Genomic DNA, 144,179 nt, shown 5'->3' with positions numbered 1-144,179 from the left:
TATCTTCCATCCATAAAATTTCCAGAATTTTAGGTTTGGCCAATCAATACCAGATTTTTCTTAAAGTTTCCCCTGCTTCACTGTTTGACTAATCTGACCATTCTTCACTACGAATCAAATTTTTCATTGTACAGAATTCATAATGTGTTCTATTTGATTTCATTTGAAACTAGACTCATTAAGGAGTCTAAGCATATAAATCTTATCTTATAACCATTTTTGTACAAATTATAATGATTTTCCAAAAACAGAACAGGGGATTTCGGAGTCATTCTGACACTATCCCACACAACTTTAAATATTTCTTTATAGGAAATTTCTTTGCTTCCACGGTCTCCTTTATAAGAAACTAGTCTAATTAAGCTTTGATTACATATTTTATTCAGCCTATAATTCCACACCAACAATTTATAGTGATTTTCTAAAATTACGTTACTGCTGCTGTCCAAAGCAAATTATTACAATTTGCTCTTAAATTTCCAAGTCCAAACACTTATGAACTTACCATTTGAGTTTAAGACAAATCATGGCCACATCATATCTTATTAAATCAACTCATTATGTCCTATTATGATTGAATTTACTCAACGTTTAATCACTTAAAACTTACCTCGGAAGCGGTCGACGACTAGATATCCACGGCTATTCGTTTACTTTCTCTTTTCCCCTATCCGACTTTGATCCTCTTTGCTCTTGGGCTTAATATAAACAAATGAATTTGTTTAATCATTTCGAACATTAAAAGCTCTTTTAAAGCACTTAACCCTTATACTCAATAATGAACCAAACCATATAGCTAATTATTTTATCACATCACCTTAAGCACACATATTAACTATTCTACACCCATTTCACATGCCAAGTTAAAATAAAAAAAAATGCATACACACCAATAATTTAATTACTCATTTCAACCTTATAGGGTAACTTCAATGCATGATGTATATACCATTTTCCATACACGTACCACATTTTTAACAAGCCGAAATTACTCCTACATATTATCCATTATAATTATTTCATAGATATAAAACATAGCTGAAAAATCTTTAGCCTAAATGCGTATAATAACACCCAAATCATCAACTATTTTAACGAACATGACACAAAAGATTAACTAAAACTCCATTCAATTTTAAGGTATTAACCCTACTAAACTCATACCATGACCATATCTAATCAATTCAAGTAGAGGATTAATTACAACCATGTACACCAATATATAATTATAACATGTTTTAATATCTTATATATGCCATTCACCTAACCACACAACTTAGGTTTTATAATAAACCTTATCTTAACCGAATGTACATATATATATATACTCAAAATATCATTCGATTTCAAAGGCATATTAACACCATATAACCGAATGTTCCTAGACTAATATACATATACTCATAAATCCAACTTTAAAACTCATACTTATACATAGCATATAACCGAAAATACTTCATGAATCCACCTACATTTACATTATTATCATATATAGAATTTGCATTTAATATCAAATAACAACTTAACTTACTTTCAATTAGGTAATCAAATACCTCATACCCAATCATTTAACAACTAAAATAATAAACCACAACATTTAAATTCATCTTATTCTTCTCCCATTTGACCGAATGAACATTTATCAAATGAAAATTCAACTAAACAACAACATTTTTCTATCTAAAATGTATATACACTCATCTGCAACCTTCAATTTATACTTTTCAACCATGAATTCTACTCATTCAAACATCATTTAAGCTACTTAACAAATAATTAACATCTTTCAAAAAAAACTTATCAAAATGACACCAATTTAGCACTTGCCGAATGGACCTTTGTCTATTGATGCATGAAATTAAACCATGGGTTAAATAAGTTATGCACTTATCAATCTAATCTCATAGTCAATTAAAAAGAAAATCACAATGCATAGCTTAAACTAGGATAGCCATGGCCGAATACCTTGGTTTTTCCTCTTCAATATTCCTTTTCCCAAATTCGGTAACCAAGAAGAAAGATGAGCATGTAATTTTTTTCTTTTGTTATCTTTCTTCCATTCACGGCAATGGAGGGGGGCATGGGTGAGACAAATTTTTTTTCATCACTCCTCCCTTTTGCATTACTTTAATCCTAACCCCCTTTTTTTATTCTTTCTAACATAACACACTAACACAACATGTTTACAACATGTTTCCACCCATAGCATGGCCGGCCACTATGCTTTAATTTTGGGAAATTTGACATGCAAACCCATCATTTTCACAACATGCATTAATAGGCCACTTTATATTTGCCTAGCACATTTCTAAATTTTCTCACATAAGTCCTATTTGATAAAATTCACTTACAATTAACAAAATTCAAACACGAAATTTTCACACATGCATATGTACATATAATGAGCATCAACTATGACGGTTAATTATTTTTATGACTCGGTTTAGTGGTCTCGAAACCATTTTTCGACTAGGGTCAATTTAGGGGTGTCACAGCCCATATCAGTATTAATCTGGGTCGTAGCCCTATTACAAGTTGAGATATATTGGGCCTTGCCCATATTAACATAGTTGGACCCATTTCAATACAGTTGGTCCATAACAAAACAGTCTCATATGATTAATACATGATAACCCCATCCAACCCTGCACTTGCCTCCGTCCATCCTTACACTTCTTGTGGGGAATAAATCACCCACTACATCCCTACACTTATAGTGTTAGCACCAGTTTCGGCACTAACTATAATCTGCAGCTTTGCTACTTATATCAGAATATGTGGCACAGCCACCAGAACGGGTTCTTCCTCCATAACAAAATCTAACCCCATGCAGTATGACATGTATGCAGAATATATATAGTTAACAAGGCATGCTTCAGAAAGACAATCAGATTATAGCGTAAGAACAGTTATTTACCCTCGAGGGGCGTAATCGTAAACTTACCCCTTTAGGGGTATTACGATAATTCTACCTCACAGAGGTATTTCAGTAATTTTATCAGTCTTTTTAGGGTTTCATGCTCATTACAGTTATTAACATATTAACAGAAACACTTCCTGAACATTTCTACCGAATTGGGCCCGTTGGCCCATTTAACCCATTTTTGGCCCATTAAGCCTAAATATACCGAAGTGCACGAAATTGCGTACTCTGCAATCATACTGCTTGTGATTACCAAAATTAACAACCAAACCATCTCACGAGCGCTCGCACGCTCGCAAGTTCACAAAATACCGGCTTCTCGGCATTTCAGTTTTTCAGCTTTTGCCGATCTAGTCTATGAGTGGGTGTCGTTTACACACCTGATTTGCGACAACTACTACCGAAATCTCCCACGATATCCTACAATAGTCACTAGACATATTAGATCCAAAATACAATGGCAACCATTATAAACTTACTTACCATAATCGGCCATAAATACATATGGCCCTTGAAATCCTACATTTGCCAAAACTAGTGACTAGATCTCGATCTAGTCGTTCCACTTGCCCAAGCCTTCGATCAGCAACCTCTAGATCATACTAACACCAAAATAAATTAATTGTTACAACCCTTAAAGCCTTAATCTCCATTCGACAGCCTCCCTATGCCTTTAGGGATTTCGACTTTTCTAAAACCCGAAATAAAGAATAGATCTGAATACTTACCACAGGTTCTTTCAACCAAAATGATTCCACTTCTGTTTCTACTCAGATCTGATGCAGATCTAGCCCTTAAACACTAGCAGAAATCGAATCTTAGAGATCTAAAGATTCGGCTATATGTCCCTAAAAACTATGGTGTTTTCGGCTTTTGGAACTATAAAGAGGAAGATGATTTGGTATGGTGGTTTTTGAAGTGGTATTGCCGACAGGGGTTGAGGTTTAGAGGATGTGAAAATCGACCAAAAGAGATGAAGAAAATAGGAGGATTTTGACTAGAAGAAATCGGCATAAGAAACAACTTTCAGGATTTTGACTTTTATGGCAATCGGCTATAGAGGTTTAGAAAAGAATGGGAATGAAAAAGGAGATGAGTAAAATGGTAAAAATGTTTCGGCTAGAGAAGAAAAGAAGGAGAAAAAGGAAATAGAAGAAGAGAGGAGAAGAGAAGGAAGAATTCAGCACTCAGGAGATCTAACTTTGCGTTTTTCGGCTTTTTGAGATACTGAGAAGAGAATAGAATGAAAGGGAAGGCTCTAGGTGGCTAACCCTAATTCGGCAAAACAAAAAGAAAATAAAGCTTTCCCTAATGGCCATTCAGATCCACGGCCCAACCTTCCTAAAGCCCTAACCGAATTTCCACTTAAGCTCTATCACATGCCCGGCACATGCACAAAAAAAAATAAAAGTAACAATACGCTTACCTTGTGACTTGAATTCTGGCTCCCCCTAAACATCCACACGTCACTCCCCAAACACCTAAGTGGCGCTACATGCCACTTTACCACAGATCTTTTTGTGTCCTATCTTACCACCTCAACTTTAAAAGCCTATATCGCCAGAACCCTCTCTCCCAAAATTAAAATTCAGGAATTGCCTCGAATTAAATTTACTCTTGGGCCTTTTTTTCCACACCATAAACCCTTCGTAATTTATTTAATTACTAAACTAAACATACGAAATAATAATAATAACATCCAAATTATTCGGGCCGTTTTCCACCCGAACCCAGACTCAAGGCCCAATACTTCTAGGCCAAAAAATCGGGGCATTACATGATGCAAAATGATCTATTTGATGTGTTCATGAATGGCTAAGAGAAATGGTAAATTTAGCAAGTTTTGTATGAGACTTGGTCATGAGTCTAAATATTATGAGACCATATGTTTTGATATGATTTGGTCTTATATTTTGACACAATTGAGTTGATTTTATAAGCGTGTAAATGGTTGATAATATTATGTCATGAATGTTGTATGCTTTGGTATAGAAATTGGCTGAAATTGTTGTGTAATATGCTTGGTTTGGTACTTGTAGGTTTGACCTATTTGGGGTGGCAAGTTGGCTATTCAAATGGCTTAATTTTTGTCCACACGAGGAGGGACACGGGCGCGTGTCTCAGCTGTGTGTGACACATGGCTATGTTGCATGGCCGTGTGTCCACTAGGGTACCCTACAATTGTACGTCAAGCTTGAGCACGGCCAAGGCACACGAGCGTGTGGCTAACTGTGTGGCCCTAGCCAGATTTGACCACAGTCAAAGCACACGGGCATGTCTTGTGGCCGTGTGAAAAAGTTATCATGTATGCCCTGTTTTGACACAGTCAAGACACACAGGCATGTCTAAAGCCATGTGTAACACCCCGAATTTGGGCCTAGAAGTATTGGGCCTTGAGTGCGGGTTCGTAAGGAGGTTGTATATAGGTATTTAATTGTGCAATGAAATAACACAATTAAATATCCGCTTTGGTGGTTAATGGCCTTGAGAAATGTTAGAGAAATCTTGGGTTCAAACTTGGACTTTAGCAAAAATTTTGGTATTAAGAGGGAAAAAAAAACCTGGATGCTTGGATGAGGGCTTTTAAATTATTGTGTTAAATAAATGACACAAGGAAGCTTGTAGTCTAGTGGTTGTAGCGTCATTAAGATTGTATGGGAGCCTAGGTTCAAGCCTTGGCTCTTGCAATTTTTTTTGGTTTTTTTTAAGGGAACCTGGACTTTGGCCTTTAGACCTTATAATTAATTGGGGATAAAATATGACACAAAAAGCCTTGTGGCTTAGTGGCAAGTAGCGTGTGGAGCATCTGAGGGGAGGCATGGGTTCGAATCCCATGGCAAGCAAGGAGCATTTATTGTGCTAACAGGGAGCGGCAAGAGTTGGTGTTGAATTTAAACTCTGAAGTTGGAAGGATCCCACATCGGGAAGCTAACATAAGAGGGATCTGGTGGCTTTAAATAAAGAGAACCATGAGGAGAGTAGAGGTACCTTTCTTGGCTGATCCCTTTCGTTGTATGGCGTGCTCGTTTGGGTTGGGCGTCGGCTAAGAGTGCTCGGGCGTGGATTAACTCCGGTCTCCTATCGGTGTGTATTTCTTACTACTCTAGGCGTAGGATGGCTACTTGGTCGCGATGGGCGAAAGGGGTCATGTGGGCCTAATGGGCCTCTGAGCCCAATTGGATAAGTTGTTTGATTGTGTAGTAAATATTGGGCTAGGCTAGGTGAATCTAATATTTGTGGCTAGATTTGGGCTAAAAGGGCCACACGAGCGTGTGGGCCCATTTGGGCCGAGAATGGGCTTTAGGGCCATTAGTATTGTTATCCATGTTTAGAATACTTTAGTTTACCAAGTATTGAAATATCCTCGACTTGTAAAATTACCAAAGTACCCCCGATTTACATAATTACCGTTTTACCCTCGATTTACATAATTACCGTTTTACCCTCGATTTATAGAATTACCGTTTTACCCTCGATTTATAGAATTACTATTTTACCCTTGATTTATAGAATTACTATTTTATCCTCGATTTACAAAATTACTAAAATACCCTTGGTTTACAAAATTACCAAAATACCCTCGATCAGTAAAATTACCAAAATACCCTGGTCTGTAAAATTGCTAAAATACCCCTGGTTTGTAAAATTACCAAAATACCCCTAGTTTGTAAAATTACCAAAATACCACTTGTGAAATTACTGAAATACCCTCAATTTGTAAAATTACCAAAATACCCCTAATTTACAAAATTACAGAAATACCCTTGACTTTCTAAAGATTATAGAAATACCATTGGTTTACAAAATTATTGAAATACCCTTGGTTTGTAGATTTACCAAAACACCCTTGTAGGGTGAAATGACTAAAATACCCTATTAGGTAAAAAAGACCGTAAAGCCCTGTAGGGTAAAGTGACCGTAATACCCAGTATGGTAAAATGACGAATATGCCCTTATGTTCCGTATGGTGATGTGCTTAGGATTTACATATATCGATATTGGATTAGTTAAGTTTGAGTGATGGTGGTGGTTATCGTGGCGATTAATTTTGGAAGCGTTTCAACTTCAACCCGTAATGTGTGTACTAACCTCGTAATAGCTTAGATTAATATTTCTTTGAGAAGCGAAATGCTAAAATACCATATTTGGGAACTTGTAATGTTACGTGTGGGTATAGATGCGATAAATACGATAAGACCGGTGTTTGGATCGATGGAACGGGTAAGAACTCAATTTTGTACACGATGGTAAGTTGGGCCTCAATGGGCAGGAATTGGGCCAAATGGGCTTTTGGGCCCATTTGGGTAAAATTGATAGAAAATGGAATTTGGAAAAGTTGCATGTTAACACGGTTAGTATTGTTGTAAAATTTGGGTTAAGCAGGCTTAGTGGGCTAAATCAGCATTCGTAGGGCACATTAGGGGTTTTGGGCCCAAAAGCCCGAATTTGATAAGTGGGTTAAAGATCATTGTTTAAACACTGAAAATATTGAAAATTGTAATAAACATGGAAACCCTGATTTTTGGTAAAATTACGAAAATACCCTTATAATATGAAAAATGACTGTTTTGCCCTTGTTGGCAAGTGACTAACTTGGACTGTGTGGTTGACGGATTTGATTTTGAATATATGTTGGTGATATGAATGACTTGACTGTGATTGTTTGATTCAAATATGGGCATGACATTCTGCATACATGACATGTTGCATGGGTTGGGTTTTATAAATGGAGGAAGTGCTAAAAGGGCTATGCCCGGTTTCAAAAGGGCTTTGCCCGGTTTAAAAAAGGGCTTTGCCCGGTTTATCAAAAGGGCTTTGCCCGATTATTAAAAGAGGCTAGGCCTCTAGATATATGATAAAGCACTATCTTTGCCAGTGGTGTGTTGGTTGGGTGGGTTGAATCATTCCCCACATGGTGTCTTTGGTTGGTACGAGTGGAGAGTAGCGGATGGTGGGTCGAGTATTCTCCCCAAATGGGCTTGCATACATCCATTGACATTACATGTAATATTGAAATGGGCCTAAGGGCCATACCGTTTACAGTAAAGGCTTCGGCCCAGTGATATGATTAATGATAAGGCTTTGGCCCAGTGATATGATTTATGATAAGGCTTCAGCCCAGTGATATGATTTAGGAAAAGGATTCGACCCAGTAACCGTTAAACAAAAGGCTTCGGCCCAGTATATGCCAAGACTAAATAGGGCTTTGGCCCGATTGTCTTGACAACGTGTTTTCACTGTTTGTTTGTTATTGGGATTACACACCGAGTTTTAAGTAAACTCACCCGTTTCTAACTGCAAGGTAATCCCTAAGCTTAGATGGTTTGGAGTTGCGAGGACTCGGAGATGGCCACACCTCTCTTTACGGTTCTTTAAATTGCAATAAGTAGCCGATTTATTTCTTTATAAGTTTTATCTTATTAATATTATTATTTGGTTTTGGGTTGTAATAAGGCCATTTTAATTATTTTTCTGGGATTATTTTATTTTATACCCTATATTTTTCTAATAACAATATGAGTTAGACTTAGGGCGCGTTTCCAAAATGATAATTATTTTCAAAATAACCGAACGATACAATTAATCGGTTTATCAAAAATATCGACTTAAATGAATTGCAACTCGTTTTTTTCAAAACTAACCTAGCACCAAAGTGTGGCAATGGTTGTGGGCATGCCTAGGATTGGATCCAATCAAGAGCATTGGTACTTAAGCAGCCTTCATGGCTCACCTCCTCTGTTTCGGATACCTACCTGGTGCACAGCTTCCATTCACTTTATTAACTTAGCAAAGACTATCTTTTAAAACACTAAGAAGGACGTTGAAAGAGGCATTGGTTTTCTTAAAAATTTTAATGTGACACGTCGGATCTGGCCATAACGTCTGGGCCGAGTTTTGGGTGTTACACCATGTGAGGCATTCGGCCTGTTCACACGGGCATGTGACCTATACTTGTTTGAAAAATGTTTACATTTTAGAGAAATTTTGTATGTGTTCAGTTTAGTCCCGATCCCTTTCTAGTACATGTTTAAGGTCTCGACGACCTATATAAGGGGCTCTATATTGATGATTGATCTTTAATGCTTCGATGCTTATGAAATGAATGTTAATGTTTTGATTTTGTCTGGTATTGCCTTTAACCCTAGTTTGGTAACGGATACGGGTTAGGGGTGTTATAGTATGCTCACACGAGTTATAAAAATAGGCCAACTCATACAAGCTGTGGGTCAGAATGTAGTTACATAATGCTGCTCACACAAGTTGTGGAGTATTTGCAACATATGCTGGACCACAGCCATCGACAGGATGTTCAGGACCGACACCCGAATCATGTAAACCCTAATGACATGTCATTTGTATCCTACGAAGTCCTAAAGTTCAAATGGGACTCAGTAATTATTGTATTTCGTTGGATATGCGACTGTATATACATGTAGAAACTTTACAATTCATGCACATTTCAAAATAAAACATATAATCACAATTTAGTCACACAAACTTACTTCGACGAGTATACGCAGATACATAGGCAATTAATCTGAGACTTTCTCTTTGCCCCAATCTAAAGCCTACAAGGTCTGCCTTGATCTATACAGATAAATTTTGCTTAAATTAATATGTTTTTTTATTCAATTTAACCCAAATTCATATTTTGGAAAAATTACCATTTTACAACTTTACTTTTAATTTCTTTGCAATTTAATCCGTAGCTTATAAAAATGGAAATTTATGAAATTTTACCACAACCCATTATAGTCAAATCAATTAGATCCCTAGCAAGCCCTACATTTTAATTATTTCACAATTTCACCATGTAAAATTTCCATTTTTCAATTTCATCCGTATTTGACAATTTCATCAAAAATCACTTAACAAAAGTTGTTTGTCTATCAACAACTATCTCTTTTCCATCATCAGACCTCAAAACTCATGTATATTCATTAATGGTAAAACCCTAATAGTTTAACAGTTTCAAAAATTAGTCCCAGGGCTAGCTAGATTAAGCTACAACGATCCCGAGAACATAGAAATCAATAAAAATGGGTCAAAAATCACTTACCAATCAAGGAAACAAGAATGGTCGAACCCTTGCTCAACAATGGCTTCTTTTCTCTCTAATTTTCAGTTGAAGACAAAGTTTAAAGATGAAGACTTATTTTTATTTTATTTAACTTATCATTTAATTACCAAATTACATAATTAACCTTTAAAAACATTATAAATTTCACAAATGCCAAGCCATCACATTCCACTATCTTCATTACTGGTCTAACTACCATATAAGGACTCTTACTTTAAGGTTCTATAGATATTGTAAAACCCCAAACCCAGCCTAGGCATTATGGTCGAATCTGGCAATGTCACATAATAGCGTTTGAAACTAAGTTGTTACGATAAAGTAATTTTCATTTATCTACTCTTGTTGTTTCCAAAATCGTTACATATTTAGTCAACCGCTTTAACACATTTCATTGCGGAAGCTTTTAAATGTCGTTTTGTGTAAATCTTGTATTTAGAGATAACTTTGCCTTTTTGAAAATCGAGTTTTGAAATGTCTAGCAGTCTTAAATTCATAAAAATAAAAGAACCAATTTAAATAAAGCCCCAGAAATTCTGCAATTTACATCTAAAATTAACCTAGAAAATACCTAAGAATTAAATACCAAAATTGAAGTCAAATGGTTTATAATATGTGTGGCCACCATAGAGTCCTTCACTGCACTGAGCCATCAAGTCTGGGGATTACCTGCGCACATTTAAACAAAAGGGTAAGTTTACAAAAACTCAGTGTGTCATCCCTATATAGAACAAGCAGACAATATGCAGTCACAGCCTGGGCTTAAGCCCTTTTAGTACAGAAGCAGTCATGTATTAGGGCCTTGGCCCATTACGAAATCGATGTCGATCGAAGAATGATATATACGTCATAAGATCCTACCCAGCCAGCCTCTACACACCATCTCCGTCCAACCCTACACTCCATGTGGGGATATAATCAACCCATCCATTCTTACACTCTAAAAAGTACCGAATACGGCACTAAATAGTGATTTCCAACTGAGCTGCCAGTAAATTAGGCCGAGGCCTTTCAATACACTTCCTCCAAACAATACCAACCCCCATCCCAATGCAATGCAACATATAGTAATGACATGCTATATCATGGCAATAGTGCATGCAATATATATTCATTAAATATCATCATGCTCAATAACATGCAAATATATACATGATAGTCATACAGTCATTTCAGTCAAATAGGGGTCTAAGTAGTGCTTACCGACCCTACAATAGGTTCACAGTCGACTTGGGTGACCCGTGCAACCTTAGCAAAAATTTTAGTAAAATGGGCTCACATGCCCATGTGGCTAACCCGTGTGGGCCCACGCGGCTCGAATTGGCCTTGGCTGTGTAGATCACATGGCTTGGCCCAGATTCTCACACGCCAATGTGGTTTACCCGTGTGGGCCCACATACCTGTATGGCCCACACGGCTCCAAATTGGATGAGCCCATGTGTCACACACGGCTTATCTGGCCATCACACGGTCGTGTCTAGTGTGCACGACCTGGCTCATCGATCACACGCCCATGTTCTATCGCACGGCCTACCACACAGGCAACCACACGCCTGTGCGGCGTCAACATTGAGGTTTTTGGCTTTCGTAAAAACCTCGTTTTCTGTGCAAACAATTACACACCTAGTTTCATTTGAAGATATACCAACTCCGAGCGCTCTAAAACCTAAAAATCAATAATCCAATTTTGATTTTAGAGATATACAAAACTTGAATCGGGATTATAACACTACAAAAAACTCACCGAATCAGTTAGTGCTAACACGCACTTATCATCAATGAACCGAAATTCCCAATGCTCTAATCGCTATGGGGCACCAATAGGTTACTGACCTTTGCCTAACGAAAACAACAAAAAATCCTTCATCAACACTTAGTCCAAAAACATCAATGCTTAAGTAAAACCCAACACTTACCGAGCACACCAATGTCGTACAAAACTGAATGAGTTAATGGCAAGGGAAACGAAAAGAAAAGATGAGATAGGGGAGAAGATGAGATGGGGGAGAAAACAAAACAAAGATAAATAGAGGGAAAAAAAAGCAAAATTTTGGCAGGGGAGTAGCGAAATTGACGTTAGAAGAAAGAGGGAAAAATTTTGGGAATTTCGAAATACCAAATAAAAATAAAAATAAGATTTTTGGATGATCCCTAACATCCTTTAATTCACTCATAAGATCTCTCTACTTGACTCCCCACTACTCCCAACTACTCAGAATCCATACTAACTCAAACTCCTGCCAAAACTGATAGCAAGAATTATCCCCTTTGCACACGTAGGGATTCGAACACCAGACCTCAAGCATACTAACACTCCTCCAAACCATCAGACTATAAAGACCATTCTGTTAGCATTTTACAAACAATCAATTATAAGCCTATTGAACCTAGTTAAGTCTTTATTTAGGAAAATATCAAAATTTTCCCAAGCTAGAGCTTGAACTTGGGACTTCTCACACACACCCAGAACACTTAACCACTAAAGCATATACATACTTGTGTTACATTTTAACAAAATCAAAAATATAATTTTTTTTGAAGAGTTACAACTCTACCTCCTAAAAGAAAGTTTTTGCCTCGAAATTTACCTGATCCGAACAAACGAGGATACTGCTAACGCGTTGCATCCTCAGGCTCCCACGTAGCTTCCTTCGCACTATGATTACACCATACAACTTTAACCAGTGGAATAGGTTTCCTCCTCAGAAACTTAACGTCGCGATCCAGAATCTAAATCGGTTCCTCCTAAAAGGTCAGATCTGGCCTAACCTCAATCTTTTCAATAGGAACGATGTGCGTGGGATCATAACAGAAGTGCCTCAACATTGAGACATGGAACACATCGTGAATCCGATCCAACTCTGGAGGTAGCTCTAATTGGTAGGCAACCGGTCCCACCCGTTTCAGTATGCGATATGGTCCAATAAATCTAAGGCTCAACTTGCCCTTGCGACCAAATCTCAGTACCTTTTTCCATGGCGAAACTCTAAAAAAAACATAGTCTCCCACAGAGTACTCGATCTTGCGTCACTTCAAGTCCGCATAAGACTTCTGTCTATCGGATGCCACTTTCAATCTATCTCAAATCAACCTAATTTTATCCTCGATATCAGAAATCAATTCAGGACCCAGAACTAGTCACTTACCCAACTCAGTCCAGCATAAAAGAGTGCAACACTTACGACCATAAAGTACCTCGTAAGGTGCCATCTATATACTAGACTGGTAAGTATTATTGTAAACGAATTCTGCCAACAGCAAATGCTCCTCCCAACTGCCTCGGAAGTCAATCACACAGCTCCATAACATGTCCTCTAGTATTTGAATCACCCTCTCAGATTGACCATCCGTCTAGGAATGGAAAGCAGTACTGAAGTCTAACCTTGAACCTAGAAGCTCATGTATCTTTTTCTAGAACCGAGACGTGAAGCGAGGATACCTATCAGATATGATCAAAACTGGTACCCCATGCAGTCTCACTATCTCAGACACATACAGTTTAGCCAGCTTTTTTAGCGAATAGTCAATACAAACCGGTATGAAATGAGCGGACTTGGTTAATCAATCCATGATGACCCATACCGAATCCTTCTTAGTGGGTGTGATGGGTAACCCACTAACGAAGTCCATAGTCACTCGTTCCCACAATGGAATCTTAATTGGCTACAACAACCCTAAAGGTAACTGATGCTTAGCCTTAACTTGTTGGGAAGTCAGACATTTACCCAAAAAATCGATAACCTCTTGTTTAAGTCCTAGCCACCAGTATAACTCATGTAGGTCTCGGTACATTTTATTTCCACCAAGATGCATAGCATAGGGGCTACTATGCACCTCTCTCAGTATCAACTGCCTTAATTTAGTGTCTTTCGATACATAGATTCTCCTACGGAAACAAAGTACTCCTTTGCAATTCAATCCAAAATCTATAGTATTCCCACTCTCAACCTGACGGAAGCGAAGACTCAAAGACTCATCCTCATTCTCTTTACCCTAAATCTGCTCTACTCATATTGGTTTAACCTGAAGTTCGACCAGCAGACTACCATCATCAAATAAACTTAGGCGAGCAAACATCGCCCTCAAATCATTCATAACCTTACGCCTCAATGCGTCGACCATCACATTGGCCTTACCAGGGTGGTATTCAATCATACAGTCGTAGTCCTTAAGCAGCTCAATCCATTTACGCTGCTTAAGATTTAGGTCCCTCTGAATGAGCAGATACTTGAGGCTTTTGTGATATGTGTAGATGATACACTTCTCACCATATAGGTAATGCCTCCATATTTTCAATGCGAACACCACTGCGGCCAACTCTAGGTCATGCGACAAATAATTTACCTCATGAGTCTTAAGTTGATGAGACTCATACACTACCACATTACCCTCTTGCATCAACACACATCTTAAACCGACATGTGATGCATCACTGTAGACAGTAAACTCTTTTCTAGGCTCTGGCTGTACCAAAATAGGGGCCTCAGCCAGTAAAATTTTGAGCTTCTCAAAGCTCTTTTTCTACGCATTAGCCTAGTTAAATGGTACACCCTTGTGTAGTAGCTTAATCAAAGGTACCGCAATCAGTGAAAACCCTTCTACAAAACGTCGATAATACCCTACGAGTCCCAGAACACTATGGATCTCAGATATAGTCTTAGGCTACTTCCAATCCAAGACAGCCTTAATCTTTCGAGGATCGACTCTAATCCCCTCAATAGAAACTACATGTCCCAGAAACCCTACTTTACGTAACCAGAACTCACATTTACTGAACTTCGTGTACAGTTGTTTCTCTCGCAGAACTCGTAGAACCACTTGAAGGTGTTCATCATGCTCATCTTCAGTCCTCGAATACACCAGTATGTCGTTAATAAATACTACTACGAACTGATCCAGATAGTGCTAAAACACTCGGTTCATCAGATCCATGAAAGCTACTGGAGCATTTGTTAGTCCAAATGGCATTACTAAAAACTTGTAATGACCATATCAAGTCCTAAATGTTTTCTTGTGCACATCAGTCTCCTTAACCCTCAACTGATGATATCCTGATCGGAGATCAATCTTGATAAAAATCGCAGCCCCTCGAAACTGGTCAATTGTCGATAATTAATACACATATACATGGATCCATCCATCTTTTTCACGAACAGTACTGGTGCTCCCCACGAAGACACACTAGGGTGAATAAACCCACGATCTAGTAGCTCTTGAAATTGAGTCTTATGCTCCACAAGCTCTTTCGGTGTCATTCTGTAGGGAGCAATGGACACTGAAGCTATACCAAAAAGATGCTCAATCCTAAACTCTACTTCACGATTCAGAGATAACCCAAGTAGCTCTTTAAGAATAACTTTTGAAAAGTCCTTAACCATTCTAATATCCTTAACCGAAAAATCCCCAGAATCTGAGACACGGATGTAGGCCAGATACGCTTCACATCCCTTACGAACCAACTTTTCTGCCCTCAATGCAGAAATAACATTTGACAAGTAGTTCTGATGTTCCCCAGTTACGACTACCTCGCTATCCTCCTCAGTTCTCAGTACAACCTTTTTGTGGCACAATCTAAGCTCACTCAGTGTTCAACCAACTAGTCCATTCCCAGTATCAAATTAAACTCTCCAAAAGGCAGTTCCATCAAATCAGCCAGAAAAATAGCCCATTGAACCTCTAAAGGAACATCTCTAAACAACTTATTTACCCTTACTAATTGTCCCAGCAGACTCAGTACAGTCACCTCATTTACAGTTCTCTAAACCAAGATATCCAAGTTCTCAGACACAGTACAAGCTATATAGGAGTGAGTGGATCATATATCTATCAATGCAGTATAAGGTACATTATAAATAAAGAATGTACCCGTGATATCGTCCAGAGCATTTCCATCCTCTCGGTGACGTGCAGCATAAACTAGAGCTGACTGCCTCGCCTCAGTATGACCACACCTCTACCCAGTGCTCTCTGACCATGGCCTAACCCATTACCACCTCTGTCCTAACCACGACCTCTCAATGGCTGCTGAACTGCTCTCGGTGGTACAGTCCCAGTACCAAGAGCTTGCATCTGATTGGACCTTCGTAGATACTCCCTAATACAGTGTTCTAATGAACCGCATCTCAAACAAGCCCCAGTTCTTTTCCAACACTCGCATTGATGGCGTCTACCACAGTCAGTACACGGCGGTAGTCCAGTAGCAGCCATAAGAGCCCCAACTCTGATCTGCCCATCAACTCTAGCCTTTTTCTTAGGCCTCTGAACAGAACATAAGGGCTCTAAATCCCTCTTGCTCCCACTTTTCTCTCGGTTCTAGCGCTTAGCGCGCTTCACTTCCTCAGTGATCTTCACCTTATCAACCAGTGCAACAAAGTCTCGCTCCCTCTGCAGAGTTATCAGAACCCTCAGATTATCCCTGAGGCCATCCTCAAAGCGAACACATCACTCGTACTCCATCGTTACCATTCTTCGTGCATAAGGGCTCAATCTCATAAATCCAACCTCATACTATGCCGCCGATCTATCTCCCTGAGTCAAATTCAGGAACTCTCGACGTCAGGCATCCACATACTGGCGCCCCCTAGAAAGCAATCTCAAAGAACTCCCAGGTCAGTCGACCGAGCTAAGTACCCTCTTTAACATTGAGCCACCACTGATATGCCTCATCACGTAGCAGCGATACAGCACCCTTTAATTTTTGCTCGAAAGTGCAGTCCAGATCGTCCATAATCCTCTTTGTGGCCTCTATCCGGTACTCAACCACATTAGGGGCAACTCCAGTAATACTCCTGAAAAGCTCAGCTCTGTTAGACCGGAGTTGTTCCGTAACCGACCTGCGGCCTTCAACTCCAGTATTGGGCCCAGCAACCCTCTCTAAAATCCTCAACATGGCCTAGAACAGTGCGTCGTCCTCAGCCACTCGATCATGAGACCCAGTCTCAGTCACAGGTGAAGCCGATATCTCACTAGTGTCCAAATTAGGCAAATTGCCAGATAACGAAGACCCAGCTCAAGCACCTCTACGGCCTCTACCACCGCCTCTTGTACCCCGTCTGCAAGTACCTCTAATGCTCATGTCTAATTGCGTTTTATCTATATTAATAGTTTTATGCATCAGTTTACAGTTCAAGTGTTTATTAATAGATATTTTATGAAAACAGTATCAGAAGTGTAAAGTTTATTTCGTACATCCCAATGTCAATCAATGCTTGTCAATTTTACTACAATCTCAGTATACACTATTTTAAGTGGTTTCAGTACAGTCTATCTATAGTAGTCTCAGTACTACCTATAGCAGTTTCAGGATATACTATTGAAAATAGTTTCGAAAAACTTACTAGATCGGCATCGGAGACTCAATAGACCACATTTTCAGTAGAAACGTTTAAAAATCAATTCTTCGAAAGTCACATTTTAAAAACCCACATCCATAACCGAGTTTTGCAACTTGGCTCTAACACCACAAAATGTAACACCCCAAACTCGACCTAGACGTTATGGCCGAATCAGGCAATGTCAAGTTGTTACGATAAAGTAATTTTCATTTATCTACTCTTGTTGTTTCCAAAATTGTTACTTATTTAGTCAATTGCTTTAACACATTTGATTGCGTAAGCTTTTAAAAGCTGTTTTGTGTAAATCGTGTGTCTAGAGATAACATTGCCTTTTTGAAAACTGAGTTTTGAAACGTCTAGCAATTGTAAATCCATAAAAATAAAAGACCCAATCTAAATAAAACCCTAGAAATTCCGCAATTTACATCTAAAATTAACCCAAAAAATACTTAAGAATTAAAAACCAAAATTGAAGTCAAATGGTTTATAATATGTGTGGCCACCATAGAGTCCTCCACTGCACTGAGCCATCAAGTCTAAAGATTACCTGCGCACATTTAAACAAAAGGGTAAGTTTACAAAAACTCAATGTGTCGTCCCTATATAGAACAAGCAGACAATATGCAGTCACAGCCTGGGCTTAAGCTCTTTCAGTACAGAAGCGGTCATGCTTTAGGGCTTTGGCCTATTACAGAATCAGTAATCAGTACAGTAACAGATATACAGTCACAAGATCCTACCCAGCCAGCCTCTACACACCATCTTCGTCTAACCCTACACTCCATGTGGGGATATAATAAACCCATCCATTCCTACACTACAAAAAGTACTGAATACGGCACTAAACAGTGATTTCCAGCTGAGCTGCCAGTAAATTAGGTTGAGGCCTTTCAGTAAACTTCCTCCAAACAATACCAACCCCCATCCTAATGCAATGCAACATACAGTAATGACATGCTATATCATGGTAACAGTGCATGCAATATCAATTCATTAAATATCATTATACTCGATAACATGCAAATATATACATGATAGTTATACAGTCATTTTAGTCAAATAGGGGTCTAAGTAGTGCTTATCGACCCTACAATAGGTTCATAGTCGACTCGGGCGACCCGTACAACCTTAGCAAACATTTTAGTAAAATGGGCTCACACGCCTATGTGGCTGGCCTGTGTGGACCCACACGCCCATGTGGCCGTCACGGCCCAAATTGGCCTTGGCCGTATGGATCACACGGCCTGCCCCAGATTCCCACACCCCTGTGTGGCCCAAATTGGTTGAGCTTGTATGTCGCACACGGCCCATCTGGCCATCATACGATCATTTCTGGTGGGCACGGCCTGGCTTGTCGATCACACGCCTATGTTTTATCATACGGCCTACCACACGGGCGACCATATGCCCGTGTGGCATCGACAGTAAGGTTTTTAACTTCCATCGAAACCTTGTTTTCTGTGCAATCAGTTACACACCTGGTTTTGTTTAAAGCTATACCAACTCCAAGCACTCCAAAACCTAAAAATCGATAATCCAATTCTGATTTTAGAGATATACGAAACTTGAATTGGGATTATAACACTATGAAAAACTCACCAAATCAGTTAGTGCTAACACGCACTTATCGTTAATGAACTGAAATTCCCAACACTCTAATCGCTGTGGTGCACCAACAGGTTACTGACCTTCACCTAACGAAAACAAAAAAACAATCCTCCATCCAAAAACATCAATGCTTAAGCAAAACCCAACACTTACCAAGCACACCGACGTCGTACAAAACTAAATGAGTTAATGGCAGGGGAAATGAAAAGAAAAAGATGAGATGGGGAGGAAAATGAAACTAAGAAGAAAAGATGAAAAAAAGGAGTAGAATTTCGGCAGAGGAGTAGTGAAATTGACATTAGAAGAAAGAGGGAAACTTTTTGGGAATTTCGAAATATCAAATAAAAATAAAAATCAGATTTATGGATGATCCCCAACATCCCCTAATTCATTCCTAAGATCTCTCCACCTGACTCCCCATTACACCCAATTACTCAGAATCCATACTAACTCAAACTCCTACCAAAACTGATAGTAAGAATTATCCCCTTTGCACACGCAGAGATTCGAACACCAAACTTCAAGCATACCAACACTCCTCTAAACCACCATACCAGCGGGCCCATTCTGTTAGCATTTTACAAACAATCAATTATAAGCCTATTGAACCAAGTTAAGGCTTCATTCAGAAAGATACCAAAATTTGCCCAAGCTAGAGCTTGAACTTAGGACTTTTCACACACACCCAGAACACTTAACCACTGAAGCAGATACACACTTGTGTCACATTTTAACAGAATCAAAAATATAATTTTTGGGGGGCGTTACAGATATTTAATACCTTTAGCTACTAGAACTCAACTTTTGCACTTTACGTGAAATAGTCCATTTTATCAAATTGAGCAAGTAAATGGTAAAATTTCTTAACAAAATTTTTATACGGTACTACTATCATGTTGTAGGCAAAATAAAATAATAATAAAATAAAATTTTCAATTTCGTATTTGTGGTCCTGAAACCACTGTTCTGATTTATCTGAAAATGGGTTGTTACAATACAAACTTACCTAACCAAAACAACAAAAAACACAACACCAATTACTATTCTGTGGTTTTTCCTTTCTCGTGTTTATCGACCTGTTTATTCCGTTTCTTGACCTATATGATAATTTAATTCAATTATCAACTCTAAATACCTTCAAATTTCAAAACATATGCATATGACCCTTTAATAAAATTTTACAAATTTCCCTAAACTTTTACCTTTTATTCAATTTAGTCCCTAAAACCAAAACTTACATTTTTTTATATTTAAGCCCCATTTTTCAAATTGTTTTCAATTATATCCTCTTATAACCTTCAAGAATTGAAAATTTTAGGAACTCATGCTAAATTTATCATAATTATGATTTAGTCCCTAAACATAAAACTAACAAAAATTCACTTACAATTTAGTCCTACTTAGCATCTAAGCTTAACATGCAACCATTTATCACTAGAAACTTCAAAAATCATCAATGGTAACCTTCCAAAACTTTAATAATTTCATCAAATAGTCCCTAAGCTAGCTAAATCAAGCTCTCGAAATTTTAAAAACATAAAAATTACAAGAAACAGACTCGAAATTACCTTAGAATCAAAGAACTTAAAGTTGATGTGAAGAATCCTATTTCTTCCCCTTGTTTTCTGATGAAGATGAAGATGAAGATTGAAAGGAATATCTTATGTTTATTTTCTTTCTTTTGTTTTATTACCATAATTATTATATTATATAATTATAATATTAACTTATTAATATAATTTGTATTAACCAAACACCGTAAACCGTACACTATCTTTTTAAGAAGGTCAAATTACTACTTTGATCCTTATCTTAAATTAAATTAACCCTTATAACAAATAAAATTGATATCGATAAATGTTTACAATTTTTACGATTTAGTCTTATACTCTAATTGACCAATCAATCCAACAAATTACCGGACCAAAATTTAATATAATTTTTATAATAGACTCGTAAATATTAATAATTAATATTTACTAACTCGATCATCAAAATCGAGGTTCCAAAATCATCATTTCAAGACCAATGAAAATGAGTTATTACAAATATAATAAAATTCCAATATATATATATCAACCAAGAAATTAAAGAATTCAAGCTCTAATCTACATAAGATTTTTATATGGCTAAAGATTCATAAAAATATTTTTAAAATAAAAATATAAATCTCAGCAAATTCAAATAATCAAAAGTAATGTCAATTACTACTCAGTAAAATTGCATGGATGTTAAACTTTATACAAGTTTCTTTACCAATGAAAATCAATATTATAATTTAGTGTTTCGACTTAATATAAATAAATTCTTATAAAATTTTAATCAAAATTTCAAGTTTTAGGCATATTTAATAATCAAGAATTCTATAATCAAATATTTAATCATCAAAGTATCATGCAGAATATACTTAATCAAATCTTTCTTTATCATTTTCTAAATCAAAATAAGTTCATGTTAAATCCGGTGTCCTAAGTGTAGTATTTTTGTATTAGTACACTTGTAATTTTTCGAATAGATTGGTTAATTAAATTATTCATTAATTACAATAATACTTTGTATATTGTCCTAGCATGGTTTTTGCACACAAAGTAAAATAAAAGCAAATGTTGCTGCAACAGCCCGGTTTAGAACCTAGTCGAAACGGTGGTTTTCGAACCACAAATTCGAGTCTGTAAAATTATTTTAATTATTTTTTTTGTTTTACAGCATATTATTTGATATGTGTAAAACTTTCGTGAATTAATTTTATCGATTAGTTGTCTAATTTGAAAAAAGGACTTAATCGCGAAAAATGTAAAAAAAAAAGGGTTTCTATTTGTTAAAGTACTTATTTGCTATGGTTTCTTAATTTTAAAGTCCTTAAAATGGAAATTGGCCATTGAAAAATGGGATGGACGATTATGGGTTTAAAATGAATGATTTTATTTTGTATAAAGGACGGATAAAATTGTAAATTGCATATTAATAGGTAATAAATAAAATAAAACATGAAATGGCCATGAATGTTCATCTTTTAATGCCCGAATGTTAGAAAAAAAAAAAAAAGAAAGCCATGGATGTTGTTAAGGGTTCGGCACTTTGAAGTTCAAATTGAGGTATGTAATTAACTCGTTTTTGATAATTTTTACGTTTTTGATATCGTTGCTTCAAATACTAGCTAGCCTATGCTTGAATTTTTTGAATTGCTTGTGGATTTTGTGATTTGCCATTGTTGGTAGCATGAGATTTTTATGGTTTGATGATGAAAAATAAATATTTGATGTTAGATTATCATGTTTTATTAAGTGATGTTTTTTTTTATAAAAATGCTTATTAAGGACCGAGTAGTGAAATGTAATTTTAGAGGTCAAAATGTGAAATAAATGAAATTAATGGGTTGCTAGGGACCTAGGGAGAATTCAGCCTAACATGGACATAATGAAATTTTGAATATTTGGTGTTGTTTTAAATTAGGGACTAAATTGTAAAAATGTGAAACATTAGGGGCTAAAGTGCAAAATGCTCATTTATGTGATTTGGAAGAAAATTAAATAAGTACATGATTAAATAAGTTAAATTTGAATTTATTTAGATCAAGAAAAGAGGAAATCGGATTTGGATCGGGAGAAGTTGAAAGTTGCGAATAGTCGTTCCAGACCGTTCGTGTCCGTATGAGGTAAGTTCATAAGTAAATAAATGTTCTCGAATTCAAATGCGTATGGTTTAAATATTTCAGAATTGAATTGTATTTATATACATAATGCCGAATTAAACTGGGCATGAGATGACTTGTTTCGATCTGGAATTGATTGAATTACGATGTCCGAAAACCCGTATGAACCATAGGAATAGTATAGGATACATATGTCATGACATAGGATTCTGAAATGTATATCTGATTCAAGTACGTATGAAGTGTATATGATACTCAAGAATGAAAGGTGAGCATGTTTCAAATGACGCTATGTGAAATACATAACAATGAATTAATTGAATGTATACAAATGAACATTGTGATACATATGCTCGTTATATGAAATTGTAATGAAAAAAGCTTAATTATATTCAAGAGTTCAAATGCAATGAGATAGTGGTTCTATGTTTCAAACATGGGATTTATGAAACATGAAACATGGTTTTGAAGTATGCTAGTTTGTTTTGAAATATGATTAGATAAATATTATTGATAAGGTTAAATTATTAAATATGTTATGTATATGTGAAAGAGCTAAATAAGCATGTTTTGATTTGTTGGTTATGTGTTTCGTATCACCAAATGTGATATATATGAATGAGGAGTATATATGGTTCGAACAGTAGATTTATAAAGCATGTGTAAATTGACTTTGATGTATGGTAGTTAATTTAAATTTTTGAATTGATAAATGAGATTGAAATGGTTGAGTTTAAAAGCATGGTTTATATGATCATTTATAAATAAGGGAAGTGAAGTTGTTTAATGTGGCAATATGGATTATATGAGAAAAGTGGTTTTATATGTGTATGTAATTAACTAAATTTGGCCTATTCGAATTGAATTATATATGTTATTGTGATTAATTATTTGCTTATGACTTACTAAGCTTTCAAAGCTTACTTTGTGTATTTTTCCTTATTTTTTCTTATAGAGTTTCGGAGACTTGCTCGGGTTGGAAGTTATAGGAGATCACATCACACTATCCAGTTTTCGCTTTAGTAAATAAATGTTTTGAGTTTTGGTTATGTGGCATGTATAGGCTGGTTTTGTTATACTGGTTTTGAAATTTGTGTATTTATATATAGCCATACGAAAATGGTTTGTTAATGATGCTAATGTTGGTGATTTTTGGTCTTGTATTAGCTTATTTTGAATGTATGATTTAAGGTATATTTTGTGTGATAGAATGGTCTTATGATTCGGCTTGGATAACAATGTCGTCGATGGATGGGTTTTCGAGTGTGGTACATGTTTTATAAGCTATGTGATGACTTTGTTATATCTCATGAAATTGGCTATTTGGTGTGACACATTATTGACTTATAAGTTGATGTATAATTTATCTAGTAAATTTGCTTGGAATTGGCAAATGATATGCATACATAATGGACTAATGATAGATAAATTAAGTACATATGCATATGGCATATTTGTTTGTGGCTCAGTATATAAATGTCGAGTTGGATAGTTTAATGTTTGATTTCTCTTTTGGTTATGTGTATAAGTGTTAATGGAAAACTATAGTAGTAAAATGGCTAATTGGATTCAGTTACTTATTAGAAAATAATGATTGTAATAAATATGTTTTGTTGGGTATATGAATAATCATAAAGTGATATATTGTTGTTTGTATTCGGTCAAGAAATAGTATAAATAGTTGAATAATGAATGGGGAACTTGGAACGAATGTTGAGGCTATTTGATGATTGAATCGATGGCTCTTTGTCTTGACTTTTTATTTGAGTTCGAGAATAATTCATGAGGATATAGTAAAATGTGCATGAATTTTAAAAGTGCAAAAGCTATAATTGACTATTTGGTGATATGACTATTTTCTCACATAAGTATGTCTTTTAAGTAGAATAATTTGGCTAGTTATGGTTTAATATGAAACATGTGAAATTTGGTTTTGATGTATGAAAGCTTGATCCGAAACTTGTATAGATTATGAGTAATGATGTAATTAAATTACGAAGCATGATTTGTAATGGAAGTCTTGGTTAGTATGAAATAAGAGTATGGGTTATGCATGAGCTATTATTAGCGTGCATGTTTGAATTTAGTTGATATTGGGAATCAAATATGCGTATCTGGTTTAAATGAATAAATAGATTATGGTTGTATGAGTTTGGAAATGTTAAATTTAAAAAAGTATAAGTATAATTTGATGCCTGAAAAGTGATTTATAACTTTGTTGAACTGTGTTTAGTTCGGTAATGGCTCGTAACCCTAATCTGGTGACGGATACGGGTTAGTGGTGTTACAGTTGCTCATTGGTTATCTAACGTTTAAATTAATACTAAGCGATGTTACGTGGTTGGATCGTAATACAGAAAGACAACTTGTATTAGTAGACAAACCTAAACATGTTATTAGTCTAAAAGAAAATGAGCAAACCGATTGAAAGACTAATATGTCATCTATCAAGTCCAAATATGGAGATGTTTTATCTTGGGTATAGGATTGGATGACTCCCAGAAGATAAAGACAGAGATGTGACTGACTGGACTAACAATACATCGGACAGCCCCATGAAGAATAGATCTTGAATCCATTTATGGATTTATTCACTTGTGACGTTCATAGCGTGACATACCTAAATCTTGAGGAGATGACGAACTATGTATGCGTGACTCATACACTTTGCTGTAACTAAAAGCCTAAGTTTGAATAGATAAGGAACTGAAAATTGGTGCATGGGGTGTACAAATTCTGGAGTATGTAGCATCATTCACAATAGTAGAATTCATAGCCCGAGACATGGGTAAATGATATCCTCTCATTAGCATTACATGGTTGATGAAAAGTAAACGTGGCCACGGGTCATTCGTCTTTGTAACGACTAACTTGATTACTATTTGATAGTAATTGACTTTTCATGAAGGAAGATATAATGGTTATCAAGAGATAAAATAGAATCATATTAGGAGAACAGATTATCTCAAAGAGATTGTGGATATCCTATAAGGGTAACACACATGACAAGGTCTTTAGATGAGCACTAATCGAGTTACTTTCGTAATGGCATGTCGTTAGGGAGAGCTAGGTCACTACAGTGGAATGACTTTATGACTAAACAAGTTTATAATTAATGGGCGAAAAGCTAGAACTTAATTATAAATCATTAAGGCCTTCATTGCATATGTCTAATCAGTCCCTTTGCTAGCTCGTTGAAACCAGAAATGAATTGCCTGTTGAATCAAAATAAACTGAATGAATAGAAATGGAAAAATGGAAAACATTCAAGAAATGATTATGGTTCTCCAAAATGAAAATGAAAATGGAGAAAATAAAATCATTTGGAAATGAATGTGGTTTTCTCAAAATGAAAATGAGAAATCAATTCATTTAGAAATGAACATGGAATTCTCAAAAATGATTGGAAGACTATTTTAAAGCCCAAAAATTAAAATAAACCATACGATCATAGTAAACAAGTTTATCGGGGTAAAATCGAGAATAAAATAGTCATAATTTTATTGGTGGTAAAATTAGGATGAGAAAATTATTTAATATAAATATTGAAGTTTATTTTTGGAAATAGAAAAAAAAAATTGGGTTGGATCAGATTATAAAGTATTTGGTTAAAAGCCCGAGAAGTACTTGTAATTGGACCTAATATAGAAGAAGCCCAAAAGCCCTTTATGTAATAAGGGGGGACGACAAACCCTAGTATAATTAACTAGGGTTTTTGCCCCCTATATCCTAGTTGAACTAGGATTTCATTTTTCTAGTTGAAATAAACTTCTCTAATTCAACAAGGGTTCTACCTTCTCTCCCTATAAATAGATGGCACCGGTAGGGCTATTTACACAGCTTTTAGAGATCGTTATTCTACCAAAAGATAGAGAGACTTTTATTCTCTAAGAGTTAAATATATTTTCCAAAATAATGATTCTGTCGATTTCTATTTGAGAATAGAATTTTTGTTTTCAACCAAAAAGAAAAGAAAATTATTTCTAGTTTCTATGTTTGATTCAATTTGATTGAGCCCACACTTGAGGCAATTCGTGGTATGAGAATAGTAGAGTAGATTGTTTGGTTGAAAGTCAGGAATGACAAGGATTTGTCTATCCGAAAATACATGTATAATTTTGGTCTAAGGTTTATTGCTATAAATATCACAAATCGGGTTGGTTTTCAAAAAATTTATTTTCCGCTATGCAAGAAAACCGTTTACAACTCAGACTTTTTCCAACAATTGGTATCAGAGATATAATTATGCTATGTTTATAGTGTAAATCGAGATTGAAACTCTCTCACTACTTCATGTATGATTATATTTGATAAGATGTGACATTCTCGTAATCGTATGCATGTTTAGAGGAATGTATGCAAATGAATGTATGATGCTATTTTATTATTATAGATAATAAAGTAATTATGTCAAAATTGTGATTCCTAGAAATTTAAATGTAATTTTTTATTATCTCAGGCATGTATAATTTAGATCATGGACTATCATCTCCACGCAAGGTTTTATTTTTTTATTTTTTTAAAATAAAATATGTGAACCAAAAATGAACATAGGAATTTTGAAACCTAATTTTTCCCGACAAAACCTAAAAAATCGAGTCATATCCAAACTGATCAAGATGATGTAGACCCAACCCAGCCAAATCGAGAGGTGGCAGACGGCGGTTTGAAGAGAGTGGCCAGCATGGTCGGTAGTGGTCGACAGGGTCCGACGGTAGTGACACGAAAATGGCAATAGAAAGACAGGGACAACGGAAATATGAACCAGTACCGCAAATAAAAGTCCATAGTGGAAAAGTTATAGACCCAAAGTATGTTTTAGGGTGCATTTTGTATTTTTCAATTTTTATTTTTCTATGATGAAATCATGGAAACTTTGGCTAGTCAGAGTCATTTAATTTTATACTTTTAATTTTATGAGATAAGCATGATGATAATTATATGATTGTGAATGTATGTTCATCCATATATGAAATAAGCATGCCATATAAATTAGGGGAGAATGCCACATGTAATTGTCATACATAAATTGATCATTCATCATTGAAACTGGACATTAAAAACCTTGCATGTTTTTTTAAATATTGAGTGTAAAAAGGTCCCTAAATAAGACCTACGACCTTCATCAATGGTCTCTTACGATGGCATGTCAATTTAACTACCCTACAGTAAGATTGCCATGTGGATCTCACTGAGGAGATTTCTTAAAAGTAAATAGACCTCTCTTGTGATTGTATAATAGTTGGACCAACCTTCATGGTAGGTACTATCATATGATATTTCAAGAAGTTCTATCTTTAAAGGACAACTAGTCATTGCATGCTACTAGATAAGATTGTCCAACGATGACTAATTTGAGGTGCAAGATGCGATAGGTGTTGAGTTAATAGTTATACATTCAAGAGTTTCTAGTTAAGTACCTCCCCACAGAGCTCTACTTAAGTTAGAATGGTGGCCAAACATTACACAAATATTAGTACGTATGAATGCTTAAGGAAGTAGGTTCATGTACTAATTGGATGTAAATCCATGTTCTTACTAGTTGATCATGATCACCCTATGAAGGCTTGATTCAATGGGTGTAGAAATTATCGTTGCAACGGCTTACAAATGTTTTCAAGGTTAATAAGACACATGCATCATCTTAATGCATATCGTAATGTTGGAAAATATTTTCAAACATGTACTTAATACAAAGATATTAATATATGAATGTTCAAAAATGACATCAACTCCCTTATTCAACGTACTCACTAGAAACAAATTGAACAAATATAACCATAAGGAATGGAAAATGAAGCTGATAATTTTCATAAGCTGTGAGAAACTTAAAAAAAATCTTGATAATAAGTGCCCTCCGGCCACTCAAGTTGAGGTTAGAAAACGTTGGGAAGAGTTTGATGAGGTAGCTTGTTGCTATATATTAACAAGTGTGACCAACACCTCTTATGAGCAACTAGAGAGCTGTAAGACTGTCAAAGTGACTCTAGATAAGCTAGAAGACATGTTCAAAGGACAAACCGCCTTAACTTGATAGTCTGCTATAGCTAGCTTAATGAATGTCCATCAAAATCCCGGTATTCTGGTTAAAGACCATATAATAACTCTTATGGGATACTTTTTTAGGGCCACAAAGAATGAGACTAATTTGAATCAGAACACTCAAATTGATATCGAGTTCAACATTTTGTCTAAGGACTTTACTGGCTTCTAAGTCGCATATAACATTGGCAACAAAAATCTGACACTGGCACAACTCATGAAAGAGTTATAATCCTATAAGTTGATGATGAATGACGATTAGTCGATTCAAAGAGAAAAATTAAATATAGTTGTCACTTCTTCCTCAAAAGGGAAGGGAAAACGTACTAAGAAAGGCAAGACTAAGGTCTTTAGGCCACCATAAGTGGAAAAGAAGAGAACTAGAAAGCCTAAAGACTTATCTAAGTTTAAATGCTTCTTCAACGATAAGAAAGGGCACTTCAACGAAAATTGTAGAAAGTGGAAGGAATACCTAGCCGCCAAAGGCAAAGGTATGGAACTCTTTATGATAGAATCTTATTTAGTGGAGGATTGAATAGACCACAAAGTAATTGATTCAGGAGCTATTAATCATGTTTGTATTTCTCTACAAGGGATTGAGGAGACGAAAGATCTTAGAGATAAGAATCTATCATTACGGACCAGAAATAGGACAAATGTGGCAGTTGAAGTAATGGGAGATGTACATATTTACTTTGATCATTTTAGGCAGATTATTTTAAAAGACATTTTCTATGTACCAAGTTTCAAAAGAAACTTAATTTTAGTTGCATGTTTATATAAAGACAGCTTGACCGAGAGTTTTAATAATGTAATTGCAATATTTGGAAACTGTAACTTATCTATAATTGGTGGATGTCAAAAAATCTCTATTTTATCAAACCATGTATACATACACAACTTGAGACAGAAATATAGAATAAAAAACTTAAAACTTCTCACTATAATGAGGCGTATCCTTGACATTTGAAACTTGGTCATATTAGCCAAGAAAAAATCACTAAACTTGTGAAAGAAGACATCTTAAGTTCGCTTAAAGAAATCGATCTTCCACAATATGAATCTTACTTGGAAGGTAATATGACCAAGCAATCTTTTAATGCAAAAGGAACGAGGGTCTTACGACTCTTAGAACTTGTGTACACTGATGTATATGGCCCCATGAGCGTTAGTGAAAGAAGTGGTTACGAATATTATGTAACCTTTGTTGATGATTATTCCATTTATAGGTATGTGTACCTTATGCACCGTAAGAGTGAAACCTTTGATAAATTCAAAGAGTTTCATGCGAAAGTAAAGAAACAACTAGGTTTACCCATAAAGACACTTCAGTCTGATCAAGGTGGGGAATATTTATCAGATCAGTTCTTAGGGTACCTCATAGAGAATGAGATTCTATCCCAATTAACTGCACCAGGCACTCGACAATAGAATAGTATGGCAGAGAGAAGGAATTGGATGTTGTTACACATGGTACGTTTGATGTTAAGTTATTTAAAGTTGTCAATCTCTTTTTCAAGATATGCGGTACAAATAACTTGTTATATTCTGAATGATGTGCCAACTAAGGTAGCATTGAAAACTCTGTATGAATTGTGGTGAACTCTAACTCAGTTTGGGAACTTATAGACTTACCGGAAGGGAGAAAACCTATAGGATGTAAGTGGATCTACAAAAGGAAAAGAAATGTAGATGAAAAAGTGGAAACTTATAGGGTCAGACTTGTAGCAAAAGGTTATACTCAGAAAGAAGGTATCGATTACAAAGAAACCTTCTCTCCAGTTGCCATGCTCAAGTCAATCAACATCTTTTTATCCATTACGATGGCTCTCAATTATGATATCTGACAAATGGATGTCAATACAACATTTTTAAATGGCTATCTTAAAGAAAGCAACTATATGATGCAACCTATCAGATATATAACTAAAGGAAAGGAGTATAAAGTTTGCAAACTACTTAGATCCATATATGGACATAAGTAAGCATTACACTCATGGAATCAAAGATTTGATCAAGCGATCAAGACTTTTGGATTTTATCAAAACGTAAATGAACCTTATGTTTATAAACTTTTAGGGGATGGAAATGTGGTCTTTCTCATTCTATATGTCGATGACATTCTACTCATTGAGAATGATGTAGGGACATTGACATCGGTTAAACTGTGGTTAACCCAACAATTTAGCATGAAAGACTTGGGAGAAGTTAAGTTTGTCCTAGGCATTCAAATCCTAAAGATGTGTCTTTTTTTAAAAAAAATACTTATTTTTTTTTATAAACACTTGTCAATTCCTAATCTTGTTTGTGGAGTTTAAAAACTCCACTGGTAATGTATCAAATATTATTCCTTAAAGGGTTAATATTTAAATATCTATAATTTAAAAAGTTAATGAAAATTAATATTTTATTATGTTTAATATAATTTTCATTAAAATAAATAATGCAAATAATAAAATAAAATATTTATTATTTTAAAATTAAAAATACATTAAACATTATATATTAGACTCATTAAATAACACGCGGTTAAATTTTAAGGCAATCATGCTAAAAGATTAAACTCTTCACGTAGGATTGTTTCCAACTTTTTTTTAGAAACATCAGTTTTAAATAAGGTATATAAGATTCGATTAGGTGTGAGCGTCCAGTCAAATCAAATCAAATCAAATAAAAAAAGTTTGATTTAATCGAATTGATAAATCTTATTTTATCATCCTAACTCGATTTAAAATATTTCCAAATCAAGTCGAGTGAGATAGACTTTGAATAGAATCAAATCAAATATATTTGTTTGAGTTAAACTTTTTTTTTAAAAATGACTTTGAGTCCTTGTAACCATTGTCACCCACCATAATCAAATTTGTTATTAACTTTCAACCCCTCATAATTTATTTATTAAGCTTTTATATACGGGTTAGCTTATTTGCTTGCTTAATTTTTTAATTATCTTCCGATTCTTGTCACCATGTATTTTGAAATTAAAAATATATTAAATTTAAAAATATGATTTTTGATAAAAGTTATTTTAAAGATAAAATGTGAAATTGATACCAATGAAACACTAATATTTTATGACATCATCAATAATTCAATTTTAATAGAAATTGAGAAAGATTCAGCATGATTACAGAATTCGATAATATAAATAATACAAAATGTGAAATTTAATTCAATAATATAAATAGTATATAAATTCGAAAAAAAAAATTTGAGTTTGGGGGAAGTAAAAATTTTGGGGAAAAAGTAAAAGGAAAAAAAGTTTTGGGGGTTTGGGGAGAAGTAAAAGGGTTTGATGGAGGGAAGTAGAAGGGTTTGATATTTGGTTTATTCGAATTATTTAAGTTATTCGAATTTGAAAATTCAGCACGATTCGAACCCAAAATTCGAGTTGATTCAATTAACTCGATTAATTCGATTCAAATTTTTTGAGTTGAATCGAATTTTTCTCACCAGTAGATTTGGTATGGTCACTCTAAAAGAGGGTTTATCGTATTTTAGTCACTTCAAATATATTTTTCTTCAATTTAGTCACTTTAAAAAAGATAATTGTGCAAATTAGTCACTATAGTTAAAATTTTCCTTTTTTTTAACGGATTGCTAATGTGGCACATTGGCCCATTGAATGACCAACATGTGGCCTTTTTTGTTGACTTTTGACTAAAGCTTAGGAGCCTTTCTATAAAGTTTAGGGGGGAGTTTTAGTCTAATTCTAGGGAGTCCTTGAGCTTTAGTTAAAAGTCAACAAAAGAAATGTTATGTGTTAGTCACTCAATGTACTAATGTGCTACATTAACAATCCGTTAAAAGAAAACATCAATTTTAACGGTAGTGATTAAATTTGTACAATTATCTTATTTAGAGTGACTAAATTGATAAAAAGAAATTGAAGTGACCATGAGTGTAATTTACCTTATTTTTTATTTAATCAATTTATTTTATTCTAATTAATAATTTGTAATATTATTTAAGATTGATTATTTTTATATTTTTTGGGTACCCAAATCTTATGTGGAAAATGCATTTAATATTTTATTATTAGTTGTTAATACATGCTAAAATTTTTATCACACGCGTATTCTTATGGAAATCATGTTCTTCAAATATAGAGGTGTTTTTAAAAATGACATAAATAAAAAATGAAATGTATAATTTGGAATTAATTAATAAAAACACATGAAATGTGTATGATATTAAAATAAAAAAATAAATTAAATTGTGAGTAAAATGAAACTTAAACACAAATACATCAAATTAAAAATACTAAATGAATACAATTATTTATCACAGTGTTGTCATCAATTCTATGTTGGTGTTAACTTAATTTGTGACACAAACTCAATTAATAACATTATTAATACTAAAAATCATACCACACACGTATGCGTGTAGAAACCAAAGATTTAGAACACAGATGTTTGTTTGAAAATAACATTCAATAAACAATAAAACATATAGTTTGAAACTAATTATTCATAATAGCACATGAAATATATACGATGTTAAAATAAAAAATTAGATTAAATTATGAGTAAAATAAAATTTAAACACATAAATACATCATATAAACCGTAATAAATGCATTGCAATTTTATCATGGTTTTGTCATCAATTGTAAGTTAAGATCGAGTTGACTTGTGACACCAACTCAATTAATAACATTACTAATATATACAACTGATGGAGATAATAAATTGTATATATTAAAAGAATGTATAAAAATATCAAAATAAAGTTTTGGTTAAGTGGTAAATTTAAGGTTTTATTACTCCAATTGGTATGGGTTTAAATATTATCATGTGTATATATATATTTTTGTTAAAATGAAAAGATTAAAATACCCTTGAACAATATGACTTATTTTAATAATGAAATGACATTTTTTAATTTCTTAACTAAATTAATTCCCGATTCACCCGTGGCACCAACTCGTTATGGATTTTATTAATAGTATAGATATACAAATATATAACAATTTTATATTACAAATCTACTTTTTAAAGTTTCATATAAGAATAAAAATTGCTTTAGTTCAAATTGTAATATATATATATATATATATATACACATATAGTGTCTTTGGTTTAAACCTCATTATAAACAAATTTTTCTTTTATTTATAAAAATATAAAAGGTTAAAATATTCACATAACATATAACTTACAATGTAAATAAAATAATTTTTAATAATTTCTTAACGAGTTTAGACATGATTGATAGATAATATTCATTTTAGGCATATTATTATAAAGTAATAAATATACATTTAAATAATGTTCAAATTAATTAATATTATGATGTTTTAGTAAAAATATAAAAATAATTTATTTTAATTTGTTGTTAATATTTAATATATGAAATATAAATTTTAAATATTTTTAAACAATTAATATTAATTATTTATAAAATTTAATTTAAATATATAAATTATATTTTAAATATATAAATTATATTTTAAATATTAAAATATAACCAATAAAAGTTTAAATATATAATATTATATATTTAAAATAAATTTTAATAGAAAAATAATTATATATCCAATATAAATATTATATAAAATACTTTATAATAGTTAAAATTATCCCTATTCCTAAAAGTGTTCTTGTCAAAATTAAAAGTTAAAAATATTATTTTTACTTTTGAATTTAAAAATACTTTTAAGAAGTAATATTAAATTAAGTCTTCCTCTTACATGGAGTATTCAAATCCAAATTTTTATCCAGCGAGATTACAAACTGTACCCATATTTAAAATATAAAACATGATCGATAGAATTGGAAGTTCAATCGCTGAATTAATGACGTTAAAAACTTTTTCATTTAATACAAAATGTTGGCCGCCATACTTCAAAAAAAAAAAAACATAATCAATGGAATTGGAAGTTCAATCGTTGAATTAATGACATTAAAAACCTTTTTCATTTAATACAAAATGTTGATCAGGACAATAGCAGGAAAATATCCATGGAGGAAATATAACAATAGATGATGATCGGCGCGTAGAAGAATATATATATTTATGAATTGATGGGATGAAATAAGGGTGGGTTGGGTTGTTTAGAAGAGAAGAGAAGGGAAGGGGCATAATGAAAATGGGCCGAGCTGAACATTGTAGTCGAAAGACAGCACGCAAATGTTTGAATAGTAATATATATTAAACCCTGCTCCTGAAGTGAAGCGAGAAGAAAAGCCTCCCAGTAGTGGAGGAGACAGTGGAGAGACTCTGCAAAATTGCTGCCTTTTTCTCTTGCTGGCCTGCTGCTCCTATTACTACTATCACACTCCTCTCCCGATTTCTCCCTTCAATTTCATGTAAATTAAATTACCCTTTCCACTCCTCCTTCAAACCCCGCTTTTCTCCGGTATTGCTTTTTTCTTCTTTCTCTACCAAAATGCAACATTCCTCCATTTATTCCTTCTTTCCTTACATTTTGATATTATTATTCTTAGAAAAAAGCTGTTACTCCACTATAATCTATCTACACCTTCTCCACATATCATTGTTTGTTATATCTGAAATATTTGTTGTTTGTTTTGTTGTTATTATGTCTCTGCCAGGGAGCTATATTTGTTTATTTATCAGTTTGAGATTGTTGTGGAGGGAATCGCCCTCCAATGTGGCTGATTAGATTTCAAAAGGATACATTGAATCGCATTTCTTGGATATTAGGGTTTGAATCTATACATTGAATCGCATTTCTTGGATTTTTTTTGTTTGAATTTCTTTTTTCATTATAACAAAAGCCTTCATTGTTTATTTATGATCCTTTTCATCAGCTTTTATTATGTTCTTTTTATGGTTTTTTGTCTGACATTTTGAGAAACTTGGGGAAAAAGTTGTGCTATGATTTCAGTTGGTGAATAGCTGTGGCTAAACAAAGAATGATTATTCCATTTTTTGAACAATTTCAGGGATGGCTTTAGAGAGAAAGCAGCTGTTTTGAACACAATAATAGTCATACTTTCTTCTTAAGAAAAATATAGCATTGCGCTAGAATGTCTTGCTTTGGTTTACTGTTGTTATTGTGTTCCTACCCTGATTGACGTGAATTGAAAAATGAGAAAATAAGGACCTTATAGCAAAGTCTATGATGGCGTTGGATTTCAGAGCACCCATTGTTTTATCACTGCAACTGAAGCCTCGAAATATCAAATTTCATGATATTTTTACTTATTTCTTGCGTTCACTACCTCATTAGTATTTCTTACTCTGATCTTTATTTTAGTGGTGATTTTATAGGATATATCTCTAGTTACACTATTTACTACTTCATTTCAGTTGTGGTGAGATGGATTCCGGAGTAGTTGCCCATTACTATTTTGTGAGGCGTAATATTTAGCTTCATTATTTCTTTGTTAGTAAGGCACCAAACTAACTAATGATATTGAATGTGGAGTTTACTAATCGATGGGAACTAGAATATTTCATTTTTTAGGTGGTGATCTGGTCTATAAATTCTTTGTATGTCCTGGATAGAGATTCTGAGGATTCTTCATGTTGTCTACTAAAGATTTTTGCAGCTATAATTCCATGAACTTTATTGTTTGATCAGTTTATGCTTTCAGCCAAAAATATTAGCATGAGGGCTTTAGAGGGTGTTTGCATTGATTAACTTCTAACCTGTTGCGTTTAACTGGTGTACTTTTGTGCTTGGGTAGGGTAGGTTAGCTCCTTGTTGCATTAAAATTGTTACATCTTTTTTTATGGTGATGATTGATCTGCCTTCTTAAGTGCAGTGGCTGGTTTTCTCATGGAGAGCTCTGATGATGAAAAGGATGGAATCTATGGAAATTTTGTGCCGAAAGAACTGGGCCATAATTTTGCATTGAATGGTACAAAGTTTGTAGATGAGGTCCTTAATGGACAGAGTGAGCGGTGTTTGGAAAATTTTCGCATGGATAAGCCAGTGTTTTACAAATTATGTGATATTCTGCAAGGCAAAGGCTTACTTCGGCATACAAATCGTATCAAGATTGAGGAGCAATTAGCTATTTTCTTGTTCATAATTGGCCATAACCTACGGACTCGGGCTGTTCAGGAGTTATTTAGATACTCCGGTGAAACCATCAGTCGCCATTTCAATAATGTTCTGAATGCAATTATGGCAATTTCATTAGAATTCTTTCAGCCTCCAGGATCTGATGTTCCTCCAGAAATCTCGCAGGATCCTCGATTTTATCCATATTTTAAGGTACCCCTAAATGATGTAGTTCTGCTAATATCTATATTTGGGTTACAGTTATCTCATTTTCAACAACATTTCCTAGGACTGTGTTGGAGCAGTTGATGGCATACACGTTCCAGTGATGGTTGGTGTAGATGAGCAAGGACCTTTCCGAAATAAGAATGGTTTACTTTCTCAAAATGTTCTGGCAGCTTGTTCATTTGATCTTAAATTCCATTATGTTCTAGCTGGCTGGGAAGGTTCAGCATCAGATTTGAGAGTTCTAAATTCAGCACTTACTAGGCGCAATAAGTTGCAAGTCCCTGAAGGTATTTACATATTCACCAGATAAACGCTTACTAATTCTTTTTTTTTTTTTTTGGGTTGCTGAGTAGATTGACATATTTGCATAGTGTTTGAATAATTAATCTAAGTATACTTTTAAGGGATGGGATCTTAACATATATACAGACAACATATGTAGCGTTAAACTTCTTGTTGGATGAAAAATTTAATTGATGCAGGAAGATACTACCTTGTGGATAACAAGTATGCAAATATGCCAGGCTTTATTGCCCCGTATCTTGGTGTCTCTTATAACTCAAATGAATTTCCCAGTGGTTATCATCGCCAAGATGCCAAGGAGCTATTTAATCAACGACACTTCTTGCTGCGAAATGCTACTGATCGTATTTTTGGGGCCTTGAAGGAAAGGTTCCCTATTTTGATGTCGGCTCCTCCCTACCCATTGCAAACACAAGTGAAATTGGTAGTAGCCGCATGTGCATTGCATAATTACATCCGTAGGGAGAAACCAGATGACATGCTTTTTAAAATGTATGAACCACAGACTGCCTTACAGATACAAGAATCATTGGCTCCACAAGAGGTGGAACAAGCAATAATGCCTGTTGATACCCATGATCTGGAAGTTGCATTTGAAGCAGAGCAACCAGAACTTAATTCACAGTTAAGGGATTCAATTGCGACCGAAATGTGGGAAGACTATATCCGTGATTTAGCAGTCGTGTAGATTGATTGATTCATTGTGGCTTTAGAGTTAGGCTAGGCCTGAAACATTTTCTTAACAATGACCGACCATATAGGATAATTTTTTTTCCCCTTTTGGATGTACATTGGCCCTTGGTTTATACACAAGAAAGCAGTCATACTATCTTTTGATGATGTCTACATTGTTGGGTAATACTTAAAAACTATGGGTGTACAGTGATTGTGACACAGTTCTTAAGAGCTGATTAATGTTTGTCTTTGATGGGTGATGCATTGAAAGTCGGCATCAGATCACATCTGAATTTTTTAGGTATGATTCTATGTATCACCAAACCATATTTTCTCCCTCTTGCTTGGAATGAGAACGTTTATCACCTTCCCGAAATATTGAAACATTATACCTAACAACTAGCAATTCACGTTAGGGTAAACTGTGTTGTGGTGACTCAACTATGGTCCAATTAATTATGGTGTTTTGGTTTTTCTTTTGTTAAGTACGTGAAGTCGTGATAATTTTATAGCTTTAAACGATTAGACATTTTATCAATTTCGTTATAATTATAAAAAAAAATTAAAATTTATAAATTATCTCAATTCAGTCTTGATTTTAATAAGATTATAATTTTTTTTAAATTTAATAAGATATACTTTTCAAAATAATTCCCTACCTTCCTATCAGTTTTGGGAATTATAGATTTTGGGATTAAGTTTTGGGAGGTTAGTAAGTGAGAATTTTTTTTTTTAATTTTGGGGGTTTAATTAAATTTTTTGTGAGATAAGTGAGAACTTTCAAAGGTTTTAAGAGAACTTAATTAAAATTTTAAAAAATAAAAGGTATAATGAAAATTTTTAAAAATTTAAAGGGCTTTGTTAAAATTTTCTAAAAACTTAAAAGTGAATTTTTTTCAAAAATTTTGGGAGCCTAATTAAAAGTTTCTAAAAATTTCTCAAATTTTTTTGCAAGGTGCCCCTAGGCCACCATAATGGTCCAGCTCTGGACATTAGATAGACTTTGTAACGAGTATAAACCTTTTAGTGAGGATTCCAAATTGACATCAAATTAATATTTTATCGAGACAATATGTTGCTTTTATTGTTGAAACTGTAAAACTTTAATATAAAACTTAATAAACTAGGATCTGTCATGTCAAATCATCAAAAACAAAAGCTAAATGTAAAGCATATTTGAATTTATTGATATCTTGAAACCTTCAAGTCTTTTGGGCTTAATCTTCCAAATTAATACAAGTATTGTAAAGAATATGTCTTTCTCTTTTCTGAAGATGGAATATCAGAAATGTTAGGAAGGTGTAATTTGGGATCATAACCTTATATATAACTTTTGCACATTAATTTGAATTTTTAAACAGTGCATTATTAATTAGAAATTAGTTATTAGAGTATCTCACATATTTAGCTCATATGTTATTTAATAACTAAAACCCAATGAATCTTAACCAAATTAAATCACTTTAATTTGTGCTAACATTTTATAATAGTAAATAATAACATGTAATTTTTTTTATTATGTGTGTATGTGTGTGATGTCCATATCATCCAATAATCTTCCACTTAGACCACACACACATATATATATATATACACACTAATTACCTTATAATTACATGTCATTATATAACTTTACGCTAAAAACTTAACTATTATATTCAAAAGGTAATCCAAACAATCTCATCCATTAATTATGATAACATAGAACAAATGTTACTTATGTTACATATATCATAACTAAATCCATTTTTTATCACCTATATTAATGCAACCAAGTGATATAGATCAAGTATGGATGTATAGCATGAAAATTATATGCAATGTGATCTAAACATGCCTATTTGCAGTTAGTCATCCTTAAACCTTAGTGAGATCAAATATTATTGACCGCGCCTCAGCATGTCCATGATGAGGCAAGAATATCAACACAAACTATCAAGAATAAAGTAGTTTGACTGCAAGTGTGACAGGTTAGTTGTAAATTTTTGTTTTACAATGGAACACGAAGTATTTCGAGGATCAAACACAAGAAAGCTTGGGTGATAAGGTGACTAGTAAGGAAAGCATATGCAATTATGAAGTGTAGCTAGTTACTCGCTAGATATTATAGTACGACAATTCATCATCAATGATTAATTAAGCTATCCAATAATCAGAGGGACTAAATTGAAAAATAGTCAAAAGTGTAAAATATCAATTCAAAGCGATAAAGTTGTCGGTTGAGTTCCATGTTGCTAGATAATTCTTGGATTAGGTATTTAAATGGTTCAAACTCCTAATTGGTTCAATTTTACCTTTCGGTCGCCATTTTACCAAATTAGACAATTTAGTTTGATTCATCTCTCAATCTCACTGAACTAAATCAAGATGATAGAATTGGTTGTCAATAGGCTCTCCTTTCAGTCTCACCTATCTAATTGTCCACTTAAAGGCATCAATTCTAGGTTTTGAACCTATTCAACTTGGTCCAATTTTTACAATTTAGTCCTTCACCCAAAAACTAAACATGCAACACTTTCATCAACCAACCATCATAATTTAGTTACCACTCATCATCAATACACAAACATTAGTCAAATATATGTTAAAAAAATTCATTAAAGGAAACATAAAAAAAGGAAGGCTAGAAAATCTTTGGGACTCTCGATGAAGCTTTTATAGAAGATGAAAGCAGCTATAATGGAGAAGAAAGCACAACCAAATTTAGGATTTAAATACTTTTAAAAGTTGATAAAGATGAAATATATTAAAGGATTTAAATGAAAATCAAAATACAAAGCAAGGTTTTTGTATCTAAGTGCAAGGAAATGAAATCTAGAGTAAAAACTAAGAAAACTACCAGCTAAAACTATCAAGATGAGAAAGGTAAAGACTAAAACCTAAAAAAAAATGGAGAAAAGAATAAATACTAAGCTAAAAAGATGATAAAAAGGTGGCCCTTTTAAGTTTGATAGCCAAAGTATCTTTTGTACAGCAAAAATATCAACCTTAAAATTGACGAAAATGTCCTAAAAGAGTACGGGTTGACTTGTGTTGGTATTGGACATAAAACTACCCCTACAGTATTTTTCACCCTATCAAGCAGTTGTGTCGCAACATCCAAGCTTCAATGTTGTGACACCCTCGACAGTGACACACTCTTGACTCTAGGAGTTCTTGATGTTGCGATATTTGATCGGTTGGTGTCTTGACATCCTCGGTAGTGGCCATGACTTCTTCACTTCAACAATCAATAGTGGTATCACGACCTTGGAGGCTTGGTGTCGTAACTTTGGGCTCAATGTTAAGACACAATCACCCTTAGTGTCGCAATACTCTCAATAGTCTGCTCTAGGTTGATTCTTTGTTAAAGTCTTGCACCCCTGAAGTAATGAAGGCTGTTTCGTGACATCCTAGCATCAATGACACCCTTGACAGGTGTAGTTCTCCTCAAGGTTTGGCCATTTTCGTCTTCCTAAACAAATTCAAACACACCATTAGACTCCTAACGACACTATTTTGCCAATTTGACCTTAAAAGGGCTAAAACTAAATAAAACAATCATAACTATTAAAAACTAAAAATTAACAAAAGGCATAGAAAAGACTTGTAAATTGTTTGAGAACAAACTCATTAAATGTTCTAGTGAGCGTAATTTGATGTATCAAATTACGACAGATCAAAATCTCTCATACTTAAGTCTTTGTTTGTCTTTAAGCAAACAACTAAGACATTACACATGCGAATTAAAGGACTTTTGATCACTAGTGAGACTTGAGAATCAATTGATGGATATGTACAGTATGATCGATTCTTTTATTATACAACCTAAAAATGATGAATCATAAATTCACAAATTTGATATCAAATCAACCTAGTTCACAAAGTTACAGAGTAAATAGATACAGAGGCAATCATAGAAAAATAGTTTATTCATATAATTTCATCAAAATAAGATATGTAGATATAATGTATATATACAAGAAGGAATTTAACTTATTCATTTCTCACTAAGTTTTGCAAGTTTTGGTTTTATAAACAGAGATGTTAAGGTTGCATAGTGTTTTTATGCTTGTAACATTCTTAGGTTTAGGATGGTATGAATTCAAAGAAAATATTGGCTCAAAATGGTTCAAGCACTAAGAATATTGTAACACATAGTATTGTTCCCATTTCCCCCATATGCGATCATTAAGCTCGCTGTTTTATTTCTCCTTCTCTCACTTCCATTTTCTCTCCAATATAATCCTATTTTATCTTATGGTAACCATTATATCTTCCTTCATGAAAACTCAATTACTATCAAATAATAATTAAGTCATTTATCACAAAGACTAACAACCTATAGTCATATTTACTTTTCATCAACCATGTAATACCAATGAAAGGATATCATTTACCTATATCTCGAGCTATGAACTCTATTGTTGTGAATGATGCTACATACTGCAGAAGTAGTATACCCAATGCACCAACTTTTGATTATTATCTATTCGAACTCAGGCTTCTACTTACATCAAAAGTATACGAGTTACGCATACATAGTCTATTATCCACTTAAGATCAAGTTATGTTACACTTTGATCGTCACAAGTGAATAACTCCATAAAAGGATTCAAGATCTATTCTTCTTAGGTCCAGTCTGATGTATTGTCAGTGCAGCCAGTCACATCTATGTCTCTATCTTCTGAGAGGCATCTGCTTCGACTCCTTAGATAAGGTATCTCCCCAATTGAACTTAATTGGCGACATATTAGTCTTTCAATTGGTTTGCTCATTTTCGATTAGGTTAATGACATGCTTAGGTTTGTATACTAATATAATTTATCTTTCTGAATTATGATCCGACCACATAATACGGCTTAGTATTAGTTTAAATATTAGACAATCAGTGAGCCAATATTTGCTCCTATTTTGCTTTGCAAGCAAAAATCACATGATGAAAATTATAAAAAGTATATTAATGTAATCCACGAATTGTTTTATTAACCAATTTGTTTGAAAAAAATTACAAGTTTACAAACAAATATACTACATTCAAGGCATCGGATCCAACATTTCAAACATTAGTTTAACAGACTTCTATCCAATAAAAGTATTATGACCATTCAAGAAAGCCTTCCTAAGCTAAAAATTTATGTTATTGAATCCAACAGTTACTTTTAACAGGTTGGGTTGGAATGATCTCTTAAAACCAAAAAGTTCAACTTGAAAAGTGATGTCATTTTAAAGAGTCACTTATGCACCTATTAGTGCATTCTAAATAAACAATAAGTTTGGAGAATTGAAATTTAATTCATTCCATCCAATTTGTGAGTGAATTTTTTAGTACAAAAATATTCTTTCGTTTTTATGATATATATTTAATTTGATATATGAATTAATTTGTTTATTTAAATCATGATATTAGTAACTAGCATTTGGATGATATTAATGAAACATTATTTTCATTGCTAAAATGAAAGTTTGTAGATGATCATATAATATAAATTATTTTGATTGCTGTTTCTGTTAAATAACCATAAGCTAAATAGGTTTTTATATATGATTACACATTTTTTAATCTATGTTATAAGTTTGGACTAGAAGTGGTTTTGACTAGAAATGATATAAGTCATATGCATATGCATGGTTAATTTTTCTAGTCAATGTAGAATAGTGGAAAGCATTGACTTATAATAAGATCACTGTTCTGGTATGAAATCTTCTAGTAGAATATATAATGTGATTATTGTAACACCCCTTAACCCGTATCCGTCGCCAGAATAGGGTTACGGAGCATTACCAAAACTTTCAGAATATTTTCAGATAATTCACTTAAATTACTATTCATTAACTGAGATTATTCATATCGTCGTTTAAATGGACCCTCGAGGCCCAATACGAGCATTAGGATCAAGTCAGGACTTAATCAGAAACTCTAAGAATTTTTCGCGACATTTCAAAAATTTTCTAAGTTACAGGGCTCACATGCCCGTATGGTCCAAGGGACACGCCCGTGTGACCTTGGGACACGCCCGTGCTGCAAGTTGTGTTTGTACCTATGTAACTCTTTGACTTGTGCACACAGCCATGCCACACGCCCGTGTGCTAGGCCATGTGGTTAATTAAATTCTTTTGAAATTAGGTGCAGGTTTCACACGGCCAAGATGCACGCCCGTGTTCTAGGCCGTGTAGCACACACGGTTGAGATACATGTTCGTGTCTCTGCCCGTGTGCTCAATTCTGAGCATTCTGTTTCTTAAATTTAAGGTGCAGGAGACACACAGCCTAGCCACACGCCTATATACCAGGCCATGTGTCACATAACATCTAGACACATGCCCATGTGGACAAAATAAAGCCATTCCTAGTTTTGTTTCTCACCCAAAATCACACTAATGACCTGCACTTAAACTCACATCCAAATACCAACCATTTCAAGCATTCAAATTGAGCAAACTCTATCATTCAACATGGCATATCATTACATGCATACATGTTTATAATCTTACCTTGATATATTCCATATGATAAACATAATTTGAACAACCATTTAACATGTATATAGCTACCATAGTGTGGCATTACAAGTATATAAAAAACAACCATTACCAGCCATTCCAATGGCTAGGTTACAAGCCATATATTTAAGCCATCTATGGCCAAGTTAGCCTATACATGCCATAATACCAAAATGATTTTACTATATATACCCAAAATGAGCTAATGGATAGTGTGATGATACTCCAATGACCTCCAACCTTCTCGAGCTTTCGAGCATTATATGCTTAGTAAGTTCATATAACGGAAACTAAACTTACCAATCCCCTTTATTAAATCAAGCATACAAAGTCATGTTTTCCATCAACTTGAAAAAATTGCCTAAACACATGCATTCAATCAAACATGTTAGTCACAAAACTTTTGTATACATCAAGTAATCATAGATGAGCTCATCATGCAATATTCTTTCAAGACATTATCCTTTCATCTCGTAATTCTCTCATCATGCTAAGAGTTTTGTTCGTTGAATCATTGAAACTCCGATGGATATTCAAGCAGTACACTCGATGTAACACCCCGTACCCGAGACCGTTGCCGGAGTCGGACACGAGGGGTTCACAGCCTAAATTCACTGATTGAGCATTTACCGATTAACTTTCACAATCCATTTTAACATTCCCAGACAAGCTGGCTAACTGCATCACTGTCACCTTAAAAATCATATCTCGAGTTCCAGAACTTGAAAACCAGTTCTGTAAATTTTTCCTGAAACTAGACTCATAATTCCATCTACACATTTTTTTCTAGAATTTTTGGTCAAGCCAATTAGTACAGTTTATTAGTTAAAGTCACCCCTGTTTCAGGGTTCGACTACACTGACCTTTGCGCATTACGACTTGGATATCTTCCTGTACAGGGCTCCAACACTTATGCCGTTCGTTTCTAAAGAAACTATACTCACAAGGGAATCTGTACATATAGAGAATAAATTCTAATTCTCTCTGGTTAATTTATAGTGAATTTTCAAAGTTGGAAAAGGGGATCCAGAAACCGTTCTGGCCCTGTTTCGCGAGAACTTGAATATCTCTAAAAATCCGATTCATATGGCCGTTTCGTTTCTTCTATATGAAAGTAGGTTCATCAAGGTTCAATTAAATAATTTATTCACTATTTTATTTCCATTTCTACTATTATGAGTGAATTTTCACATCCACATCACTGCTGCTGCCAGCATCTATTTTAAGGGTAAACTTTACCTATCCCATGATCCTCCATGGATCAACTAAGGTTTATCATACATATACCAAAAGTGATCATGCATAACCATTCCCATGGCTAACCGTTACCAACATTTCCATGCCTCTCAACGGGCAACTTACAAAATGATTATAATGCTATGATCAAAGTATACTTAAGCCATTTTCGCATGGCTATCCAAATTTACACAAAACCGAAAGGTACATGACCTACAACAAAAGGGTAGTCCTATACATTAACCAAAATATCCTCTCACTACTAGCCTATTCTATACATGCCATAAGATATTCCAAAACGTAGCAGTACCAAGCAGTGGATGGTGATAGTGTGACTAGTTCTTGACGATCCCGAGCACAGTAACCGCAAGCAATGAGACCTATAAGACAGAGGAAACAGAATAAACGGAGTAAGCATTACAATGCTTAGTAAGTTTTAAGCAGTGTCAACAGATAACAATCAAATTATAACATAGTTGTTCGTAATTTCATTTCACTCTTCCTTCGGGCATACCATCCCTTTACCGAATATGCACATCTAATCATATACAATAGGTAGATAAGCTCTCACATAAAAGTGAGCTCATGTGACATAGATATATCGTATGATTTCACATAACCTCTCACACTAATCCGATGTCATATAATCATAGGAATAGTCCCATAGATTGCTCTCGTATGCATCATATATAAACTTGGAGTACATACCTGTTTAACCTTTCGCATTGAATATATTTATAAGCAATTCTTATTACGAAGTCTTACCCGGACATAATCTCTACACGTAGTCATCGAGTCTTACCCGGACATAATCTCCACACGTAGTCATCGGGTCTTACCCGGACATAATCTCCACACGTAGTCATCGGGTCTTACCCGGAATATATTTCCAAGTTTCATGTACATTTAATCGCATGTTACAACATTCACATTAGCCATTCGGCTTTACCACATATTCATATCACACATATATTTCACATTAGCCATTCGGCTTTACCACATATACATATCACACATGTATTTCACATTAGCCATTCGGCTTTACCACATATACATATCACACATGTATTTCACATTAGCCATTCGGCTTTACCACATATACATATCACACATGTATTTCACATTAGCCATTCGGCTTTACCACATATACATATCACACATGTATTTCACATTAGCCATTCGGCTTTACCACATATACATAACACACATGTATTTCACATTAGCCATTCGGCTTTACCACATATACATATCACACATGTATTTCACATTAGCCATTCGGCTTTACCACATATACATATCACACATGTATTTCACATTAGCCATTCGGCTTTACCACATAATTACACTTTCACATTCATCACATCGGCCATTAGGCCTTATCACATATATACACTACGAGCTGTTTTTCCTGAGCAATTGTCACTAAATTATTTATAACCAGAGCTACAAGGCTCCGAATCACTTGCCGTTAATTTTCCCTGAATATAGACTCGTATATATTTCATTCATAAATTTTTCAGAATTTTAGGTTTGGCCAATCAATACCAGATTTTTCTTAAAGTTTCCCCTGTTTCACTGTTTGACTAATCTGACCACTCTTCACTACAAATCAAATTTCTCATTGTACAGAATTAAAAATGTGTTCTATTTGATTTCATTTGAAACTAGACTCATTAAGGAGTCTAAGCATATAAATTTTATCTTATAACCATTTTTGTACAAATTATAATGATTTTCTAAAAACAGAATAGAGGATTACAGTATCATTCTGCACTGTCTCACACAACTTCAAATATCTCATTATCGGAAATTCCTTTGCTTACACAGTTTCTTTTATAAGAAACTAGACTCATTAAGCTTTAATTTCATGTTTTATTCAGCCTCTAATTCAAGTCCATCAATTTATGGTGATTTTGTAAATTCATGTTACTGCTGCTGTCCTAAGCAGGTTTATCACAAATTTACTCTTCTGACATATCCTTTTAGCACTTCATAATATCATAACCATTTGGCAACATATCATATCAATAACTTACCTATACTTCATAATAGCCATTAGGCTATATGCATAAAAACTTACAATAAAGTTATGATTCTTTTAATATGTGCTTAACATATCATACTCAATCACAATATAGGTTTTAATACTTAAAACTTACCTCGATCGCTAATGTACGTCAATCCGACTATTCGATCAATTTCCCCTTTTTCCACGATCCGACTTTGTTTCCCTGAGTTCTTGAGCTAATGAACCAAATTTAAACTTATCACATCACTATTGTGTAAAACCACATTCGATTATATTATAATTCGGTTAGCAAGAAATACACTTATTCCTTATAACATTTAGCTTTAATTTCTACAATAATTAACTAAAGCCAAATAACATGTAAGGGTTCCAAATATGTGACATTTGTCTTATTTACAAGTATCTATGTCAAAGACCCTTATTAATAACTTACAAACCGTTTTATTAGTATCATTATTCACAATCATGTTCGGTAATACGCATGTAAACATATAAGCATGTCTCTCATCTTTCCTCGAGTAGCCGAATGCCCAAAATCTTTTATAACCACAAACATAATTTTCTTACTTCTCATCATGGCGAATACTAACCATGCCTTAAGCTCTTTCTCTTTCCAGTTTTAGTACTTTATAACTCATCTAACAACCATTTCAAAGCTAAAACTCCAACATCCAAAATTTAACACATAAAATCCTCAATTAGTACATGGTTCTATTAATTGTAAGCTCTATTTCAATATATAAGCATAAATTACAAATTTTGGACATCATTTCATAATTCCAAGCAAGTTGCGAATGCAACCTCACTAAATTTTCATGGATTCAAATCATGGATTCAATATACCATTACCATGAAATCAACAACCAGAAATTTATAGACAATTTAGGAAAAATCACATTACAAATCTCAAGTTCAAGCAAAGACCATGGCGAAATGCACATATAGCCACACACAAAAAAAATTGAACCTTTGGTTGCCTAACTAGCTTAACATCCATCCCAAAAACATCAAATTTCCATCAAATTTTAATCAAGAAACTCACCTCATGAAGAATATCAAAGTGCCGAATGGTTTTAGACTTTTCTCCTTCTCTTCTTCAAGGTTCGGCTACTAAGGGAGAAGATGAAACAACATTTGGTTTTTCTTTTGTTTTTCTCTCCTAGAACCGGCCAAGAAGAAACAAGAACAAGGACTTTGTTTCTTTCACCCATTTTCTCACTTATTTCTTCATTCAATAATATTATAAAAATTATAAAACCATTTAGTTGCCTTAAAACTAGTAAATAATACATATATATTGTCATAAACATCAACATGGCCGGCCACTATCATGAAAAATGGGGACTTTGACATGCAAGTCCCCATATTTAATCCATGCAACAATTTGGCCCTTTTAAAAATTAACCAACACATTTTCAATGTTTCTCACATAAGCCCTTTTTGATTAAATTCGCATTCAATTGACAAAATCAAAGCATCAAAATTTCACACACAATTTGTAACATAATATAAACATGAAATTTAACAATCAATTTCTTGTGTGACTCGGTTTTAGGGTCTCAAAACCACTTCCCGACTAGAGTCAAATTAGGGATGTCACACTCGAGGTGTACGATTCAATAACCCGTCAATTCTTATTCAAAAGCACCCATAGGGTACTAAAGCAATGACCACACTCTCGAGCCACATATCGTATTACAGGATTACTAGTCCAGGCTAAATCCATTATGTAACGTATACTCAGAAGAGATCAATTAGGATTACCAGTCCAGGCTAAACCCTAATTGTAACATATGCTTGAGAGGGATTATATCAGGATTACCCGTCCAGGCTAAATCCTTTCCATAACGAGGTCAATAGGATTACTCGTCCGAGCTAAATCCCGTCAGCAACAAATGCAGGACCTCATTCATTTCGGGAAAGCACATATATTCATCGGAATTCAATATTCAAACGAAACTTTACCCTTTTTCTAACATTTCCAAACATGTTATCATTTCACACGTTTATAATAGTCACATAAATATAATTCATATTGCATATAATCATAACATTCAAATTAACATATTTACATGCTTGATTAAGTTACACGAACTTACCTCGACACTGCTTCGCGTATAAAATCTACTAATCCGAAACATTTTCTTTTCGTCGATCTAACCTCGAATTTGTGTTGTCTGGATCTATATAAATAACTTTAATCATCAATTTCACACATTTCATATTCATTTGGACTCAATTTACGTCCTAGGCAAAATTATCATTTTGCCCCTAACTTTTTTATAAATTTTAATTTTGTCTCTAGGCTCGGAAAATGAAATTCATGCAATTTACTCCCTATTTCAAGCCTAACCAAAATTTCAACATAAAATTTACAGCACATATTTTCTATAAATTTCAGAATTTTTAATCAATTTTCACAACTTTACATTTTAGTCTCTAAATCATGTTTTCATAAAAAATCACTTTGTAAAAATTGTTTATCTATCAACAACCTTTCATTTTCTACCATAAATTTCAATTTTTCAACATATACATCTATGACCTAACTTCCACACTTTGATAACTTTTCAAATTGATCCCTCAAATAGATAGATTAAGCTATCCCGGTTTCAAAAATATCAAAATCACTAAAAACGAGACAAGAAAACTTACCCAATTAAGCCATGAAAGTTTCTTCTCTCTCTCCTAGGATTTCCATGTATTTTTTGGGAAGAGGATGAGTAAATAAGATGATATTTTCTTTTATCATCTTTTTAATTAATTAAATTATTTCAAATTCCAATTTAGTCCTTGCCCCTTTTTTAAATTTCCATGGATGAGTCACCAAAATATCTATATACTTTTATTTTATGGTCTAATTACCATATAAAGACCTCAAGCTTTGAATTCCATAGCTATTTAATCCTTCTAGCTACTAGAATTCAACTTTTGCATTTTATGCGATTTACTCCATCTCATCATTAAGCACTAAATTGATAAAATTTTATTATCAGAATTTTCACATGACATTCCTAACATATTACGGACCATATAATAAAATAAAAATAAATTTTATTTTTGGATTGGATTTGTGGTCCCGAAACAACTGTTCCGATTTCACTGAAAAATGGGTTGTTACAAAAATCATGTAAAACCCCATACCCAACCTAATCACCGAGTCCAAGTTACGGGATGCCACATATGTTACCGAATAAAATATGATCAAATACAATTCAATATAACCATGAACACATGTGAATATTTATATTAATCCTTTTGAATATATGAAACTATCATTTCCGGGTCTTATACGAGCTTACAAAAGCTCTTATGCTAACCCGAGGTTGAAATAGGACCAAACTGTAAAATTTATAAATTATTGAGTTTATGTTGTGACTTCAGGGATTCCTCGTTGCGATGCAACTCATTGACGATTTCTTGTCACAATGTCAAGAGCCCGAAATCGCAACTTGACTGCTTGATTCCAAAAAGGGGTCCATTTTCTACCTATTCAATTCACCTAAATACATAACCAATTCTTCCATTAAATCATTTAACCAAATATGTCACATTCATATGCTCAATTCTAAACATTAAATACACTTATTTATATACATTACACAGAATGTCATTCAATACTTTAATACCTATAACAATTACTACATTTTTAACCATTCGAAACAAATGCATTTTATTTAACATAACATATTCATATTAAGTTCATTTCAATTTCAACCATCTCAAACATGATATTTACAATACCATTTAACCATATCAAGTTAACCATTTTTACTTAAATATCAACTTATCCATATATATACAAAACCGACTCAACCCTAGGTACATGCCATATATTAAAGTGAAATGGATTATACAAACATTGTTGAGTTGATGATTGTTGGCTAGATGTTGAATCACATCTCGGGGCTTCGAGATTGACCTAAACTTGCACACAAAATAAACAAATCGTACATTGAGCAATAAAGCTTAGTGATACTTCCGTGATTCAAGTCACAGAATGAGCATGTTCAATATAATAATTCAATCCAGATATGCCACAATTCAACCAAATCAATTTGCTTATTCAATATAAGAATATCATTCTCACACACCATTTCATTTGATAATTAAACTAACATTTATATCATCCATTCTATTAACAAAGGTGCAACATATCTAAATAAATTACATACATATACATTTATGTATCGATATGATATTTAATATTATTTTCTTCAATGCTATTCTATCATTTATTTTAATATCCAATTCTCTTTCTTATTCTACTACCTTCTTCAACTTTGATTCGACCCCTAATGCTTATTTAAACCGATTCACGTGGTTTTTCACATGTTGTCGTTTTCCACATATCACATATATATATAATAAGATTATTAATTCAATCACATTCTTCTCATTTATCATGTTTTTAATTCATATTTTTATAACCCTATTAATCAGACATTGACTTAGAACCAATACACAAATCTAATACTCTGTCATCCCAGGTTGCCTAACAATGATGACTCTTAAACATGTACATACTATCACCCTAGGTTGCCCAACAACAATGGTTGTCACAATCCAATTATTCTATCATCTCGGATTGCCCGACAATGATGACTATTAACATATGTATATACTATCACCCCTAGTTGCTCAATAATGATGGTTTCAAATCATTATACTTGACCCTATGGTATGTCAATTATATTCGACTTTGTCTGAACAACTAATAGGGTAATCAATGGTCCGATTACATTATATAATCAATTTTCATATCACCATTATCAATTCACATATAAAACCAATACAACATAGCATATTTCAAACCAATTTTATTTTACATAACATATTTCTATTGAATCATGCTACTTTCCATTCTATTCAATTTAGTCTACTATCTTGATATTCAATACCAATCACAAGAAATCAATTCATACGACCATTATATACTCACATTGATACTCAATCATGCAATTAAAATGAACATGCAAACAATAAAATTACTCTTGAATCATAAAAATACAAACTGATATCGCGATTACTCATCAGCAACTTTTACCTTTCTTTTCTCTTTCCCTTTCGATGACCCGTCGTCGTCTTTAGCTACGTATGATAATTAAACAAATACAAAATATCAAATTCCATCCATGTCATATTTAATTACAAAGCCAAACATATTTTATTCAATTTAGTCCATATACTCAAGATAAGCATATCTTTTGATATTTAGCATTGGATCAAAATCTGATTTCACATTCTTTCATTAGGGAACCTATGTTGAGAAATGTGCCCATATTGTAGTAAACATGTAATTTTTTTCTATGTATTTGAACGATGAATAAATAAATTTTACATTTCACTGTTATACCTTTTGTATTTCTTTCTTTCATATTTTGCATGCATAGCAAAATTGTGACAAGCAAATATTACCTCATTGATTATCTAAGTTCAAACTGATGATAAGTGACACTGTAAGAATGTTTATATTGCGAGAAAGACAAGTTAATTCAGTAGATAATCTAAATGAGCCCGTAATCTCGTAAAAGAATCAAAGTGAGCATTTGATTCAAATACTAAGAATGATTATTATGTCGTCTACAATTCCAATTATGGAGATGACTAGTCTTGGCTATCGGAGCAGTTGACTCCAATGGTAGAGATATAGATGTATTAATTGGTATAATGATACATTAAACTAAACCCAATATGAATTAATTTTGAATCCGTTTGTGAATTAATTCACTTGTGATATTCATGGTGTGATTTACCTAAATCCTGAGTTAGTCATTGACCATACGCATGTAATTCATGTACTTTGATATATGGAGCCTTATGCTCTAAAGATGATTGACCAGATAGCCAGTATGTTGGGTACATGACTTGTGTATGACATGGCTTTACTAGCAATAGTGGAATTCATAACTCAATTAAAAAGTTAACAATATCCTCTCATTGGCATTGTATGGATTGATAATATGGAACATGGTCACGAGTTGCTTGTTCTCAAACGAGCAATTTATCACAGTCATTTGTTAATAATGATCATATTAATCATTAAGAAGACACAATGGTGACAATGAGATAAAATAAGATTGTATTAAGTAAACAGATTTGACAAGAATCAAGAATATCATATGACAGTAACACATACATGATGAGGTCATTGGACAAAACAGTTAGATGAATTGCTTTCATAAAGGGTAAAAAATAAGAAGTTTTCAATAATGGTACTTTTTGTAGACTGACTCATGATTAAGTAATTGCGAATTATCAGAACGATGCATCTGGACATAATTGCAATTACTAGAGCCTAATTGTATTGGTCCCTCCGCTAGCTCAACAAAAGCTCGGTCGGACTGCTTTTGAGTTACAAGAAAATTCTATGACTTTGGGCATTATTTAATTGAGTTCATTTATTCGATGTGGAATTAAATTGAGCAGTCGTAAGGATTTTTCAACTAGATAATTTGATTACAAAAATTTCTTGAAAATCTAATTTAGAAAATCTAAGTGATTAGTGGGAAAATTAATTTTGATCAAGTAAAATTAAATTAACCAAATTAATTAAAATTAATATAATATTTTTAAAATTAATTTTGATCAAGTAAAATTAAATTAACCAAATTAATTAAAATTAATATGATATTTTTAAAATTAATTTTCAAGTCAAACAATTGGCTCAATGGGTAATTGAATTTAAAAATTGGACTTGAGATCGTAAATTTATCCTGGAAGCCCAAAATTGAGACCAAGATCCAAAAATTGGTCGAATCGAATCTGGTATGTGAAGCTTGGCTGACGGTACAATCGGTGGTTGGACCAGACCAGTCGAGCTGTCATTGGCCTGGACCGAACCAACAGAAACCAAACCAGCTCAGGGTGTTGGCAACTGCGATTGCGACATTCCGGTGGCTGAAAAATGGTCAACGACGGTGGGTCTTTGATGTTTGAGAAATGAAAAAATTACACTCCTACTAGGACTCTACTAGGAAATTTGATTTCAAATTAATTATTTCAAAAAAATATTATTTTAATAGATGTAATATTAAACTAAATTAAATACTTATCTTAATAATATTTTATTAATTTAATATTAAAATGATTATCTTAATATTAAGTTTAATTTAATGTTTATCTTGTAGATAAATATTCTATTAATAAGATTTAATATTAAATTTAATCTAATATTTATCTTGATAAATATTATATTAATCTAATATTAAACTGATTAAGTTTAATTATAGTTAAACTCTCTAAACTCTCCTTATATAAAAGATATTGGGTCATTATTTACACACACTTATGAGTAACATAGTGGCATGTACATAGAATTTGAATCATATAAAATTTGGTTATAAGTAACTTAGTGGTTCTAAAACTGTGGTCTTCCATGTCTTAACATTTTTACTTTAGTATATACTTATGAGTTATATGAAAATTTTGAATGTTAATTTGACATATTTTGAGTACTAAAATTGTTTAGAAAATATATGAGATAATTATTAATAGTTTAAACTCGATTTTAGATTATTCAAACATGTTCCAAGTAATCTATCTTCGGTGTCACGACATTGGAGTCACTAAAGCAAACTGTTTTAGGTGTCACGACTTCCGAAGCTCAGTGTCGTAACATCAACTCAATTTTGTGACAACCACTTCCCAATATCGCAATATTGACCCTGTTTACTCTGTTTTGTCCTATTTAAGCCACGAGCGACCCCTGTTTGTATTCAAACTTTAAAGTAAGCTTAGAAATGACTTAAATAACTTCAAATGAGTATATTTATGTTAAAGTGAAGTGTTGAAATTGAAGCTTGAGTTAAGCTAACTTTAGTGTCCAAATGTGGCGTCTCTTACTTGGAATGTATCAGTTCATTCTAGGTAAGGGGTGTTACATCAAGAAATAATAAATTAGCTAAATATGATATTTTCATGAAAAGAAAAGATAAAGTGATCACTGTAATTTGACAATAGTGGAAAGGATATCCTTGATAGCATTCTTTTGCGAAAAAATGAGTAATTGAACATGGTGGGGATGTTGATCTTGTAAATTTTCAAGACACAAATAAATATAAAGTTTCACCATGTGGTATAGACAATTAACATATTTATGTTGAAAATTTAGAAATTTAGGGATGAGGTACAAACCTATAATATTTGAGTTACCCATGATAGAATCTCAACTCAACGCTTGGTATAACGTCAAGTTTTCAGTTTAATGAGACAAAGTACATCATCGTAATGTGACTAATAGCACTATAAAATAATATATATATATATATATATATATATATATGTATATAATATCATCCCAATGTAAAAAGTATTAGGTGTCTGTAATGATAAGGGAAAAGAGTTGAAAAATGTACCCATATTGTAGTAAAGATATGACTTTTTTCTATGTATTTAAACGATGAATAAATAAATAAAGTTAATTTCACAATTCATTATTACATCTTTTGTATTTTTTTTCTTTCACGTTTTACATACATAGCAAAATTGTGACAAACAAATATTTGCTCATTGATTGTCTAAGTTCGAACTGATTATAAGTGGCATTGTAAAAACGTTTATATTATGAGAAAGAAAATTTACTTCAGTAGATAATCTAAAAGGTCCGTAATACAATTCCAATTAGAGATATAACTAATTTTGGCTATTAGAGCAGTTGACTCCACGAGTAAAAACATGAGAACTCTTATAAATAGGAGCCAAATTTCATTTGTTTGACACACAGAAAAATACATTAAAAGTTTCTTTCTATTTTCCCACCATCTTTTATATTCCTAAATTGTTCCATAAAGAAATACTGCAATTTCTTTTTATAACAATTGATATCATTGTTATGCTCCGTTCAATGCTTAGTGGATTATTTCTATCAGTTTAAAATATAGATAGTCATTGGACTTCATTGTATCATCGGAGTTCATTTTTCAATAACTCTTTTGCACACCAAAATATAGGTAGAGCGAATAGAACATTGAAGAAAATAGTCTTGATACACACGTTAAAGCCTTACCAATTTCTCATAAATTTAATTTTATCCCACACACCAACAATGATATTTTAACAATTTATCTTCCACCAAAGTTTATCCCTATCATATTATAATTTAGTCTTAACTAATAATAACATTTTATAAACACATGCACTTATAAAAAACTAATCTATATAAAACATGATTTGTATTTCCAATGATATTGTAGCATTTATCATTTATCTAATAGTATTATTAAGCATGCCCATAGAATATATATATAAAAACACTTTACCAATAGCAACTCAACAAAAGTACCTAAAAAAACGAAATAATTACAAAAATATATAAAAATAAAGATAAATATGTGTTTTACTTAATTTTATATTCTTTATATTCGCTTTTATTATTCATATTCAAAGTTTGTAATTGTCCCTCCTAATATTGTCATCTCTAAGGTTCAAACATATATTCTCCTAAAAGTGCAATGTATTTTACCATTACACCTAACACTTATCGATATACATGTTTTACTTTTAAAATATACTCATTAATTATATCAAAATTACTTTTAGCATAATTTAACTTCTAGTGTATATATATATATACATATGTATAACCTAAAATTATTTCCGAAAAGCCAATGAATCCCAAGTAAAATGGTAGAAGGATATTTGTGGAATGTAATATTATTCTGGTGATTAAGTTACGCTTCTTAGATAACAAACTTTGTCCCCAAGAAAAGGAAGGAAGTGACTTGTTGAAACGGTGATAGAAGTCAAACAAGCAACATGGAGTACACTTGCAGCCCACGAAAGAAAACCAAAAGCACAGTGGAGAAAGTCAATTGTCAAATATTTCTGCCTCGGTTACTTGTATATATATATATATATAAATGGGAAGAAATAGAAGTTGAGTGTAGATATAGCAATAGCAATGGTGTCATTGAAGGTACAGAAGCGACTGGCTGCTAGCCTTCTTAACTGTGGAAAGAATAAAGTATGGCTCGACCCCTGCGAGGCCATTCTTATCTCCATGGCAAATTCCAGTATGTCTCCCTGTCCCCACTTTATTTCCTATTTATATGAGTGCGTGTATGTATTCTATTTTATTAACATTATAGGCTAAAATCAATTATGATACATTCTACTAACTAGATCGTTTTCGGGAGCTAATCTTAACAACTCACCCACAGTCCATAATTTTTTATTAATGGCGCATGGAATAATGTTGGTGCAGGGATGGACATAAGAAAGCTTGTAAAGGATAACCTTATTATAAAAAAGCCTAACATAAGTCGATCGGGATGGAGATACAAGAAAGGTAAGGATGTTGGGAATCCTAGGAGAAAAGGATATGGGAAGAGAAAGGGAACAAAGGAAGCAAGGCTACCATCCAAGCTTTCGTGGATGAGAAGAGCTCGAGTCCTAAGGCGACTCCTTCGAAAGTACAGGGAAATGAAGAAGATTGATAAGCACCTGTACCATGAATTTTATATGAAAGCCAAGGGAAGCGTTTTTAAGCATAAACGTGCACTTCTTGAGGCCCTTCATAATAAAGCTAAGAGTGAGAAAGATCAGAAGGTTCATTTTGATCAGGTTATAGCTATTAAAGCCATGGGTAAATTAGGTAGCAAGGAGACTAGGGTTCCACGGAGGAAACAATGTTTGAGTCCACCTGTGGAAGTTACTGATGTGTTGAATAATGCTTATTTAGTTTGAAAGTGTATGTATAAAATAAAGTTGATGTAATAATGCTTATTACATTTATAAGTAGGATTTCGGAATTTTGTATTAGAAACCAACACGAATCGGTGAAGAACACAAGGTTACAAAATAAGACGATATACAAACCCAATTCTTGCTAATTCAATCAAGTTTTTTTCTTATTGGTTTAAGCCTTTCCAAAAGGAAATGAACCATAATGTTTTTAATGCACTAAAGGATCATAATATGTTATAAATTGGGAAAAGAACAAGTAACCTTAGCTTCTATTTTTGTAGGATCAATGATTACCCCAACCCATCAGGCTTTTCCAGCAGAACCAAATAGATGCATCTTTTCAGCAACCACAGCTTTCATGGCCTCTATAGTAGAAGCCATTACATGTACAAGATCTCCCTTGGGGCTGCTCAAGGATTCCATGTAAGCTTTTCGTACCTCCGTGTTCACATTGAACTTCCTCACACCACGCTCTATGCAACCCTGTCCAAGGTAATTTCAATTTCGCTTTAAGCTTTTATGATATCTAATGCAAAACATAAGCACATACTTCCAACTATCACATTATATATTAATAACCCACAGAGATGGTAGATGGTACCTTCACAAGTTCCTTGGACAAACCAGAGGCTCCATGCAGCACAAGAAATACTCTTTTCTTCAAACTTAGGGCATATAGATCCTGAACAACGAGGAAAGGTTTATCTACGCTACCAAGTATTTATGTAGGATGGGTTCATTAAAATGATATTATGCTAAAATACTGGAAAATCAAGAACTAGTAATTAAACAAACAATAAACAGTTAGTTTAACAAGATGTTAAAGGCAGATTTACTTAACATTAATGGATAATATTCTATAAGCATCTAACTGCAATACAAGGCATTAACATGGGATCGTATTTCAATCAAACCTCTGTAGGAAATAAAAGTAGACATTAAACAGAGGGGTAAGGTCCAAATTTACCAATCTATTTATGTGAATATTCCAAATTTACCACTAACATTTTACTAGTGTAGTTATGCCAATAATATTTTTAATTTTGGAGCACTTGGTCAAGATTGAACACTTCGGGAACCTTTTAAGATATCCATTACAAGATATTTAACAAGTCAAAACATGATTTTTGGCATGGAATGAGAAAAATGATCAAGCTGAAAAGGTTAACTAAAAAATATGGCATTATAAACCAAACAGCAAGCCTTAATCCCAATATAACGCGTCATTATAGTTAATTGAAAAAGAAAGTAAATAAAATAAAAAGAAAATTATGGTTTTAGTTTCATCTAAGAGAGAGAAATATAGAGAGAATTTTATTTAAAATTATGTAGGAGAGAAGGTTTAATTGACTTTTTCACAAACTCGAAATATGATGAATTTTTTATCAAATTGAATTTTACTGTAAGCACGCATCATGTTTTCTTTAACATTCTGTAATTTAGTCAAAACATTTAACATGGCATCTATCCTTAACCAGAATTTAGCATAGAACAAGATAAATACTCCCAAGTAAATGCAGCCTGCCACTACTAAGAGAGAATTCAACACAATGGTTAAATGTGAACCAACAAGCATCGAAACTTTAATAAAAAAGCTACAGTATAAAATGATAATTAGGTATACTTGACCTTAAGCAAATCAAGTTTGAGATTTGGGCCACTTGCTGGGTATTTTCCATGTACATTCCCAATGCATACTGCCAAGGCATCTATGCCAGTCTCAACTATGAATTCTTCAGCCTAAAATTCATGAGGTGAACTTTGATATGAGCAATAGAAAAATGATAGTAGTTAAGCATTTTTAATTTGATTGAGCACAGTGACCTGATTAATATCAGTCAGCTTTGCTTCATAATCTTTAACAGTCAAATCATCTTCCGTTCCTGACAATCTTCCAAGTTCTGCCTCCACAAGCATATCCCTCAAGTGGGCCAAGTTTGATATGTGCTTCGTGTATGAGATATTATCTTTAAAGGGAAGATGTGAACCATCCACCATTACTGAATCAAAGCCCTTGCAGTGATAAAAAGAAATTCCGTTTCATAAAAAACTAGTACCATTTAAACACACAAGGAATATCGATAATTACCATTCCACAAACAAAATTGTATGATGGTTTTAATATAAAAAAAAGCCAACTCACCAGCTCAAGAGATTCCAATAGTTCTTGCTTTGAAGTACCATGGTCAAAGTGAACAGTGATGGGAACCTGCAATACATATACCCTGCATCAACTCAAATTCCCCCCCCCCCGTTTTTGTAAAACTAGTACTTGAGTAATTATGTTTTTTACAATAAATTTCATCTTCCAGGTGATAATTTCGTACTAAGTCCTATGTGGCGCTTAATGAAGTCCTAAGTTTATATTATTACGCCCCCGCAAGATTGATGGCCAGTAGAGCAGCAATCTTGGATTTTTGATGACAAAAAATATCTTAAGATTACATTATTAGCTCTAACAACATCCAGAAGATGTACTGTATGTTACTTCACGAAGTAACAAATAACATCCTCATCCTGAGCTTTTTACTCAATGGTAGGTACAATGCACCCCCCTGCTCAAAGAGCTAGAGTTGAAATTCAAAATAAAAATAAAACATCAGTTTGTACGTGTACTGTATGTCTGCTGGGAATCTCTAAAGCTTTTATCAACTCAGTTTTAGCATGACAAGTGATTGAAAGAAAACAAAGGAGACATCTTAGTAAACCCAAACTAGATGTTCATCACTACTATTACCAGGATAAGGTTTAATAGACAAAGGAGACTTACGCTGGCTTGTTCTGCGGCAGATATACAACATGCAACTAATGTAACCCCTCCTTGCTTAAATGCTCCAGGATGAACCTGGAAAAGAAATTAATATATTAGAAAATTTTCTGGAATTGAAACTAAAGAAAAAGAATTCCAAAATTCAGAAACACGTTATATGATTTGTGTTTAGACGATTTTTCCTTTTCAAGGAAAAAGGGGCTTGCTCTAATTTCTTGCATAAACAAATCAAATGCACATTGAAGAAAGAAAAAAGAACAATTAAAAATGGAAAAGGTTCCAAAAAATTGAAGATGGTGGACTGATGGAACATGGTGGTGAAGGAGTACACTACAACTTGTCTTTGTAGGAAGGATAGATAGGAAGAAGGGCGAAAACATTTTAGGCAGATAACTAAGCTAAAATTGGAAGGCAGTTAAAACTTGACCATTAGATTAAAATTTTGCATACTTCCTCCTTTCTGTCCTACCTCCCAAGAAATCCCTACAACCTCAAGCTGACAAGGGTATTCAAGTTTCTTATTTTCTGTATCCTTGCTGTGTATGCAAATTCAGGACTATATGAAGGCAAATCAGGCTAGGCTGGGCTAGGTTGGGCCGGACACATGTGTCTGCTACATAGTATTAAGGTCTTCCCCTAACCTATGATCAGCTACAATAACGCAATTTGCATCTCTTAATTTAATTACACCAATGCCATAGGATATTACAAAAACTGGGTCCCAATTTTAGCTGTTGGACACATGTATGCCATTTAAGATTGGCCTCAATGGTTTGTTGCTGGACATAAATAAGCCATCCAATGTCAGGCTCAGGGGGTCGTACTTTTAAGAGTATTTTGAAATTAAGAAGAATTTGAGAGAAAAAAAAAAAACTGATTCTCATATATTTTGTGAAGAACAAAATGCACTGAATTTATATACACAGTAAATGCCTAAGGGAAACTAGTAATGAATAAATCCCTAAAATCAAAGCTAAGGATCATGCTAAGAATCTTCCTACTCTCTATCAAATCTGAACAATCTGTTAGATATGAAAAATGGCTGTTAAATGTTAATTTAGTTAACACTCCCCCTGAAGGTGGTTCCTAGATATCACACATGCTCAACTTGCAAACCAAAATATGATAGATTCTGTTGCTAAGTCTTTTAGTGAACACATCAACCAATTGCTTGTCAAAAGCCACATGACTTAAGCTCAAGACATTGATGGCAACCTTGTTGTCACACTACAAGGATAATTTTCCTTTTCCGAACAACTTTAATTCCTCCATTACTTTCTGCAACCACTTAGTTGTATGAACCTTGTTCCGGATTTCAAAGATTTGACCATCATTTCTAACTAGTGAGTATGTAAGAGCGGCTGCCTTCCCATATTTTTGTTGCAATATCAAGCAACAAATGTGTCTTGGAAATTTGTGATTCCATAGAGTGGATGACCCTGCCATCAGAAGGAATTCTTGAGTCCCACTGATTGTAAATGGGGTTGTTCACTGTAAGCTTTCTTGTATCACTAGTAACATACCCCTAACATTCCTATAGCTTTGATGAATGTTGTAATATTACACATTATTTTGTTAGAGTTTTTATTAACTTCTTTTCTTGACCAAACTCTTGTAACTTTTATATATATATATATATATGATATTCTCATATGCAAATAATATAAGTTTTTCTCTCAATTTCTATTTTCATTGCATGGTATCAGAGTTAAGGGCTTGATTTTATAATTTGAGTTTCGTCAAATTTATCAAAAAACAGAACTTTTTAAGGTATTCTCATGTACCACTAAAGGGGGGTTTTATGAGGTGCACAACCCCTTTGCCTGCTAACCCTTGAAATTTGGCAGCAAAAATCCCTGCACATGGCCCTCATGAGCCGCCAGACTGTTCGGCAGCAAAAACACTAGGCAGCCTTGGAGCAAATTCTTTGTTATTTGAAGGGGATTCCAGAACAAGTTTTATTATATAAAAATCATAGAGACACTAATATCGAGTGTTTCTCATATGCAAATTGGGTAGGATCAAATGTTGACTGGGAGATCTACAACAGGATACTGCATTTCTGTTGGAGGAAACTTAGTTTCATGGAAAAGAAACAGACTATAATCTCTCGAACTAGTGTAGAATCAAAGTATAGAACTATGACACAATCTGTGTGTGAAACTGTATGGGCGCATCAATTATTAAGTGAAGTCGACTTAGAAACTACATTGCCAGCAAAGTTGTGATCTGACAATCAAGCAGCTCTTTATATATCCTCCAATCTAGTGTTTCACGAACGAACAAAACATATTGAAGTTGATTGTCATTTTATTCGTGAAATTTTTCATCAAAAGTTAATTTCTACTAGTTATGTTTAAACTGAAGATCAACTAGGAGATATCTTCACAAAAGCTTTGAACGAAGTCGAGTAGATTACATTTGTAACAAGTTGGGCATGATCAATATCTTAACTCCAACTTGAGGGGGAGTGTTGTGAATATAATATTAGACAAAAAGAGTTTTTATTAACCTCAACTTATTTCCTTTACCAAACTCTTGTAACTTGTATATGTACGATACTCTCGTGTGTAAATAACATAAGTGTTTCTCTCAATTTCTACTTCTGTTACAATGGACAACAAACACGATCGTGATATTACAGGATTTTTGTTTCCAACGAGCTTTATAGGACTGAATTGAAAAGAGGGATTGTCGAAGCTAATGATTTTCTTGTTATATGCCATTTCCTTTTTTCTCCTTTTAAATGATAATAGGAGAAGAATAAAAACCAAATTATTTCTTCAAAAAAAAAAACAAACAAAGGACTTACAAAACCCAAAAATAGCTTAAATAAAAAACTCAAGCCAGCACCAATGGAGCCAACAACAAGGGAGGCTAGAAATAACCCCCACAAAGTTGATAGTGGTGATCAGAGAAACAACCTCCAAGGAGGTGTGCTTCTCGTGCTGGTGTGTGAACGAAGGCGCAAGAGCTTCTGGTGGCACTTGAGGCTCACGTGCAAGGAGGTAGGCTATCGAAATCTGGGGTTTGGCTGAAATGAAGCTGTGGCTCACTTGAGAGTGGCGGTGAGAAGAAAAAAAAAATAGGGCCACAAAGGTAAGTACCAATTTTTTATTTTTAGGGTTTGGGAATCTGCAAAGAATTTCAAAATTGAATTTCTAAATTTGGAATTGTAGCTATGATAGCACGTAGAAATTAGAGTATTTCAAACTCAAGAAGAATTTGAGAGAAACTTATTCTCATATATTTTCGTATTTAGGTAGATAAATCTTAGAATAAATCATTTGAGATATTCTAGGAATATTTTATTTTATCTTTTACTAGTTTATTAGGATAAGGGAATTATTTTCCCAATTAGGTTATGACTTTTTCTCTATTTAAATTCAGTTGTTTAGTTAATAAAAGACAGAACAGTTTTATTAAATGCTTTCTTAAAAACTTTCAATTGTACCTTTGTAGGTGGGAATCTAGTAACTTAGAAGAGTAAAAAACATACAGTTGTATTGAGATCTAGTTCTGAAACAAATTGTTGATATGTTCACTAAAGCACTTAAGAAGGAAGACTTCCTCATATTGAGTGACAAGCTTTGCATGATAGACATCTATACTCCAGCTTGAGGGTGAGTGTTAATTGTCTTTCTGTATCTAGTAACAATTTGTACATAATCTTATGCTGATTCACAGAGTTGATTTGTAGGGAATTTTTTTTTTCTGATTTCTTTCCTTTTTCTATCTTCTGTATCATGTATAAATTCTTCACTTCTAAGATGACTAGCATACAACAATATTATTTCTGCCTGTTTAACAGTGCCTACACTCAAATCTTTACAATTTGTCAGAGGTGAAAAAATGGCCGTCAAATGTTAATTTTGTTAATGGTATGTTAGGAAGCATTAGGTCACATGGTTTACTTTTTGGACAACAAATAGCTTAATCTAAGTTTGAAACTCGATGTATGGTGCAATAGAAAAATGATACAATGTCTTCTTTATGTCAATACTTGTTGTGTAATTTTAAAAAACCAGTTTCTGACCTGTAAAATAGCGGGACTACGTTCTTGCTCTGCAGCTGATACTACAGCCTTAACTCCTTCCATGTTATAGACATTGAAGGCTCCAACAGCATAGCCGCCCTTTTCAGCATTCTTTAAGCAGAAAACATCGTCAATATCCGAGGAAGAATAATAATAAATAAGAACAATAAAAGATAAAATCTACAAATCATACTTACAATAAGGATCTCTTTAGTCGATGAAAGTCTGAGTGGGCGAGCCCAAGATCTCACTATTTCCGCCAGTGCTTTACTGTCACCAACATTACCTAACAAAGGTAATTTACTAGAGTAAGGATCAATTTTTTGCTTTTAGCAGAATTCATCAAAAAACATGAACAAAACCCGTCAGAATTTACCAGGGAAAACAATATAGGGAACTCCGGGATGTCTACTTTCAGGCCCTAGCTCCCACAAAGGTATTCCAGCTAGGGCCTGTCCGACTACTTTGGCACGTTTTGCTTCCAAAGCTTTTGTTGCAAGGTCTGATGAGGTGATTCCACCCTGAAACAGAAAGGCATAGACTATTATATTCCTTCAAAACTTTCTGATTGAAAAAACCACACCAACTTTTACCAATCAGCATTCATACTGTCATACAAAATCTGCTCATGTAACATGTTGGGGTAATCAATCTCAAATCACTGTCACTATCTTTACTTAACTTAGCCAAATCATGAGCTACTTTGTTTGCATGTCAAGTAACAAATGCAAACATTACAGAATCAAAGCTAACCAGCAAGTTAAAAAACATAAATTAACATGAAGAATATACAAAATGCAAATCCAAAGCATTTCATTGCAGTGATATAGGGACCTTTGTTAAATTCTTCTACAGATGATAACAAGTTAAATATCACTTCAAATAAAAATCTACAACAACAAAATGAAATAAAAAATTCAGAAAGACAAATAAATCTCAAGATATGCTTCAAAGAGCTTAAGACAGAAACATCAAATTAATCATCTGTTGCCACTTCTGATTTATCTTTATGCATCACGTATGCTGCAAGTTTGTTATATTTGGAACCAAACTTGTATAAAATAATCTCCCACAAATGCAACTCAAGCTCGCAGGGACCCCAGTTCCTTTATGAGGAAAGATTCTAGCCAAAAATTTTAGTTGTAAACTTAAAGAAATGGTTAATCACTGAGCACATAATTATCAATTTAGTAGATCCAGAAAATTCAGCTATGACAACATTATTCCAATGAAAATATTAGGGAAACATAGCTTGGAGCAAATAAAAACATTTGTATCATCTTCAGTTTCCAAAGAATGAAAGTTGGTGGAAATTACTGCAAAAATTTTCTATAAAATCAAAATAAATTTGATGAATAACTTTCCTGGATGATGGTCGTATATAACTTGCAACAGATATATCAGCTATGGAGTAGCGAAAAATATAACCAAGTAATGCTTGGTCGGAATAAAACTAAAGTACCTTGGCCAGAATGTAACGAGGTCTTGTAGTTATCCGCCTAACTACTTCAACCAGTGCAGAGCTCACTTTGAAATTGATCTCCAAACTCTCAGAAGCAGCTATCAAGAGGAAGGTAAAACAGTTTCCATTTCAATGAATAGGAAAAATAAATAAATAAAAAGAATTACCTTTAGTACAAACAAAATAATTGCACTAATATCTGTCTTTCAGAAACAGGAAGGATTATTTCATATTCATGCATGAGGGTTTTGAGTGGTTGGAGAGGATTTTCAAAGAGAATTAAGAAACAAACTTTTTCCAGTGATGAGTTCTCTGCTGCTCATTATCAGAGTATCTTTACGAGTTGCAAGAAAAACAGAAGCCATCTCTGCAGTTCTATTAATTTCCTCCTCCCTCTCTTCTGATGACTTCATAGCAACTTTATGAACAGAAACCTGTTGACAACAAAGAAGGAAAACTTAGTACCCAACGCAAACCACTAATACAGTGGGCACATTGCAAAACTGTGTGGCCGTTTCACATAATTGGATGTCAAAAAGGCCACTTAAGCCTAAAGTAGAAAACAAAGATGCATATATGAATTCTGGTCACCTCAAGGCTTTTTAACATATGTCCATGTTGTGTCTGAAGCTCTTCAACCTGGAATTGAGAAAGACATACAATGAAGAGTATATCAACTTAGAAGTTAAAGGCTAAATAATTCATCTATCAAATGAGCCCTTATTCTTTCTAGTGCATTCGATTGAGCCCCTAATCCATTATCTACAGTCAATTGAGTCTTTATGAGGTAAGGACAGAAATTTCTATACCATCATTTGCCAACTGAGACAGAATTGTTAACAAGGCATAGATAATGTAGAATAAATAGTCACATGGCATCTTTTTTAGCATGTTATAAAATAAAAAGATGGTTTTCTTTTTCAATAGGCACATGTGTAATCTACCATTTACTATATGGCACCTGCTTATAAAAATAGTATGTTGATGTATTTATTCTACACTATTCATACCACATGCAATTCACCCACCAGGCAAAAGGAGTTGATGGTGTAAAATTTCCATCCATCTAAGAGCTCAACTGATCATAAATATTGCAATTACAGGATGGGGGCACATACAATAAATTCGATTAAATACAGTGGTCTTTGTATTTTAACCAAAATAGAAATAACAAAAAAACTTTTTTAATTAATTTAAAAATAATAATAAAAATAAACTTTAAAATTCATCAATCTTGGACCTGTTTTGTTGTTTTTGGAACATATGAACCCACAACTATTAGTCCACCGCTCCTCTCTTTACTTATTCCTAGATCCTTTGGGCGGATTGGAGCTTTGGGGATAATTCCAATGCGGGCAGAAACAAAGCTGGCCGCGGAACGGCATAAGAAAGACTTCCCCTTCAGTTCCGCCTGCCAATGGAGTTAAAGCTTATACACCAAACCTCTCAAAATCTTTATCAACATGCCCAAAAATATATATATTTATGTATGCTGAAAACTATAAGATTTGCAGTATCTTGCCTGGATCATTCCAGCAGCAAATACAGCCATGTCTCGTTCACTAACTGCATTTACAATGCATGCCGATCCCTGCTTCATCCATAAATGAAAATATAGTGAATACTTTGCATCTAATCATGTAGTTCTCTATAGAAATCCAGCCAGCAGTATCATTACAAAAATATCTTTCATATAAAAGGTCTGTGATGCATTAAAGTTTTGAAGGTTATTCCATTGAAGTAAAGGGACGCTTATGAAATGGTTCCATTGATTTATTGATGAAAACCTCTACTCATAGAGGTAAAGATAGTTACATAAAAATTTCAATTACTACTTCAAAAAATAAGATAAAATAACTAATGTGCCTTACTTTTAAAATACAAAAAGTGGTAAATAAGTCAACAATAGCCTTGCAGCAACTTACAAGTCCAACATATATGACAGCAAGCAAGCAAACAAAAAATTCTCCCTACATGAATACTGGCATTGGCATGTACTTGAACATAAAGAGCAGCACAAATGCATAGAAACACACATCACATATAGTACCTTCTCCAAACTGCAAAGAAGCTCACAAACAGCATCTGGTCCACCTTTTCTTAAAAGTTGGATAGAAATGGATGCAACAATGCTAGCTGGAATTCGTCCTGCTGTTTTCTCCTCCACCCACTAACACATTTAGGTAAAGCAAGTAGCAAATTCAAATTTGATAATTTTTTACAAAAAAATATGAATTGGCATGTACTTCAAGAAAATCAGACCTCTCGAAGGTTTGAAGATTTATAGCCAAAGGCAGCATCTTTAGCAAACTCAGTGTCTCCTGCAGGAACAAGCCTGTAGCCAATATAATCCAATAAGTGCTAGATATCAGAATACATAATTTTCTTATGGTCATTCCTTTTCCTTCATATTCAGGCAGGTTTGTGTGAGAGTGGATGGGAGGAAGCAATAAGAGAAACCAATTTGAATTCGGGTTAAAGCCGATACCGATCAGAATCTGCAACGTAGTGTATATCATCAATGGTATAACGCCCTCCTTGGAGAAAGAAAGGGCAAAGAATCCAAGCATCCACCTGACCTAGTATTGAGACAGCTGCATCTGGTTCCTACAATACATGGATAGAAATGTTAGACAGCTAAAGTCATTACCAAGGGTTTCAATTGCGGTTGTGTTCGCATTTTTTTCGTGTTGCATTTATCATGGTTGCAAACAAAACATATGCTATTACGCAGTTGTGAATTTTTTTTCCAAATTTGCCAAAGATTTTTCAAGTCATGTACGAGGTTGTATGAGCTTTTTTTAAAAAATTTCACTTTTTTTTTTCCATTATAGTAATATTTCCATACTAAAAATGCTTTCATCCTTATCTATAAATTTCTAGGAAAATAAATAATTAACAAATTAAGAACATGTTAAATTCAAACATACATGTTTAGTACATTACAAACTTAAAAATAAAATAATTTAAAATTTCATCCACTATAAATATTGATGCATACTCCAATTTTTGCCACATGGTAGATAAATGAGGAGAAACAAATCCATCCAATTCACTTTGAAAACCACAATGACCCATTTTTGTGACCTTTATCCAAAAATAATCATATAAACAAATATTTTCTAAATTCAAATATAAAATATAAATTAATACATAATCAATCAATATATATATTTAAATGGCATAAATCCGAAAACTATATATGAACTTTGGTTTAATGTGCAATTGTATACATGAACTTTGATTTTGTGTAATTTTATACATGAAATTTTGATTTGATTCAATTCTCGTAAATTATTAACACAATTATTGATATATCATCATTTTATGTTTATATATTACGTATGTAAATAATTATATTTATCCAATATAAAATAGCCTGATGTATTTATTTCTTTAAATGTGTATGATTAAATCAAAATTAAAGTTTCAAGTACACATTTGAACCACAATCAGAGTTCACATGTATAACTACACCAAATAAAGTTCATATATACAATTGCACAATAAATCAAAGTTCATCTATAATTTTGAGATTTATCCTATTTAATTTAATTACATTTTCAGATAAACTCACCTTTATTAAAATCTATAAAATTTCACAGATAAAAAATTTTCATCTCAAATAATTTTCACTGAATCAATAAAGTAGTAATATTTAAAAAGAGGATTCAGGACTAAAACGGACCCAACCCAGCCTCAAAACCCTCCTAGCACCAATCCTTCCTAATTCCCTCAGCTCACCAACCCAAAAATCCCCAATTTCACTTCCAATCCGATATGCCCAACCAAACCAAATTACTTTTAGATTCTCTTTTTCTTCTATAAAACATAGAAGAGAGTAACAAACACTAGCCATAAATTAAAAAATGCAGGTTATTTAAAAAGTTATTTGATTACATTTGATGATTTTTATCTTTAATTTTTACCTGAGAAACTGTGTGAGTCTGTTACTTGATTAGTTGAGTTGTGAGTTTTTGTGAACATCAAAATCTGATTGAATACTGAATAAGAAACAGGATAGTGGAAATAGCAGCTCGTTATCACCATTATTCTCCATTTTGCCTTTTTCAGCACCACAAGAGGCCGTTTTTTACTAGATTTTTTTCACTGTTATTTAAGTGTTTAGTGGCAGCAGACACTGCCACTACTGTGAAATAGTGACCACAACACTGCTACAATACTGCTTGTTTAATCCATGGGTCATTATATGGCAAGACATGTTAGTGCAACATATTTTTTTCTTCATAATATATTCTCATATTTATTGTACTTGCCTCTGGAAAATGACCTCGTAGAGTTGAATCACCTCTCAAAACTACTGTATAATCAATATGCTGAACTGATTTTGCTGCAGAACAAAGATTGTTGCATATATCTTTGATCAGCACAGTAGCCTGCAAAATGTTAAATCTTTAGTCGGTCAAGAGAAAAGTAAAGAGAAATTTGATTTGGTTGAAATAAATTTTCACTAAAAATATTTCCATGGTAATGCAAAATGAGATCTAGGGATAAAATAACTTGACATTTGACGAAAAATTCTTTACCTTCTCAGAGCTTAGTGCTCTAGAGTTAGTCAAAATATAGAAGCATATAGGTTTTTTCCTAAACTGTTCAACAAGTGATTCTATACTCCTGCAGATGGCAAACATAAGTGAAGTAAGGAATTCCTTCTAGATGGCAAAACTGTTATATAATACAGCTGACAAGATAGATATATATAACTGTAATATATCAATAATAGTATAGAGGTAACAAAACAAAAAATAACAGTATACAGGTTGAATATTTATGTGTGTAAATGTTAATTAATATTAACCAAGTAGACAATAAAAACTCTTGAAATGAATATATAACTAAAATCAGTATAAAAGACTTTATGTTATAACAACAGACTAAGATGATTCAATTACTACCGAGAAAATATTTTTATAAATTGGCTGCATAACGTTGACTTTTTTGGGATTTAAACATGTTATGATCAAATGTGATTGACCACAAGGTTAAAAGTCAATGCAACCCATATATTCTATGCCCCACAATCCATAAGTTAGACTTATCGCTACTCATTACCCGAGTACCTCCTTTCCCAAACCATAGACCAAACAGTCAGTCCCCTGCCACCACCCCTATCCTTGCCTCCATTTTATTGCTCTAATGGCTTAGTTAAATTTTGTGCCCATAAAAGCAAGGCCATTGTAATGTTCAGGTCAGCCTTGTCTCTATTTCTTTTCTTATATTTCTTTTTTTTAAACTCAAATTTTCTCATAGCCATATGTCCAAGGTGGGGCCGCCACCAGAAGTGTTATCCCCTTTCTGCCTGTTTTATTTAGAATCCAGAAGCTAAACCGTATCCAGCCGCAGCTAAATAAAATAATGAAACTTCTGTTTGTTTACTGTTACACGAGTATCTCAGCATGTTAGATGCATGCATATGTCCAAAAGAGACATGACACAGATACACCAGGGGTCGAGGCATATCCATACTTCATAGCTAAGCAGTAAGACAATTAAAATAATGACACTTACCATTCAGTTAATACCTCAACATCATGAACAGTTTGTGTTCCAGTTGGATCATCATCAAGAACAACCAGTGTTCTTGAATTTTTCTGGTTTAGCTTGTGTGTATCATTTATAGGATCCACTGGCCACTCAGGTGGAAGACTTTGCAAGACAACTTCTTTCTTAAGAGCTGGAAGTTTTCCTTCAACTTTAACACCTGTGAGGGTTTCATATACCTACAGAAAAAGTTGTTACACCTACAATGTGCTAATTAAGTAACCAGATTATATTTGTGAAAATGATAACTTTAAACACCATAATTCATATTCAATTAAGCTATAAATATTATATAGACTGTGTATAACTTGTAATAGTGTGTGTAACTACCTCTACAATAGGACGTAATCACAAGGTACCTATCAAAAAAATAAATCACAAGTTGCTATGTACGAGAACATGAAATTATAGGGGACATATATGTAATTTACCATTCACAAAAATAATAAGAAGAAATTAGTGACACATGACTAAGCTTGATGGTTATATACAAAGCAGTCAGTATTTCTTCTTGATAGATCATTCTTCCAAGTTCAACTTATTTGAGCAAGTAAAAAGAAGAACTTTAGACATTCAATATTCTTTAGATATTAACTATATCTTTGAATTAAGTAATTGTGAAAAAACAGGATATTTTCCATTATATTTTCCACAAGAGATTACATACATATTTATACACATAGTTAGCCTAACTAAGGTAACTTTATGTTAGGAAAACAGAATAATTGCAGGATCTTGTACAGCCTTAAAGTTAGGGATAGAATATTTTAGAATCATATTTGATATACTCAAATATTCGAAATCGACACTCCCCTCAAGCTGGGAAGTGGATATCATCCATCCTCGACTTGCTTACTAATTTCTGAAACAACTTCCTGCACAATCCTTTGGTAAGTATATCTGCTAATTGTTCATCGGTGGACACAAATGGAGTGCAAATTAAGCCACTGTATGCTTTTTCCTTTATGAAATGTCATCCACCTCAACGTGCTTTGTTCGATCATGTTGAATTGGATTATGTGCGATATTGATAGCGACTTATTATCGCAATACAACTTCATTGGACCTTCCCACTTGATCTTCAAGTCTTCCAATATAATCTTTAGCCATAACAACTCACAAACTCCAAGAGCCATTGCCTTAAATTCAGCTTCGCACTAGATCTAGCCACAACGTTTTGTTTTTACTCCTCCAAGTCACAAGGTTGCCTCCTAGGAAAGTGCAAGAACAGAGGTTGATCTTCTATCAACCATAGATCCCTGCATAATCTGCATCAAGATAGGCTTCAAGGGTTAAATTTTCTCCTTTTTAAATAAGATTCCTTTGCTGGCGTACCTTTTAAGTCTTGTAGAATCGGTATACACACTAAGATGTGATTCCTTAGGATTGTGCATAAACCGACTTACAACACCTCTTGCATAGGTAATATCCGTCGGTATGGGACAAGTAAATAAGCTTCCCCACAAGTTTTGATATGACCTTCTATCAACTGCTGTATCTTCTAATACATCTCCGAGTCTGTGGTTCACCTCTATGGGTGTCTCTGCTGGTTTACAGCCCAACTTGCTGTTTTCGTCAACAAATCAACTATGTATTTTTTTGAGATATGAATATTCCTTCCCGAGAGTGTGCCACTTCAATACCAAGGAGATATTTTAACTTACCTAGCTCTTTGACTTGAATTCTTTTACTAGGCTTTTTAACTTCTCCATTCCTTCTTGATCATCACCATCACAATAATATCATCAACATAGACTATTAAAGCAGTCACTCCCCGAAGATGAATGTTTCTGAGCAGTATGATCTCCTTGACTCTGTTTATACCCCAACTTGAGCATCACTTTGGTAAATCTTGAAACCAAGCCCTCGGGACTGTTTTAGTCCATATAAAGCCTTTTTAGTCTCAAGAAACTGCACATCCAGTATTTGGACCGAATCTCGAAGAACATCCATATAGACTTCCTCCTCAAGGTCACCGTGTAAAAGGCATTTTGATGTCAAATTGCTGAAATTTCTAGCCTCGGTTAGCGACTAGTGATAGCAACACTCTTACAGTGTTCATCTTTTAACAGGGCAAATGTCTCAAGATAGTCTATCCCATACATTTGAGTGTACCCTTTAACAACCAACCTTGCTTTGTACCTCTCCAAAGAACCATCGACTTATATTTCATTGTGTACACCCAATGACATCCCACCGGTTTCTTTCCTTCTGGTAATTGCACTAAGTCCCATGTCTTATTTTTTTCAAAAGCTTCCATTTCAACCTTCATGGCATTTCTCCAATTCTCATCTTTTAATGCCTCAAATACAGTTTTAGGAATGGAAATAGAATTTAGACTAGTAAGAAAAGCTTTGTGGTTATGGGACAAGTTTTTGTAAGACATGAATAGGTGCAAGGGATGTTTTGTACAAGCTCTAGTCCCCTTTCTAATAGCAATGGGAAAATCATCTAAATCAGTAGTATTAGAATTCAAAGTAGGTTCAAGATTACCTCGGTCGTATAGAAGAAGATGATTGAACTTGCACCGGTGCCTTCTTCCTTGAGTAAACCAAGAATGAGACGAGTAGTGTCTTGAATTCCTCTTGGTGATTTGGGTGTACTAGGCTCGATTTCAGTTGTATAGGGTCATTGTTTCAAGTTAGGCGTGTTAGGTAACGAGCAAGGTCCGAGTGAGGCGTTTAATTCTTGGATGAGAGTGGAATGAGAGTGTTTGGTTCTTGGACAGAGCTGGAATGTCTAGAAGAAAGAATTCTTTGTCCTTATCTTCGTGAATAAGATCTCTCCCGAAGATAAGGACGAGTGAAGAAATTTTCTTGTTCAAAGAAAAGTAGCATCACCTGTTACAAAAAATTTTTTTATGGCTGGATGATAGCACTTGTACCCTTTTTGAGTGGAAGAATATCCAAGAAAGACACACTTGACAGCTCGTGGATCAAATTTCCCTCTATTTTGAGAATGAACATGGAAAAAGGCGACACAGCCAAATACTTTGGGAGTAAGATTACTGGAGGTATTGAAATCAGGAAAAAATTTTGCTAGAACTTGCATAGGACTTTGAGATTCAAGGACCTTTGTAGGCAATCTATTTAACAAATGAGTAGCAGTTAGAACAGCCTCCCCCCAGTATTGTTTAGAGACGTTTTTTTGGAACAATAGGGCTCTTGTAATGGCTAAAATGTGACCATTCTTTCTTTCGGCTACACCATTTTGTTGGGGTGTACTAACACAAGATGACTCATGTATAATGCCTCTTTCTTGAAAATATGTTGAGAGGAATTGATTGAAATAATCCTTAGCATTGTCTGACCTAAACCTTTTTATTTCGACCCCAAATTGTGTTTTGATCATGTTGTAAAAATTGGAAAGACAGACCTAACATCGATTTTTGTTTTAAAAGAAAAATCCAAGACACACAGTACAATCATCAATAAAGGATACAAACCACCGAGCTCCAGAAATATTTGAAATATTGGATGGCCCCCAAACATCACTATGAACAAGAGTAAAAGGAGTGGATGTTCTTTTATTGCTTACTGGAAAAGAGGTACGTTTATGTTTTGCAAGTTCACAGATATCAAAATGAAATTTTTCAACAGTTAATCCTTTGAATAGTGAAGGAAACATAATTTTAAGGACTCTAAATGATGGGTGACCAAGACAAAGGTGATAGAGCCAAATTTGGTCTTTATTGGTTTTAATAGACTCGGATATGAGAGATAAAGGTGAGGAATTCAGAACACTAACTTCTTCACTAGATTCTTCAAGATAGTATAGGCCATTTATTTCCTTAGCATGTCCAATCATCCTCGTATTCTGTTCCTGAAAAAGACACCGATTGTGATAGAAAACCACTTTACAGTTAGAGTCTTTGTTAATTTTTTTAATGGATAAAAGATTGGTAAATAATTTTGGAACATGAAGGACATTTTTAAGAGTAAGGTTTTTGTTTATAACAATATCACCTTGACCGCCACTTGTGATCACAGAACCATCACCATGTTATTTTTCTACTACTAGAACAAGGTGTATATGAAATAAATTTTTGTGAGGAGTGGGCCATGTGGTCTGTAGCTCTGAGTCAATGACCCAAGAACTTTTGGTATCTATTTGAGACTTTAGAACTTTGAGGAGAGGATATACGAAAAGGCTAAACTACAAGTACTGTTGAAGAAGTTTTTCCAATGATCCCAAAAAATTTTTAACTTCTCAATTTCTTCTTTATTGAATTCAATAGGTAATTCACGAGAATTGTTTTTTCATCTAGTTGTCTAGTCTGTATTTGCTCGTCCTTGTCCCTTTGATTGTCCACATTTTTCGAAAAATTTTGTTTGTTGTCCGTGGCTTCCCATGGAGTTTCCAAGATCTGCTTTAGTGTGACGAGCCTTTTTGCAAGAGGGTGCACCATAGAATCCTTGTTAAAAGACTTTGTCCATTCTATCATCTATTATCTTCACTAGTTGGTCGCTCCGGCCAAATCTCCTCTCATTTATTGCATTAGTAACCAAGGCTGAACTATCCACTTGATTGTTCTCCACCATAACTCCTCTTCTTCCTTCCTCAAAGACGAACAATTGCAATTGTTTCATTCGGTGATGGTAGTTCCTCTTTCCAAGTATTTGAACTCTTCTCGCATCAAACTCAACATTCATCCAAAGAAGAAAATCATAAATTGATCCTTTTCAACAAACCTTTTCAGAGTCTTGCATCTTCACCGCACTTCATCCTAATGCACTGGTAATGATCCATCTCTTGCCACAAACTTTGCAATGATTGGAATACTCCGTGATTGATCGACTTCCTTGCTTGGTGGATGAAATCTTAGTCTTGATTTCATAGATTTGAGCAACATCTCGAACTTTAGAATAAGTCGCTTCACGACTTCCCATATTTCTTTGGATGTGCTAAGAAACATGCATGTATCACCGATTTACGGCATCATAGAGTTCCATAACCAAGACATTACCATACGTCTTGTTCATCCCAAGCATCAAACTTAGGGTCCCTTCTTTAGGTCCGATTCCGAGTAAGTGACTCACTTTCCTCTTCCTTTCAAGAAGGTACGAACTAGTTGGGACCATGTTAGATAATTTTTTCCATTTAGCCTGTAGGCTACTTGGATATTCTGAAACTCACTCATTGGGTTTGAATTGTTTACAGAAATTTCTAAACCCTCCCTAGTGTTACTGGTCTTGACAGTTTCAGTCATGTTGTGTCTGAACAAGTTCTATAGACTTGAGGACTGGTTGGGAGTCAGAAAAAAAAATAGGCTAAAGAAACCGGCTAAAAAATCTCAAAAATCGGGCTAAATAACAAGCTCTGATACCATGTGAAAAAAAGGATATTTTTCATTATATTTTCCACAAGAGATTACATACATATTTATACACATAGTTAGCCTAACTAAGGTAACTTTATGTTAGGAAAACAGAATAATTGTAGGGATACTGTACAGCCTTAAAGTTAGGGATAGAATATTTTTAAAATCATATTTGATATACTCAAATATTCTGAAATCTGACAGTAATCTTTGAATAGTGCTTTCTATCAAGTGAGAATAATGGAATGATACTAGACGTGCATACCTTTACCACACCAGCATCATCTTGTCTACCCCAGCCAGCAGCAGATCCTTCTCATTAGTAACATTATAAGTGTTAATTGTATGGAAGACAACTCTAAAAGAGAATTAAAATGAAAGAGCAACATACAAAGACAAACATGGAAAATTGCATCACAATATAAAATATATATTTGGTAGATAAGATCTAATTAACAAGTTAACCAAGCGTTGCTACACCAAACATACACTCTTCCAACAACTTTCATATTTCAATTAGAGGTTTATCTAAAATATGAGTTCTCGGATTAAATTTCAAAGCCAAATTAGCTAATTCATTTGCACACCTATTACATTATTGTAGGATATTTAGAATTTCTTAAATCCACCCTGCCTACATGATTTGCATACAATCTTGTACTAATACGAAACAAAGATGACAACCTTAAAGACTTGAACCACCACAGCAGCATTTGATACAACTATAAGAGATTGGATATTCAAAACTCGAGCAGCATCAAATCTTCTCGGTCCCCACAAATAGGCCGTTTGGCATTCCGATATTAAGATAAAACCCTTAACCCAATTCCCTTCCCAATCACATAGCAAAGCCCCCACCAAAGCTAAACCGAAAATACTCTTCATCGCGCTTTCTGTATTAAGCATTACATACCTTGCTCTAATAGTTTCCACTTGATCCATTTTGGCATTCTTCTCACACTATTAATCCCAGCTCCTGCCACCTCCATTGTTGGAATTCCTAAGATTAATGACAGAAAACTTACCTTATTACTAATCTCAGTCACTGATTCTTAGGAAGTTAATGTTTTTTAGGGATTGTTTTCCTTGTTTGTGTGAATTCCTCTCTTTATAGGTGTAAACTAATTAGCAGAATGAATAATAATCTTTTTCTAAGTTTCTTCATGGTATCAAGAGCTTTAGGATTCATTCGATCCTGCTCATTCGTCTCTAATCTCCCTTCCTAAAAATCCCTCTGGTTTAGTCCTCCCATGGGTGACTTCAATGAAACTCTGTCTGAAACTGACACTTCACAAATAACTTAGAATGTCAATCAAGGAACTCAAGGTGAACTTAATTCCTCCCTTATAATCACCAATCATTGGCTAGATGGGAAGAACTTCTTGCAATGGTCTTAATCGATCCTCATGATGATTCGTGGTCGTGGCAAATTAGGATACATCAAAGGAGAAATTCCACAACCAACCATAGTTGACCCGACTTATGCCACTTAGGAACTCAACAACTCGATTGTAATGGCTTGGCTAATTAATTCGATGGAAGGCCATATAAGCTGCACCTATCTCTTTTTCAAAACTGCAAAAGACATGTGAGATGCAGTCAAAGAAAACTACTCGGATCTTGGAAACACCTCCCAAGTATTTGAGATTAAGCTTAAGTTTAAGGATATCCGACAAGGGACACTCGAAGTAACTCACTACTACAACAATCTGAAAATTTTGTGGCAGGAACTGGATATGTTCTATGAGGCAGATTGGGGTGAAGGCTTAGAACACACCAAGTTTATGACACCTCAACAATGAACGTCTTTATGAGTTTCTAGCAGGACTGAACCGTGAGTTAGATGAGGTCCGTGGCCGAATTCTGGACAGATCACCTCTACCAACCATCAGTGAAGCATTTGCAGAAGTTAGAAGAGAAGAAAAGCGCCGTCTTGTCATGATGGGAGACTCAAAGGAACCTAAACATGTGACAACTCTTGGCAATCGGTCTACTGAGACCTCTGCCCTCATCTCCAGAGGTCCACAGCCACAAAAACCACGTGCTGGAAATGATTCTGGATCAACCAGGCCATGGTGTAACCACTGCAACCGTGTTGATCATACAAAGGAAAAGTGCTTCAAACTCCATGGCTATCCTGAAAAGAAACAGAAGGATAATAAGACTGCCCTGTTATCCTCCACTGCTGCAGATGATGTTCTCGATGTTCGCCTAACCAAAACCCAACTTGAGACTCTCCATAAGATACTTGGTACTTTCACTGCTCATGGATCTCTAGCCACCCAAGGTACTGCCCTCAATATTGCCTTTGAATCAAATAATCAATCCTCTTGGATACTCGATTCAGGTGCCTCCGATCACATGACAGGTAACTTCACTTTGTTTCACACCTACACCCCTTGTCATGACAAGTCCCGAATCCGCATAGCTGATGGTTCTTACTCACCTATGGCTGGAGTAGGAGAAGTACAAATAACAGAGAATTTTTCTCTCGATAAAGTCCTACATGTCCCAAACTTGTCCTGCAATTTACTTTCAATCAGTAAACTTACTAAGGATGAAAAACTTCTTGCTGAATTTTCTGCAATTGGTTGTGTGATACAGGAACAGAAATCGGGGAGGATGATTGGCACTGCTAAAGTTGATGATGGACTATATGTTTGGAATAAAGACAACACACAAGGAGGATTAGCTCTATCCACTTCAAAAGAGAACACGATTATGTTATGGCACCGTAGGTTAGGGCATCCAAACTTTTTGTATTTGAAGAAACATCTTCCGCTATTATTTCGAAATAAAAGTATTAATTCCTTGAAGTGTGAAATTTGCCAATTATCCCAACATACCCGTGTACCATACCCATTAAAACCATATATCCAGTCCCAACCATTTTCATTAATCCACAGTGACCTATGGGGAGCCAGCCGAGTGAAAAATATTACAGGGGCTAGGTGGTTTATAACATTCATTGATGATCACACTAGGGTATGTTGGGTCTATCTCCTCAAAGAAAAATCTGAAACACCTAAAGTATTCCAAAATTCACTCAATGGTTCGAACCCAGTTCAACTCTACCATACATACTCTCCACACTGACAATGGGAGAGAACACTTTAACTCTGTCCTAAGCCCATACCTTTCTGACCAAGGCATCATACACCAAAGCTCTTGTCCTGACACTCCTCAACAAAACGAGATCTCCGAGAGAAAAAATCAACATCTCCTTGCTGTAGCTCGAGCCATAATGTTCACCATGAATGTTCCAAAATACTTGTGGGGAGAGGCTGTCCTCACTGCCTGCTATCTCATAAACCGAATGCCATCAAAGGTCCTCAATTTCCAAACACCTCTAAATACCCTTCTAAAGTCCTTTCCTCTATTTCGTGTTCCTAATCTTCCAACCAAAATATTCGGTTGCAAAGTTTTTGTCCATAACCATCAACCAAATCAATCCAAACTTGATCCTCGAGCCCACACCTGCATCTTCATTGGATATTCAAGGCTATAAGTGTTACTCACCAACCTTGCGCCGAATGTTTTGTCTCTCGGGATGTTACCTTCTTTGAAAATGAACCATACTTTGCAGCATCTCATCTTCAGGGGGAGACTTACAATGAAGATGAGACCCTTCATACTCTCTTCATTATACCTCATGATCCTACAACTACTATCACAAACAAGCCTAACAACCAAGGTGTTATGGTAATCCCAGATTTAGAGACTGTTTCCCCTGTGCAGCAAGAAATTAGCCCGATCCTTCCCAATAACAATACCACCATCGAAGTACAACAGCCCCCTGATCAAGGAAAACAGCAAAAACAGGTTCTCGAAATACAAGTTTACTCTGGACGGAATCGTTCTGAAATTGATACAGCAGTGCCAATTGCATCCTCAACCGAGGACTGTTCTGAACAGAAGTCTCACCTCCGTCACCATCCATCTATCTTCCAATTACAGTTCGAAAGGGCACAAGGAGCTGCACTCAACACCCTATTTCTCGGTTTGTATCCTATGGAAATTTATCTAAGTCTTACAAAGCTTTTGTGACTAATGTTGATTCTGTAAAAACTCCAAAAAATATAAAAGAGGCTCTTGAATCAGCTGAATGGAGACAAGCTGTGATTGAAGAAATGAAGGCCCTCAAAAACAATGAAACATGAGAAGTCTCGAATCTACCTAAGGAAAAAAAAAACAGTAGGATGCAAATGGATCTTCACTATGAAATTTAAACCCGATGGTCGTATTGACCGATACAAGGCTTGACTTGTGGCTAAGGGCGTCACTCAAACTTATGGTTTTGACTACGACGAGACGTTTGCACCGGTTGCCAAGCTAAACACCATTCGAGTCCTCCTATCTCTTGTTGCCAACCTTGATTGGCACTTGACTCAATTGGATGTAAAAAATGCTTTCCTCAACGGAGAATTAAGTGAGGAAGTGTACATGGATTTCCCACCCAGGTTTGAAGAAAGCAAGGGCCAAGTGTGTAAGTTGAAGAAGTCCTTGTATGGGCTGAAACAATCTCCACGGGCGTGGTTCAGCCGATTTGCAAAAGCTATGACCAGCAAAATTACATTCAAGGCAGCGACCACACCATGTTCTACAAGCACTCGGAAAAGGGAAAATGCTGCATCCTCATCGTTTATGTGGACGATATAATATTAACAGGAGATGACTCAAGCGAAATTGTGAGGTTGAAAGAATTCCTTGGTACAGAGTTCGAGCTTAAAGACTTGGAGAATCTTAAAAACTTTCTTGGTATGGAGGTAGCAAGGTCCCAAACAGGTATTTCCATCTCCCAAAGGAAATATGTTCTTGATCTCTTGTCGGTTGGTTTGATGGGCTGCAAACCAGCCGAAACTCCTATGGAATTTAACCTTAAGTTGGGAACTGATGAGGATGGAGAAGAAATCGACAGGGGGAGATATCAACGACTAGTAGAAAGACTCATCTACCTATCTCACACCCGTCCGGACATAGCCTTCATTAAGTGTTATCGGTCAAGACATGCATGCCCCAGGGAGAAGCACACGGAAGTCGCATATAGAATATTAAGGTATCTGAAAGGGACTCTGGTAAAGCCTCGCATTTCAAGAAAAGCGCCAACCGAATGTGGAAGTCTACACCGATGCAGACTGGGCAAGTTCTGTTAACGATAAACGCTCTACAAGTGGTTATTGTAGTTATGTTTGGGGTAACCTCGTGACGTGAAGAAGCAAAAAACAGTCTGTTGTAGCACGCAGCAATGCAGAGGCAGAGTATCGAGCACTATCTCATGGTATATGTGAAGGAGTTTGGATACAAAGACTTATGGGGAACTAAAAGTGCCTTACACGTGCCTATGAAGTCATCTTGTGACGACCAGTGCAGTGTCAACATAGCACATAATCCTGTGCATCATGATTGCACCAAACACGTGGAAATAGATCGCCACTTTATAAAAGAAAAAATACACTCAGGAGAAGTGTGCATCACCTACCTACTAGACAACAAGTTGCAAACGTATTAACTAAAAGTTTGAACAGAAACATGTTTGAAGAACTTATTGGCAAGCTGGGTTTGATAAACATCTACACTCCAGCTTGAGGGGGAGTGTTGGAATTCCTAAGATTAAGGACAGAAAACTTAGCTTATTACTAAGAGTTCCCTTGTAAATAGAAACTAATCTCAGTCACTAATTCTTAGGAAGTTACTGTTTTTTAGGGATTGTTTTCCTTGTTTGTGTGAATTCCTCTCTTTATAGGTGTAAACTAATTAGCAGAATGAATATAATCTTTTTCCAAGTTTCTTCATCCATAACCTACTTAGCGAACTTCTTCGCCACTGAACATACATTTGCAGCAGTATCATATTTCATTTGAAAGAGTCATTTGTTCCTACTCTTCCATAAACCCCAAAGAGTCTTAATAAAATGCAACTTCCAGTCAACTTCTCCACACCCATGGCGATTCTAAGACATTTAATAAATAACCAATTCTTCAAAGAGAGGGTAAGAAGTTCATCTCTAAGTGTCTCATTCATTGATTCACAAGAAGCAACCTCACGAATAAAAAAATAGTCCCAAAATGCATGCAAACCCATCTCTAACTCTAAAAGGTAGCACCCATAAGAGCCGTCCAATGTCATCTTCTTCTTTATCTGAATTTCACTTGAATTCATTTAAAAAAAAAGCCAAACAAAGAAAAGACTAGATTCTAGACATTCAAATCTCTAAATCCATCTATGGTCTTCCATCATAGTTCCTCCATACTTTTTTGAATGAAGTGAATGCTAACCTAGCCAAGAAGCATCCATTTCTCACCCCCTCTAAGTCTTTAAATCTTGTGTTTCAATAATCTGAGGTAGTGGAATAGCTCTTACCTCATGCAACTGTCATAGGCAGCAAATGGTGCAGTTGGTCTAGTGGTATATGTTGAAATATGTGAAACCCATATATTTTGGGATATATTTTAAAGTTATTTAGGTAGATAAATCTTAGAATAAATTATTTGAGATATTCTAGAATATTTTATCAATTAGGTTATGACTCTTTTTTCTATTTAAATTCAATTGTTTAGTTAATAAAAGACATAACAGTTTTATTAAATGCTCTCTTGAAAACTTTCAGTATATACATATAGACACCGTTTTCTCAAAAGATGAAAGGTAGTTTCACCATGAAAGGTGGACCATGAGTCCCATGGATTTTCAAAAAATTTCAATACTGTCCATATAAGATTTTGCAGATTTTACACTTATCTTTACATGATACCTTCCAACTTTAATTTTTTCTTATTCTGTTAGAACTTTTTCAAATTTCTTTGTTTATCCCTTAATATTTTTCTGAAATTTCACTCAATGCATAATACCAGTATACAACTCCTTATTCAAAACTAAGATCCTTGGATGGTAAAAATTTTAGCTGCTACCATTTCAACTTAAGTTAGATATGAGACATTGACCCAGTTCAAGCCGCAAGACAAATCCTGGTCAAATTACAGGGGTAATAAAAAAGGAACATGAAGAGAAAGATCAATGCAAATGGAACTCCCTATCTTCCATGAGTAGATGTGTCTCCCCTTTTTCTTCAGGTAAACTAGGTAACTTTAAATGAACAGGCAATAAAAAGGTAGTATAATTTATGCAACAAGTCACCTCGGGTCAGAAATGTAAAAAGAGAAAGATAAAAATAAGTCACAATTTCTACACAGAATAAGAGAGGTTATGCTTCACCTGCGATAAAGAGTTGGTGTGCAATAGTTGAAATATGGAGTGGAATTTTATGTGCTGAGCATTCACGAGCAACAATACCCTGTAGGCAATTAAACTTTGTCTTACAGCTAAGTAAAAAAACCATAAGTATGGCTATATTTGTTTCCATTGAAAAGATAAAAGAACAACTAATTATCTGACCAAATCCTTCACAAAGATGTCAAGAGCAGAGTAAGGGGTATAGTCATTGTCTAACATGTGTGGAACCCGATTCTCAAACATCCTGCAATACAATCATAATCTAATCAGAACTCATCAAAAATGAAAAATATCCTCAAGCTTGAGACCAGTTATTTTAAGATAAAGGTAATGCAAAGGTTCCTCTAAAGACGAAGGTTTTTCATAGTGATGCAGCTTCCAATTCTAGAACTAAGATATCAAGTTTTCCATAGATTATGTTACACTAAACCATGTAACCTGTGGATCTACGATCAATTTGTTTGAACATGACCATGGCCTAAATCTTGCAACGTGAATTATTTAGGCACAAGACACAGCTATAGAAGTGTGGGTCATGACCTTTCCATATACTAAACACTTATATAATTAGAATTGATGTTTCTTTATCCTAGAAGAACTAAAGATATACTAAACTTTTGTGATAATGCGAAGGGAAGTGACAAACTTGAGAAGAATAGATGAGCACCTGCACCTACACTTCCAGGATGAACGTAAAAAAATGAAGGCCATATTCTATTTCGGCAGAACATAAGACTATAAGAGTGCCAGAGAGAGGCAACTGCCCTTTTTTTTCTCCTCAAGTGAGTAGCAATCACTATTCATTATTATGTAAAATCAAATAGAGCTTATGAAAAGAACAAATTTCACATTACAAGTTTTTGAAATAAAGCATGAGAATGAGCAGAACTAGATTATAGTAAAAGAGTAGCATGAATCTGAACTGCAAGGATACTTCCCAAAAGTATGTTTGTTAGGATCATCAATTCCAACAATCAACTTTGAAAGAAAATTTGAGCATACAATACAACACATCAATGGATAATTCCCAAAAACATATCAGTTAAGTTATAAGTCATATTTAGCCACATACCCTACATTCAACAATAAGTGGAAGTGATCATAATTTAGTAGCTCATAATTTAGCTAGTTTGGGTTTAGCTACTTTTGATCCTTTGTTTTTCAATTTTAATTCTCCAGATGTTTTGCATGAAGTTATTCTGAACGATGTTATTTCTATTGCTGCTTAATAAAAAGTAGTTGAACTCTTCCATTAAATTTTTTTAAAAAAAGAAAAAGATATAGAGTGGCAGTGATCATGTCAATTTAGGACAAAATAAGGGAAGCCATGCAAGGAAATATGGAAATGTAAGATGAAGAGCTCCAAATAAAATTGTTTGTAGATAACTTTTAATCGAAAATGCTCATGTCAAAAGAGGGCAGGAAAAAAGTACAGAGACTGGAACAAACTCTAAGCGGATCTCTCTCTTGATGATCTTTCTCAAGAAATGGTCATAACAGGAGCATGAGTAAGAAATATGACTCCAACAAAAAGGATGACATTTGTCTGCTGTTGCTGTTTTAGTAGTTGTAGAGCTGGGAAATTAGTTAATTGTTCAAGACAATGTAGTCTTGTAACCATTAGCATTTCAATTCATGGTTGTGACCTTGATATGAAGTTTAGGGTTGGATAAAGAATATAAATAACCTTGATATACAATTCAGTGACTGTTTCACCAACTTAAAATGGAAACATAAGTGCTAAAGACTCTGCAGCATGTATTGATATGATAGTCCTTCAGGAACAGCTACGAGCTTCTAATAGTTATTCTGCTTTCTTTAGGGAACTACAGACTTCTACAGAAGAAGACCAAATGGTGTAGGCAACATCTAAGTTTAAGAACTCATAAAAATGAATATTAAGAAGAAATCAAACTCAGGCCTGTAGTCAGATTTCAAGCAAAGTTTAAAACAAAGCAATTAAGAAAACAAAGTACTTCCACTTCAGTTATATGAACCTACCAGGATGTTGCCCCACTATTGCTGATGATATCAAACAACATTCTTGTGCTAAGACCTAATCGGGCCCCAAAAGCCATTGCCTCAGCTGATGCTGCTATATGAACTCCAGCAAGTAATTGATTAACCATCTTTACACCACTAGAAATTGAGAAAGGAAATAAAAATAATAAAAAAGTTGCTTCCTTGACAACTAAATGGGAAACTGATGCTTTATGCCATGACAAATAATTGCTCAGAAGTACCTTCCTGCTCCACAACCCCCTTTGATAACATAGAGCTTCTCACTTAATGCTGCTCAGTGTCAACAACCAAGATCAGTCACAACATAGCTCAGGTATTCCTTCACCTGAGAACTAAAACTTTACTACATGCAAATTACCTGAGAGGATAAGACCTGCACTTTTGAGAGCATCATCTGAACCTGCAGCCATTATCTAGAAATAGAAACAGAAAAAAGAAAATGAACAAACGGCAGAAGGACAAATCAAGAGCTTTCCAAACGAAATTTTATGTTAAATTCTCGTTTGCATACTGTAAGTTCTCCCATAGAAGCTCTTTTAACACCACCAGAAACAGGAGCATCAACCAATTTCAAATCTTTGCCTTCATCTGCACATGCACAAATAAATTACTATAGGAATAACCATGACAAGAAGTATAAATGAAAAAGATGTGCACTTTTAACATTTTGAACAAAGTGATTCGATTCATGTAAGCTCAGCCCGTGCTCAGGAGCAATGAGCTGAAGCTCAGTACCTAACCATGAAGTGCACTCGAGGAGGATAAATCACAAGCAAGAGGGGGTTGGAGTGAGTGAGATGGAGAAAAACAAACAATGGGAGGAAAGCTGAAATTTGAATAATAAAACAATCGAGAAATTTTGCTTTGTGTTACTGCAAATAGATAACTGAATGAAATAAATACATACTCTGTAAACGCCGCTCAAGTTGGATCACATATGCAGGGGAGACTGTGGAAGAAAGAATTATAGATGCTCCAGATGGAAGGGCTACAAAATATAGAGAGTGAAATCAGCCCAGCTCGTAAATTGCAGATATCAAAGTAGAAATATACCTGAAACTGCAGCCAGATCCCCAAATAAAACACTCTCAGCTTGAGCTTCATTTGTGACCATGACTACAAGCACATCAACACCTGCTAGAGATGACATGTCAGAACAAACATGTTCTTGGCAGTGAATGAATCATGAGAATTTTAAAATAACATTTGGCAATCTCCAATTCTGGAACATTTGTGTTTCATTAAAGATTTAAAGCTGACAGTTTACACAAAAGAACTGAGATTCAACACTGGAGCGCACAGAAGAAGCAGTTTGACCTTGCATACAGTCATGCTTTTAATATCACCCAAGTATAAGAAACCAGCAAAAATCAGGTGAAGTCTGGAAGCACAGTAGATCAGACTAAGGAAGATTTTAAAATAGTAATTTATCAAAAAATATGACTTGAACAAATGTATTGCTTGATCAAATATCTGCCCCCCATGCTAGACTAAAACAATGCAAGCACATCAATGCAAAGACAGTATAATATTCTCAACAACTTGAAGGCCCATATTTTTAAAGCAATCTGCACTTAACCTCCCTGCTTAAATCATAAGGCATCAGACCTCCCCACTTTGATTACTCTGTGTACGAATATGGGTATTTGCTATTCATCTCACTGTGTAAATACAAAAAAAGTAATTCTAAATATTGCTACTCTTAGTCTCTTATTACTCTTTACATCCTTGAATATAATCTTACTTCATTTTCTGACACCATAAGTTTTTGTATTAATTCATACAACTAATGTGTTGAAATATGTATATATTTTAAATTTATTTAGGTAGATAAATTTTATTCATATTCTAAGAATATTTTATATTATCTTTTAGTAGTTTATTAGAATAAGGGAACTATTTTCCCCTTATGTTTTAATAGTTTATTAAGAATAAAAAAATTATTTTCCCAATTAGGATTAGGACTCTTTTCTCTATTTAAGTTCAGTTCTTTAGTTATTAATAATAGAACAATTTTATTAAATGCTCTCTTGAAAACAACCTTCATTGGAGATAAGAGATCCAGCAACCAAACAGAGGAAGAAAGTTTTACTATTGAAACAACTAATGAAAATTATGAGGGCCAAAGTTTTCTAAAAGGGTCTCCATTCACTGAGGAACAACTAGAGCATCTACACAAGCTATTTCAATCACCATAATTTCGGATGAATTCTTATCTTCCTAACTCATCCAATAATCCTTCTTCCTCCTTTGCCCAATCAGGTACTGATTTTTCTGTTTTTTTCAGTGCCAGACCTTATAAAATAAACACGTGGATCGTTGATTCCGGAGCTAGTGATCACACGACTAGTAGTCATTTTCTTTTATTAACTTACACACCTTGTGCAGGAAACAAAAAAATCAAAGTAGCAGATGGGTCGTTCTAGGCAATAGCAGGGAAAGGCACTGTTAAAATTTCACCTTCTTTGGTTTTACATGATGTTTTACATGTGTCAAATCTAGCTTGTAATCTCATATCGGTCAGTAAATTATCCCAGTCCTCGAATTGTCATGTTATATTTGACTCCTCTATGTGTAAATTTCAGGACATAATCTCGGGGAGGATTGGCAATACTAAAGAATCTAGTGGAATTTACTTTCTTGACGACGACCATCTAACTCAACCAACAACTACTTCATATTTAAATTCTATTTCTAGTTTTGATAAGGTTATGATTGGGCATTATAGGCTTGGATATTCTAATTTTTACTATTTAAGATATTTGTTACCTGATCTATTTAAAAATAAAGTTCTTCATATCACTGTGACTTTTGTGAATTGGCTAAACATCATCGGTCATTCTTCCCACCTCAAAATTATAAAGCTTCCAAACCTTTTTCGTTAATTCATAGTGATGTTTGGGGACCTTCAAGAGTCTCAACTTTTTCAAGAAAATGTTGGTTTGTCACATTTATTGATGATCATACTCGTATTTGTTAGGTGTTTCTATTAAAAGATAAGTTTGAAATTAAAAATGTGTTTCAATCTTTTTATGTTATGGTGAGAACACAATTTGGTGTGAGAATAGAAGTATTTTGGAGTGACAATGGTAGGGAATTTTTTAGTGACCAATTAGGTGTTTTCTTAACCAAACATGATATAGTCCACCAAAGCTCTTGTACAAATACACCACAACAAAATGAGGTTATAGAAAGAAAAAACCGACATCTTTTGCAAGTAACTAGAGCCTTGATATTCACTAGTCAGGTACCACATTATCTTTGGGGCGAAGCCTTGTTAACAGCTACATATTTTATTAATAGAATACCTAGTAAAACTCTAAACTATAAAACTCCTTTCAGTCTCTTTAAAGATAATTTTCCTAACTCTGAATTGATTAAAAATTTATCCCTCCGAGTTTTTTAGTGTAATGTTTTTGTTCATCTTCACATCCAAGATAAACTAGATCCTAGAGCAAAAAAAAAAGGTCTTTGTTGACTATGTTTCTAATAAAAAGGGTTATAAATGTTACGATCCAATTGATAGGAAGATTATTATTACCATAGATGTCACATTTGTTGAAACACAATCTTACTTTGATTCTAATCTTCAAGGAGGGAATTATAATAAGGAAGATTCTATAATTGATCAAGAATACACTAGGAATATACAACTTAGGGATTCTAATAATGGGGAAAGTGAATTTATAATTAACATAGAAATTAATTATGGTAATGTTGTTAATGAAAAGGAGTATGAAGGTGTAAAGTCTAATCATGAGAATAAAGAACAAACAAAGGAGTTAATTGTTTACTCAAGAAGAAGTCGAAATCAAGAAAGTGGAATCCACCAGATTTATCACCAAGAATCCGACCTGCAAGATCTTGTCAAAAGTCCAGGTAAAGCTCATAATCCAACCAATGAATTTTCTGATTTAGATATTCCAATTACTAAAAGAAAAGGTGTTAGACATGTTGTCAAATATCCCATGTCTAACTTTGTGTCCTATAAAGCCTTTTTTTCGACATTCTCAACCTTTGTTTCGTGTCTCGATACTGTGAAAATACTCAAAAATGTGAAAGATGCTCTACAAGTTCCTGAGTGGAAGGAGGCTATTTTAGAGGAGATGCGCGCTCTTAAAAAAATAGGTACATGGAAAATAGTGGAATTACCTGTAAGGAAAAAAACTGTGGGTTGTAAATGGGTGTTCACAACCAAATTCAAATCGGATGGATCTTTAGATAGATACAAAGCCCGACTAGTGGCTAAAGGGTACACTTAAACATACGGGATAGATTATCTTGAAACATTTGCTCCAGTAGCCAAATTAAATTCTATTAGAGTTCTTTTATCAATTACTGTTAATCTTGATTGGTCCTTACAGCAGCTAGATGTGAAGAATGTTTTCCTAAATGGGAAACTTGAAGAAGAAGTTTACATGAATCCTCCTCCAGGTTTTGAAGAAAAATTTGGAACTCGAGTACATAAACTCAGGAAATCTTTGCATGGTCTAAAGCAGTCTCCTCGAGTTTGGTTTGAACGGTTCACTCAAGTTGTTAAAAAAATAAGGTTATTCGCAAGGGTAAGCTAATCACACAATGTTCTATCGACACTCACAAAGAGGTAGAATAGCAATTATTATAGTTAATGTCGATGATATCATTCTTACAGGAGATGATGTGGATGAAATAAGGCGTCTCAAAGAGCATCTAACATTGGAGTTTGAGATCAAAGACTTGGGTCCTTTGAAATACTTTCTCGGAATGGAAGTTGCTCGATCAAAGAAGGGTATTGTGGTCTCTCAGAAAAAATAAGTGATTGATCTTTTAAAAGAGACTGGGATGAATGATTGCTGCCCAGCTAACATACCAATTGATCCAAATGTAAAATTCGAAAATAAAAAAAATCGATTAGTTGATAAAGGGCAGTATCAAAGATTAGTTGGTAAGTTAATTTACTTATCACATATAAGGCTAGACATAGCTTTTGCAGTGAGCTTAGTGAGTCAATTTAAGCACTCCCCAATGGAGGGACATGAAGAAGCAGTGTTTCGAATTCTAAGATACTTGAAGAGTTCACCTGAAAAGGGCTTATTCTTCAATAAATCCGAACAAAGAGGGATTGAAGCTTTATACAGATGCAGATTGGGCAGGCTCAATAACAGATAGAAAATCTACATCAGGATACTGTACATTTGTTTGGGAAAACCTTGTGACTTGGCGAAGCAAAAAATAAAGTATTGTAGCAAGAAGTAGTGCAGAGGCTGAGTTTAGATCAATGGCTCAAGGAATTTGTGAAATAATGTGGTTAAAAAGAATTATGAAAGAGTTGAAGAAACCAATAACTTAGCTAATGAAGTTGTACTGTGATAGCAAAGCTACCATTAGTATTGCTCACAACCCAGTCCAGCATGACAGAACTAAACATGTTGAGATTGATAGACACTTTATCAAGGAGAAGATTGAATAAGGCCAAGTGTGCATGCCGTTTGTTCCTTCAAAACAACAGATTGTTGACATACTCACCAAAAGGCTTTCTAAGACAAATTTTGATTTTCTTGTAAGCAAGTTGGACATAATTGATATATATGCACCAACTTGAGGGAGGGTGTTGAAATATGTATGTTTTTAAATTTATTTAGGTAGATAAGTTTTATTCATATTCTAGAAATATTTTATGTTATCTTTTAGTAGTTTATTAGAATAAGGGAATTACTTTCCCAATTTGGATTAGGACTCTTTTGCTTATTTAAGTTCAGTTCTTTAGTTAATAATAATAGAACAGTTTTATTAAATGTTCTCTTGAAAACTTTCATAATGGTGTACTAGACCTGAAATATCTACAACACTTCTTCAAAGGCTCAAGTCTTCGTTTCCCTTCAAGATAACCCTGTATTGCATTATATCTCAGCACCTTGTTAATAAGCACTCCAAGGATCATGTTATTGCCAGTTAGTCACTTAAGCCTCCAAAAGACTTATTTTTGCTACCTTGATTCCTTTATATCCAAATGTTGGCATACTCTTCCAACTTGAAAGAGTTTGAGTGTTACCATCCACACAAAGACCATAACAGAGCACACATAAGTATTTACAAATGGCTTGCTTCCTATTTTAGTAAAAGAATTTCCACGTTAGAAAAAAGAGATCCTTGTTTGAGTGTCATGCTAAATTCAATTTCCCGACGGCATTGCTTGTACAAAGTGTTACTTCTGTTTTAAGTTACATGACCATCTATAGCAAATCTAGAGAGCTATAGAAACAAAATTTCAGCCTTCTATTCTGATAGATATAATTAATTGTTAAATCTGAACAGCTCAAATCAAGATTATAATGGAACTGGTAATTTTAGCTAGCAAGTAAGCCATCTACAATACTAGAGCACCTTCGGAGATAGCCATTTGACGATGTCCTTATATCCTTTTTCATAAAAGGGTGCAAAGTTGTTCAATTATTTTGTAGTGTATTCGAAAATAGTTCATTATTCAACAATCTTTAGTAGAATTATATTCCCATTGGTCAACAAACAAGTTAGTTAAAAGAGTAACGAATAAAAACAATCAAAGATGAATTTAAATAATATGCCCTATTTTTTTTTAAAATAATGAAAAGAAAGATTTGATTTCAAAACTAATGTGAATGTCATGGAAGACAAAAGGCATATGAGAACTTTATGTCTTGCACTATTAAGAAACAAGCTTGTGTAAGCTCATGTGTTAGACTCCCCAATGTTTCCAAGTGTCTAATCTTAAGAGGACCACAAAAATGTAAACTGCCAACTTCTCTCAAAACCATGAAATAAATTTCAATCATATAAAAAGCTTCAAAAGTTGTTATTTCTTAACTAACTTGGATTGGCAGGTCATTGAACAGTTCAGAAATTACCTTTAGATACATCTTCCGGAGAGCTTCCAATCAGGCCGCCAGCTCTTTCAAATCGAGTTAGTGTAGGTTTGTACACCTACCATCCAATTGAAATTCAGGAACATAGTTAAACTTTAAACTTAATTTCTCATAGTTAAACTTTAAACTTAATCTCTTGATCACAAATAACATCTAACTAAAATTCCATGAAGGATACCATGGATTTATTTAATATGTAGGCATAAAACAGAAAGTGAGCATGTGACATGCAGATTTTCAGGCAATGTAGAAGACAGTATGAGAAGAATATCATTTTTCCAACTAGTAAAATCATGAAATTACCAACAAATCTAATGAAGTTTTCCAAAAACCTGTGCAGCTTAGAAGACAAACAAAACATCCTATAATTTGAACTTCATTCTCCTAAGTTAATAAAAACATTTTATATTGACTCTAGATGGTTATGACCCTCTCACTCCATCAAGAAAGCCATAAAAAGGTATTTAAGGTAAAAGTTTAGTTGGAGCCATTTATCTTTAGGAATTTAAAATTGCACTTTGTTAAGCATCCAACCTAAAACCAAATGGTAATAGGTAGATGGGTGCAACTTTTATATAAACCATAGAATACCTAATACTTAACATATGTGGGATAACACCACTTAACACTCCCCCACACTGTAGTTCACAAGGCCTACACATGGACAACCTCACTAGGAGTTATCAACCTCATATGGGATTAGGCAAGAATACCAACATAACAAACCCTAGGCTTTACTACCATCATAGCATCAAACCTAAAACCAACTAGTAATAGGAAGAGCGGCCCAACTTTAATATAAACCCACAGGATCTAATACTTAACCAATGTGGAATAACACATTCAACTAATGACATGTAAAACTTCAACTTAGGCTCAGTGTAAAACTACTTTATTCTACAAAAGAAAGTGAAATCTAATTTGACTTACGTCCCCCACTCATTCAACTTGTAAAGTTCCTTATTGTCAACTAGAATACATCCAAATATTGGTGTTCACTAATCAAGCATGGTTGTAACTCATATTTCACGTAAAGTGCTCAATGCAGAAATTAACACATTGAGACATGTTAAATGTTGTTATCAAGTTTGGTTTCTTGTGGTCTTATATTCGTTGGACACCTTAACCCATTGCCAACTGGTTTCAGGTCGGATGCTTAAGAAGACAAGGCGGGAAAATAACCCAAGGCATCAAGTAAAGAACACATTGTCAAACAAGCAGTGGTTAGCACTTACATCATAACCAACAACACAGAAATTTGACTTCACAAGGTAAGTTGCCATTCCAAATCCCATTGCACCAAGACCAATAAAACCAACTCGGTTCACAGTTTTTGATTTGGCTGTGATTTGAGTTGCAAGTTCCTCTGGGTTGTAGCGTTCAGCATTGGCAGCATCAGCAGTATTCACTCCAAATACTTGGTCCCAAACCTGTTGATCAATCATATAGAGAAAAGTAAGTTTTAGATTAGAGAAACATCTCCATCTTTCCCCCTTCAAGCAAAGGAATCTTAATGTTTAATTTAAAGTTGGGTTCTATGTGCCTGAAAGTTCCATTAATAAAATTACAAGTATCAACCTGACCCAATGGGGTATTATCATCTCCATGACCAAGTGAAGACCCTGAAAAAGGAAATATATTAGGTAGCTAAGAAATAAAAGTTGCTCTGAACCAAAACCAATGGACTTAGATTGAAAAGAATCTAGTAGATTAGTACCAAGAGCCAATTGTTGATGAGCACTTGCCAAAAGTGGAAGAGGAAAAGTAAGCAATTTGGCCATATCCAAAACAATACCCTTGAATTTAGGAGGGAAAAAGAGATTAATAAGATTGGAATGAAACATGAACAAGCTAATGTACTATAGAGGAATATGCCTATCCAGAAACATATTAGTAGACATATTAGTTTACAAATTAAACATTTACTAACACAGAGCAAAGATTATTATGGTACTTGTTATTAACCATTATAATTATGATGCACACAAAAGTAGCATCTTCCAGATAGCTAACAGTTACAAATTTTAGTTACTTCTAAGTAGGAAGTATTAGCTTAAGGCTATAGTTTAAATTCTAAAAAATTAGCAAAAAAATATAAGTCTGCAGAAAATACTTCGAAAAAGTCAAGGCAGTACAGTCTTCATAAGCCAGCTCAACGAAACAATAAAAAGGAAATACTTGTCATTGTAGTTAAACTTACCAATTTATGATTAAAAGGATTCAAGAAATTATATTTGACATTCCCACTCAGAAGCTGTAGGATATAATTCTTGAAAACCCTGCATACATGGTAACAGCATCCCACCCACCCCCAGGGAAAAAAACAAGGGGGGGAATGGGGAATAGGAAACAAAGTTAGATTAAAACTCAATTAAACCTTCCAAGCATATGGTTTATTTGAATTCGTTCATCAGGGAAAGCATAAAAAAGATGTATGCTAATAAACCACCTAAGACAAGGCTCCAAGAAATTACCATCCATTTCGTCATTGTTCTAGAAACTTGTATGGTAAACCTAGCATTTTCAAGTTACATATACTACCAAAAGAAAATAAGTAAATCCTAAGTACATAACCATGTCCTAGCCAGCATACACTGACTTGATGTGGAGTTTTTGTCCCCATATTAAAGGGGCATGATAATTGATAGATTCACTTAAACTCAAGGAAATAGGTAGTGAAAAATAAAATACAAGCTGAGGATGGTAGTCAGGGAAACAGACCTTTGGAAACAGTTTCAAATGCACCACACGAGAACATAAAAGCTACGAATAATATAACATGAAGTGCTGAAGATAAATATAAATTTTTTTTCCTCTTTTAAGTAGAACTATATTACAACCTAATATAGGCTAAATAGTGGCTAAAAAAATGTTGATCCCTTCTTCTACAAGTGCCTTTCTGAAGTTAAAAAATATTTTTTTAAAAGATACTCTAAATAATATGGGTTATAACTATCATCAAAACCATAAATTCTTTTAAGTGAATTTGTATGGGGCTTTATGTTTGTTTACTCTAGGCAGAGTTAATCAGATTTATTCTTGGTTTTGTAGGTCCAACCTTGTTGATTTCTTTGCTGGCTCTATTTAAGAATTTTCATCAATATATTCCTACTTGAATGAGCCCAAAAGAATAAAACAAAATATAAAAGAAAATCTAATTTCATTTCAATGTAATAATTATAAATGAAACATCCTTGAAAGTGAATTTCTTCTGTATAGTGACATTTGACAGAAGAAATGGGACGTGTATCCCACTGTATTCATTGTGCATCTAAGGTGCTTTTGGGGTTTCATTACAATATTCAAATTAAATAACTTCTACTTTATCAGCCAGCAGCACTTGGCAACTGGAGTAATTTTCATCAGAAAAATATCTGGAGTAGTCAAACATGTTCCGTCACCTTAGTGCACTCCACATGTCCAACACATTAACTTAAAACCTGTCTAGCTTTTTGAACGTCATTTTCCAACTCGTGATAATTTATTCAGTCTAAGCATGAAATTTGACTAAAACTGAAGCAAAATATCCCAAAAGATATTTCCAGCAATCCGTCCAAGTTCATTATTTGAAAAATCATCATGAATGGCATTGCTGCACTGGCTCTAGTTTTTTGAAAACTAATGAGAAAGGAAAAGGGAACCGAACTAGTAACATGAGGAAAGGACAATCATGTGGTCTACTTTTCTTACAAAGACCGTTTGTTTTCATAAAAGCATCTACTCCAACTAAAGTAGGACAACTGAGCATGATAAGCAACCCTAATCAAAGAAAACAAAAAGTAACTTCTTGGCTTTGTGCATGTGATGCTACAATTATTAATCAAACCCTAATAAACTGGAATAGTTTTTCTTACATAGTTCAAAGAGAATGGCTAGAATGATTGGGAGAACCTAGCAGTTTTACTAGTACATAAGAAGCATGAATTTTCATTTTGTACTTAACATTCATACATTCATTAATTAAAGGAGTATATTTCCTCTTGAGGATGCATGAGGTCAAGTTACAACAGTCTAGCAAATGTAATTTAAACTTTCATTAGATATTGTGACCTTGTTATGAAATATATATTGTTGAGAATCTTTTGATTATTTGATAGCATTAATTAGTATCTTTAGATATTACAACTGATTTTTAGAGATTCTAATTAAGAGATATTCTTTCCTTAGATTTATTCAATTTTCATGTATATATAATTATACATATTTCTAAGAAATACATACTTTGAGAGAATTTTTCCTCAATACATTAGAGTATTCATCTCTAATTTCATCATTGTATCAGATTTCTTATCCGCCTTTTTGGGATCTTTTTCTAATTTTAATTTTTTTTTCCAAAAACCCCAGAAACCCAAATTTGGTACTCTCCACCCTAGCCCTATTTTTTCCTCTCACTGCCTTTACCATTGGAGTCGACATCCACTCGCCGGCAAAACCTTGGACCCCGGTGACTAAAAGACCCGTGCTTGGACTCCACCTATTGCCACCATGTTTTTTTCGACGCCGTCGCTGTGCTTTCTGCTCTCTTTCGTTCATTCTACTATAAGTAGTGGTGTGTTTTGGCTAAGTTTTTTTTTGTGTGGATCTATTTGGTTTTTTTTTTTTTTTGATTTGTTATTCTAATTGTGCAAGCAAATTTTTTGGGGTTTAATTGTTTTTTCTAGCATTCTATCTATAAACGAGAAGCTCGTGATTCCAACTGATAATCCCTCGTTGCAAATTAGCCCTATGAAGCTTGATAAACATAATTACCTTATTTGGTCAAGGTCTTGCTTGTTGTTTGTCAAGGCTCATGGCTTGCAAGGATACATCACCGACAAATCGTCGAAACCTAAACTGATTCAACCTTTAAGTCAGTGGCATTCAACGAATTCTCTTGTTATGGCATGGCTTATCAACACTATGCAACCTCATATTTTCAATACCTATTTGTTACTTGATACTGCGGAAAAGATTTGAAATGCTACTGCTCTCACCTACTCCTGTGTTGGGAATGATGTGCAAATTTTATAGATTCATAATAAGGTCCGTGGTACAAAACAAGGGGAGCTAACGATTTCTCAATATTTTGCTAAATTAAGTGGGTTGTGGCAGGAACTTGATTATTATCAACATTTACAAGCGAATTATGCCAAGGATGCCAAAAAATTTCAGAAGATGGTGGAAAAAGAGTTTTTTTTTTTCTTGGCTGGGTTGAATACCGAGTATGATCAATAAGTTCAAGTTCTTGGCAAGACTTTGTTCCCTTCTCTCCATGTGACATACTCCTATGTACAACAAGAGGAGAGTCGTCGTGTTGGTATGCTCTATAATCCACTTTTAGAGAAAGTTGACCTCATTGCTAACCAGGATGGTCCATCGACTGGTAAGTCTGTCAAGGATCACTTGATGTGTGAGTACTGTAGAAAGCCTCGGCACACTAAAGGTTCGTGCTTCCTACGCATCTTGTCTCAATTGGACTCTACCTCGATTGCCAAGTCTAATCATACGAACTTAGGTGTTGTTTTAAATACTCCATCTACTTCTTGGATTATTGCTTTTGATGCGAATAAACATATGAAAAAGGTCAAACAAAAGCTTATTTAACTATACTACTTGTCCATATAAAAATAGTGTGCGACTAGACGATAACTCTCTTACCTCCATCTCTGGAACAGGTTTTGTTGTTTGTACTCCAAATATCACTTTATCCTCTGTCCTCTATGTCCCTAAATTCCCAGCTAACCTTACGATTGGCAGTGGTAGATTGTGTGATGGCTTATATCTTCTAAACCGATCGTCTAATATGTCTCAAGCATTATTTGGAGACAATAAAGATGTCAACCGGGAGATTATTCAGTGGCATAAATGGTTAGGACATCTATCATTTATTGTTCTAGCCAAGATGTTTCCTAATTTATTTTCAAGAACTCAATTAGACTCTTTAGTTTGTGATGCCTAAGTTTGCTAAGCATACAAGAAACAATTATACTTTACGTAATAATAGAAGTATTGTTCCTTTTGAGATTATTCATTAGGATGTTTGGGGCCCTACTTGCCTTACTTTTTTATCTAGAAATCGTTGGTTTGTTACTTTTATTGACGGTTGCACTCGGATGACATGGGTAATTTTATTAAAGTCCAAAAGTGATGTTTTCTCGTGTTTTCATTCTTTTCATAAATTGATTACTACTCAGTTTGATGCTAAGGTTAAGATTTTGCGAACTGATAATAAAACCGAGTATAACTTTAATGATTATTTGGAATCATATGAGATTTTACATCAGACCAGTTGTTCAAGTACAAGTGCTCAGAATGGTGTTGCCAAAAGAAAAAATCGGCATCTTTTGGAGGTGGCTAGATCACTTATGATCACTATTAATCTCCCAAAGCCTTATTGAGGCAATGAATCTTACTAATCGAATGCCTCTTTGGGTCCTTAATTTTAAAAGTCCCATAGAAACCTTATAGGGCAAGACGAATTACCCAGTTTCACCGAAGGTCTTTGATTGTATTTGCTTCATTCATCTTTGAGATGGAAGCAAACTGGATCCTCAAGCAGTCAAATATGTTTTCGTTGGATACTCTCCTACATAGAAGGGTTACAAATGTTATCATCCGCCATCTAAAAAGTATTATGTAAGTATGGATGTAACATTTTGTGAGGATGAACCCTACTTTTCTTCATCACACCAATCTCTTCAACGGGATGTTATTGAAAATAAAGAGATGGTACCTTATTCTGTTACTCTTTCGAGAGAGAATTTAGTTCCAACAAAGACTTTGGTTCAAGAGAAGACTAGTGGACGATTGTTGGATAGATCTGATTTAAGGACATACACTAGAAAAGGCAAGAAAGAAGATGCCATCATACAATCTACTTTATACCCTGACTCTTCATTGTCAGGTGAGTCTTCTTTACCTTCGATTGTTACTGATTTGAAATTATTAATAGCCCAACGAAAAAGTATTAGAACTTGCACTTACATCCTATCTCTGACTTTGTCTCTTATGATTCCTTATCCATATCCTATATAGCTTTTGCTTTATCTTTGTTCTCTATGTTTGTTCCACAAGATTGGAGAGAAGTCATCACTAGTCCAAGATGGAAGAAGGCTATAATTGAGGAAATGAGGGCTTTAGCAAAAAATGAGACGTGGGAACTGGTTAATCCTTCTAAGGGGCAAAAAATGGTTGGCTGCAAATGGGTGTTTACTATCAACTATAAGGCTTATGGTTCAATTGAAAGACTCAGAGCCAGATTAGTAGCGCAAGGACTTAGACATATTGAGTGGATTATCAAGAAACATTTGCTCCAGTTGCTAAATTGAACACGATTAAGATCCTTTTATTGTGTACAGCAAGTCTCAACTGAGACTTACAACAGTTTGATGTAAAGAATGCCTTTTTCACATGGAAACGTGGAAGAAGAAGTGTATATGAAAATTCCTCCAGGATTCGAGGATAAAAATACTCAAGGAACGGTATGTAGACTAAAAAAGGCCCTATATGGACTAAAGCAATCTCCCAGAGCTTAGTTTGACAGATTTAGTAAGGTCACGATGTCGTTTGGCTATCGACAAAGTAATGCTGATCATACCCTCTTTATAAAGCATCACAAGGGTAAGATTACTCTCCTTATAGTTTATGTCGATGACATAATTATGACAAGAGATGACAAGAAAAAATAGTCCAACTTAAGAAACAATTGGCTCAAGAATTCGAAATCAAAGACTTGGAGAAATTACAATATTTCCTTGGAATAGAAGTGGTCAGATCGAAAGAGGGAATTTTTATTTCCCAAAGAAAGTATGTCTTATATCTTCTGACAAAGACTGGCATGTTAGGTTGCTAACCAGCCGAATCGCCTATTGAGAGTAACCACAAGTTACAAGCAGGGATCGGCGAAACGGTGGATAAAAGGAGATATCAAAGACTCGTCAGGCGTTTAATTTATCTCGCTCATACTCGACCTGATATAGCCTATGTGATTAGTTTAATAAGCCAATTTATGCATGATTCTCACCAAGCTCATATGCAAGCAGTAGTGCGAATTTTGTGCTATTTGAAGTCTGCACCGGGCAAACATATTATTTTCTCAAAAAATAGTCATATCAAGAGAAGTATTTACAAATACAGATTGGGTTGGCTCTCTTGATGACAAAAGGTCTACAACAATTATTGTACTCTTATGGGAGGAAACTTAGTCACTTGAAGGAGTAAGAAACAAGCTCAACCAAGTGCAGAGGCTGAATATAGGACCATGGCTTAAGGTGTTTGCGAGCTTTTATGGCTGCAAAAGGTATTGGAAAACCTAAAGTTGTTGAAAGAAAATGGATCAACCTATACTATGACAACAAGACGGCCATTAGCATAGCTCAAAATCCAGTACAACACGATAGAACCAAGCACATTGAAATAGATCGTCATTTTATCAAGGTAAAAGTAGCCAATGGTGCCTTAAGTCTATCTTATCTAGCATCCGAAAAACAGTTGGCAGATATTATTACTAAATGGCTCAACTGTAAGACTTATCATAATCTTCTTTGCAAGCTAAGCATGCGAGCCATCTATGCACCAATTTGAGAGGGAGTGTTGAGAATTTTTTGATTATTTGATAGCATTAATTAGTATTTTTAGAGATTACAACTGATTTTTAGATATTCTAATTAAGAGATATTCTCTCCTTAAATTTATTCAATTTTCATGTATATATAGTTGTATGTATTTCTAAGAAATACATACTTTGAGAGAGTTTTTCCTCAATACATTAGAGTATTCATCTCTAATATATAAAACTTAAAGCAATCACTTCATATTCTATTATACTAGACTAACCAAAAATAAGGCTTTGCTTGGTTGACAGGATAGAATAATAGAAAGAAAAATGTAAAGGAAGATACATATTTTTCCTTATATACTGTTTTTAGTAGGAAAGATGGAAAATTGGAAGGAAAAAATAAGTTTCTTTCCACCAATTGCTAGGTATGATTGAAAAATGAAATGAAGGGGAAATTTAGAAAGAAAAAAAAACACATTTATTTACAATTACTTTTTGTTAAGTTAAGATTTTTATAAAATAAAAGTTAAGAAAATTATGGATAATCTTGTAACTATACATACTTGACCCACACAATGCTCATTTTCTTTCATCTTTCTCTCCAATTTGGAGTGATCAGTTTTTGTTAATAGGTTCGGAAAATGATAATCTTTCCTACCAATCATTCTCAAAATCCATTTTCTTTCCACCTTAACACCCTCTATCCATCATTTCACTTTCTCACCCCACCAAGCACACTCTAAATTTATACTTATCTCAACAATAAAGATCATAGAACAAGTCACGATTCCCTTAGGATCTTTCAGCTCTAGTACAACTAAGTTATAGAAAAGAGTAAATTACATGCCATTGGAAAGACTAAGCCAGCAACAAAAACAAATAGCTCCAATAACCATTTCCAAGCCTTATATGCAAGCCTTAAAGTTTCCTACCTACTACATATCCTCTAAGCATAACAAGGGAACCATTTTAGCTCAATTAATCAAGTATAAGAAATCTTTCATTTCTAATATTATGTATGATATATGCTAGTATAGGGTATGCACCATATGGGGTTTAACTTTTTTCAATCTGAAAGCAGTCATCAAGAACCCAAAGCAAACATAATAAGCCATCAACTATTCTAGAACATTTATAAAGAGTAAATAGAGGCATAAATCACCAAGAATTTCCAGCAGCATTTGAAATGATGTCATAGATTATCCATGGATGGATCCCAGCTTTAACACCAAGTGATATAGCTTCTACAGCAGCAATAAGATGAATGCCCTCAAGCAGCTCAGTGACCAATTTAGTTTTGCTGAAACAGTCAGGAACTAAGAAACTTAGGAGCCAAAGGCACATTTAGGAATTTGAAGACCAACAGAAAGTATTTACTGTTTCTAAAAGTAATTTCATTTTTAAGTGACGGATTGATGAAACAGTCAAATATTGTGGAACTTAATTAGCATGTCACTGATGTCATTGATCTTATAGAAAAATTTGCAGAACTTTGGACAGCAGGTCAAGATGAAAGAATACCTTCCAGCTCCAGTTTCGCCTTCAAAAGTGTAAAGCTTTTCAGACATTGCTGCAATAAAAAAGAAAAAGGAAAAAAAGCTCAGAGACATGTATAATCAACATATTTTAAGAGCATAAATATACAGGTATAGAACTCATTTATAGCTAATTACTTTGCAAAATGAACAATACCAGAGAGAAAAGGGTAAGCCTTAGAAATGGCATCAGACCTTCCTGAGGAGATAACCTAAAAACATTTTAAAAGAAATTATTTAGAACTTCAGCAGAGAACAAGAATAAAATTCCCCATGTGATAGGATCCCAAGGCTATATTGATGTATACCCTTTCCTATATCCTTCTTCCAAATTCCCAAAAGATACACGGGAAAAGAAAATGATAACTAAGTAAACAAAATATAACCCGGAGATTGGCCCAATAATTTTAGAGCTAAGCCAGAAAAGGGAAAGAAAATAAAGGCTTATATATAATATTACCATAATTTTTCCATTTAAGAGCTCTGATGTTGCCTTAAAGACATATGCATCTACTACTGAAGTTGTCAGTCCATCCTCTATCAGAAATGAAAGGCCAAGAAAAGAACTGCTTATTAGCTAGGATAGAAGGGAAAATAGACCAATAAGTAAGATTAAGAGAAAACCAGAGAAATATTTAAAATCGATGATCAACTACTTCAGGCTGAATAAACAAGAAACTAAAAACCAAATTGATTGTGAAACATCCTAAAATGTCCTCACACCATAGTACCTTTAAACTCTAAGAGTAGATGATGTCAGAGAAAGAAAGGGCTTCATCAAAATTAAATCATGTGATTCTCCTTCGAGGAATTAGAGATCAAACAAGCCATTTTAGTCTAAATAAAAACAAGCTAATGGTGACCTATGCCTCTTGAAATAACTAGGAATTGTTTTACAATTGAAGGGAAAAAAAAGAAGACATTTGGAGGTCATAGATTCATTGTTATTAGAACATGTATGTTGGAATACTTCCATTGGTTTCTGATCAAGCACAGCAAAGAAGCAGCATACTGGTATCGGCAACCATGTGTTTTTGAGAAACAAATGCAGAACAGAAAATATTATTCCCTATGAATGTGTTATCACATCAATCCACAAATATTAAAACCACAACTACCTCTGAGATTCTTCTCCAAATTCTGGATGTGTGATGGCAATACGGTCGAATGAAGAATAATGACTGTATCTTTCTGTAATCCTGAAAAATTCATAAAGATGTAAAATCTACCTAATAACTGTGTGAGCAAAAAATATTTTTGACATAAAAACAAAGAAGCTACTTAAAGACCTTTCAAAGCACTATCATGACCAAAAATTATATCGTTTATTTGATCCACGTGAGATATTAAGACAATTAAAGCAGCAACACCTGCATAAGATCAAGAAAGAAAAAAGGATCAGAGGGTTGACCACCAACTTATTATATAGTGTTTAAATAAAATTGGAGGGATTATATACTTTTTCTTAAGATTTAAGAAAATTGATAATAATTGAAAACAGGAACACACAAACTAATACGTCTTTTCAAAATATCCTTGTGTAATTGCAAATGCCTCCTAAATAAGTGGATATCACCCTGTATCAATCACATCAGAGCAAGCTCCAAGGCGGGGCTCATTCTGATCAAGAGGTCCAAGCAGTCTTCCCTGAAAACTGTTTTGGGATCTCTAGTCTCTAACATTTCCGGAAACAGATATGGCACCGCCTTAGTTGGCAAAGGTCAGTAAACAAATTATTGCAACCTCACATGGTAATCAAGGTTCCTGTCTTGCATGTAAGACACAATGCGACTATAAACCTCCCATCTATGGGTTTGCTGATAATAATTGTACAATTTTCAGTTTTACCCTTCATTTTGTTGCTGAATATCAGCCAGAAATACACAGCATTTATAAACAATTCAGAGGCCTCTTTCTACTCAGAAATTAAATGGCAATGGCCATCATCTTATCTTAGCACTAGAAGATTGCCAACCCGCTATGAAATGAATTGTCTGGGTATTAGAATTTTCTGAGATAAAACAACTCATCTTCTATAGTAGCACACCACCCAAGACCCTCACTTGTTAGCCATTACTTTCCAACATTAATTTTATATATTATTTTTACTTACCCAAGACCCTCAGTTTTTAGTCATTACAAAGGAAACAATATTATTTTTTTTATATTATTTCATTTCCCAATTAGTTGAGAACATACATTTGTCTATCATTCTTCAAAAAGAAAGCACATTTTTGTTCTTTTTACACCTCAAATATATCAAGATCAATTACTTGGCTCATGAAATTCCCTCATTGAAAAATGAAAACTAACTTACTGTAAAGTTGTAAATGCAGGTTGAAACAGTTGAACACAAACATTATTGTAAAGTTGTAAGTTTGGCTCAAATGTAGATGCAAGTAGCTCCTTGTACAAAAAGCTGCGTATGATCCCCCCCCAACCCTTAATAATAATCATAATTATAACAATAACAGCAAAAAGAAATGCTTAATATTATATTACCTTTCCCTGCCTCCCTAAGGCTGAAGCATTCAGTGCCCCCTAGCTTCAAAAACTCGTTCATCAAAAGATTTTGGACCTGCAGATATAGAATGTTGCAGCACAACAGAAATTAAAGCTCTCAAAATCAATTTCAAATCGCAAGGTTGTTCTGATGTTGAGCAATAAAAAATGTAAAAAATGTATGAACTGCAGAGAATTATGAAAAGGAAGATACTGTACTTGCAAAACTCATGATAAAGAAGGCATATCATTAAGTAGTAGCTAATTGCTGAAATGTTACAGTTAAAAGTTGGGTAAAATTCTTCCACAATTGACCTTGAGCAATGTTTCATAGAAATATAATATTGCAATTGGTTCCTCATGTATATTTAACAACATTGAAGCTAATATGATGAAGTGTAGATAACTTATTTCTAGAAAGTAGAAACTTTCAGTTCATGAAATCCGGCTTATAATGTAGCTGGTTGGGTTACAAATGCAAACTCGTAGATGTAGTTTTTCACAATTCAGTATCATCATCCTACAACTACAATAGAAGAGCATGAAAGGAATTTTCAGCCATGATCGAGGAATAATCGAATCTTCACCATCAAAAGAAAGCCACACAGGACTACACACTAAAGTCAAATAAACTTAACTGTCAAGATGAACAATGATATTTGGAATCTCAAAAATTGACTTGATAATCGGTAAGGCAAAAAAACAAAATAACTCAAACTCTATTGCTCCAAGTCTTCACTTTTCTTGAAGTATAGGTATCTAACACTTTAAATTAGATGGTTAGGACGACTAACCCTCCATACATATTAAGAAACTTAGAAAAAATTGAATATTCCCGTGGCGTTGCATTTCCGTATACGACATTCACCCAAAGTACCGAGAAGCTTAGAATTGAATGTCAAAGATACAAAATTTTGACATTGCAGCTTTATGTTAGCCAAATTTCAGCTCTGCCTATTGAAACTATTAGTATAGCATGAATTTAAGCACTTGAATATGCAATAAAATTTTCAAGTACCCATCTGTATCAAAATTCCAAAATGGATTAAATAACAAAACATCATTCCAGTTCTTAAATGTGAAGTCTTAAGGAACAGCTGCCACTGCAACTGAATTAACTAAATATTCCGATTTGGATTACAAATAGGCTTTCACCAAGAACCAAACTGAGATTTAAAAAATCAATTAAGTTTAGCAATAGTCAACTGGCAATATCTTGAAAAGGAAAAAGTGAAAGATTTGGAACCTCAAAAGCTTGGACTTTGTAGCCAGCGCGAAGAAGCGAAACAGCCATGTCCAAGCTCAACTGGTCCAAACCCACGAATCCTATAACGCCCGCCATTGCAGAACACACTTTTTCTCCGCTTTGCTTTGCTTTGCTCGGCTTCGGTGATTGTTCATTAATTAATAAATACCACTTGACATGAAACCTGAAAGTCCAGACCAGCTGGCTAGCAATCAAAATGGGCCCAGCAACTATTAAATTACTATTTTGGAGTATTCCACGTTCTAAATCTTAATAATGTTAATATATCCGGGTAAATTTAAAATAATTTTATATAATTAATATTTTAATGATATAATCATTAGATTAAAATATTACAATGAAAAATCCATTTTGACCAAAAGGCTAAACTTCAATGGCAAATTCTCCAGTGATGGCAATGAGTCACGTTCTATTGAAAATCGAAACATTAAAAAAGTGCGATTTAAGGATAATAATGCAAATGCTAACATGGATATGGTTGTGGAATTGCCACATTAACCGATGCTATTTTGGAAAGATAGGTTAATGGGAAAGGCCTTATTGGATCAAGTAGGTCGGCTAGAACCGCTAGACTTGAGGATAATGATTATTTCAAAATTTTGGAAGGGGATATCACGAGGTCGACTGATCCCCTCGATCGAGTTCTTGGATAGGGTGTATCAACTCCTGGTCAAAAATATGGATACTATGATGGTTCTTAAACTGTTGGGGCGGAACATCAGGTATGTTGCTTTCCAAAATAAGACATATAGCCTTTGGCGACCTTCCATGTCATTTTAACTGATGGATATCGAGAATGGCTATTTCTTGGCGAAGTTTCAAAACAAAGAGGATTACGAGAAGGTGTTATCTCATGGACCTTGGGTCATGTATGGGCAATACTTGACAATGCAACCCTGGACCATAGATTTCAGTTCATTGCAACTTTATCCAAGTATTGTGATTACTTGGATTCGACTATCGAGTCTTTCGGGATACATGTACAAGCGAAGGATAATTGAGGAAATTGAAGACATGGTGGGAAAGGTTGTTAAATTGGATTATAACACTAATAGTAGAACAAAGGGTCGATTTGCTCATATGGCGGTGTATGTTAATTTGGACAAACCTTTGACCTATCAAGTTTTTATTAATGGCACAACCCAACTTATTGAGTATGAATCTTTGTATATTATACTGCTATGTGAAGGAATTGTGTCCAAACGTCGTCATGGTCATGTCCCATGCTAGAAAAAAAACAACAACATCTGGTACATCATTGACAAAATCCAGCACAGTAAAAGGGGAGGAGGCATACAGACCTTGGATACTAGTTGAGAGAAGATCAAGGCAAAAAACAAGAGATTCCCAAAAGCAATGAGCTAAAAATCTAGAGGAGGAAAATATGATATCACGTTTTAATGCTTTGGTCCCTTTGGATAGAAAGGTTGGTGAGATTGATTCGAAAATTAAGAAGATTTCGAGATTCAGTATTAAAAGAAAGGATATTATGGAGGTCGTGAATCTAGAAGATTCTACTGGCAAGCAACGTAGGACACTAGTCCACTAAGGAAGGAAGTTGGTCAATGCAGGAGCATGGATCAAGGGAGATAAGTCGAGTTAGTTGGTATAAGAACTAGCTCACCTACCAATAATAACAGTATGGGCTTAGGGGATGTGGGAAATCCTTAAAGGCCTATGTAGGCAACCAATGCAGGAGGGTAACATGAACCAAGGGAATAAAGTGACGTCAGCAACTTTCCAAATTGGATTCATTACCAATAATGCTATGGTAGGCTCAAATATTTCGAACAAGGCTATTGTGGCCCAAGCAAGCTTCAAACAAGTCAAACCAACCAATATTTTTAAAGCTATACCCAATTACTTCTTTGCTAAGTTTAGCTCTGTAGTTGAAATAAATAATTTTGTTGGAATTCATTCTACTACTATATCACATTTTACCCCAGCTTTTGAAGGACCAGTAGAGTTGTAAGTTCAATGCATGTAGGCATTCTTGACCTCGAAAGACATTCGGCTATCTCTTTTAAAGAGAATTTGGAACCAAATAACTTGTGCTCTACTAATGAAGGCCCCTCAGTAGTTTTGAAAAATGGCGAGTTTGGCTCTCAAGGGTGAGGTTCTGGTGTGAAAGCAACTTATGTCAAAAAAGGAAGTAAGTTAAATAGGGCACTACGAGGCCGTAATAGTCATTTTAAGGCAACTGGGAGTAATCGAGTCACTATCTGACATGATGGACTCTATGGTAGAGCTTATAAACTCCCAATTGGAACTAGAAACTAAAGAAGATGATCCGAATGATGTTTCTAAAGAGCAATTGAAAGATATGGTGGTATCAAGCCAATAAGGTTTGATTTTCTTTATTTAATTATGAATATGGATTTTTCCATTTTTTCTTGGAATTGTTAGGGCTGTGCTAATGACAAGTTTTTTCGTACTCTCCGAGAGTATACCATGGAGCACAAGCCAAATATAGTTAGCTTACTAGAGATAAGGGTTAGTGGTTCTAAAGTAGATAAAATTATTGCTAAGTTGGGGTTCTAGCATTCTTATCGATTGAAAGATATTGGTTTTTCTGGAGGCATTTAGGTTGGTTAGAAGGACTTGGTCCAGGTTGAGGTAATACAAAACTATAGGTTGAGGTAATCCAAAACTATCTTTAATTTATTTTTATTTAGGTTCTCAACAACATACCTTTTCAGTCTATTTTTGTCACATTTGTTTATGAAAGTCTGGATAGGCAAAAACAAAAGGTTTTATGGGAGAATTTCAAATCCTCTATTCCTTCGGAGCCAGTTCCTTAGCTTGTTATTTTTTATTTTAATGTTATCATTTCCCTAAGTGAAAAGAAATATAGACAATGTTGTAGGAAGAGATGTCATTTCTTTGGTGATTTTGTTTATTTCGCTAAACTATAAGATTTGGTTTTCAGAGGTCCCTACTTTACTTGGCATAGAGGTGGAATATTTGAACGGCTTGATCGAGCTCTCAGTAATGATCCCTGGGTGAAGGCCTTTCCCAATAGCATGGTTACTTACCTTCTGAAGATTAATTCTGATCATAAGCCTCTTCTCCTTTCCTCAAGGCCGGTGATTAGTTCAAATAAGGGGCGCCCTTTTGGTTTTTTTGGTTGGGTGAACTGAACATACAAAATCCTCTGATTTTTTTCAAAGAAAAGTGGTAGTTTAAAAAGTGGTAGTTTAAAAGACGTATGATAGCTTCACTTTTTGAATTTACCTCTAGCATTAAGGAATGGAATAAATTTGTTTATGGCTATAACAATTTTTGTAAAAAACATTTGTTAAATCAACTATCTAGCATTCAAAGGGCGATGGAACATTTTGACTCTAATCATTTGTTTCAGTTAGAATAAAGGTGAAGGAGGAGTTAGAAAGTGTTTTACATCATGAAGAAATTCTATAGAAGCAAAAAGCTAGATCTCACTGGCTTAGCTTGGAGGACAGGAACACTAAGTTTTTTTTATAGTCGTACTTTACAGAGGAGGAAATATAACTGAATCACTACTCTATGAAATAATGAAAGTGTTTGGATCTATGATGTGAATATCTTTCAATCTGACGCGATTAATTTTTTTCAAAAGTTATATGGTGATATCTTGAAACCTATGAGGGACCTACCTCCTAGCTCCTTTCCACGTCTTAACTCCTGTAATATTGAGTTTCTGGGCAAGGCGATTATTGATGAGGAAATTAAGAAGGCACTATTTGACATGACTCTATTGAAATGTTGGATCTAGTACCCTAAGTGTAGTATTTTCATCTAAGTACACTTATAATTTTTTCAAACAGATTGATTAATAAAATTATTCATGAATCAAATTAATATAATTTGTATTAGTCCTTAAATGGCTTTTGCACGCAAAGCAAAATAGAAGCAAATGTTTCTCATTGCTTGTCTATTGTTTAACTAATATTAAGCGATATTACGAGGTCGGATCGTAGTACAAAAGGACAACTTGTATTAGTAAACGAACCGAAACATGTCCTTAGTCTAATAAAGAATGAGTAAACTGATTGAAAGACTAATATGGAGTCTATTAAGTCCAATTGGGGAGATACTTTGTCTTGGGCATCAGAGTGAATGAATTCCAGAAGATAGAGATATAGATGTGACTGAATGCACTAGCAGTACATTGGACAGGACCTAAGCAGAATATTTCCTAAATCTGTTTTTGGATTTATTCACTTGTGATGTTCATAGTGTGCCATACCTAAATCTTAAGTGGATAGCGGACTATGTATGTGTGATTCATACACTTTGATGTAAGTAAAAGCTTAAGTTCAAATAAATAAGGAACCAAAAGTTGGTGCGTTAGGTGTACGACTTCTTTAGTATGTAGCGTCATTCATAATAGTGGAATTCATAACCCAAAACATGGTTAAATGATATCCTCTCATTGGAATTACATGGTTGAAAAGTAACTGTGGCCACGAGTCATTTGTCTTTGTGATGGATGACTTGATCACTAATTGATAGTGATTGACTTTTCATGAAGGAATATGTAATAGTTATCATAAGATAAAATGGGATCATATTGGGAGAACTGATATTATCCCAAAGATATCAAAGATATCCTATGAGGGCAACACACTATTAACAAGGTAATTGGACGAGTACTAAGTAATTGCTTTCGTAGTGGTATGTCGTTGGGGAAAGCTCAGTCATAATACTATAGTGGAATGACTTCATGACTAAATGAGTTTATAATTAATAGGCGAAAAGCAAAATTTAATTATAAACCATTTGAGCCTCAACTTCATATGTCTAATCAGTCCCTCAGCTAGCTTGTTGAAACTAGAAATGAATTGCATGTTTGAATAAAAATAAACAGAATGAATAGAAAAAAAAAGAAATGGGAAACATTTAGGAATGATTATAGTTTTCTCCAAAACAGAGAAATAGAATCATTTGGAAACGAATGTAGGTTTCCAAAAATGCAAATAAAAATGAAAATTTGCAATCCTATATAGGATTATTTAAAAAATGATAGAAGAATGAGTTTATATTTTTGGACAGTTTTGAAGCCTGAAAATGAAAATAAATCATTCAGTCATAGTGGACTTGTTGAGTTGTGACATATTGAATTGATTTTCTCGAATTTTTACCGGGTAAAATCATCAAAATTTTAATAGAGGGAAAATGGTCAAAATTTTATTCAGGTAAAATTGGAGTGAGAAAATTATTTAATATGTATATATTAAAGTTTATTTTAGGAAATAGAAAAACTGAATTGGGTTGAATCATATTACAGAGTACTAGGTTAAAAAGGCTTAGAAGTACTCGTAATTGGACATGATATGAGATAGGCCCAAAAACTCCTCATGGACATGAAGGAGACGGCAACCCTAGTATTACTAGGGAGTGTCGTCTACCATAATTCTATTTTAAGTAGGATTTTGTTTTTCCATTTGAAATAAACCACTACAACTCAATAAGAATTCTACCTTCTCTTCCTATAAATAGATAACACCGGTAGAACTATTAACATAAATTTAAGAGATTATTATTCTGCCGAAAAATAGAGAGAATTTATTCTCAACTATTACATATATTTTTTCAGAATAACAATACTATCAGTTTCTATTAAGAAGAGAGAATTTTGTTTTCATCCCTAAAGGAGAGAAAACTTTTTCTAATTCTGTGTTTCAATTCAATTGGTTCGAACCCACACTCGAAGCAGTTCGTTGTACGAGAATAGCGGATAAGATTGTTTGGTTGAAAGCCAACAACAACAAACTTCTACTAAGTAGAAAACACAAGTATGAATTTGGTTAAGGTTTTTTCAATAAATATAAAAAATCAGGTCGATTTTTAATATTTTAATTTTTCGCTGTGCAAGAAAACCGTTTTCAAACCATACTTTTCCCAACATGCAATTTTAGGATCCTCAAAACACATTTGAATTCCTTAGTTAACTCCTTCTTTCGAGCAAAAATGTTACCATAAACTCTCTTGTTCCAATCTTGAACTACTGATTGGAGTTTCTCTTGATTCAAAACAATATCAATGCCTTGATTCCAGTGATTACGAATTAAATCTCCAAATTCTGGGTGCAGTAACCATCTTACTAAGAAAAAGAAAGGCTATCATGCATTGTTAGGGGAATTTTGAATATTAGGCGTCAAAGACACCAGAAGCGGCCTGTGATCTGACTTCAATCTGTGTAGGTGACGAACGCAATTGTTTGGAGCAAAGTTATCCCATGCTTGAACATAAATGATTTGAAGAGATCGCACTCGACTTTAGTATTACCCAATCCAGCTGCTCGTTCTGAATTATCCAAAATTGAATTGAAATTACCCGCTAGAATCTAAGGTTAAAAAATAAACCCTACAAGTGACTCCAGAAAACTCCAAAAGGAGTGTCTTTTAGCTGGTTGCGGACTGGCATAAGTAGCTGAGCATAAGAAACTTGAATGTCCCTATTTACTATGGATCCTTATATGAACCAGTTGAGGGTGTATATCTAAAATATCAACTTCAATATTTTCGTTCTATAAAATCAAAATCACCTTAGCAAAGTCCACTACTTCATTTATGAAAGAGTTGTGAAAACCTAATTTCTCGATAATAGCATCAGCTCTCGAGCTACTGATATGAGTCTCAAACTGAACCATTAAATCATGAGAGAATTGTCTTTCATACTCCTTCACAAAGTTGTGAAAACAAGGATGACCTGTCCCCTATCAATTGCAAAATAATAATTCTATATCCATATAAAAATAGATTAAAAAACAGTAAAGCCATACTCGATTACTATGACCCATCATCACCAAGGCTTCTCACAATGTCAAAACCTTCCACTATCATCGAATCCTCACCGTCCCTAGGTACAGTGACTGAATGTTGATATATTCCATGTAGAATCCCTTGCATCGCAAGTGACATATCCACCAAAAGATCTTTCAGTCTCAAATTTTTATCATCTGAAGGCTTTAGTAGGCGTGCCATTTCCATGAGTCTTGAAACCAATACCGTGCTTGTCTTAATAACTTCGGCTAGAGTTTTCAATCTCATGCTTGGACCCCCAACAACCATTTCAATATTTTCCTGCCCAAAACCCTACTCGGCCTATCAATTTTTAACAATCCTTGCAACTTTATTTTTCTAGCTATTCAAAGGACCTTTAATTTGCACCAATCGAAAACTAAAGGGCCTACTAAAATCTTTAGTTGTTTATTGTTAACACCTTAGAATAGATGAAATTGAAATAATGAAAAATATATATAAATTTTCATTTACTTTGAATGGAAAAGGAAATAGACTTTATCGTACAATCATGGGACAAAAAGCATCTACAACAATGATCATAAAACAGAGGTTGTTGCAAGGTTGCCTACTTAATGAAAAATGGTTGAAGTACTTAAAGTTCCCTATATTATAAATTAGTCACTATACTTTAAAAGTAGCCAATTTAATCATTATATTTTTAATATGATTCAAATAAGTCCAATTTGGACGTTAAAAACTTGTGGAAAAAAATATCATATAAATATATAGTGCCATGTGTCAAGTTTTTATTAAGGGGTATCAACTTCCTTGGAAGAATTTTCAAAGTATCGTCTGTCGGGTAGTTGATGCTGCCCTTAACAATCAAAGGTATTGTCTTGTGTTGGGGTTTTGTCTCTCGATTCCATGAAAAGCCCTATGGGTTCGTGAAGTGATAGTGCCTCAATTTGTGGAGGAAGTATGTACCTGTAGGAATAGTAGAATATTTATCATGAAAAATGGGCACGTGAGGATTCAAACCATCAACCAAGGTATAAGTAGCCTTTTTCTTGAGAGTATGGTTTGATGTGCAGTATTTTAAAACATCTTGGTCTGGTGTGCTCCGTTGTACCACAATAATAAAAAATTATTCTTGAATGAATGGGTACCTTTTTGTTTATCTTAATCATAATGACCTTGGTTGAGCATTCTCTTGTTTCACTTTGACTTGATCCTTTAACAGACACAGTAGGACTCTTCATTATTATTTTTCCTTTATCAACAAATCCAAGTCCACTCTTTCTTGGATCTCTTTTACTAGAAGCAAAAATTTCATCTAATTTTTTGCTACATGTATTGAATTTATCAAGCATCAATTTTTTTTGCCAACTCATTTTTGGTGTTAACAAAATTGTCCAACTCTTTGGTTAACAAAGCCTCCTTGGCCTCAACTTGCTTAATCAAGTTTTTGTTTTCTTCCTCTAGTTGCAAATTCTCTTGAGCCAATTTTGAATTAAAGTTATATACTTATTTCTATTTTCCCAGCATAGTTTTGTAGGTCTTCAGAAATTCTTCCTCTTCATCACCATTTGGATCATCATCTGTTTCAACCTTTGAGCCACATACAACACTTGAAGCAAATGTAACATAATTTTTCACCTGGTCATCTTCATATTTAAAATTGCTAGAGGTGTCTTCATCACTCCACATAACACATAAACACTTCTTTTTCTTCTTAAGAGTGTTAGAACTTTCATCTTGAATATGACCATAGCCAAGGCATTCATGACACTGGATGTCTCTCTTCTTCTTCTCTATATCAATCTTCTCTTTAACAATATCACTTTTAGTCTTGGTCTTAGGAGTGTTCTTCGACTCAGACTTCTTAAATTAACTTCCTTATTAAAAGTCTTATTAAAATTCTAAGTAAGTAGAGCGAATTGCATTATTGTGAAATCTAATTATGCTCTATTTATTTCTAACCTCTATTCTAATTTGGATGATATTTCTCTTTTAGGCTTCTACCTAAATGAAGCACGATAGTTTAAACATTTATTTTTGTCTTTGAATTTTCATTATTTAGCATGTTTAGATAATAGAAGTGTCGATTGCTTAAGTCGATTAGAGCTTGATAGCTTATACAATTTTACTTTTGATGTGGATTACTTGTGAGAACCACTGCTTTCTTATTGATGATGGTGTTTGATTAAAGAAATTTAATGGCTTTCTAGGCCTTTTATGCTAAAAGAAGAAGAAGAAGAAGAATCTAACAATCAATTTTGTTTCATCAAAGATAAAGGGAAGGAGTTAGTTAAATTTGAACTCCAACTAATGTCAACACATTGTTGATTGGTTGATAAGCATAAATCAATATATCAAAGCAAAAAAATGCTTCAAACTAGACTTGTTTTTAGCTTCCACATTCAATATTGAACTAACAATTAAAAAAGGATAATGAAATTTATTTATTTTCTCGATATGACCCATTTATTTCAAATTTATATTTAAAATTAAGGAAAGCAAAATATTAAATTACAATATTTTATTTTTAGTTTTCTTAAAATTTTAAAAATGAGATTGTTTTAAATTCTATTTTAAAATATTAAAAATTTAGAAATTGTATTAGTTTTTCAGTTTTTTAATTATTGAAAAGTATTACTTTTTAAAGTATATTTAAATTTTTGTTAAAATATGCTTTAAGTCCCTATACTCTTCGTACTTTTAGCATTTAATCCCCCAACTTCTATTTCAAGGATTTTAGTCCCTTTACTTTTCGGAGTTAAAAATACAAGCTCAATTGTTAACACTGTTAAAATTCTTTTGTTCAACTCATGCTCATTATAGTGTCATTCTTTTAGTTACATGGTCACCAAGTGAGTATTTTTTATTTCAAAATGTCACACTAGCAAATGTAACAAAAAAATAATGGTGTTAACAATTGGACCTAAATTATGAAATATGAAAAGTGGAGGGACTAAATTTATAAAATTAAAAATATAGGGACAAAATTCCAAATTTATAAATAGTACAAGAACTTATAACATATTTTAACTTTAAACTTTTCATATTTTAAAAGTATTTTTATTTGCTATTATAAGAATATTTATTAGGATATTATTATAGGATATTATCTTTTAGCAATTTGATTCCTAATGGGATATTATAGGATATTATTATGGGATATTATCTTTTGGAAATTTGATTCCTACGTAACTACTACTGTATAGATATATATACCTTTGAAGTCTATCAATAAAATTCAAGAGATTGCCCTATTCTTATCATGGCATACACATTTTTTTTCTTTCATCATTCTAAATGGCTGGTGACGAGTCTTCTCTTTGTTCAGCATTACCAGGGGCGGCACTTCCTATTTTAGTACTAAAAAAATGACAGTGTCTTTTGGCAATGTTCAGTAATAAACATTCAATTTCTACTCGATTGAATGGTAAGTCCAAGAATAATTGGATTATTAATACATGGTGTTCAAATCATGTTACAAGTGATCTTATGTGTTTGACGAATATGAGAGATGTTGTAGCATGTTCCATAATAATCCCTGATGACCAAACAATAGTGGCTACCAAAAAAAGAATGGTTAACTTGACGGACTAAATTCACCTAAAATACATTTTTTACGTTCCTAAATTTAACTGCAATTTAATTTGGTTTCCTAGTTGAATGATGATATGAACTGGTTTGTCTAAATTTCTATTGACATATGTGCTATTTCAAGACCTTTATTAGAAGGAGTTGATTAGAGTGAGTGAGAGACAAGATAGACTTTACCACTTCTGACAGGTTTCAACAGTTAAAGTAGTTTTGGTTAAAGCCTCGTCCTTTTTGGAACTTTGGCATAGAAGATTTGGTCACTCTTTTGAGAAAGTAGTAAATTTACTTCCTTATGTTAATAACTCCAGAGATCATCTGAATAAAGCATGTGAAATATTTCATCATGCTAAGCAAACTAGAAATAACTTTTTAATTAGTGAACAGAAAGCCACTTGTATTTTTGAGTTAGTTTATTGTGATTTATTGTGGTTTTAGGACACTCTTTCATCTTATGAATCTCATTATTTTTTGACAATTGGTTGATTATTTCTCTTGTGATGTTTGAGTATATTTATTGGCAAATAAAAATAAGGTTTTCAAAGTTTTCATGTCATTCATTGCTATGGTTGTCGTCAATTTTCCCAACAAATAAAGTGTGTTAGAAATGATAATAGGACAAAATTTAATGTTCTTCATGATTATTTTCTTACAAATGGCATTATTTTTCAAACATCTTGTTTTGGTAATCCTTAACAAAATCGGAGAGTGGAGAGGAAACATCAACACATTTTAAATGTAGCTTATGCTTTGCGTTTCTAGAGAAATCTACCTATATCTTTTTTAGGAGAGTGTGTTGGTTGCTTCTCATCTCATTAATCAAACTCATTCACTTATTATTCACAATAAAACACACTATGAAATGTTGGCTGGTAGCCTTCATTTGTTTGATGATCTTTATGTGTTTAGTTGCTTATTTTTTGCTCATAATCAATGTTCTAAGAGTGATAAGTTTGTTAGTCAAAGTCGAAAGTGTGTTTTTGTTGGGTACCCTTTTAGAAAAAGGGTTAGTATTCATATGATCTGGATTTTAAGAAGTTCTTTGTGTCCCGTGATGTGAAATTTTTTGAGGATATTTTCCCATATTTGGATTGAAATGTTGCAACCTTTGAGCTTGCCAATGTTGTTCTTCCATATGGATGCGCAGACGCAATTTTTGATACATATTTTGGTGAATCAGAGGTGTTACAACCTGTGATAGTTCCTCCACTTGCTACTCCATAGCCTGTGAGTTCCCCACTTGCTAGTTTTCCAACACCTGTGATATCTTCTTCTTCTTCCAATGACATGGTGGTATAAGGGGCTTTTGGTAATGATGCGTATGAATTAGGACAATGACATAGGGAGAAATTTCCTTGTGTGAAGCTTTAGGATTTTGTCACTCATATGTCACAAAGAAAAGTCTATCTCTCACCTCACCTGATTCAAAGCCTTTCTCAGGTACTCTATTTCCCATAGCGCATTATGTTAATTGTGACAAATTTACTATGAAACACCGAAATTTTCTTGCAGCTATTACTGCAAGGGTCGAGCCACAGTCTTTTAAAGAAGCTGTGAAGGATGAATGATAGCATGCAAAAAGAGATTTGTGCTCTAGAGGATAATGACACTTGGTTTATGGAAACATTTCCTCCTAGAAAGAAAGCACTGAATAGTAAGTGTGCATATAAGATTAAATATAACTCTAATGGAAGTATTAAGAGACTTAAAGCTCGTCTTGTTGTTTTTGGTAATCACCAAGAAGAAGGTATTGATTATAATGAAACTTTTGCACTTGTGGTGAAAGGTGTTTGCTTGGGCCTTTTTAGCTATTACAGCTTCAAAAATTAGGAGTTACATTAGATGGATGTCTATAATTCCTTCCTGCATGGTGATCTTGATGATTACATAAAGCTTCCTCTAGGTTTTGCTCTTGATAGGCCTGGAATGGTTTGCCATTTGTGCAAGTCTTTGTATGGGTTGAAACAGGCTCCTCGGTGTTGGTTTGTAAAGCTTGTTACTATACTGAAAGGGTTTGGATTTCTTCAATCATATTCTGATTATTTTCTTTTTACATACACTAAAGGATTTGTACGCATTAATGTGCTGGTTTATATTGATAATTTACTTATTTTTGAGAACGATTCAACTGTTTTGAAAAATTTTAAAGGGTGTTTTAGTTCTTGCTTCCATATGAAGGATCTTGGTGTTTTGAAATATTTTTTGAGGATAGAGGTAGCTTGTATTTCTTTGGGGTTATTTCTTTTTTAAAGGAAATATGCACTTGATATTATTTCGAAGGTGAGTCTTTTGGGAGCAAAACCCGCATGATCACCAATAGAGCAAAATAATAAATCAGTGCATGCTACAGGAAAAGTTTTGTTTGATCCTGAGTAGTACAAACAGTTAATGGGTTGTTTGATTTATTTGGCAACGACCAGACTTGATTTGGCATGCTTAGTTCATGTCTTATCTTAGTTTATGCATGAGCCAAGGCAGGAGCATTAGGACGTGGCTCTATGTGTTGTCTGATACTTCAAAAGCTCTCTTAGCCAAGGGATTCTTTTGTGACCTGATAATGATTTGTACTTGAAAGGGTTATGTGATTCGGATTGGGCTGCTTGTCCGTTAACTCAGCGTTCGCTTACTATTTGACTTGTCTTTTTGCGACAATCTCCTATTTCTTGGAAAACTAAGAAACAGCATACTGTTCTCGTTCTTCTGTTGAGGCTGATTATAGATCTATGGCTTCTGTCACTTGTGAGCTCAAGTGGCTAAAGGTGGCTAAAGGCCTTGTTTTTGAGCTTAGGTGTTCATAATCTTAAAGTAATTCCTTTATTTTATGATAGTCAATTTGCGCTGCATATGGATGAGAATCCCATATTTCACAAGCGTACTAAACATATTGAAATGGATTATTACTTCATTGGGGATGTAATCCAGGATGGGTTTATTGCACCTTCTTATGTTTCGGCCTCGATTTAGTTGGCTAACATTTTTACAAAGACGCTCAGTAAATTGCAATTTGAATATCTTCTCAGCAAGTTGGACATTTATGATTTGCATGGTCCAACTCGAAGGAGGTGTTAGGATATTATTATAAGATATTATCTCTTAGCAATTTGATTCTTAATGAGATATTATAGGATATTATTATGAGATGTTATCTTTTGACAATTTGATTCCTACGTAAATACTACTGTATATATATATACTATTGACGTCTATCAATAAAATTCAAGATATTACCCTATTCTTGTCAATATTTGAACAAAAAATTGAATTAGGGCAAAAACCATACGTGTAAAAATGTTGATCTAAAAGAGAGTCAGGAAAAATAAAATATTTTTAAAATATGAAAATTTTACGTTTACTTGTATATATATATATACAAGTTGTTTTTTTGCCGGTAATATAGAAAAGTTGTACTTGTGAAAAAATATATTGTCGTTTTAAAATAAAATTTACAAATTACTTTTAGAATCGGTATTTTCTCAATAATGCAAAAAAGCACAAAAGTAAAAGAATTCTGAATATTTAATATTTGAAAATGATAATATATTATTTTTAAGATAATATAATTTTAAATTATCTCCTTTTAAATTTTTAAGAAAAATAAAAAATAAAATAATTTACTTTAAAACTAAAAATAAAGTAAAATCAAAAAAAATGTGAACAATAAAGTTTCAGTAAAACTTCAAAAACCTTAAAATCAATATTTTTACAATATCTAGTTTTATAATATTTACTCTTCTATAAATATTTTATTTTAAATTATGACGTATAAGATTTAACTTCTCATTTAATTGATAAATTAACTATTTTAATAATGACAGGACCTTATTAATATAATTTTAATAATTTAAAAATATAAATATAATATTTTAAAGTTTGAGAATAAAATTAGAATCATATTTTGTTTATAAGAAAAGAAAAACTAAGTTTCAACTGTGAAGCTAAACCATTTGTCGTAGGTACATCATGTGTGTTTCTTTGAAAAAAAAAAAGAGTAAAAAATAAATTCCTAACTAATCCAAACATGTAGTGCGGGCATATTGGAGATGGTTGCCATAGCAATAAAATGTGAAAATATGAGTAAAAAGGACAGCTAGTTTCAAGAAATCTCCACCACGAAGATTTTTCACTGTTATCAGATGTTTTTTTCTTACATGTTAATTCTTTCTTATTTTTTGTTTTCCTTTTGGCCTTCTTTAAGACATAATAATTAATTCAATTGAAATTGATCCTCTAACGTCAAAAGAAAGCAAACTTGGAAATTTCATTCATGGGAGAAAGAAACGAAGATCAAATTAAGACAAAGTCGGAAGGTTCTCACCTGCAAATTAAAAATGGAAAAATAAAGGATTTCATGGAAGGGTTTTTTTTTTTTTTTTTTTTAGTAAAGAGGCTTTCAAAATTTTGTATTGAATTCTCATTATTAGGAAAAATCTCAAATTAAAATGGAAAAATAAAGGATTTCATGGAAGGGTTTTATTTTTAAGTAAGGAGGCTTTCAAAATTTTGTATTGAAATCTCATTATTAGGAAAAATCTTGGAATTTTAAGGAGAAATATTAGATCACCCAACAGTTTTTGGACAAAATATAAGTTTAGTCTTTCATGAATGGTTTAAATTATGCATTGGTCATTGAAATTTAAAAAATTATTATATAATTATTAATATTATCGATTTATAATGTTATGGTATTGAATTGTTAATTGTAATTAATATTGTAGTGACAAACTGATGTGATATGTTTTTCTTTTTGTAATAAAGTGAAAATTGAAACATTTAAATTATTGTATACATGTTGGAAATGTGACTAGACCCTTTTTATCCTTTTACTGTCAAGTAATAGCTCCACTGGTGGCTGTTGAAGTATTTGCAAACCAATGTCTTGCTCCATGGTCATTTTAGCCAACCTTTCCGCTACCATATTCCCCTCCCATTAGATACAAAAAACTTTTTCCACTCTCACTTAAGCAAACCAAGAATTGCTCGAGCCAACGAATTAGTGGGTGGTGCCTCGAGACTTCCCCTAAGCATTTGGACTTCACATAAATTATCCACCTCCACAACTAGTCAATGATATCCCATTGACAATGCCATATTTAGGTCATCATAGAAGCCCCAAAAATCAGCTTCTGGTGGTAATACAAATGTTTCTTATAGATCCTGTTAGCCATCTGCTATTATGATCCTGAAGTAGTCCTTCACTCGACACCTTTTCCGTATCATTTTTAAAAGCCCCATCCATATTTAAAGCACATGTTAATTCTTATTTAGATCTATTATTATAAATATCACAATGACTCGATTTAAAAAAATTAAAATTTTTCTATAACTAAATAATTGTTTTCTAAACGGATTTTTCCAATAGCATAACTATATAATTCACCAGAAAGTACACGAGCCTGGCAATGGTTTATAAAAGGCCCACATTTAGGTATCAAATAATTCCTCAAAAAGTCTACAATATTACCATTATCCAAGTTCCAAAATATTCCTGATTTGACCGAACTCCAAACAAAAACAATCCCCTTCGGTAGTCAAGTGCATCTTAAGGTCTTGAGAGAAATCGATAGCACCCTTTCACTTATATTTTGATCATAGAACTCAGAATCCAAATCTGATCTTTTTTAAGGATTAAATTAAACCTAATTTTCATAAAAAAGTGATTTTGCATGTTCATATTTCTCAATCCAATTGAATAAGACTTATCGCATTCTTTTCAGATCTATTGCCTGTAAAGTTGCAGATAAATTTTCCCATTTAAAGATACACCCATTTAGGAATGAAATTTAATTGCATGGCATAAATTGAAATGGTCGCCAACTTGGCAAAAGTAATGCGACCTACTAAAGATAGGGTCTTAGCTTTTCATCTCAATAATCTTTACTTCATTTTGTCACTTAGAATCCCCCTATTGAATAGCCTGTTCTCTTCAGTCGAAATAGGTGGTTCAATTCCTTCCCCTAGAACTATACTTGAGAATTTCCTAACCAAATGTGGCCTTTTTCACTCTCTTATGAAGGAGGGGAACACCTAAAATTTACCAAAGTCGTCTACCAATTTAATCCCAAATTCGACACTTATGTTATCCCGAGTTTGAGACGACATATTATTAGAGAAAAATATTTCTATCTTTTGAATATTAATGCAATGCCCTTACGCTAGAGATGTGCATGGGCCGGGCCCATAAAAAAATTTCTGCCCATTTTCAAGGCCCAGGCCCGGCCCGAAATATGGGCCTAGAAATTTGTCCAAGCCCGGCCTGGGAAAAAATGGTAGGCCTGAGCCCAGCCCGGCCCGACCCGGCCATATTAATTTTTTATATTTTTTTATTAAATAAAAAATTTTAAAATATAATAAATCAAATACATTTAAAAACATAAAAACAAATATTAAAACAAAAAACAAATAAAAATGAGACTAAAATAATTCTTAAAATAATACATAAATTAAAAATATAATAAAAATAATTATATTAAAATTGAAAAATTGAAACAAATTAGACCTAACTTAAGAACCAAATTATATTAATAACAAAAGTTTTACAATATCAAAATAACATTAAAAACAACAAAAGGGTAAAGTCAAAGTACTAAAGTTACTTAAAATTAAAAATAAAAAAATTTAAAAATAATTTAATATTAAAATCGGGCCGGCCTGGGCCAAAAAATCTTACCCGGGGCCCGGCCCGTTTTCTAAACGGGCCTTTTTTTGTCCAAGCCCATTTTTCGGGCCTATATTTTTACCCAAACCCTTCTATTTTTACCCAAACAACTCTACCTTACGCCATACAAAAATCCTCTAATACCAACTTAATCACATTTAATTGCTTCATGGACGCTTCCATGGACAATATAAGATCATATGCAAAAAACAAGTGGGATATAAGGGGACCATGTTGGAAAAAATCCTATTCAAAAACGGTTTTTTTGCACAGTGGAAAAATAAAAAAATTTGAAAATTAAGTTAATTTGTGATATTTATGGTAATATTTTTTCCCCAAAATAGTACTTGTATTTGGGATAGACAGATCCTAAACGTTCCTAGCTTTCAACTGAACAACCTTCTTCGCTATGATCATATCATGAGTTACTTTTAGTGTGGGCCCGAACAATTCCAAATCAAACAAACAACCATAAATTATTTTCTTTACTTTTAGTAGGAAAGTAAATATCTCTCTCCCTTATAAAAACCGATAGAATTGTTATTCTTCAAAAATAGAATTTATTCTTAGAATTTATTCTTAGAATTTTTTTTAACTATTTTTGGACAGAATAACAATATCACAAAAAGTTGTGTATAACTTATTGTGTTTTTTAGCCTTATCGGTTGCATTCGTTTATAGGGAGAAGAAGTGAAATCTTTGTTGAACTAATAGAAGTCTATTTAATAGAAAAAAAATCTCCTAGTTGAACTAAAAGAGAAATGGGCTAATAGGGTGTGCTTCCTCTCATATGTATTGTAACAGGCCGTACCCGAGACCGTTGCCGGAGTCGGACATGAGGGGTTCACAGACTAAATTCACTTATTTTTACAGTCCATTTAAAAATTTCCAGACAAGCTGGTTACTGCATCACTGTCGCCTTAAAAATCATATCTTGAGTTTCAAAACCCGAAAATCAGTTTCGTAAATTTTTCCTGAAATTAGACTCATATATCCATCTACAAATTTTTTCCTAGAATTTTTGGTTGAGCCAATTAGTACAGTTTATTAGTTAAAGTCTCCCCTGTTTCAGGGTTCGACTACACTGACCTTCATGCATTACGACTTGGATATCTCCCTGTACAGGGCTTCAATACTGATGCCATTTGTTTCTATAGAAACTAGACTAAAAAAGGAATCTATACATATATGGCATGACTTCTAAATGTCTCTGGTTAATTTATAATGAATTTCCAAAGTCGGAACAGGGAATCCAGAAACCGTTCTGGCCCTATTTCGTGAAAACCTAAATATCTCTTAACATACAACTCATATGATCGTTTCGTTTCTTCCATGTGAAAGTAGATTCATCAAGGTTTGATTACATAATTTATTCACTATTTAATTCCATTCCTACTATTTTTAGTGATTTTTCAAATCTACATCACTGCTACTGTCAGCATCTGCCTTTAAGGTAGACTTTACCTATTTCATAGTTTCCATGATTCAACTAGCCCTTTGGCATATATAGCCCAAAATATAATCATGATGAACCATTCTAATGGCTAATCGTTGCTAAACATTTCCATGCCTCTTAATGAACATATACATTCAAGATGATTATAACATTATGCTCAAAATATATATAAGCCATTTTCGCATGGCTATCCAAATATATACAACACCAAAGGGTCCATGACCAACAACAAAACGGGTAGTCCTATACATGCCATTTCAAAGTTCAACCAAAAGTGTACCAAAGGGGCTTTGATAGTGTGGGCGACTTCGACTTCAATAATCCCGAGTCCGATAGCTGACGAACCAAAATCTATAAAACAGAGATTCAAAGAACGGAGTAAGCATTTAATGCTTAGTAAGTTTGAGCCATAAAATTAGACACAACTAAAGTGTAGCATTCATATGGCTAAGCAGATAATTTCATATGCACAAATTCTCAATATCATACTTACTTCACATCACCAACCCTTATATTCATACACAAAGATCAACTTAGCCAAAGGCGGTAGCTCATTTATCGATCGACGAATACTAATTGTAAGGGCTCAACTAAATCAATGCATATACGAGACATACCTCATTGCTGGGATTTTACGAGCATATTAATTGAAACTATTACAACAAGGTCGCTCATTCCCAAGCCAAGTACCTTCGGGATTTAACCGGATATAGCTACTCGCTCAATGCCTTCGGGACATAGCCAGATATAGTAACTCGCACAATTGCCTTCGGGACTTAGCCCGGATATAGTAACTCGCACAAATGCCTTCGGGACTTAGCCCGAATATAGTAACTCGCACAAATGCCTTCGGGACTTAGCCCAGATGTAATAACTCGCACAAATGCCTTCGGGACTTAGCCCGGAACTAGTCACTAGCGCAAAATGCCTTCGGGACTTAGCCCGGTTATCACCCAAACATTCATGCACATATCAACAAATCATGACACATTTATATTCCATTTTCATAATCAGAGTTCAAACACAAGTCACGTATTAAGCAATCCCATTTTCGGCTCACTAGCCACATACAAACAGCATGGTTTAGTTTGCTTTATGACATGATCTCTATGCACATATGGCTACCCGTCACACGTATAGACAAATTAACTCAACATAAAATTCAAGTAGAATCATCATATCACCGTATATTTGTTACGCTCATACGTCATGACTTAATCAAATCGTAAACTAAGTCTCGTTACTCGAAAACTTACCTCGGATGTTGTCGAACGATTTCGATGGCTATTCGACCACTTTTTCCTTCCCTTTATCGAATTTAGATCCCCTTTGCTCTTGAGCTTAATTTAAACAAATAAATTCATTTAGTTATTTTTCACTTGGGCAATTCCATTCAATACATGTATGTAATACAATTTAAGTACAATGACCTTGCTCAATACTATTTAAACATCATGCATTACCGAATTTCATCAACACCATCTAACTTCATATAGAAACACATATCGTCCTAGGTCGGTACACAAGTCAAATGCATCATTTAAATTGTCAAAGTCCACAATTTAGTCATATTTCTCTATCATAGTTTCTTCACTTAAACCGAATTAGCAAGCCCATATAGTCCTTGGCCGAATACTATTTAACCCAAGTCATCAAGAATTTCATTATTTAACACCTTAGATATCCATAGCTAAATAGGTTATTTGTACATACATATATATACATAAGTGCATAGATACTATGTTACTAACAATTATTTCCTTGCTTAGCAGCCGAACCAATTTACACATTACTTCATATCTACCATCACGTTTTCTACTTAAACCGAATAAACTTGCACATAAGGTCCTTGGTGAACCTCACTAAAAACAAGTCAACCAAAATCTTAGTATTTATCTTGTGTATAACCTTATTTACCTTCCAAAATCCCAAAACATCAAACTCTTAATGTTTATGTACAAGGCCGAATCTTAACATGATCCAACCTCCAACTCATTCCTTTCAACAACCAAAACCGAATGTTCAAGCCATCACCGAGATTTCGAAATTTTTGCCATGGTTTGTGTAAGAAATTAGCTAATTAACTAGAAACAAGTTTAAAACTTAAGAATTTAACACAACATACTAACCTCCCCTTAAGCTCAAGGTGACCGAAACCTCTCTTCTTCCTCCTTTCAAACCGGCCAAGAAGAACCAAAGGATGAAGCCTTTCCTTTTCTTTTTTTTTTCTAGTTTCGGCAAAATGGGGGAACAACCACACACTTTTTTTTTTCTTTGTTTTCATCATATTCCCTTTCATTATTTTATTCCCATGCTCCTTATTTTATCATACCTCCCATGAAACACTAACTTAACATGTTTATGACATGTTTTTGCCCATCACTCTTGGTCCACCATACTTGTCATGGCTGGCCACTACTAATTGGGGGGGGAAAATTGACATGCAAGTCCCCCCCTTTTTATTTCATGCACTAATAGATCCTTATGTTTTGACCTATCACATTTCAAAATTTTCTCACATAAGTCCTATTTACTAAAATTCACCTACAATTAAACAAAATTCAAATATGAAATTTTTCACACATGCATATATACATATAATAAGCATCAAATATGGCAGCTAATTATTTTTATGACTCGGTTTTGTGGCCCCGAAACCACTTCCCGACTAGGGTCACATTAGAGCTGTCACATGTATTATGATAAGGATTCAAGCCTCTCCTGTATTGGGTCCAATTAAACGTGTTTTTTGAAATTTTAACCTAATTAAACGTGTTTTTTGAAATTTTAACCTAACACGTTATAATTCAATCTAATGCAATACATGTTTTTATATTTTCCAAAATAAACATCATAAATTAATTTAAATAAATAAATTAGTTTCCCAATTAAATAATTTTCTCAGGCCTATTCTTATTCTGTTCAAATCATGACAAGTTTATTATAAAAGAATCTATGAGAAAATATATTTAATTTTCTACATTTAATGGATCCACAATGACCAATCAATTTTGTAATACCCCAAACTCAGTTTAGATGTTAAGACCAGATCTTGAGGGTTACATTAACTTTCTTGAAAAATTTGATCGTTAGATTTTGAAAAACTACTACCTATTTTTCTGTAAAAGCACATTCTAAAAAAAATAACTTGTTTTCGCTTATTAATTGCAAAAACATATTGTTATGCAATAGGGGTTTCATTAAACATTTGTTCTAAATGAAGAAAAGTAAAAGATGTATTATTAGCTTGTTTATTTTACAAAAAACTCAATTTCTTATTTTATTTTGTAGCGGAGAAATCATTTGACTTGTTTAACTTTGAAAATTAAGCTTTTAAATTTGATTATCATAAATCATGCTGAATTTTTAAAATAACTAACTAAAAACTTAGTAAATCCCAAAACTATAATTAAAGTCTGCAAAATAGTCCAATAATCCAAAAGTCCATAAAATTAAGAATTTCTAATTAGTTTTATGCGAAAGAATCAATCGAGCTCCCGAGCCCTGCCAAATCCTAAGCCTATAGTTTACCTAAAAAAATAAGCAAACAGGGTGAGCTATAAAGCTTAGTGTGTGCCTTGGCCCACAAGCAAAATCACATAACAAAGTCATGCATAAATTCACATGTTAGAAACAGACATATCAGAAATTATAACATGCTCAACATGGAAAAATTATACAGAATAATCTTACCCCCATTCGCTACACACCAGCTCCAACCACCAATCATTCCAAATAGGGCTACTAGAACCCATCCATCCATCACACTAAAATGTGGTCGTATGCCACTTAGATAATATGCAGCTATGCTGCCAGAAGTATATTGCAAATATGTCGCCATAATTATATAGCTCAGATAAACTGCCAGAAATAGAGTTCCTCCATCACGTAACCATATCCCACCTCAAATGCAGATACAAAGTCATACTATGTGTGTAACACCCCTAACTCACATCTGTCGCCAGAATAGGGTTCCGGAGCCTTACCAAGTAATCGTAATCTAATCATTCATTTTAAACATTTCAAAAATCATAAAATGATTCATCATTAACATGCATAGAGTCCCTTATTAAGCCTTTGAGAGCTTGAAAACACTTTAGAAACGATTTGAGACTAAATCAGGAACATTTAAAAATTTTAGGAAAAAGTTAGAAAAATTTTAACTGCAGGGTTCACACGGCCAAGTCACACACCCATGTGTCTGGCCATGTTGGCATTCAAAATAGAGACACATGGTCGTGTCCCAGTCCGTGTCTATGCCCATGTAACTCACTGACTTGGGTCACATGGCCAAGCCACACGCTTGTGTGCCAGGCTGTGTACCCTTCAAAATGGCCTCGCGCGTCCATGTGCTAGCCGTGTATCTTACACGACCAAGTCACACGCCCGTGTATTTGGTCGCGTGGACCTAAAATGTGCCTTAAATAGCAAATTTCTCATTTCCTACAAGCTTGGGCATTAAACAACTAAAATACCATTCCTTTAACCTATTCAAAACACGATCAAACACATTCAAAACATGTCAAAACAATCATCCTAGGTGCCTAACCAATGTACCCTCATTGGTACCACATTTATATCATCAAAATATATCATCAATGCATCATCCAAATTAAAATTATAAACATGTCAAAATCCATCAATTTGGCCTAGCTCATATTTACCTAAAACATTAACTTAAATTCACATGCACATACCAAGTTTTGGTTTAATTTACTATACCATACTATGGCTTCAAACACAAACACATGTTTACATATATACCAAACCAACATTACACTTATAACCTCATTTACAATCCGTCCACAAAATAACTATCATTTAGACATCCTAGGTACCTGCCAACACAAAAGATAAACATCACCACATTTGAGTTCGGGATCGTTGTTGGATGTTGAATCGGCTATGAAAAGAGAAGTACCTAACCTGCGCACGGAAAATAAAACCATACGCTGAGTAAAACTCAATGATATTTCTATAATCATAATATTTAAAGACAAGAGATTACAAATGTATAATTGAAATATAAACACATATTAATATTTAAAAATCACAACTACCATATGCCAACCCTTTGAAATCATACATAATATCATATCATTTCATACTATATTCAACTTACGCATGTTATCATATTTCATTTGTTTCACAAATATCCCAATTCTTATACTTGCTATATAAATAACTTTTCATATATCAAACCACATTTCATTTTAACAATTGCTTTATCCATTCCATTCATGAGTACATAACTCATGTATCTCATTTAATCACAACATATTTCATTTTCATGTTTCAAATCACTATCCCATTTTCAATTCTCATACAATATCGTTCAATATCAATCATAGTACCATTTTATTTAATTAACCCTATTAATACGACTCGGACTTGGACGGATACACAGATTCAACCAACACACCAGTTTGGCACCCAGTGACTCATCGGATAAATCCGAATTAATAACTGTGCCCAACGCTATATAAATTGACACCCAGTGTCTCATCGGTTAAATCGAAGTAAATTGGCATCCAGTTCCTCATCGACTCGAAGTCGAAGAAATTCCTGAACTCTTCCTATCCTATGGCATGCCATCTATATCCGACTCAGCTCGATACAGTTAATAGGTGTAACACCCCTTACCCGTGTCCTTTGCCGGCATAGGGTACGAGGCATTACCAGACTTAAACACAACAATCATGTAGAAACCGGGCCTTAAAATTTCATCTAAATTAAAAAACTTTCATAAATATGCTTAATGTCCCTTACATGGGCCTACGGGGCCTAAGACATACATTCGAAGTGGTTCGAGACCAAACTGTAATCATATGAAACTTTTGCAACGCTTAGAAAATTTTCACACTTTAGAGAGTCACACGCCCGTGTGGGTTGGCCGTGTGGGTTTCAGGCCCGTATTCACAGCCCGTGTAACTCTCTGTTTATGACGTCAGCAAATAATTTGAAGCATACAGCCAAGCCACACGCCCATGTGCTAAGGTCGTGTTCCTCCACACGATTGAGACACACGGCCGTGTCTCAGCCCATGTGGCTAACACTTAGGCTATTTTCCAAGCCTTTATGTTACTCTTAATCCTTCACATCTTTATACCCACCAAGCAAACATATTATGACATCATTTTAATGGTTTAGCATCTCGTAATACGACACATTCGTAACATTAACATCTTCGTGCACATATTTTACATACTCACATAATGTCAAGTCAAGACACAACGATACATATTCACTTGCCCCGACATATGACGACCACTTTTACTTTTGGTCTATGGTTGCTAACCAATCCATTAAACATCCATGTTCAAACATTATCAAACCATTTCTATATTACACATTTAATTCATGATTATGACCATCTCAAATGGTCATAAAGCATGCATCCAATTCACATGTCATATTACCAACCATGCACGACAAACAACCACAATCACATCATCACATCATATGCATGAAGATATAGCATAGATAGAAAGGTTTACACACCATAATTAATATGAGCCAAAACATTTGGCTACCCACAATAACACGTATCATAAAGATAAGTCCCTATACATGCCACTCACTTAAAAACGTTTAACATAGGTACTAATACTCCAAGTGTGATGGCTTGATAGTGTGATGCTGCCTCTAACGATCTCTAACCCCGAGCTAACCTGACAACACTAAAGAAAAGGGAAAAGAAGGGAGTAAGCTTTATTGCTTAGTAATACTGTATGAAAATAATAAGCAATTTATCAATTTGCTTCTCAAGATAATACAACCATAGTTGTACTTTTACTTATATTCAGATCAAGCTATTTTCTCGAGTCATAGTCACTAAATTATTTATATCTGGAGCTACGAAACTCCAAATCGAGATCTGCCAATTTTTTCTGAACCTAGACTCACATATATTCTTATCATACAATTTTCAGAATTTTTGGTTTAGCCAATCAATACAGTTTATTCTTTAAATTTACTCCTTTTTTGTTTTTTGACAGTTCCGACCCTTACTCTCTAAAAATTAATTTTCTCATAATACGGGACTCGGATGATGTTCCCGTCTATTTCTTTTGAAAGTAGACTCATTAATAATTCTAAGAATATAATTTATAACCCATAAATATTTTTTTTTGTAATTTTCAATGATTTTCTCAAATCAGAATAGGGGATTTCGAAATTCATTCCGACTCTGTCTCACAACAATTTAAATATCTCATAATATGAATTTTTTTTTCTTACCTTGTTTCCTTTATAAGAAACTAGACTTGATAAGCCTCAATTCCATATTTTATTCAATCTCTAACTCACTTCCTACTATTTTTGGTAGATTTTCAAAGTTGGACTATCGCTGCTATCCAAAACTATTTTAATGCAATTTAATGATCACTAAGTTTATAACACCTTTGAAAATCATTTCTACCATCATGGTAAAAATACATATTTATGCATCATAAGCATGAACCCAAAATCACAAGGTCATCATAACATGACATAATAAACATGAATTTACATATCATTCAAACCTCTTTAACTTACTCTTCACATATTCTCATTCTTGCCAAAAACGTCATGTATCAAGGCCATTACACATGAGTTTAGTGTACATACCTGTATGACATGAAAAGTAACTTACAACTATTCTCACCATTGATTTACCTCAATGGGACCATCGTCAACTCATACCTTGAATTACCCGTTGAACACTCGGAATACTATTGGATACACGGAAACATTGCACATAATTATCGTATACACAGCTAGAACCAACTCATAGCTCACAAAATGTGTAGCCAAAGCTATCACATATTATGTAATGGCCGAATTGAGCTACTCACGGGTTTATACACAAAGTCAGCACCTAGACCCACATTACATAAATCACTTATCCCACGAACTTAGACGACAACTCATGAGTTCAGATCGCATTATTTCTTATGACATATCACGTGTATCCTAGACTATTCCTAAGGTTCAAACGGGATTTCTTACTTAACTTATTGTCGTCGCACTTGCTCTTAATGTCATTTACATTCCAATATACATTTCATACTTTCATGATAATCAAATAAGCATATATGTATATTCTTGATAACAATAAGACATCTCAATACTCATTTTATCAAAACATTAATGTTTGGCATCGCTTTCTCATACATAATATCACCAACTTATAACTCAGTTCAATTTTAGAAAGATAAGTTTCAAATATATTAGCAATAATATGGATAACATGCTTAAATTAGCCACACAGACTTACCTCGAATGTAATTTCGGCTAATTACGCCATTTTAGTCCATAACCTTGTACCTTCCTATTTAATCCTAAATCTCTATTTTTTTCTTGATCTATCATGATGAAATTCACTCATTTAATCATTACATTAATTAAAACATTCTATAATTCATAATTTGGCAAAATGACCATTTTGCCCTTAGACTTTACAAAAATTATGATTTTGCCCTTAGGCTCGTAAATCGATTTTTATCAAATTTTCTCCTTTACCAAGCCTAACCGAATTCTTTTTATAACCATAGCAACTCACAATTTCAATTATTTCACACATTTACAACTTATTTTACAACTTTTACAAAATGGTCCTTTTAGGGGTTTTCATGAAAAATTACTTAACAAAAGATGTTTATCTAACATCAAACTTTCATTTTCCTCCATTAGACATCAAAGAACATGCATGACACACATGGGTGAATTTTTGAACATAAACCCTAGCTCAAAATAATGATAGAAATAGCTATATCATGCTTCAAGAATCTCAAAAACATCAAAAACATCAAAAACCAACACCAAAATGACTTACATGAAATAGGTTTATGTTGTTGAAATTTTCAAGCTCCCCTGGAGGTTTTTCTTCCTTAATTTTCGGTGGAGAAAGATGGAGAAGAAGGGTGGCTATTTTTTTTTATTAGTCTTTGTATATGTCATCAAATACCAACCATGCCAAATTTTTTTGACTTTTCAACTCTTTTGCCCCCTAGGGCCGGTCATCAATATTTTAAGGGTCTAATTGCTCTTTAAACATCCCAAATTTTGGTTCTCTAGCTATTTAACATATTTAGCTAGCAAAACAAAACTTTTTCCCTTTATGCGATTTTGTCATTTTTTCACAATTAAGCATGAAATCTCTAAAATTATTTCACCAAAATTTTTATGTACCAATATAATCATGCTATAACACATAAAATAACAATAAAAATAATTTCTCCAGCCTCGGAATAGTGGTTCCGAAACCACTATTCCGACTAGGCCCAAAATCAGGCTGTTACAGTAGGGTTTAATTTCACATTCCAAATACAACCAATATCCAATTATCATATTTGCACATTATCACATTTACACATATATATTCATTTCTATTCAAATAATCAATACATTCGTAATATATATATATATATATATATATATATATCAATTCGATCTATTTCAATCAACTTTAATTCAATTCAATATCAAAGTGCCAAATACTCACCTCAACCACTTATCATATGCATTACATCAAAATACAACAATTAGTAACTAGGTTCGCATTATAGAAATACAAACTGTGAATTCCAAGCTATTCGACGTCGAATTTATCCTTCCCCTTCTTAGTCAAGGATTCCAGTACGATGTTAGCTACGAAATTAAAAACAATTAAAATTCATCAATTCAACACAAACACAATGCAATTTCATATTGAATATTTAAATTTTTACTCAATATTTGTCTAAATTTCAATTTAGTCCCTAAACCGAGACTAATTTTTGTTCTTTACAATTAATTCTATATTTTCATACAAATTTCACTTTAAAATGAATTTAACTCCCTATTTTCAATTAAACCCTAAATTTTGAATTTTTCACAATTTAGTCCCTATTACTCAAAATTTATAATTTGTTCTATTATTCAATATTTATAATTTGTTCTATTACTCAAAATTTATAATTTGTTCTACAATTTAATCCTTTTCCATTTCTAGCTTAAAATCTATCAATTTAATCCCTAATACTAAAACTATTCAACATTAATAACATTTAAAAACTTAATCAATGCTAAATTTCAACATGGGTTAGGTAGCCCTAGGTACCGGGATTCCAAAAATATAAAAATTACAAGAAAAGGAGACAAAATTGACTACCAATGGAACTTTGAATCTTAAAAACCCTAAGGTCGTGCGTTGAACCTTCTTTTCTTCTTTCTTTTTCTTTCTTTCCTTTTCTTTCTTAGTTTTGTATGGCTTTCTCTTTTATTACCTATTTTTATACTTTAATTTATTATTATATAATATATATACATTTACTTAATTATTAATATAACATATTTTAACATTGATTACTATAATATATAAAATAAATTTTCATATATGTTATAAATATAATTCACTAATGTCATCCCACTTAAAGAAATAATAGTGTAATTGCTTTTTAAATCCCTTTAATTATTTTTAAATCATAAAGTAACTTTTACCTTAAATGCAATTTAGTCATTATACTATAATAACTCTTAATTCATGCAAATTTACTTAACTGAAACCTAGTTAACTACACAACTAGCTTTGTAAATATTTATTAAAAATATTTATGAGTCCAATTTACGGGAACGGAGCCCCAAGAATGCACTTTCTAACACCCCTGACTATCGGGTCGTTACAATGTGGTCGTGCATAGCCATCTTAACATGCAATATTTACACATAATAAACCAGATATATGGTATTCATACATAAAAGATGTCTGAACAAATCATACAAAATATCTTACTTAGAGTTTTGCTGATCAGAATCATAATTATAATGATAAACGTATGCATAGATTTACAAATTACATGCTTTAACATGCATTTAGAATATTTACGAATCAGAATTTAAAATTTTAGACTCGGCCCGAACATGGCCCAACTGACCACTCAAAATGGGCCCACACACCTTACCTGTCCGGCCCATGTAGCCCACATAGCATAGCATACACCCATGTGACTCACACGGCTAGACATACGGCCGTATGACATCGTCTGCGTCTTTTCAATTTCATAAAATTTCCAAGTTTTCGTGTTCTTTTTCAGAATTTATGGGTTAGAACGCACACTTGATTGCTAATGATTTCAACACTACAACAACACTTTCGAGATCTTACACACACCACAACCACAACTAACCCATTTAGCATGAAACATCCAAAATCGAAACTTGAATTTGGTACATACTCACTTAACAAAATCAACCCTACATTTGGGTATTCCGAAACTTACCCAAGATAAAACAACGATTTCACGGCACCTGATTCACTGAAGGAAGATTATGCGTTTCACGAACCTCCCTTAAATAGAATAAAAGGATATTAATCCATCAAACCCCAATCAACAACAACCAAATAAAAGCTCTCCAATTAAAATAAAAATGACTTTTTAAAAAAAATGATGAATTTACGAAAACTTATGATATTATACCAAACCTTTAAAACACAACCAGGAAACTAAGAATGAAGGACCAGTGACGACACTAAGAAAGTTCAACGTTTGGGTGACAATAGAACAATATAATGGATCGAAAAAAGAGAGGAATAATGGTTGATTATGAAAATATGAAAAATAAAATAGAAGGAAAAAGAGGAATAAATAGAGAAAATGGGCGGCAGAGAGAGCTTAGAGTAGCAAAATGGAAGAAAATTAAAAAAATGAGGAGAGTAGGGGAGAGAGTGATGACAACTAGATAGAAAATTTTGGGATATTTTTTAATAATTTTAAAAAATAAATCTAAGAAAATCCTAACCTACCAAATTAATTATCAACTTATCAAATTACGTAGCAATTGAGTTTGACCAAAACTCTAACCCCCTGGGCGGCAACAACAGAGAAAACAAAAATTAATTTCATTTTTGGGCACAACTAGTTTCAAACTTGGGACCAAAGGGTAAGCTAAGTCTTTACCTGTAACAGTCCGGTTTTGACTCTAGTTAGAATAGTGGTTTCGGGACCACAAATCCGAGTTAGAGAAATATGTTAATATTATTTTCAGTGTCTATTATAAGTAAATTGATATGTGTAAAAATCTTGTGTAAAAATTTAACTGTTTGTGTGCTTAATTTTCAAAAAGGACCTAATCGCGAGAAAGGTAAAAGTTGTGTGCTAGATGTTAAAAGTGCTTAATTGACTTGGATTTATAATTGTGAGGTCCTTAGGTAGTTTTTGACCAAATTTATGATTAAATGACAATATCGGACATTAGTGGATGGCATATTAATGTTTTGATGCAAGGGTAATTTGGGAAAATGTATATTTAAGTAATTAAAATAAAATAAAACATGAAACAAAGCCATTATCATCCTTGTTATTGCTGAAAATACAAAGAAAATAAAATAAAAAGAAGCCTTAAGGGTTCGGCTAGGTTAAAGCTCTATTGAGGTATAATTTTTGATCGGTTTTTGATAATTTCTACGTTTTTGTGATCGTTGCTTAGTGTACTATAAAGCCCATGTCTCAATTTTTGATTTTGTTGATGATTTTAAGTTATTCCATTGATGAAACTATGATATTTGTGATGTTAGTTGATGAATTATGAAAGGTAAGTTTTGGGTTGACATATGTTGTCTTTGAATTTTTGATGAAATTGAGTAAATTGGGCTAATTTGTAAAAATGTTATTTTAAGGGACTAAAATGTAAAATAAATGAAATGTGAGGGCTTATATGAACACTATGAATATTCGGCTAGGCATGTGTGCAAAGAAATTTTGTGTATTTTGTGATTTTTTGAAATAAAGACTAAAGTGTTGAAATGTGAAAATATGAGGACTAGTTTGCAAAATGCCTTAATTGTGTATATATGGATTGTTTTGAATGATTTGGTGAATAAAAGGGTTAATTTTGAATACATTTAGATCAAGAAAAGAGGAATTCGGATTTAGACCGAGGGAAGTCGAAGATTGTAGAATAAATGTTCAAGTCGACAACTTCGAGTACGAGGTAAGTTTGCACGTAGAATATGGCATTATAAGTATATATTTCTGTTTTGATTATACATAGATGTTTAAATAATTGAGCTGAATGTATATGATGGTGAATCGGAAGCTTTCGCACTAAATGTGCGTTTTAAATTAATTTTGGCACTAAGTGTGCGATTTAAACTAGCTTCGGCTACTTGAGGCACTAAGTGTGCGATACCGACTTAGTCTCCGTTATTTGAGATGGCACTAAGTGTGTGGAAATATTCTAGCTTTGGCTAACCTTATAGCACTATGTGTGCGGATGTTTAAAATATGAATAAGCTATGGAAAGTCTTATAACCTTCAACAAGAGGTAAGTAGGAAAGTGAATAAGTACGGGAAGATCCAGGTATGTATGATACCTAAGTGGTAGATGATATTATGTATGTGAATTTCATTGAGTTGATATGATCTTATGGATTGACATTGTGCAAATACTCATATGTTTCCTATAATGTTGATGATTTGAGTACGAGCTTACCAAGCTTTTGAAAGCTTACTGTGTATGTGTGTTTGAATTGTTTTGTAGATACCGAAGCTACTGCAAGCTCGGGGATCATCTAGGATCATCAGCACACTATCGAACTTCATTTTGGTACTTTTGAAAATGTATATATATTTGAAGTATGGCATGTATAGGCTAGTAGTTATGGAATTATGTTTTGTGAAGTATATATATTTAGCCATGTGAATTGGCTAATTTGTGTTTAAACTCTTAGTTGATAATGGTTTATGATATCTGATGTTAATTTAAAATTGTAGTATGCTTAGTTGGATAAAGAAAATGGTAAGTGTGGTGAATTCATGGAATGATATTATATGATGATTTGATATAATCTTACATTATGTTCATTATAAATAGGTAAGGTTTATAAGTATGTAAATGGTTAATAATATTATGGTATGAATGATATGTGTTTTAGCATGAAAAATTGGTTGATTGGACTGTACATATATGCTTGTTTCCATGCTTGTAGGTTGACCCAGAAAGGGGTGGCAATTTGGCTTAAACCAAGCTCAGATTGTACTACATGACCATAGCACACACAGGCGTGTCATTGGCCGTGGGCTTAAGTCAGTAGCTAGCTAAGAACCACATGGCCATAACACATGGGCGTGTCCGTTGGCCGTGGGGAAAAGGCAGTATATAAGCTCTATTTTGGCATGGTTAGGTTTCAAGGGTGTGTCTGGTGCCCGTGTGAAACACACGGCCTGGTTACACTGTTGTGTGACCTTAACAGAATGGAAAAATTTTCTATGTGATGAAATTTTGTGAATGTGTTCGGTTTAGTCCTGACCTCTCACTAATGTATGTTTATGGTCTCATTGAAGAAAGGGACTTAATGTTTATGTTTGATCATAGTATGACGATGTTTGACTTTTGATTGTAAAGTGATTACGAAATGTTTCGATGTGTTCAGTAATGCCTCATAACCCTAATCTGGTGTTGGATATGGGTTAGGAGTGTTACACTACCACTAAAACTGTAGACTTGTTCTTGCGAACAAGCTAACAAAAATAAAAGATAACCTACATGACCAGCCAAATGTAGTAATAAAAACAATAAAAATTCAAGGAAAGGGAATTGAACACAATACCACATGCACACAACCAAAATACTTAACCACTGAACCGAATCAATTTACATGACATAGTTAATTACCTAGAATTATATAATTTGGGGTGTTACAACTCTTCCCTCTTTAAAGAAATTTCATCCCTAAAATTACCTTGTTCAAAGAGATGAGGATACTACTGATGGATCGAGTCTTTCGATTCGCAAGTGGCTTCCTTTAAACCATGATTCCACCACAAGACCTTAATCAATGTAATACTTTTCATCCATAGAAATTTTACCTCTCGATCTAATTTGAATAGACTCCTCCTCAAAAGATAAATCCGGCCTCAACTCAATCTCTTCAACTATAACCACATGAGACGGATAAGACCGATAATGTCTCAATATAGAGACATGAAAGACATCATGAATACGGTTTAACTCTGCAGGTGGCTCCAATTGATAAGCAACTGACCCTACTCGCCTCAAAATCTGATAAGACCCAATAAACCTAGGGCTCAACTTGCCCTCATGGCCAAACCTTAAAACCTTCTTTCACGGAGATTGCTGAAGAAAAAATTGATCCCTTACATTAAATTCGATATCCTTTCTCTTAAGATCCGTAAGATTTTTTTCTGTCCAAAGCCGCCTTAAGTTGATCCCAAATCAATCTAACCTTATCCTAAATCTCGATAACCAGATTTAGACCCATAATCTTCCTATCACCCAACTCGGTCCAACACAATGGAGTATAACACTTACGACCATACAAAGTTTTGTAAGGTGCCATCTAAATACTAGACTGAAAGCTATTATCATAAGTGAATTCTGCCAGAGGTAAGAATTCCTCCCAACTACCACGGAAACCAACAACACAACCCCGTAGCATATCTTCTAATACCTGAATTACCCTCTCGAACTGCCCATTGGTTTGCGGATGAAATGTTGTACTGAAGTCCAACTGAGTACTTAGAGCCTCATGTAATTTTTTCCGAAATCGAGACGTAAAACGAGGGTCTCGGTCTGAGATAATCGACGCAAGAACCCTATGGAGTCTTACAATCTCAGAAATGTACAACTTAGTTAACCTCTACAATGAGTAATCAGCCTAAACTAGAAGAAAATGAATAGACTTGGTTAATCGATCTACAATGACCCAGATCGAATCCTTTTTTTTGGTTGTTAAGGGAAACCCACTAACGAAATCCATAGTTACTCTTTCCTATTTCTACCACAAAATCTTAACAGGCTGTAACAATCCATAAGGAAGTTAGTGCTTAGTCTTAACTTACTGACATGTCAGATATCGAGCCACAAATTTAGTCACCTCATAATTTAAACCGAGCCACCAGTATAGCTTTTAAAGATCACAATACATTTTATTTCCTCCTAGATGCATAGCCTTAGGGCTACTATGCGCCTCTCGCAAAATAAACCGTCTCAGCTTTCTATCGTTCGATACACAAACTCAACCCTGAGAAGACAAAATACCCTCATTGTTAAACCCAAAATTTGAAGTCTTACCCTCCTCGATCTACTGAACCCAAAGAACTAAAGACTCATCCAGAAGCTGCTTATCTCTAATTGTAACACCCCTTACCTGTATTCGACGTCAGAATAGGGTACGAGGCATTACCGGAACACATACACTTGTAAATGTATTAAATCGAGTCATAAAATTTCATTCAATTTGAAATATTCATACACATGCATATCGTCCCTTATACTGGCCTACGAGGCCCAATACATATTTTGGAAGTGGTCCGGGACTAAACCATGAACTTTGGAAAACAGTAGAAATTTTTTTGAAAATAGGGGTATACGTCTGTGTCCAAGGCCGTGTTCTTCACACAACCATTCACATGCTTCACTTTCCATAATTAATCATCACACACTCATTCAACCAAGTCATGCAAGCTTGCACATCCACAAAATACAACATCATAAACATATAACTTAACTAATATTAGCCATCCTCAATGGCCTTATACAAAATGAACTATAAAATATTATAGGCCGACATTTTAGGCCAACTTATAATAACTTATACACATAATCAACTCCCTATACATGCCATAGACTTAAAAATACTTGAAGATCGTTAATACTATACCAATCTATAACTTGTTAGTGTGATAAAATCCCGACAACCTCCAACTCGAGCTAGCATCTATGACACTATAGGAAAAAGGAAATGAAAGAGGGTAAGCATTATCGCTTAGTAAGTAGGTATGTAAATGATAAGTAATCTATTAACATGCTTTTATAAATATTCACAATATGTTCTCAACATAATACGATCATAATTGCACATAGTTCCACTATTTATTCATGTTCATCTCAAGCTGTCTTCTCGAGTCACAGTCACTAAATTATTTATATCTTGAGCTACGGAACTCCAAATTAAGATCTGCTAATGTTCCCTGAAACTAGGCTCATATATCTTCTTAACATAAAATTTACAGAAGTTTTGGTTTAGCCAATAAGTACAGTTTATTCTTTAAAGTCACCCCTGTTTCACTGTCCGATAGTTCCGACCCCTCAACACTAAAAATTAATTATCTCTTCATAAAAGATTTGGATAATTTTCTCATTTGTTTCTTTAGAAAATAGACTCATTAAGGATTTTAAACATATAAATTATAACCCATTATTAGCTTTGTACAAATTTTAATGATTTTTCGAAATCAAAACAGGGGGTTCCAAAATCATTCTGACTCTGTCTCACAAAAATTCAAATATCTCATAATATGAAATTATCTTGCTTACATCCTTTCCTTTATATGAAAATAGACTCAAAAATATTTTATTTAATATCTTATTCAACTTCTAATTTGATTTCCACCATTTTTGGTGATTTTTCAAAGTCACACAGTTGCTGCTATCCAAAACTGTTTTATTACTAAATTTCACTCTTTCATGTTTTCTTTGTAGTAACTTTCATTGTAACACTTACTCCATATCAATCTTACCAAAGTTCAATCACATATTGAGCACGTTTCTCATAAGTTTACACACACGAACCTTCACTTATTCATCACATAGTCATTTTTATATTACACCTAGTCATTTTCCGTTGAACACATCAGAATAATAACGAATGCCCGGTGGACTGCACATAGTACCACCATTGTAGTCAAAGCTACTTTCTTCACAAAGTGGCCTTCACATAGTACCACACTTGTGACCAAGCTATCTTTTACACATAGTGGCCTGCACTTAGTACCACACATGTGATAGAAGCTATAGGGTACGCATAGTAGCCTGCACTTAGTACTACACATGCGACCTAACCATCTGGTACACGTAGTAGCTTGTACTTAGTACTACACATGTGACCTAAAACCATTTTAAACACATAGTAGCCTGTACATAGTACTACACAAGTGTTCTCACAACGGATCATTCGTATCTTTTCTATTCCGAAGGTCCAACCAGGAAATTCCTCACTTTTCAACATTTTACCAATCCATCCATAATCAATTTCAATTCATAATTTACATCAAGTGATCATTCAATATGAAACCACCTCTTATATAATAACAAAATATTATAACATAAATAAAAACGATATATTATTTACATATAAACTTACCTCGGTAGCACAATCGGTGAAGAGGACTTATTCGTCATATTCTTTGTTTTCCTCTCGTTTCAAGTCCGAATCTTGTTTTCCTTGATCTATAACAACACATTTAACTCATTTATTCATCCTGCTACTCAAATTAGCCTAAATTCACATTTTGGAAAAATTTACATTTTTGCCCCTAAACTTTGTCATATTTACACTTTTTCCCTAGGCTCATAAAATGATTTTTATTCAAT

The 144,179-nt window shown here is 33.9% G+C and overlaps 3 protein-coding genes across 3 annotated transcripts; 2 read left to right on the top strand and 1 right to left on the bottom strand.

Moving 5' to 3' along the window:
* Window positions 1–34,655: 34,655 nt before the first annotated feature.
* On the top strand, window positions 34,656–38,200 carry LOC108454598 (uncharacterized). The gene is made up of 4 exons (XM_017753111.2): window positions 34,656–35,001; window positions 36,377–36,831; window positions 36,908–37,133; window positions 37,329–38,200. Exons 2-4 carry the CDS (start codon window positions 36,391–36,393, stop codon window positions 37,835–37,837), a joined length of 1,176 nt encoding a protein of 391 aa, XP_017608600.1. The 5' UTR covers window positions 34,656–35,001; window positions 36,377–36,390; the 3' UTR covers window positions 37,838–38,200.
* Window positions 38,201–57,418: 19,218 nt separating this feature from the next.
* Window positions 57,419–58,590, top strand: LOC108455709 (60S ribosomal protein L19-1-like). The gene is made up of 2 exons (XM_017754245.2): window positions 57,419–57,584; window positions 57,776–58,590. The coding sequence occupies exons 1-2, from the start codon at window positions 57,473–57,475 to the stop codon at window positions 58,255–58,257; spliced, it is 594 nt and encodes a 197-aa protein (XP_017609734.1). The 5' UTR covers window positions 57,419–57,472; the 3' UTR covers window positions 58,258–58,590.
* On the bottom strand, window positions 58,294–107,621 carry LOC108455708 (uncharacterized). Its single transcript, XM_017754244.2, has 42 exons — window positions 107,360–107,621; window positions 106,114–106,189; window positions 104,901–104,981; window positions 104,730–104,810; window positions 104,072–104,148; window positions 103,769–103,823; window positions 103,598–103,646; window positions 103,239–103,376; window positions 95,741–95,819; window positions 95,258–95,336; window positions 95,119–95,162; window positions 94,776–94,970; window positions 93,523–93,598; window positions 87,713–87,793; window positions 87,567–87,647; window positions 87,171–87,247; window positions 87,018–87,072; window positions 86,881–86,929; window positions 86,639–86,776; window positions 84,800–84,881; window positions 84,620–84,698; window positions 77,673–77,719; window positions 72,055–72,266; window positions 71,073–71,160; window positions 70,803–70,922; window positions 69,014–69,132; window positions 68,788–68,860; window positions 68,576–68,695; window positions 68,048–68,116; window positions 67,766–67,936; window positions 67,117–67,164; window positions 66,818–66,959; window positions 66,526–66,623; window positions 65,440–65,584; window positions 65,261–65,349; window positions 65,064–65,174; window positions 61,028–61,102; window positions 60,401–60,466; window positions 60,082–60,270; window positions 59,887–59,997; window positions 58,859–58,939; window positions 58,294–58,740 (listed from the first exon to the last, which is right to left on the bottom strand). Exons 1-42 carry the CDS (start codon window positions 107,453–107,455, stop codon window positions 58,561–58,563), a joined length of 4,122 nt encoding a protein of 1,373 aa, XP_017609733.1. The 5' UTR covers window positions 107,456–107,621; the 3' UTR covers window positions 58,294–58,560.
* Between the last annotated feature and the right edge of the window lie 36,558 nt (window positions 107,622–144,179).

The sequence above is a fragment of the Gossypium arboreum genome, chromosome 3 (assembly GCF_025698485.1).
Source record: "Gossypium arboreum isolate Shixiya-1 chromosome 3, ASM2569848v2, whole genome shotgun sequence".
NCBI classification, from domain to species: Eukaryota; Viridiplantae; Streptophyta; class Magnoliopsida; order Malvales; family Malvaceae; genus Gossypium; species Gossypium arboreum.
Note: the sequence above shows the minus strand (reverse complement) of the source record. Positions and strands in the feature narration are given on the sequence as shown.

What these genes read in the sequence shown, in the direction of transcription:
- LOC108454598 (XM_017753111.2), top strand. Translation starts at nt 36,391, where the DNA reads ATGGAGAGCTCTGATGATGAAAAGGATGGAATCTATGGAAATTTTGTG. An exon ending in GATTTTATCCATATTTTAAG is followed by an intron (nt 36,832 to 36,907) that starts GTACCCCTAAAT and finishes AACATTTCCTAG; the next exon opens with GACTGTGTTGGAGCAGTTGA. An exon ending in TAAGTTGCAAGTCCCTGAAG is followed by an intron (nt 37,134 to 37,328) that starts GTATTTACATAT and finishes TAATTGATGCAG; the next exon opens with GAAGATACTACCTTGTGGAT.
- LOC108455709 (XM_017754245.2), top strand. Translation starts at nt 57,473, where the DNA reads ATGGTGTCATTGAAGGTACAGAAGCGACTGGCTGCTAGCCTTCTTAAC. An exon ending in TATCTCCATGGCAAATTCCA is followed by an intron (nt 57,585 to 57,775) that starts GTATGTCTCCCT and finishes ATGTTGGTGCAG; the next exon opens with GGATGGACATAAGAAAGCTT.
- LOC108455708 (XM_017754244.2), bottom strand. Translation starts at nt 107,455, where the DNA reads ATGGCGGGCGTTATAGGATTCGTGGGTTTGGACCAGTTGAGCTTGGAC. An exon ending in TCATGATAGTGCTTTGAAAG is followed by an intron (nt 104,811 to 104,900) that starts GTCTTTAAGTAG and finishes TGAATTTTTCAG; the next exon opens with GATTACAGAAAGATACAGTC. An exon ending in AGCTGACTGATATTAATCAG is followed by an intron (nt 59,998 to 60,081) that starts GTCACTGTGCTC and finishes CATGAATTTTAG; the next exon opens with GCTGAAGAATTCATAGTTGA.